At 48.6% G+C, this 107488-nt stretch overlaps 1 protein-coding gene across 1 annotated transcript; it reads left to right on the forward strand.

Annotated features, from left to right (window-relative positions):
• Positions 1 to 18594: 18594 nt before the first annotated feature.
• On the forward strand, positions 18595 to 62008 carry TAPT1 (transmembrane anterior posterior transformation 1; the record flags this gene model as incomplete). The annotated part of the gene is given in 14 exon segments (XM_084233137.1): positions 18595 to 18778; positions 27409 to 27539; positions 38372 to 38490; positions 47944 to 48106; positions 49240 to 49375; positions 50680 to 50777; positions 50952 to 51021; positions 51890 to 51970; positions 53205 to 53314; positions 54653 to 54712; positions 55056 to 55124; positions 58169 to 58245; positions 59438 to 59603; positions 61793 to 62008. Coding segments are annotated over 14 exon segments (1680 nt in total).
• Between the last annotated feature and the right edge of the window lie 45480 nt (positions 62009 to 107488).

Raw genomic sequence — 107488 nt, forward strand, 5'->3', positions numbered from 1 at the left:
TGCAGGACAGCATGACTGTGCACAGAGAGAGGCGGAGGACGGGGCGCCTGGAGGGAGGTCACCCGCTGTGGAGACCAAACACTCCCTTGGTGACCTGTGGGAGAATTATCTAGAAGACAGCCAGGAGTGAACCCCAGCAGCGGGAGGGCTGGGTGACTCGTCTGGAGTGAGAAGGGGCAGCACAGAAGATGGGCGTGCACGCCTGCGTCCCCGAGCCCGCGGCCCGGCATCCACGGGCTGCCTGGCATCCCTCTCCCTGTGTCCTCGACCTTCACTGGCCCTTCTCCCCTGGTCCCCTGTCCTCTCTCTAATTCATACTGTGACTGTCCCAGGGTGACAGCACCTCTTGCCAGCAGCATTCGAGCATTCAGCCAACTAGCAAACCGTGGACTGAATCATCAACTAGACTTGGTTGGTAGGAAAGTGGGTCACAGCTCACCTTGGTGAAACCTGTGCTGTCATAGGCCCCCTAAAATGAACCGAATCTCTTTTAAGAACACCATTGACCTGGAAGAATCCCCACGGATCTGTCAAGAGTGGTTACCTCCAGGGTCCTGGCCAATAGCAGGCGTTGTATTTTTACATATGCTATTTTATCGTTTGAGGCTGTTGTTGCTTTACAGAGAAAAAAAAAGTGGGGTGTTTTCTGATCTTAAAATTTTGGTTGAAACAAAAAGATATGCCCCCCACATTCTAAAATGTGAGGTGCTATTTGGGTAAGAACAGGTGTCTTTCTTCATCTCCTTATGGTCTTCTCCCCTGATTCTTTGGCAATCAGAATTAACTCAATGGAAATGTTGGCAAACTCTCGAGTGAGACGTTTGTTTTCGTCAGTGTCCTGGCCATAGCTACATAATTGTTCTACTGTATCAATTGATATCTGGCTTTTAATGTAATTGAATTTTTGCATATCCCAAAGCCACTCATGCAAATCAAAATAAAGGCTGCGCTCAATAAGCCGGGGATAATAACCACAGCCATGGGAGTAAGTGATGCTAATCAAAGTCCCATCTTCATCATTTCCTTTTTGGAGACCAACAGTTGAAACAAGTGGAATTGGGAAGGGAATAATTGGCCACTTGCTCCATTCCCCACTATTTATAATACTGATAAATTACACAAAAATAGAAGACAAAGCAACCCATTTTCCTTTGTGTGAGTTTTTCTTTCGGGGAAATTAGTGTCCTCTTCTGTCACTGCTCCTTGGTCACAACCAGCACAGCCCATGCTGACAAGTTTTCCAAATTTGGTAAAGTTGCTGGTGGCTTTCTTCCCTCTAGGTGCTTTTAAAATCCATATGCAAATACATCTACTCTCTCTGTAAACCGCTGCAAAGCCCTTGCTAAATCATAAGATTAAAAAAAAAAAAGTTAACTATATACCATTTTCCAAAGTCAAGACATCCTCAATTCTTGTATTTCCATAAGGCTTCAGCTCCATTATGACCTTGTATGTTCACATCTAAGTAAAAATTCCACCACGTGGGCACCCTGTAACACACATATAATTGGATTTGTGTAAAATTACGCTCACTGTAGATGCAGGCACACACAAAAATCTTAAATCCTTAGCTCTCCACTTAGAAAATGACTTTCCTGATCATGTCCTTTAAGAGCACTGCTCATCTGTGGCTAAGGGGACCATCAGAGATAATGGTTCAAGAACAATATAAAAAGAAACTTAGCAAAGTGGTGGCTGCAGACATGGAAAGACAGGGCAAGGAATACCCTGGAAAACAGTGGGAGAAAGCCAAACTTTAAAAGAAGCAAGATTTGATCCCCATGGAAAAAAAAATTCTCCATTTGCAGAATCTGCAAATGTTCTGTATCCCAACAGGTGCACTGCCAGGGCTGCATCTACAAGCTGGGCACCTGAGCAACGTGTGGAAGAAAAGGTCTTGAAAACCAGAACCCACAGGCAAACGTCTGTCTGGTTGGATGACTGAAGCATCTGGCTCTCTGCATGGTTTGGTGTTCTGCTTTGATTTTTCAAGAGTAATATAGATGTTCAAGTTACAAAACACATGCTGGAAGACAATTGAGACCAGGGAAGCTGATTGGTAGTCATTCTTTTGCTCCTGAGAAGTTCTGCATCCAAACAATGGAATTAGTCTTCTGCCTTAAGTTATTCTTTTCTTTAGAAGCACTTTACAAACTGGAAGAAGTGGCAAATCTAATGAAAAAAAAATCCTCAAAAATAAGAGTATCATGATTATTGTGGTCCCACAGATCATTGTTTAGGGTCATAGATTAAGGCCTTCTCTACTTCTCAGTCAGAACCCAAGTGAATACAACCTCTCAACGAACTGCCTATTATTTCTTCTGCACCAGACTTCTAAAGGTGAGATGGAAAAGGAGTTAATAATTACGGATTTGTCAAAGGCCATTTTCTGGAGCTGTTGAAAAGGACTCTGCACCTCTAAGCCTCAGTCTTACACAGGAATGCAGAAACATAATGTCAATTGTTCTTACTTCTAGCAACTCTTTTCAAGGCAAAGTTTTCAAACTTGGCCCATTCTAGTCCTTTCATGAAATGCACCCCAATTCTTCAAGACCTTGCTCATCCATCTAGCAAATGGGGACTATAGAGAAAGGAATTTCCAAAAACCAGATGGGAGAAAACTTCAGAAATATAATGCTGGGCTCTCTGACAGCAGTAAAATATCTTCAGGGCCCTCAGACATGCAGTGAACTCATAAGAGGGTCTTTTTAAACATCCTTAACTATGTGACAATTCAAGTATCGGCTCTAGGCATGTCCACAAGTCCTCCAGCTCTCTGAGGTCATCTGTTCCTAAAAGTCCACAGTAAAGTGGACAAGGCACTTCTTCAAGGACATTAGGGAGCTCTAGAACTTCTTGGGAGCCAAGGAATCTTGGAATCATCTAGTGAGGAACATGGCTAATCATGCTATGCAAGGCGTTTGCCTATTTGGCTTGAGGTTATTGAGACAGTTGAATACAGATGAGTGTAGGGGGAGTATTACAGAAGGGAGAGGCTAAAGGGTCTGCATCAGTAGGACTTCAAAGAAATAGGCAGGGTTTCCAGGAACTGCATTCAAGCCCCTTTTTCTTCCTAATTTGAGCTTGACTGAACCAGCCCTGGTGTCATGGCGTGATGGTTACAATAGTGATGAGGCTGTGTCCTCTCTTGTCTTACCTCCTCCCTGACCTGGGATTCAGCCTGGCTTTCTGGTTCCATCTTGGAGAAAGAAAAAACAGAAGCAGAGCAAGGACGGACAGGTCACCAGGCTGGTGATACTGTGAGGGGAGTTAGAAGATCTTGATCCGAGACCATCCCATGGTCCATCCAGATGTGCGGGAAGGGAGTGGGGGGCTCTATGGGGCACAGTGACTGCGGTGTGGACACAGTCACACTGCTGTGGCGGGTGGCTTGAGGGATATAAACATTGTCAATTGTGGGGGCGCAGACAAGGACAAACCAGCATGACTTAGTGATGAGCAGGAGGTCAGCGGAGGTGTGACTGAGATGCGCCTTCTCCTCTGTGCCTGGAAGGATGAGAAGGGCAGGGCCAAGGAGAACAGGAGAAAGAAGGAACCCCAGGTGGAGAGGCCCAGGGGAACAGAGTTGTGGACGCTGCTAGCGGTGCAAGGAGATGTGTGCAGAACACCTGCCTAGCCTGGCTGAGCAGCCTGGGATGCCGGACCAGAACCACCTTGAGGATCATGGGATTTTTCCAGCCGGAAGTGCTTTGTTCACGGGTGTTATAAGGGCCGATCTGCCCACCACCAGGAAAAGATTACAGAGAAACTGAGACGGCAAGGAGAGATGGGAATGTGGCACAACCAGCCAAGGAGCTTTTGAAATAATCTCTGATGCTTTTGGTGAGTTTATTACATGCCAGACACTGTTCCGAGCAATTCCCACATTTTATACCATTTAATCCTCGGCATGACAGCATGTGACAAAGGTTTCTGTGCTTCTCAAGTGAAAGGAGGAAACTGAGGCACAGGAGGTGAAGCAAGCACCCAGGAGTCCAAGAGAGTAAGCACAGAGCACTGAGCTCTGCCCGGGGGCTGACTGCAGGCTGCAGGCTTTCCTGCTCCCCTACTCTGAAACTGTCCAAGGGAGACACGTGGAGGGAATGTCCTGGGGCAACAGTCGCTGGGTTGGAGAAGAGGAAATAAAACAAAGGACATTTGCAGGGTGAATGTAGGTGGGGCTGCCTTCTGTTTAGGGAGGCAGATTATCTAGCTGCCGGAGGCAGAGATGACAAATGGCCCAGGTTTCCACTTTCAGGGAAGGAAAGGAAGGGGATTAGAATTAACAGGAGAGGGAGCCGCAGCTTGGGAGTGATAATACCATCTTGGTGCAAGGCATGTTAAACCAGGGAGACATCCTGGTTAAATGTCTGAAAATGTGTCTTTCTAACCTCTCCTTCTCCCCTCACTAATAAGACCCCCTGCCCCATCCCCGCAATTAGGCACCCCACACACACTTGCTGGGTACTTTTTCTATCACGGTCTCTCCTGCACCCTACTGCCCTCCCTCCTGATGGTCTTTATTAGAAGAAAGTCACTGACAGATGCAAAAGACTATTCCTCGTGCCATTTATAACAACAGGAGATTGGACGCAGCCCAAGTGTCTATCAATGGGCCTTAGAAACTGTGATGTGTCCCCACAGTTCTGTATATTCAGCCTTGAAGGAGAATAAGGATGATCCCTGGTGTCATTAGGGATATCAAGATAAACTGCTTGTGAGGGGCGAACTGCTAAGTCACAGACACACACACACACACACACACACAGAGGGAGGGAGGTGGGGGCTGGGATGCAGATGCATATATGTCCTTTTTTTTCCCCCTATATGTGAAAAAAGAGATCTTGGAAAAAACAAAATTAGTCGCTTGTCGGTAGTTGCTGCGCACAGCTAGAGGGCACAGAATGAACGCTGCTGAACGCTGCAGGGCCCCGGGTACAATGATATAAGCTGGTTTTGGAAACACATAAATGTTATAAATATTCAAAAAACAGTGGAAACGTGCAAGGACAACATCAGAACTGAAGGGGCTGTTTCACAGAAGCTCCCAGAGGCCAGCCCGCTGTGGTGTGGGGTCTCGTGAACCACCCTCCGAAGTAGGGGCGCTTGCTGGTGCAGGTGAGTGGGGAAATGGTGTGTGTGTGGGGGGGGGGGTGTCAGGAAGAGGGAGACAAAGGGCATCAAGAAGACAGAGGCCAAGAGTCCAGGACAAGAGAACAACAGGAAGAAGCAGCAAAGACGGCGCCAAGCTGCCCAAACCTCCCTTGGCTGCTGGGAATCTGTGTCAGTCGCCAACACTTATTTTTAAGGTAGAAATGTTTTTTCTGAATTTTGGGGAGGGGCCTCTTCTCTACTGGCACTTTGGCTCCTGTGGCAGGAAACTCTTTGAAGTAACTAATGTGTCTTTGTTGTCCACGTGGCCCCCCTTTTTCTCCCTGCCCCCTTGGGGGGACTCCCCTCTCACACCTCCTGCCCCAGGGGAGGCTGAGCAGGCGGAGAAAGTGACACCAGGTTCCTGAACGCCAGAGGACCCGGCCACCAGCCTAGGTTAGAGGGGACTGCTCACAAGGCAGAGATGGCACCAGAGACTGGCACCCTCACACGGGCAGCCTGGCCAGGGGCCCCGACTTCCAAGCAAGACAGGGACACACAGTGAGGGCATGTGCAGAGAGGGGCCTGGAGGTGGGGTGGGTCTGCTAGCAAAGACTGGAGGATCCCCAGCTAGTCTTAGGCAGGGGACGCAATCCAGCAACTGTGACACCCATCGGGGTCAGAGGCTGAGCCCCGGGAAGGCGCGAGGGCCTCCCCTTTTGTCGCACCAACAGCTGACTGTCACGGGTCAGAAGTCAGTGGTGAACTGGCTACAGATCACTGCATGGTAGCAGTGAGGGATGCTCATTTAGCTGGGGGGATGAGAACGCGCACCCCAACTCTCTGGTTCTTCCTCAGCCTTATCAGACGTGCTTCCAGCACCCCAGAGCAATAGGGACTTGGCAGAGGGAAACAAAAGCAGAGGGTCTCTGGCCTCCCCCCGGGCCCCCAACCATGCTCTTCAGACCTTGTCCCACTGGAACATCCTATGCACGGAGGGTGCCGGAGGGGCCCAGAGACAGCCCCCACTGGAATCAGGAAACCGCAAAGCGAGCAAAGACAGGCTTGGCAAATGTTGGGGGAAGATGTAGACCACGACAGTCCTGTCCGCCTTTATCTGACTCATGTGCCCTGGACCGAATTCCACAGAGGTCAAGCAAATATACTGGACTCCAGAACAGCCAACAAAATTGTTGTGCACTTTGTCCTGAAGGCAAAAAACAAAAGCAGGGTCAGAACAGAGACAGGGTGGAAGGGGGTGCTGGTGAAATAGAAGCCAAACAAATAAACACATAAAGGGACTCAGAGAATTCCCTTCTTCCACGTCCTGAGATTCAGAAGCCAGCCCTGGTTGCTACACCAAGCAAGGAGGTGGGCTTTCTTTTAAGCAACCCGCGGTCCTGGTTTCAGGAAACAAAGCCAACCTTTGCAGTTACATGAACTGGCAGGTGGAGGGATTACCTCGGGTTACGAAGAGGACTTTTCATAGGTTCAATGAACCCCATAAGATTGTTACAGATTCTACCCGAAAAAACAAATGCTAAGACTGTGTATCAGGCCCTGCTTAGCTCGGTGACCTGCTTCTCTCCCACTTCGCACACAATACCGCAATCGGGACTGACACTCCCTCTGGACCAGGAGCGCCCAGAGGGCTGGACTGTGCCTCTTGAGGCTTTAAGCCCAGTCACTTATCACAGGGTTAGTGCTAGCTCGTGCCCACCCAGTTGGAAGCAAACAGATGGCTGGCCAGCTAGGTGGGAGCCCACGGGGCGTGTGTGTGTGTGTGTGTGTGCGCGCGCGCGTGCCACTGCCCAATTATGTGGCAGCAGGACATTCTCAAAGGTGTGTAAGGGTCAGGGCAGGTGCTGGGTTGGAGGCAATGGATAAAATCCCCTTGACTAAATGATGAGCAAATAGTCAAATAGTAACAGTTCAAGGCAGAGCTTCCAAGGGCAGCAAGAACCAGACGATTAACTGGGACATCGGAGCAGAAGCCCAAGCAGTGGGCTGCCTTTTGATGGTCACGTGGTGGCCAAGAAGTCACTGGATATGGGGTCCTGGTGTGCTCCTTGGGGCCCCCATTCCAGCTCTATATCTATCTTCATCCTCGCCCACCCATCCATCAGTGCCTAACTCTGCTCAAGTCTCCCTCATATGAAAAGGAAATGAAACTAGTCAACAGATAAGCCAACTTCTCTTCTTGCAGCCAGCGTTGGCTGAGTATCTCAGCTCCTTCATGTACTTCACACCCCTGTGAGGTCACCCTGCTGGGTATTTCTCTTTACTCGTGAACAGCTCTCCCCCGGCACAGTGCTGATGTCATTGACCCACTTCAGGATGCAGCCTGCATGCTCCCACCTCAGCATCCCTCATCACTGGCCATTCCTCTTCCTTGACGTGACTCCCATGAACTCACTCTCCTGTGGGGCTCTTCCCCCTCCTCCCTCTCCCTCATGGGCTCCTCCCCCTCCCACTTCCCACAGGATGTTGCTCCTCTTAGTGTCACTCGGAGCTCTTCTCTCCTGCTCCACACGCTGCAGTGAGATGTCACCCACCCCCTTGGCCTCAACACCCAAATACAGATCACTCCCAGATCTACACATGACCCCACATTTCTCTCCAAATCACCATATCTGTATAAACATGCAGGCCCCTTCACGGCTATCTCCCCGGGCTCTGTGGATGGGGGTCCACCATGTGGCTCCTGTCCTTCTGGGACAGTTCGATCTAAAGATCCAAAATGAAACTAACAAGGACCAACTAGTAGCTGTTACAGATGGAAGACTGACTTGAGAATCTCATGCCACTGATAAATTAAAAAGCTTCAAAAATTGTTTCAGGGCCTCCCTGGTGGCGCAGTGGTTGAGTGCTGGATTGCGAAGCTGCCCGCAGCCTCTGCAGGGCCAGTTCAATCCCCTGCTGCTCCCCGGCCACCAGAGGAGGCTCCCACATGGCGCGCAGACCTCTCCTGCCGCCCGCTGCTCCCCTCAGCAGTGTACTTTGGTCCTTCTACCTGTTCTGCTCCCCGCTCTGGCTCTGGTGAATTCTCTCATCCTCCCGTGCTTCTGACTGTACCCAGTGCTTGTATAAATAAATAAATAAATAAATCTTTAAAAAAAAAAAATAGTGCATGTACAAGCATGATTCTTTTTTTTAAAAAAAAAGTTGTTTCAGAGAAATATTAAATAATTGGTTTAAAACTGGTTAAAAATAGGTAAACTACAGTTGATAGCAGCTAAAACCAGCAAACGGTAAAAAAATATTATTGATCACAAAAGGATGAAAAACCAAAAGTTTACAAATGGAAAATTTGACATGGTGATAATAACAATGGACCTAAAAGGAAACCTACCATGGTGAAAACTGTAATCTGGAAATACTGGACAAAGGTGAAGAAAAAGCCAAAAAATCCAATTTCCATTGTAAAATGTACACAAGAAAGATTTTTATCTTTGGTAAAATAAAAATTACACTGCAAACAGCTAAAATACGCCATAAGGAAAATGGACCAAGGAATTAAATGGCCTTAATAGAGTTCACTAGAATAAATCTTTGCTGTAAAGTTCACTAGTGTTGATACCATCTAATGGAAATATTTATGTTCAAGAACAAAAAGCCAGCAGGTCAAAACATACAAGAGCACCAAATGATGAGGTTCAAGTGTCCTCTGCTCCCCATGGGTACTTCATACCCCAGAATTTCCACACTTTATGCACATTCTGTTCCCCACCTACACCCCAAACCACTTTTCCTGTTCTTCCTCTCCCCACTCCTCTCCTTCCTCATCATCTCCCTTACCACCACCATCACCACATTTGAGCTCATCCTGTCTTTCTGCCTCCTAAATATTTCTCAACATGCTCTCACCACCCTGTTTCCACTGCAGTTTCTGGTATGGAGGGAAGCCATCACCCCTTCTAGGCACCATGCTCTTAATGGGCTGTGCTGATTAACTTCCCCAGGGCAAACTAGCCCACACACTTTGAAGGAAGGAGATTATTTTGCAATGTAAATACAATCACAACCCCCTTCCAGATGCCCTCTGCCCCAGTCCGGCCAGCGAGGGAGAGGGCGCTCTTGGGGTTTAAATTCCAGCCACAACCCCACAGCCACTGCTACTCATTCTGCTCCCTGATCTTCATTGGCCATCCTCCCAGGCTCAAAGGCAATGCACATGCTTCCGTTTCCAGCCCAAATCCTGTTGTCTCACCCCAATCCTTAAAACCCCTGTGCTGGTGAATTCCTCCTTGTCCCTCAAAAATTCTCCTGAATGGGGCCTCCCTGGTGGCACAGGTGTTATAAAGTCTCAGTGCTATCAACTACCACCAGCCACTTGGACATGAGTTGGATCCCAGTCAGGGAGCTGACCCACATGGTGCAGCAGACCTCTCCTGTCTCCCCGCTGCTCCCCTCAGCAGTGGATTTCAGTAGAACCGCCTGTTCTGCTCCCCACTCTGTCTCTGGTGAATCCTCTCTCTCACTTATACACATACACACACACCTGCCACCTCTGACCTACACCCCAGTTCTTATATGCATAAATAAACAAAAATAAATCTTTAAGAATTCTACCGAGAATGTCTGTCATCTTGTCTATCTCCCGCTAATTATAAAGTTCTCAGGGCAGAATAATATCTTGTTTATCAATGTTTCCAGTACAATGGCTCACGTGTAATAGGAACTTTCTGTGCATTTGTTAAACAGATGGATGGATTCTGTTTAATCTTCACAACAATCCTGCAGAGCCAGCATTATTGCCCTTATTTAAAGAAGCTCCAAGAAGTTAAGTAACTTGCCCTGAATTCCCATAACAAATAAGTCACTGTTAGGATTTAGCCTATGACAGTGTAACTGGTCTTTCTATGGCACCAAGCAGTGCCTTTCAATGGTTGCAACCAACACATTGTCCCTACCAATACAGCATTGAGAGTCAATAGGGGCCAATAACATATTAAAAAATAATTCTAACATTGTGTGATCATGCAGTTATAGATGTGTGGACAATGAATATCTACAGAAAAGAAAATGGCTATGGAGTAAGGAAGTTGAGGGGAGCCAATGAGGGGGTGATTGATATAGAACAAGAACTTCAGAATGAGTAAGAGCTTGACAGGCAATGTTGGGAAGCTAATCCTGGGCAGATATAGATTGAGTTCAGTTTTCTCATACATCACACACTGCATCAGAATAAACTTAAGACATTAATATTCTCTCTGAGTGTGGGGTAGATGACAAAGCTGCTAATGCCAATATTTTGACATTTCCAAACACTAAAGTGATTAAATGTCTATGAGTATAAGTGCCAGTGAGGATGATTTCTCAGAAGCCCCGTGCATTATGCTAAAAGCCTCTTTCATGGGGGCTGCCAGCATCCTCGGGCAGGCCATTATGAACGTATTTCTTCATGTCTTGTACCCCAACAACCTATTCTGCTGTGTTCCAAGTGTTAATTAAAATTGTATGCTGACTGCCAAAGTAAAAGTGCTTACATTAAAATAATAAGTGTCTGAATTAAATGGCTCAAAACAGAGTCTGCTTCCAAGTTGAAATAAGTTCTTACCCCACCCCATTCTTGTAGGGGAAGAAGACTGAGACTCAGACACAAAATGTAATAAACAGGGAATTCTTCCTGATATTTGTATTTTTTTAAATAATCCAGAACTTTAAGGTTGATGAAAGTATCCTCCTACTCATCATTCCATTTCACCCTGTTAGTAGACTGACATAGCTTGATGTGGGATATTGGGATAAAGCATGATATCCTATAGGTAAGAATACATTGCCTGTCATTAAAAGGCACCTGTGATTCCCTGTCAAAAATCCTTTGTCCCATAGCCTTTGTCTTACAGCCAAAACAACAACAACAACAAAAAACTTTTAATTATTTCCTCTGCAGATATTATACTAAGATAACTTTTCAGAAGAAAAGAATTGATGGTGAAAGTTCTTCACTAGATATTGGACTCGGATACTGAGAATATGTAATAAATGCTCAATAACAGACTAATGTCCTAATTGTCTCACCTAACAATCACACACAGAAGTGTAAGCAAATCTCACTATATAAGAGGCTCCAAAAACTGAACTATCCTTCAACTTGTGAAGAAAGTCCAGAGGTATTTTCAGGAACCTTTAATCCTCCAGTTCTTCATTCCTTTTCCAAGTCACTCCTGGCTATGCTTCTGTCTAGCCAATGCTCTGCCTCACCCACCATTTGTTCCTGTGATTCAGCCCTGAAACTCGGTCTTGACAACATACTTAAACTCATGCATCTTGGTACCTGTCGCTCTGCACATGCCCTCCCTTCAGCCTCTGAGCCCCTCAGTGACCTCCCTCGACTGCATTTTCCACCTGGAAAAAGCATCTTTCAAGGCCCATTCAAATGCCACAGCCTTGTAAGCTGAACTGGCTCCGCCAAAGCACACTCGATCCATCTCTCCTTTGAACGACAACCGTGTGTCTCACAACCCCCCCACGGGGTACTTACCACATTGAGATGCAATATGATTACTTGTGGAGAAGAAACACAGCTCATTCATCTTTGCTACTCTGGAGCTTTGGGTGGTACCTGGCACATAAAAGCCATTCAACAGATGTCATCTTAGTAAGACAAACAAAAAAAGCCTGTTGATTAAAGGTAAACAAAGAAGACAAACATGACAATTTAGACCAGAGCAAGTCTGTTCATGAGAAGAAAAATAGGATTACAGCTTGTACCAAGTCAACATCATTTAATTTCAGCCCGAAACACCCTGAGAGATACCTAAAATCTCGTAATTCTAAAACTGAAAGGAAGCTTCATGACAATCTAGCCCACTCTCTGCCAATTGAATTAGAAAATTAATTATGTGCTGAGTTTCACTACCAGTTAGTGGTATTACAGAAACCTAACCCTGGTCTCCTGTCTCTAAATTCAAAGTTCTCTCTACTTTGCTCTCTCTCTTAGCTGAAGACCATTTCTAGACGAGAGCCATCACTTGACATGAAATTCTAGGGTTTAATCCCCAAAGAGATATGTGACCCACTCTGGCACAAAGCGAAAATAAAACCCCCAAAAAATATTGTTTTGAGAAAACCATCTGTTGGTTAGAAATAAATGTTTGCAAGAGTGAATCCACCTGTGTGTTGATGTAGGTCATCTGAAAACATAGCCCATGTAAAAACATAGTTTTAAAAAAATTCACATTCAGAAAACAAATTCTCTTGGTATGTTAAAAACAAAACAAAACAAAACAAAACACCTTAAATCAAAGAAAAGTATTTGCTTTTCCCAGATAGAAATCAGTTATACTGTCCACTAAACAGAATGCTTCTGTGAAATGCGAGGGAAGAGAATATGTCACAGCAACTAGGCAAGTCTCCATCGAACATTATTAAAATGTGAAAGGAAAACAAATAGTAGAAGATTTAGAGTCAACCACATTATGGGAACAACTTGTTTTTGAGCCTTTAATTACTTAATACAAGATTGATGTTATTGTCTGCATTAAGATAAACTAGAAACTATGAAAAAGCACATCAACTTGGAAAAATAAAATCAAATTGCATGAAATAGTATTGTTTACAGAGAGGATATCTAAATAACCATGTCAGACCATACATTTCAGCACCATACTCTTAAAATTTTGAATATTTAAAAATAGTTTATAGCACTAGGACAACTTTTTATGTAGACAATTTAGCTTATTGCACCACTAAGTATGGGTGAAAGGTCCGAGGAAACTTATGAGATGATCCATGACTAGTGTCTGATTTAGCTTCAGTGTTCTTAGCAATCAAATATTGATATCGGGCTTATTCATGCCCGATTTTTAACCTCACCATGTATCTGTCAGTGGGTATAAGCCTAGGGGAATGTGAATTAATGTTACCATCAGCTTAGGCAAAGCATAGTTAGGATAAACTGTCCTAACAAATAATGTTTCCTAAAATCATGTTTTCTTTTTATTATTATTTTAAAACAATAGCCACAGAACTGTTCTGTTCCATGAAACTGTACATCTAAGTTGTAGTATTTATTAAGCATATATGTGGACAATAAGAAATAAAAGTTGTTCATTATTGAAAGCTGATACTAAATTAGAAAATGTCAGAAACAACAAGTGATTTTAGGTACAAACATAAACTTACAGGATTGAAAAGAAGAGGGGAATATGGCAGATACAAATAAAAGAGCCATTTGAAAATCTAAGGCCTATAACTCAGAAAAACAAATTTCTTAAAGTTGGAAACATAACGCCTAAAGATTATTTTGAGAATCTGAAAGTCTACTTTGTATTTGTAATATATTTTGGTAATAGGTATGCCTGAGTAAACTTAAGAAACAGATTTTTACAGGACCCAGACAGTACATTCACTTTTATCTATCTCAGAAACCAAAAGGAGAAAGAAAAAGAAAACATATTAGACTGGAAACTGGTTAGAGACCAGAATGAAAATTAGTTACAAGGGTAAGAGTGCGTGATCTCACCCAAAAGAATTTAAGGGTTATGGACATAAAAGTTAGTCAGCTATCTTGATCCATGCAAGTTTAACTAGAAACACAGGGAAAAAAGTGAAAATTTGTTGTAAATATCATGTAAACTCTCCTGATTACTCACTACTATGAATATTTGATAAGTGGCCAAAAGAAGCAATACATTACTCATTACCAGTGTATGATGAAAAAAGAATAAAAAAGACCAGATAAAACCCAAAGGGATAGCCACAGAAAATGGTGATAAAATCTCCTCTGTTTCCTGAATTCTGAAATCAAAGCCATTGCTGGCTGAAGTTATAAGGAAGGATTCTGACAGCTATCCACAAACTTACTGGAAGCTCCGAGTTCATTCGGGAAAGAGAACCTTGTTAATTAACGACTAAATGATTAAAGCCATTTTAAATATGACACTTTTTTTTTTTTAGTGGAGAAAATGAAGAGAAAAATGTTCTTTCTCCTCAAAAACAGAAATCTGGAACAGAAAGCTTGCTAAGTCATCATCAAGGCCCTTTTCATCAGTATTTTGGAATTTTCCAGAAATTTAAAATCTAATAGACAATAAACCTTATAGCTGATTGTGAATAAAAATATCCTATTAGCCAATGAAACAGAGTTGGGTTCATAAACTTTTATTACATCAATAGAACCTAAAAGTAGGTTTTTGTAATAAAAACTTCTGTTTTTACTTCTGTTCTATATAAACACAACAGAATATCTTTTATGAAACAAAATACAGTTTTCTGTAGGCCCTGTTGAGATTGCTTTCAGTCCAATATTCTCTGGTATATTCTTGTACCAGAAAAATGCTTTTAGAAATAAGATTTTGCTCATGACTGTTCTTAGTTGTTGTAATAACATATATTAGAATCAAAGTCACATTATTCAATTTGTGCTACATGTCCCAGAAAAGAACCGTGTTCACACCCTCTCAAGTAAAGCCCAGCCAGGATAAAACATAATGAGTACCAGCATAAAAATGATTGCTGAAGACAGAAAATATTATTACTGAAACTCAGAGATTCAATAAACTTACATAAATTTACCACCACGTTTTGCTCTGGGCCCAGCGGTATATTTTATTTCTTTAGAACATCAGTTGCAAAGCTGTTTCAGTTTTTTTAAAAAACATCAATTCGTACTCTTTCCTTTGTACACAACAGGGAATGAATTAAACTCAGCACTACACTTTGAGAATTACATATGTGGCATTTGTGACTTGAAAATCAGAAGTTATGTACTGTTGAAATAAATTTTCATGCGATAATTAAAACTATCGTATGCGATGGTTCAATCTATACTACCCAAGTGACCTCTCCAAGGGTGATCGCCTCAAACACCAGTTCAGTTGCTGTTAAGGGTAGATTTTGGCATGATAAGGAAAGTGTGGTCAGAATGCAGAAACCTGAACCCTGGGGTGAGGACAGGACAGGTCAGCGAGAACCCAAGAGCCCTCTGTGAGGGGAGGAAGAACCAACACATAGACACCAAGAAGCAACGTAAAGACCTACTCACCTTCCTTGTGTTATCGATAAGCTCACTGATTGGCATTCCCTTCCACATACCCCCTCCCCCATTCAAATTTTAGATCCAGTCACAAAGTTTTTCATGCTTTTTGGACAAATCTTCATAGTATAAGCATAGCTAAGTATTTTTAGCCCGGGGATCCAAGGATTTTTCAAACAGGTCATCAGGGTAATCTAGTCCGATATACTATGTAGAAAGGTCTCATTTGTTACTTGAGGTCAAAAGTTTCTCTGTTTGGAGAGTTAGAGGGTTGAGGCCTTATTTGGATTCAGGGTCCTTTCAAGACATCAAAATACTTGATGCTTAGGGAAGTACAAGGAACGAATTTCAAATTTATATTAGATGCAATATACTTCCCACGCTATCAAGAGATAAACTGCTTCGTAGTTGAAAAGTAAAACCTCCTCTGTCTAAATGAACCAGAGTGACCACTACTAGGAAAAAAAAAAGGGAAATTGTATACTTTCCACTCCTGCTACAGAGTTAAGTATTGTCTCACTTACCCTAGAGAGACCGGAGGGCCAGAGTTTATGGCTATCATAAGATAATTTTCTGGAGCTCGAATCTATGAATTCAATGTATTTTGTTCAGTCATGAAATCACAATTACTAAATTTGTAATTGCTAGAATACAAAGTTACACAATTTGTTTTTTAAAACTGCATATACTCCTCAACGAATTTCCATTATTTAAAAAAAAAAAAAAACAACAACTGTTTCACCGTTTTTGAAATACAATAGCTGCACGGAAGTTATTCTAACCATACTTTCCTGTGCCCCCTGCCTGAGAACGCTGCTCTTGGTGGCAACCAACAGCAACTGAACTGGTGACAAGACAGATGTCTGCCGTTGCGGTTCATGCAGGTGGTGTAGATTCAGGCACGGAATGAGCATACACTTATGAATACATGCAGATTCTTTACAAACTCTTAACTGAATTTGTGTAATTTTGCATGTATATTAAAATATAATTTTGAACACCTAAACCTTTCTTATTTAACAAGGTTTCTTTTTCCTTTTCTCTTTTTATTGAGGTAACTGGTTTACAACACTGTGCATGACTCAAGGGTGTAGGATCACACCTCTTCAGAAGCATGTCCTCCACACCAACCCCGCCACCAAGGTACCCACAGTCTTCTACAGTCCCCTGGTCCCTCCCCTCTTTGCTCCTCAGTCCCATCCACCCCTCTGGAGGCCTCGGTTCAGCAGCCAGACTTCTAGAGTTTGTTTGGCTTATCTGTCTGTTCTTTCCCTTTAACGAAGCTTTCTAAACTCACTGAACTTTTTTTCTTCTTCTTTATTGTTTACATGTAAGAATCTTCTCAACTTCTCATTTTCTTCTTCTCTTTCCTCTGGTGAAGCTGTTTCTCACCAGAGGAGTGGTTCTTGCACCAATGCTAGTTCCCTCATTAGTAGTGGAAGCCAGAGGCAAGCTGGCCATACATCACCCTGCTGTTTGTGAATTTCTTTGAGTTGAATTACAGCAGCATGGTGTCCTCCGAATGCTGCTGCCATCTGACAACTTAACTCAGAAGCTGTTTGGTGTCTTTGAGGAGAGGTCTGGAAATCCTCCTTTTGGTCCTCTTCACGGAGGTATGGTCTTGGGTACCTAGTCTGGACATAATTGCTCCCTTCCTGGGTTGACTATTTCCATGGATATTGCATTCCATGGGAATACAATGCCTTTGCTCAAGGCCCTGCAGAAGCGATTGGGAAACACAACTTCTGACTTTTTTCCCTTCCAGTTCCTGTGGAGTTAAAGGCAGGTGCAATAAACCAATAAATTTAGTGCTACAGTAAGTAAAAACTGATATAGACAAGCAATAAAATCCCACTTCCCTCTTGACAATCAGTAAAATCAGGATGATTTTACACTATGAAAGATCAGAGAAAGAACCAGAACTTGAACACTAAGGAAACTTAACAGCCTTAAGATCAAAATAATTACAGCACTGGTCAGAGCATTTGATTTTGATGGATTCATTAAAGCTCATTTTTGACAAAGAGTAACGCAAACAGAGTTTCATGGTGGTCACAAAACGCAATGCTACCAACTGTGCTTGTTCCACTTTACAAAAGAAGATATAAAGAGGCCCCGGAGGCATTGCTGGCCCCTTTCAGGAGGCAGGCAGAGGGTCAGTTCCCAGCTGTGGGGCCTTTTCAGTCCCTCTTGGTCCCTCACCACTGCCTCCTGCCCGGCTGCCAAGACGCCACCCTGGAAGTAAAAGAACATTAAGTTTTCCCCGTTCTCTCCTTTTCTGCATGGCCCTCTTGGCAACTTGCTGAGAGTCTGCAACTAGGTAACTTATTAGTGATCACAAAACCCTGGGGGTCTCTGACGAATCAAGGGGAGCTGGTTTTGCTCTATCCGGGCCCATCAGTAAGTATCAGGTCCTCAAGTTTAGATCTAGGGGAGTTTGCATCAATGTTCCGGGACAAATGGGTTTTCATTTTGCTAATAATAAAAGGCAACAAAGGCGCAGGCGAGCTCTGAAGTTGGCAAAAGGGAAGCCGAGGCTCCAAGGCCCCCGGGACAGTAACCACAGGGGAGGCGGGTGGCCCCGGCCGCTCTCCTCCCTTGCAGGACCCCTGAGGGGCCGGGGGTGGGGACCCCAGTCCGTTGCCAAGTGGCGCGCCAGGGCTGTCAAGGACGCAGCCCCAAGGAAAGTGGGTGCCCGAGCGATGACGCCAGGGCACCCGAGCGGCCAGGAGCCAAACGCCAGCCTGCCAACTCCACGCCAGCCCGGCTAGTCGCCCGAGGCGCCCTCCCCGCTCGGGCCGGACCCCGAGGACGCGCCTGGCTCCCAGCCCGACCCCCCCCGCCCCCCGGGGGGGCAGCGGCCGCGACCTCCTCTCGCCGGGGGCTGGGGAGCCGCCCAGGCCACCCCGGGGTCAGGCGGCGCGCGCGCCCCGGGCTCCGCCGCGGGATGGAGTCCACCAGCGAGGGCGGCCGGGGCCGGACCTGGCCGGGTCGGGGAGCTGGAGCCGGGCCCTGCGCGCCGCGGCCTCGCGGGCTGTGCCAAGCCGGGGCGGGCGGCGCCGGCGCACTCGGGGCCGCGAGCGGGCAAAAGCGGCTCCGGGCCGGCGGCCGGACAGCGCGCTGACCGCGGCGCCCGCACTCGGCCGCCCCGGGGCTCCGCCGCCGCCGCCGCCCCTCCGCCCGCCGAGCCGCGCGCCGCCCCGCCCGCGCCCGGCGGGCCCCCCACCCGCGCCCCGGCGGCGCCCGGCGCCATGGAGCCCCGCGCGGCCGAGCCCGGGCCCGCGCGCCCCGGCGAGGGCAGGAGGAAGATGGCGGCCGCCGTGGCGGCGGCCGCCGCGGCCGCGGCCTCTCACGCGCCGCTGACGCCACTGGCGCGCGCCGGCCGGCGGGCCGCGGAGGGCGGCGGCGGCCCGGGCCCGGCCGAGGGGCGGGGCGAGGCGGGGCGGGGGCCGGCCGGAGGCGGAGGCCGGGCGGGCGGCTGGAGGGAGGCGGCGGGCGCGGGCGGCGGCGGCGCGCGGAACATGGCGGGCGGCGGCGACGCGGCCGCCGCGGGAGAGGGCGGCGCGGACGGCCCCGAGCGGGACGGCCGCGGCGAGGGGCAGCAGCCGGGCGGCGGCCACGGGCCCCCGCCGGCGCCGCAGCGCACCGAGACGCTGGGCTTCTACGAGAGCGACCGGCGGCGGGAGCGGCGCCGCGGCCGCGCAGGTGAGGCGGGCGGCGCTAGGCCGCGGCGGGGCGCGCGGGGCGGCGGGGGACCCCGGGCCGCCGGGGCCGCGGGGCGCGCGGGTCCCCGGGGCTCCCGCGGCGCCGCGGCCGCTGACAGCCGTGGGGCGCGCGGCCCGGACCCCGCGCCGGCGCCGGGCTGGGTGTCCCCCCGCGGGCGGCCGCGGGAAGTTGGCGCCCGGGCCCCAGACGGCTCTGGGGACCGCGGGGACCCCCCGCGCCCCCGCCCGCGCCGCGCCCTGGGGACCCTCGCGCCCCGGAGCCCAGCCCCGGGCGGCGAGCGCGCCGCCTCCTCTCAGGCCAAGGTGACTCCTCGGTTCCGTGTTTCACGCGCACTGAACCCCAGAAACCTGTTAACGCGCCCGCGGGGAGGTTGGCCTCGCCGCCGCCCCAGGACCGGCTGGACCGTGAAGTGGGGTCGCTGGCCCGGAGCAGCCCGGCCCGCCCGCCCCGAGATGTCACCTGCGAGCTCGCCCCGCGCGGGAGCTCGGAGCCACTTTGGAAAAATATGTGATGGCGGGGTGAGCAGAGATGCGCTTGTGACTCCCGCTTCAGTGGCAAGTTCGGAGCGTGTTGTTGTGTGGTTCCTTGAAGCGATGGTTTTGTTCTCGCTTTTAAAGATTTTTGTACATTGCACGCGTGTGCCTGTTGCCCCGGTGCATTAGGTTTAAAGGAAAAAGATTTTGAGACGTCGTGTTTCGTTGCACGGGGTGATCACGTTTTAATTCTTACATAATTGTAAGTTTTTGAACAGCCACCGAAGCATAACTCAGTTACGTTTCTCCCAGATAGAGAATTGCATCTGGCGCCCCATGGGGACTGTATTAGCCGTCATGCATGCAAATAAATATTTATTTTGTATGCAGGAATTGAAAATGTAGGAATATTTAAATGTTCTAAGGCTCATCAGGTGAGATCCTCCTTGATTTGCTGATTGTCAGTACTCACTAGACATAGATTCAATTTTTGAAGCGGTCCATGTCTTTGAAAAATTAAGCACAGACGGTGCCTTGTTCAGTCTTTTTCAATCAACCACTTAAAAATTCTCAACTCTGTTGGGTGTAGATGTCAGTTAAACACCTGCTTGCAACAAGAGTATTTTACTTTTTGAATTGGCAGTAAGACAAGACAGTGAATCTCTTAGCTGTTTACTTACTTAGATTTGAATATTAAAAGTGCCCCAGTGCAATATTAAAAGTGCCTCAGTGCAAATAGAAACAAATGTGGTCAGGTTTCATTATAATTTTTTAAAAATATTTCTGAGTTTCAGGAAAGTCAGTGTTATAAAAGCCTCTTTTTGTTGTTTTGCGTGCACAGAAAATGAAGTTGTCAGGAGTCTTTTAAGGTACACAGATGTTGGCCCCTTGGAGTACCCCCAACATCCCTCCTGAGGAGGGGTCTGCCTGGCTGGTAGGGTAGGCCTCGGTAGAGTTCATCATGTCCCCACCCACATTCTTCATCAGTGTGACTGACGGAGAATGGTTTACTTAACATGTTTGAAGCTGGACTTTTTTAACCTATAATTGCAGAAAGTTATCATCAGGGAGATACTTCCAGTTTCAGTTGTTGAGATAGGCCTCATTGGCTCCCCAGTTCTATCAGTTATGTGGAGGAGCGATGACAGTGGCAGCTTTGGGGGATCAGGACATAGGTAAGCACATCAGAAACTTTCAGCTGGGGTCACCAGCCAGTGTCATGCCATCTGGGCCTCCACACAGGCCCCTTACACTGGGGTCTGCCTCTGCTCTGCGTGGCATCATGGGTGAGGTTCCTGGAGACTGGAGTTTTTTCAGTCATCCACAAAGGCCTGAGTGGTTTCTGCTTTCCCCAATCCCCCAGCCCTGCTCCTTCCCCTGCTCCTCAGCCTTTTCCTCTTCCCCTGTCCAGGGCTGGCCTGGACCAGAGGGGCTTCCCCCCTCTTGTTCTGTGAGAAGTGTTTTTCCCAGAATCAAAGGTATTCCCAGAATCAAAGGTATTCCCAGCCAAGGTGCTGGCACTTGACTTAAGACCGCCCTGGTTTTATGGCCTAGTGCCCGGCCCTCCTCAGATGCGCCAGTCCCTCTTCCTAAGGGAGGGAGCCTTTGTTTTGCATTCTGAAAGTCATAAACTGTGTGTGTTGGTGACCTAATCATCCGTTAGTTCCAAAGTCTCCTTTATCATTTCTCTCAAGGCATTTTGGGCTCTTACAAATAAGACGTTGGTCAATCTATCCTAAAAACTTAGAATTCCTAAAATGAACATACAAATTAGGTGTTTTCCAAACCCTCCTGTCCAATTAAAAAAATCTAACTACATTGTTCATATTTTTTATTTTATACCTCTCCTTGTTCGTACATATGGCTAGAAAATAAATGCATGGAAACTAATTTGTGTATATACAGCTGGGTATACCACTTGGATCTCTGTGAAGCTTTATTGTCTTTCCAAAGTCTTCTCTGTCATTTGGTTGGCCGAACTCGTGCTGTGACTTCTGTGTAGCATGACAGTGGACTGGAAATCTCAAGTGCCGGTACTTACACCTCAGCACAGGTAAATGTGGACCTCACTCCCGCTCTCTGCCTTTGCCTTAGGTGGTCACCGGTCTGGGGTCTGGGTTAGTGGGCGTCAGGAACTGCAGCTTCATCTCTCCTGTCTTTTGTTCCAACTCTGAAAAATACTACCAACTCTTTTTTGACATAAGATCAGATGATAAGACATATCACCCTGTTTTTGTGCTTGCTCTCCACTGGACTCTTAAGTGGGAGAACTTCCGGATAGCCATGTTCCCATTTAGGGATCCAGGTCCAGCAAGTCAACTTTGGACTAAGAATTAGGCAACCTGTTCTTGGCTTGGTTTGGCTGTTGGATTGCTCTGTAGACTCACACTTGTTTACACTGCTTGCCTAATCCATTCGGCTTCCTTTCATAGCTCTAGTAAATACCTTAGTATCTGAAGTATTTAAATTGGCTTTAGTAACCATGGGGACTTCACAGTGGAAGACTTGGGATAACATAAATATAACACCTACTGTTGCGGATGAGATAACGCAGGTGTCGGGGCCTGTGCAGGGTAAGGTCTTGCTGACAAAACCCAAGAGCCTAGCGCAGGGGCTGGGCCAGACAGAGCCTTGTTTCTGACCGTGACCTGCCATGGAGACTGTTTTCTCCTCTTTTTTAATGGTAGCGCTTCACCTCTGGAACTGGAACTTGTCATCCATCTCCTGTGCTTCTCTTCTCTGCTCCACCCAAATGCAGACCCGGTGCTTTTCCACCACGAAGGAATAAGCAGAGGCAGAAATACTGAAACCCCAGAAACCCACTGCTCTTCATTTTAGCCATTCTCACACAAGATTCTGAGTGAGGCGAAGGTTTTGACTGTTCCATATGTCCTAGTTTTTGCGGTATTACAATTTGTTAAGTTCAATTTACAGATGTCATATTTTTATTTAAGTGTGTGCTCTTTTAATCAGCCCACATCCACAGGGTTACAGTTACCCCGTCCCCAGCTTGTCCTGATGGAGGAATAAATGCTGTGGTTCGGAAATTATGCTCTAGAGTACAGTGATTTCCCATTTACAGAGGAAAATAAGGATAACTGTAAAACTGACTGGGAAACTTGGAGTGAGCATGATCCTGATACGGATAAAGTCAAATTAGTTTCTTCTTTTCTGGCAGACTGTTGCCCTGCTCTTAAACTTCTAGATCACTTTACTTAACTAGTTCATACAAACTAAACAAAATGAAAAGTTAGTCATTTTGGTCTTAGACCAGCTCAATATCTTAACTTTTTAAAATGTGTAACTTCACCTAGTTTACCCTCCAGAATTCAACCCTCGCAGCTTGTTTGCAGCTCAGTTTAGGGGAGGTTCGTGTAAGAGGGCTTTGGGAAGAGGGTGGCAGTGACTGTCAGATTAATGACACTGTGTTTCCACTTTCAGCCCTTAACTTTGTAACCTTGTGACTTGGAAAAAGGCATTACTCTTTTTATTCTTGCTTTCCGTCTAGAAATTTATGAAAATCCGCCGATACTCTGCTTCCTTAAATGAGACCATTTATGAACAGCTTGAGAGTCTTAAAACCTTGTATGGTGCCTTCACTGCATTTGATTTGAAGGCAGAATGACTGTTGTATTGATTCCTGGTTAGCCATGTCCAGGGGCACTTCTATATTTGTGTAATAAACTTAAGTCCTATTTTTTAGTGTAGCCTTAGGAACATAATTTTACATTATTTAAGACTGGAGATCTGCATGTTTCATAATGTTTTCCTAACTGTTAACAGATATTACTTCCCACTTTTTTTAATGGTTAATGGTCAGTGCTATTTTAAGAAAGATATATTTAGACTTATTACTTAGCTTATAAATATACTTACGGTTACTCATTACTTTTAATTAATACTTTTAAATCCTGTATTCTTATTTCTAGAACAAGCTCTCAAAAAAACAAACATATTTCTTTTAGGAATAAGGAAGACGCCTGTAATGTACTATACTTTTTCTGAATTTGAGATATTGGATCACAGAGCAAGTGTGTGTTAGGGCTGAAGATTGATGAAAAGTACCCTGCAGGAATTGAGTTGGCTATATGATTGGCATAATTTTCCTTCTATTAAATATTCACAGTTGTTGAAACTTGATTCTCAAATGTAGAAGCACTTGTTTATAACCAGTGAAGTACTTTTTTAAAAAGATTTTTACTAAATGATGTTCCCTCTTAGAACTGGACATATGAAATAAAAATGATTGACATCTAATAAGTTAAGAAAGCAAACATTTGGATTTTTTTTATGGAAAATGATTTCTTTTAAAAAAAAGTCAAGACAGATATTTGGGATAACCAATGAGATTGCTTTTGCTAGGGAGGAATGAAGTGGCTCCACAGCCCTGGGGAAGTTCAGGTGCACTTGGCTGACACATCCTCCCAGAGGGTGCCCAGGGCAGGTGAGAGAACAATGCCCTTCCCAGCTGATTAGCCCGGGCCTGCGCCCAGCATCTGGGGCCAGACTGCTCAGGTGAGGCTGTAGAAGTCAAGCGAACACCCACCGAGGAGAGGAGAGGAGAGGAGTACTGGAGCACAGCAGCCCGCAGAGCAGGCAAAGCCCCATCCTTCCGTGTGGCAGGGTCCTGGAGAGGTGGGCGCCACCCAGGCACAGCCGCTGACGAGAGGCTCAGGGGCACGGGCTGTGGGGGTCTAGGGCTCTTTCTGCCTGGTCTGAGGTGCGCCAGGGCCCCGCTGACTTCTCTGCTGTGGCTGTCACACAGAGGGGACGGTGGCCACAGGACCGGGCGGCGAGCACGCTGGCCTTGGCATTCACAGATGGAGCTTCCGTTCCCAAGGGGCCCCTTAGCTCTTCAGTGACCTGGGACAAGCCTCTAACCTCTGCATTTATTAGCAAAATGTGGACTCCACTCCCGACTCTTCTAGAGCTCAGCATTGTCCTGAGAATTCTGTGATGTGGCCAGCGTGTGCAAGGCCGTGTCAAACTCAGTGCCATGGAGTGGGAGGGTTCCAGTCCCATAAGCAGGGCCAGGTCTCCAGAGTGGGGCGAGGGAGGTAAGAGGAAACTTGCGAAATATTTCGCCCTTGAAGCTTGGTTCTTTTGTTAGTGCTGCTTTAATGTGTCTTTAAAAACCTGTGTGATCGCTGCCCTCATGTCTGGCGCGCACTCCATACATGGCACCTGATCTCAGACTCACAGGGGGTTTTTAGTATAGAACTTCGTTCAGAAGATGTGACTTAGGTTACAGAGTTTGTTAAATACCCTCATCATGTTACCTTTTATCCCTGAAACCAGAATTGCAGTAGTAACATCAGTCGGCATTTGGTAACCACCAAACCAGGACTGGTTAATGCTACAGGCTTTTGAAATTATTAGTGAGTCTCAAACATGGGGTGATGCTTCTGCGTTTCTGTGCAGATCCCCTGTCCCCCAACCGTGTCACTTGGCAGACAAGCCCTCAGCCTCACGCTTCTGTCACCTTGCACTCTAGGCCGTGAGCAGGGCCTGGACTACTCTGTGTCAGAGCTGGTACCAAGCCCCTCTCCACTGGCCATCTCTCTTCTCCTGCAGCACAGTCAGACGCTGCTGTCGTCAGGAAAGACCCCGTCATGCCGGCCTAGCTAGCTCAGCCTTCTGATTTAATTTGCTTTTTTAAGTGGGAAATTGTGTGATGTCCTGTTTTTGTCTCCTACACGTGTCGCCATGCCAGTGCTGCCCGGCCCCACTGTCCCCTGGTCGTGCACGAGGAAGGGGGCTCCTTCCCTCTGCCCTGGCCCCGGGCAGCTCTGGCTCAGGCTTGGCCTCTCTGGCATCGTCTTCACTGCCTCGGCCACGTGGGATTTGGGTTTCTGTCTTGTTTTCTCTGCTGTGCTCTTGTCTGGTCCCCGTGTCCTTTAAGCAGGCATGGCTTCAGCATTGGTCCTCTCCGTGTCTGAGGAGGCGCAGGAGGAGGAGAGACTCAGTCAGGGAAAGGCCTGTGGCGTGTCCGGGAGCCCAGGCTGGGGGGCGCCGTGGCCGGTTGGGAAGGCTGGGCTCTGCCCGCCGGGACGTGCGCGGTGCACCAGCACTCACGGAGGGGAATCCTTAGCCACAGGGCGGTGTAAACCTGTCGATGTGTTGGCAGGAAATGAAAAGTAGTGTGAGCGGAGAATGGTGCCCCGAGAGCTGGGGGGGGGGGGCAGGTGAGGCGCACGGCGGATGGGGTCTGGGTCAGCTCTGCTGAGCAGGCGGGCCCTCACCTGCCCTGGTGGGAAGAGGGCCTGGGCAGAGAAGGGGCAGGAGGAGGGAGGCAGCAGCCTGGGGAGAGACGACGGGCAAACGAGGGTGAGACAGAAGAGGGAGAAGAGGGAGAAGGTGGCAAACCTTGCTGAGGAAGAGGCGGTAGCACTAGAGGTGGGAGGGAGAGCGGGGTGTCAGATTGTCCTCCAGCTTCTGGTGTCCAGCTGCCTCCCTGGCTGTGCCCAGTTGGGGGGGGAGGTGAGTGAGGATGGGTGGGCTTAGTGGAGAAGACACTGAAGTCGCTGCGGCAGGTTAGCGGGGTCTCTGGGGCCCCAGGTGGAGTTGCCTGGAGGCAGTTGGAAATACAGGCCAGGCTCAGCGGGCAGACCTGAAGAGCCTGTGACTCTGGGGTTTGGATTGTGGGTCTCACCTCTGACCCGCCTCCCATGGCCAGTGACTCACGTGTCATCAGCAGAGGTTGGAGGGAGCGCCGACTTAGTGGGGGGGCAGGCAAGAATGGGGGACTCCAGGTCAGGTGCGGCGCAGGACTGTGGTGAGTGACCGCCCTCCAGGCTCATGAGCCAGAGTTCACTGGTGCAGGCAAAACATCTAAAAGCAGATTCTTCTGCTTTCTGTATGTCCTGTTGCCTCTCAGTTTTTACAGGAAGAAAATGCTATGCCAGATGCCAGCTGATCAGAACATCCTTTTCTTTCTCACGCGAGACCGAACTGAATACGATGGTGGATCGTCACTAGTTTGGGCTGCTCTTGTCTGCAGCTCAGAGGGGCTCTTTTCCTCCTCTTCAGACAGCAGCTCTCGCCGCTGGGTCCAGGCTGCCCACGACGTCCCGAGAGAGTCCCCAGCCAAAAACTTTGCTCTCTGTGCATCGGGTTATCCTCTGCCGGTACCTGCGCTAGCGCTGACGTCTGCGCTCGTGGCTTCGGCTGCAAACGCGCTGAGAGCCTCACGGCGCTCGACATGTGGCAGGAGTTGCTGTCCTCCTGGGTTCAGTGCCCAGATGGCTCTCATGGTCTCCCTGCCTCCAAACAGCGTGTGAACCTGGCATGAAAGTGTGTGTGTGTGTGTGTGTGTAATTTTTTGGTGTATTGTTACCTTTGAATATGGAAGTGAGCTGCTAGACCCGAAGCAGGGAAGGTCACTGGGAGGAGGCAGGTGGAGGAGCGCCGGGGGTGCTGGGCTTCGGGTACAGGTGTCACGTGACAGGACCAGGTCAGCCAGGGCGGCCACAGCTCCCCACCAGGTCTGCAGAGAGAGGCTTCAGCCTCCTCTGGCCTGAGGTGACCCAATGACTGTAGGTAAACAGAGGGGTGGGCAAACGGACAGATGAGGGGAAGGGGCTTTTCCAGAATTGGCTGATTTCTGCCTTGTGTAGCTTATCATGCTCATCATCCTGCTGGTGAGCCAGCCCCCAGGAAATGGCATCGTGCACACACTCGCACAGAGTCTGCGACGCTGCATCGCGCGGAACCCATGTCGTTCGCCCAGGATGGTCTGGGGCTTAAGCCAAGCCCATGAGGTGACCTGGCTCCCTTTCCATTCCGCGTGTGCAGTGCCCATTGTACGCACTCTTGGTATTTGCTCTCTTCACCTCCTGTCATCTCTCCAACCGTCCAGGTCCTAGGTCACCGTTGAGGCCAGGGCAGGCTCTCCAAAGCGCCGTGTGACTGCTCTGGCCCAGTCCGAGTCCCTGCTGCGCCCCTGGCATGGCAGCTACGTGCCACCACCTTCTTGGGGTCTTGGCTGGTGACTCGTGTGTAGTTTCTTCAGTTCTGGGCACGGAATCAGAGTCCTTGGTTTTATTCTCATTGTAAAGCTGCGTGACCTGTGGCCCCAGCCCCCGGTGAGTTCCTGCTAAACACTGTTGTCTTTGTTTTGTGTCCTCTTTCCCGTAGAGCTCTCGCTGCTGAGGTTCCTCAGCGCTGAACTAACCCGAGGGTACTTCCTCGAGCACAATGAGGCCAAGTACACAGAAAGAAGAGAGCGCGTGTACACTTGTATGCGAATACCCAGGGAATTGGAAAAGGTACCATTTTTTTTCTTTTTTCCAGACATCATTTTAAAAGTAATGTCAACATGTTCATCATACCTACTCCCTCCCCCTCGCCCCCCCGCCAAGATGGGGACAGCTTGAGTCGAGTTTTGCTGGAAATGATGTGATCACAGGTAATTAAATATATTGGGAAGTAGGAATTCCCTATATAGGGAGAGTATTTTTTAAATTTTAAATTGTGTTTTTAGTGTCCACTCCAGTGATTCTTGATTTTGCTTCTTACTATACACGCCAGATTTCCCATTGTGCCCCAGCCAGCTAGCTTTTTCTGAGGAATGAATCTCCACTTCTGTGCTTCCTTAGGTCTTTCTGGTTTTTTCCCCAGTTGACGTGATAAGTTACTTAATTTTAGTCCTTTTTAATGTTTTCATTCCTCAGAAAGGCCTCATATTAAAAACAAAAATGGCAGTCTCTTTAAAGAGAAAGGGAATTCATTTCACCTTCATCACAGAAGGCAGCACGGCCCGGGGCGAGCCTAGTGACTGCAGCACCAGCTCTACATGCCACTCCCTCCCTTGCTGTCTCAGGCCCACGCCAGTCAGATAGCATTGCTTGGGCTACCGGTGAGTCTGAGCCATTCCAGATTTCTTCTATCGGGACATGTCATACTTTTGTAGTAGCATAAAACTGGGAATATTCTGATCCCTTTCTTAGAATCCATACTCTCTGTGACTGGGGTGGGAAGAGCTTGCTGGGTGGCGGGCAGTGAGCAGAGAGGGCCCGCTGGCTTGCTGACGTGTTTATTCCTGATAGTTCTTCTGTTTGGTAGAAGGAGGAATCAGCTACGGAGGAAAGGGCAGTGCGAGGAAGGTGGCTTCACCTGGTCTTCGGGCATGTCCCATGCTGAAGCTTAGGAAGTTCTGTGCCAGGTGGGGCTTTGGAGAGCTGGAGCCAGCAGGAGCAGACGGGCAGTGAAGTCGTCAGCTTTGGTCGGGGTGGTAAAATGTGCTTAGTGACTGCTGCTCTTCCAGGAGCCCTGGGGCTCCGTGGGGGAGCCGGCTTTCTGGGGCTCTCCTTCCCAGCCCAGTGATACCTTCCTGTTGTATCTGTGTATATTCAAGATTGGGGAGTTACAGTCTCTTTGAGTTGCAAAAATAATTAAACCAATTGTCATGTCTTTCTTCACATATTTTAAACTTGCTTTTCAGAGATGACTGCTTTTCCTCCCATCAGTTACAATGGGGGGTCATCCCCTGCCAAGCAATTCTAGTACACCGGCTCCTTGTCCTACAAGTCAGCTCAGTCCTGACACTGCCCGAGAATGGCATCTGAGTCCACAGGATACAGGGTCATCCTGCAAGGCTGCCACACACCCGCTCAGATGCCAGTCACAGACCCAGGATGTCACCTGGGCTCCTGGCCCGCCGGCTATAAACTCGAGGTTCCAATGACCCCATCATTCCAAAGGTTTTTTTCAGCGCTCAGTTCCAAAAAAGACCTGGTTATCTGCCCAGGCGCATGGAGGGGAGCAAGGACGGGGCCACATCTAGCCTCCATGTTGGGCCTCAGCCTCCATCAGCAAGGGCCTCCCACCTGAGCAGCCCTGGGTTCCTATGCTTGTGTCCTCTGGGGAGAACATGGGGATCCACCTGCAGCCCACAGCCATGCACTGGACATAGCAGGGGCTGCTCCTCGGTGGGGTGTCTCCTAGCCTGAAGCACTGAGCCCCAACCCGCCCCCCTCACTATCCCTGGTCAGGGCCGGCTCAGTGCCCAGCACTTCTCTTCGTCATTTTTTAATTTTTAATATTTATTTATTTTGTAGAACCAGGGTGTAGTTCTTTATTAGCTACGTTGCAATAACAAGCACACTTCTGGGTGGAGATCTCACCAGAACGTGAATGCCTCTCACATTGTTGATGTGAGTATTGAATTGTCTTTTGGGGAAGTGCCCACAGGTTCGGGAGACGCAAGTGTGGGTGGTGTTTTCAAACAGGCTCCATTATGGTTCTTTTTAATTTTTTTTTTTTTTTTAAGCACAGAATGGAGGAACAGGGAAAGTGTCAGGGTGCAGGCCTCAGGGCAAAGGCCTCATCTGTATGTCTGTGGCTGTGTAGCAGCAGAAACGGTGGGCTAACACTGCTCCTGCACAGTTGTAAGAATTCCCTGATCCTCTTTCTCAAAACAGGGGCTTTGGGCGTTGGGCCTTTTTAGGAAATTTGATGTAGGCTCCTAGAACAACACTTCAGAAGCCTTATAGTTAAAAATACACAAAAGGATGTCATATTTTTCACTAGAGAGCCGTGTCTTCTTAACATCTAAGTGCAAGTTGGAGGAAGACCGAGGGAGGCAGCTGAGTGAAGGCCCCTCTGTCCCAGCATGACTGGCTCAGGGACCAGCTAGCGCTGCTCTGACTCTGCCGAGGCCCGTGTCTTAGATGTGTAGATTTTCTCGTGTAAGAGATGGGAAGCTCTCTAGACAGTCATCTTAATATGCTATTTTTTTAGTGGTTTCCTTTCTGTTTACATTTTCTATTCTAGCGTGTAACAAACACTTTGCCCATTTTTTTTCTTTTTTAAAAGTAAATGCTATGATATTTTCACCTAACCTTTTCAGGAAGAGAAACTTGATAATTAAAGAGCACTTTGCTTCTACAAGGGTTGCAAATACTATAAAACATGAAATTAATGTTTGTATTTAAAGTGAAAAGAAAGGTCACCTCACTATCTTACTGAATGAACTTTTTACTAATGTAAAAAAAAAAAAAAAATGCCAGAATTGTTGTTAGTGGATAAACACAGTATTCTTGACATTTAATAAGGGGATTTGCTTACATCCTTAAAATAATAGTATTTCTAATTATGAGTACTTTCACTCTCTCATTCTAAAGTAAGAGTGTAAAATCTTGTTGACATTGGAGGAACATTCTTTCCTACTGCTAATCTCTGCACCTGCTACCCCACCTGGGTCCTCTTCTTAGATCTACTCCTAACTGCTTATCTGGCCCACTTTGGGGCCACATTGTTCTCCCCCAAGTAGCCCAGGAGGCTGTGCTGCTGGCTGCACTTTTGAAGCCGAGGCCAATGGGAGGTGCTGAGGGAAGGAGCTGAAGCCTCTGCTATCTGGCGCCATGCTGTGTGTGCGCAGGAGCCGCCCTTCTGCCCCAGGCCTGGGTTTCTTGGTCCTGTTAATTACAATGTCAGCCCAGTATCAGTGTTTTAAGATCTTTTACTGTTGTTCACTTCAGCAAACTCAGAATGCTCTGCTCTTGAGAGCAAGAGGAATGCCTCAGGTTCCTGTCCCCAGGGTGCATCCCAGCGGCCTCTCTGTGAGGCTGTGACTGTACTAGGTGGCAGACGAGGAGGGGCCCATTCTCCCGCTTTGGTCCCCATTAGGCTGTCAGTCATCTTGCTGCTGTGCTGAACCTTTCTAACCCTGCCAGCCCTGGGTCCTCTGGCTCTCCGCCTCCTTCCATGGCTGACCACAGCCAGGAAGGGCCTCCAGGGGAAACCTGCTTTCTTCCCTCTTTGCTGCCAGCCTGGTTGCCTTGTGAGTAAAGATGCTCTCTTTGAGGACATAACTGATGGCCGTAGAGATAAGCGCTCTATCACCTAGATATTTTCTGCGAAACCCTCTATAGTCTGACCTGGGGGCAATGAAGTCCGAGTTAGGACAGGGGAGGCGAGGAGGCAATTTCCTTGAGAGGAGGTTCAGGTAAGAGTGTGTGCACTGCCCTGTATGGCTTCTCCATTCAGCCAGTTACATCTCACCTCTGGCATCTATTTTTGTGTTGATAATAAAACAAATATCATTTATCAAATAAGGATTAGGTGCTAGACTTTGTTCTGAGCAGTTAAAAATAGCGTGAATCCCTTAGCAGCTGCAAGAGATTATGTTAAAATTCCATTTCCTCCGTCCATGTGGGTGCCAGCCTCATACTTACGACGACCAGACATTTCCCCTCCAGCCTGTGTTTTGGTGGAGACTCGTATGTACGTTCTGCATTTTGACGCCATGGGGGCATTTTGCAACATGCATGTGCAAAAGTGTCCTTTTGGAGTTCATGGCCTTATTTTTCCCCAAAATTCAGGAAATAGTAAAGAGATGCTCACCGTAGTATTTCCTAAAATTTCCTAATGTGTTTAAATGCTAATTCAAGGCAATACAAGTTACCTGCTCAGCTCAATTAACAGTTATCTCTGTCCTTGAGGTCTTACTTTGTTCTGGGCACTGTCACAGTGTAGCAGCACAGTGACCAACATAACGCCCACTGTTAGCCTAGCTGGGCAGAGAAAATACATTAAGTGAATATAGCAGAAGAGACAAGGTGATGTGCCATTAAAGTATAAGTAAAGCACTACCGAGGTGTTTCAGAGAAGGGGACGTTTCCTTACCAAATGGGAATTGCGAAAGCAATGGCAAGATATTGAGAAAAAGAGACAGGTTTTGTGGTATGCCCCTTAGGGTGTCCGTTCCTGTGAGCCTGCACCTGCACACATGCCTGGGCCCCGGGGTGCTGGCGCCGTGCAGAGGTGGGCCACTGTCAGGTGCACACAGTGCAAGGACAGACACGCATGCCCGTCGGGTGGGCTGTCCAGTTACCGTGGGCAGTCAGGGTGAGGACTGGAGACCAGGCTTTGGGAGGAAGCGATTAAAATGTATTTCTTTCTTTCTTTCTTTTTTTTGTGGGACCCTCGCCGGTGGCCGGGGAACGAACCGGCGCTGCAGAGGCCGTGGGCAGCCTCACAGCCCAGCGCTCAACCGCTGCGCCACCAGGGGAGGCCCTAAAATGTATTTCTTAGGGATACTTTCAGCTGTCTGTAGCAGGAACCTGCCAGTGTGTTCACCAGGTCAGATTTTTGTTCATTTGTGTGGTTTTTGAACAAAGATAGTGGAAGGAGGGCTCCGTCCAGCAACTTGGGAGCCAGCATGGACTCGGGTGTCTTCATCTTTCCCTACTGTCCTTGGCAGGTTGGCTTTTGGCTTTTTTGCTTGTTACCGTTACCTCTTAACAGAAAGATGACAGCTGCAACTCCAGGCAGAGCATCTGCAATCAGACAGAAGAGGGCATGGGCACTGCCACCTTTCCAGGTGTCCACTTCACAGTCAGAGTTTTCCAGCTATCCCAGCATGCTTCATTCTGCTGATGTCGTCCTAGCCAGGCCAGGTCGCACAGCATCCCCCGCTGCATGGGAGAATGAAACTGAGGGTTACGCTTTCCCAGCTCGGGGAAGACACTTGGCAAGTGGTAGCTGAGTGAGCCACCCCTAGAACTGGGCCTCTGACAGATCAGCACCGCAGTGTTCACCATGGATTGGAAATGGGAGAAGCAGGATCTCAAGGTCTTTTTGTGTGTGTAGTCTTTGTACAGATTAAATTTTCAGTTGACTTAATTGTCTCCTGAACTCAGTCCTTAGGGTGAATACATGTCAGATGTAGGTCATGGTGGTCACGAAGCCCTTGATCAAAACTCTCGTTCATTCCATCTGTTGATGTGACCTTGCCTATTGAGAAAGTAGACCTACACTAAAAATGTTTATGATTTAACTGTAATTCTGTGCTTTTTGGTAGTCTTTCATTATTACCATGCTTTATACAATGCAGTTATTTAAATCTTTTTTTTTTAATTGATGCTCACTCATAAGTGGAATTAAGTTGAGTTGTCATAAGAATCTAACAAATGGTTGTAAGGTTTAGGTTTGCCATGTTGAAGGCATGATGTAAGCGTTACTGATGGTATAGGAGGTGGTTATTTTTAGGTCTTGACTACTGTTACTGGAGGGGAGAAAGGCTACTGTCTCACAGGGAAATTATTTGGGGTGAGGATTCAGCAACCGTAAGTTCTCGGCTCAGGTCTGCAAGTAACTGCCAAGTGGCGCTTCCTTAGAAGGCTGGACCAGGTTATCAGGCTGGACCAGTGTGTGACCCCGTGAATGAGTTTATCTACAGCAACAGAGGTTTGGGGTGAGAGCAGAAAGGGCTATTTTATGTATATCACGAGGGAGGAGGTAACATTTAGAAATAATTCAGAGTTCCTTTCAAAATAATGCGCTTAATGAGACTGTAATATAAAGCCTTTTTGTTGATTCTCAGAGTGAGATATGTGTTAAGAAAATGTGGTCAGAGCCACAATTTGACCTTTATGTCAGCAAAATAGCCCTGGGGTCTCACCACGGACAAGAGGCTGTCACCCGGGCCCTTGTCATGCCAACTTGCTGACCTCTCACCGCGCTCTTCATTTCATGAGAACATGTTTGGGGGGGGTCATCCCTCAGATTCTCTCATGATGTAGCTCTTGTTCATCATACCCTGACTCAGAAATCATACTAGGCAGCTGGTGGCAAGCAGGAAAGCAGTGGGGAGCCCTTGATCCCGGCATCTCCACCACCCTCCCATTCCTGCAAGTCATGTGACACTCACTCCCACATTTGCTCTGCAGCATCCTCCCTTCTGACTCTGGGCACCGGACCGCATGGTAGCAGCGGCAGTGGTGCCCTTCAGCCACAGGGCCGGCGTGATGGGGAGCCACGCAGGCCCCCAGGGCCTCCATGCCCAGTGTGGGTCCCGCTCCCTGTGGTCCGTGGGACCCACTGTCCAGGGCAGCTGGCCAAAGACCCCAGGCCTGCGTCCCAGTCACTGGTGTATTAAAAAATCCTGGCGAACCTGGACTGGAGGGCTGTCCTTTGGAGTCGGCAGCTTACTCTGTCACGCTGGATTTTGGAGACAGTCTTGAGCTGCTGTGTTTCTCTGTGCTTGTCACGCAGGCCTTAGTATCCTCCCTGTCTTCTCTGCTTACTCGCAGCCTACTGCAGTGCCACTGATCACGCCCCCAGAAAATAGATTTGAACCTTAAAGGTATGTCACGATGGCCCTGCAGTGGCTGCTCCCCTCTGCTTCGTGACTCTCAGGCGCATGGAGCCTTCGGGGAGCAGCCAGCCCTGAGCACTGTTCCCACCACGCAGCAGGCCTCCCCAGCGCATGCATCCCTTCAGAACACTAAGTTATGGTCCCCGTCTCAAGGGTTGTTGTGAGGATTAAATATGTTAACAGTTATATTCAGTTGCTTCGAATATAACAACCTCAAAGTGGATTAGAAGAAAGAGAAGCAACAAAATCTCCAGACCTGCCCGTGTGCATAGTCTTCCTCACATGAAAACCTTCACTGAGTGATTGATTCACCTCAAGGAAATGTGTCTATCTCGATAAGTACATGTCAGCTGCAGGTTGTGGTTATGATCCAGCCTCTATCACGTGTCTGTTTTCCTGGTTACATATGTGAATGTCACCTGGCCCGTCAACATTGCCAGGCTCCTGGTGATGGGCCTGTGTGCTGTCTTCTAGAAGGCAGACCTCCTGGGGGTACAAACATTTGAATCCACATGAATAAAAATCACTATTATAGAGGTGAACTTGAATCTGTTGTAATTGCTTTCAAAATCGGGTGTTTGTAAACTTAGTAATAACAACTCATTCTCCTAATAATTAATCTCTGCAAGTAGGATTATTGAGAACTTCCAGAACAATGGAGAACTCAGTGGTTACTGAGGACAGTGTCTGTCCCTCTTGTGATGATGACATTTGCCACATAGCCCCCCGCTTGCCTTGCACCTGTGCCTGCCCTGCCCTTGGTCTGGGATCCTGCTCCTCTACCCTAGGCCTGGCAGGACCCGGTGCCCATCTTGTCCCCTCTGCAGGAGAGCTTTGCTGATTCCTCTCCTGCCTCCGCTGGGTGTGTTCTCTCCTACACACCCATACACACACACACACACGGTCACTCCACATACCTGCTCTCCTCACCAGTGCCCTCATGGGGCATGGCTTTTCAACCAGGACTTGGTCTGTCCAGTTCACTAGACTGTGGATTCCCTGGGAAAGGTCCCTTTTCTAATGTCCTAATGCACCCCTAGCCCCATCGGTATAGAACTGAGCGCCATCACCTTCACACCAGCGTAGATCCCTGCTTGCTGGAGATTCCCAACCAGCACAGCAGTCTCGCTGCCCTCCACTCGGGGGAGCTCCTGGTTCTGCAGGCTCTCGGGCAGCCGCATAGCCATGTAGTCGGAGCCAGTCTCCAAGCATGTCATGCCTCCCTCTTAGCTGTAGATGATGTTGCTATTACTATTTTAAGATTTCAAATGTCCTTAAAGGAAGGCCCAGAAGTTTTGTTAAAAGGTCAGGAATTCATTGAGGCCAGCATTCTTTCTAAAGGAGAAATAGAAAGTGTCAACTTACATTTCATGGAGTAAAAGTTAATTTGTGACACTTCTCCTTTGGGTTTTGGGTGTGGATGTGAGTATGAATCTCAAGGTAAAGTGTGTTCTGAGGGGGGTGGGTATCAGAGATGGAATCTTCTTTGGACTCTAAGCTCCTTTGCATGACCTTTAAAACAGTGAATGTGTTTTATTCAGTTGTCAGTCTCTGCCCCATTAGGGCTGTACAATAAATATTTGATTAAAAGAGTGAAGGAAGATCAAACCAAAGGATGTGCCTGCCCTGGAAAGTTTTCTTTTTTCTTTTTTTTTTTTTAAATAAGGCAAGTTACTTAAGACCTAGGAGTTATCACATAAAACTACATGTGGCATTTGTCTTCTATCCCTGGGAAGAGGCAGGTCCGCCACAGAATGGAGGTACCCAGTGCAGTGTGCGACTCTCCCGGGGCAGCTTCACTGTGCTTTGGTCCTTCAACATACTTTGATTTCTGTTTTTGTTTATATCAAAACAAAGAGATGATATAGGCACTAAAAGGCCTTCCCTAGGGAAGGTGAGATACGTGTACAGTGAGATACCAAGTTCACCCAGAGGCAAAGGAGCCTCAGGGTGAGGAGAGGAGACACAGTAGCTGAGATGTTGGCTGGGAGCGCAGGTCTTCACCCCTGACTTACAGGAGCATTTTCATATCATGTTTGATTAAAAGAAATTCTTTTTACTTAATGAGGCTGTCCGCAGCCTCTGCAGCACAATTTTGATCCCCAACTGGCCAGGGAGCTACCCACATGGCGCAGCAGACCTCTCCTGTCTCACCCACTGCTCCCCTCAGCAGTGTATTTCAGTTGATCTGCCTGTTCTGCTCCCCACTCTGTCTCCGGTGAATCCCCCCTGCATCTCTGGCCTGTACCCCAGCTCTTGTATGCATAAATAAATAAATCTTTTAAAAAAATAAAAAAGAAAAAAAAAGAAATTTTATTTACTTGGAAATATCAAGTGGCATTGACAGGGCATGTCACTTTCAGGGCAAATTTTCAGAGAGTCCTAGGGCAGCTTGAATACCTCATGGTTATTTTGTTCAAGTAAAAATCATGTGATAATCACCTAGTGTTTCAAGCTGCCGTACACATTCACGGGAGGTGGTGTGGTAGTGCACGTCATTCTCATTAATAATGTACCCGCAAATCTTTGCATTCTTAACATATTTCCAGAGCCAGCAATAAATCTAAATAGGTGAGCTTTTTCTGCCTTTTCGTAAGTTTGATTCACTAAATACCTATTATTTCTGCGTTTTGTCGGCTAGGCAGGTTGGCAAAAGACAAGTGAGCAGAAAGAAAGTTATATGTGCGCCCTCTGCCCCGGCAAAGTGAGACCTTTCTGCTCACACACTTCAAAGAATTTGTGGGGTTTGGGGTCTGACTGACCCAGCTCCTCTGCTCTGACCACAGCCTGCGGCTCCCAGGGCCGTGGCACCCTTGGGTGTCAAGCAGGGATGATAATCACTCCCTCCCAGAGGGGGGCTTAGGTAGGCAACACTCAACAGCTCCCTGAGCCAGCTGGCGCTGCTCCCCTTGGGGCCTAGGCTTGCCCACACCCCTCCCCTCCCCCCCCCGCCCCCGCCCCCGGGTTCATTCCCTCTTTAAGGACAAGCATCTCAGGATCACCTCCTTAACTTTTTAGGAAATTTTCTTATTTTATCTGTAAAGAATTTGAAAGAACACTGCTTCAGGGGAAGGTGTCACATCACAGGAGCTTCTCCCCATTTCCAAATCCTGAAAGGTATTTCGATCACTTTTCTTCTGTTACATGTTCTCACAGACCTGAGAGCTTTCTTTCCGCCTGACTGAATTTCCTTCCATGGTTGGACCTGAGATCTGTCGTGCTGACCGCTCCAGGCGCTGTCACTGGGCGATATCTGTGGCCCCTCCGCGCTGCCGTCAGGCACAGGAGGCCCCTTCTTGCTGCAGCCTGGGCCTGGTCCTTCTGCAGATTCCCAGGGCCCCACCCTCCCTCTGTGAAATTTAGTCCTAAGCTTTTAATGTGTAAAAATGTATAATGTTATCCAAAAAATAGGGGTGTGGCTCATACACACGAAAAGGGGAGAGATACAAACGCTGGCAGCTCCAGGTATGCTCGATGCCAGCCGAGGACAAGTTGGAGTCCAAGTGAAATTGTGTTAAAATGAGTAATCACTTTACATATTTTTAACACAAACCCTATTTTAAGTCAACCTACTCCATTTTTTTTTCCCCATCCATGAAGCATTCCGATGAATAGGTAACAACAAAATTATGAATGAAGTTAGTTAAAATGTTTTACTCGAAAGGTTTCCTGTCATACCTGTCACGTCTGAGGACACTCCCGGAAGGCACATCAGGCGTCTCCTGGAGCGTGGCGGGCAGCTGGACTCCGAGGGATTGGCTTTTGTCAGGGCAGGCCAGAGGGGCTGGGAGAACATCTACCGACTTGAACTTTGAAAAAGGATTTTCATGAAATGATGGCTTCTACCCCAAGAAGAACTACTAACATTATTCCCATAGCTCAGTTATAAGAAATGAACTTTCCACTTGCCTAGACAATTTGAATTTTTCACCTACAATTATTTACAGAATGTTTATTTTTACATTTTGCTTTGTTTTCTTCTCTCCTTTTAACATCCAGCTCATGGTTTTTGGCATCTTTCTGTGCCTGGACGCGTTTCTGTACGTGTTCACTCTGCTTCCCCTGAGAGTCTTCCTGGCCCTGTTCAGGCTCCTCACACTACCCTGCTATGGCTTCAGGTAAGTCTGCAGGCGCGAGCCCCCTGGGTGTTCACGCTGTATTTACTACTCGTTAGTGTTAACACTAAATAAACACTTGGATAGATTTTGCAGAACGGGCATAATTCATACAGTTTCCTTCACACTTTGGCCCTTAATGCATAAATTAGTGCAGCTTGTCTTTTTAATAGTTAATATGTAGATTTCCCTGAAGGTAGCATGTTTCTCTGAAATCTTTCATAAGCCAAATGGCATAAAGCAAAGAAGCAGTTATCATTACATTTTTTGGAAAAATTTTTGCACATTCCCAGATATCAAAAATTATCTAACAAATCATAGCAAATAATGTGCAAAATATCAAGGAACCCTAATGTGGGAGCAGGAACGATCTGGTGAAAGCACAGCCTGGGGTGCCCTCTGGCCCTGAAGAGTGGGCTGCCTCGAAGAGTGGGCTGCAGAACACACGCAACGCTGTTTTCACTTTTTGTTGTCAAAGTGAAAATCCTCTTTGCGTTTCTTTACAATTAACAAAAACAGGCACTAAACTAATGTAGGACTTTCATGAAAGTGATGTGGTGTAAGGCAGGCTTTCACGAGGCAGGGGATATCTGTATGAAATGTTTATATACTTTTTATACCCTGCCCGAATGATTTTGAACCAGCTCTCTGCTTTGGCCATTAAAATAGTGTTACTAACGCAGGCGAGGAGTAGAAGCGGCTAGAACGGGGCCAGAGCCCTCGCTGCCACTGGGCTCACTCGTCCTGTGCCTTCATTTCCTGACTTCCCAGCACCTGGAAAGTGTGGCTGGGTTCAGTGGTGTCAGAAGCCCCTCGGTGCCCTCACTACGGGGGCGCCACCTCCATCTCAGGTGGCCTGGGCCTCAGTTACTGTGACACTGAGACCCCCCCTGATTTGAGGGGGGCAGCAATTGCCTGCAGCGCCACAGGACATGGGAACCAATACACTTTCCCTTCCCTTCCTTCTTCCCAAAACTGGGAACTTCATAGTCGGCTGGAAACATTGAGCTCACCTAGATTTTCATGGTCTGTTGGCCTTGAGGTTACAAGTTGGGATGGTTCTGCTTGCTTCCTTGGCATGGTTGGCAGCCCGTCCCTGCTCTGCGTGGAAACTGTTGGTGGCTGTGTGGTTTTTGGCACCATTGCCTGAGTCGCTTTTCTAACCTTTATTTCCTTCTAAAAACATTTCATTCCTAGATAGTTTCAAATGCTGAAATGGACAGTATGTGGTCAAGCTTCATTTAGCTATAAATTAGGTTCCTGTTCCATAGTACGTAAGATATATATATATATAGTATAATGATAGTCCATAGCTTAACCATGGAAACTGAATTATAAACTTACTGGTCAATATCCAGAATTACATGTTGATTTTTTTTTTTTTTTAAGTCTCAGAAGAGTAATAAGTGAGGATATACTTCACAGTGAGTGAGCACCCAACTAGCACTTAGCTCCTTCGAAAAAGCAAGCCTTCATTGGTTTTAAGAAGGAAGACATTCTTCTAGTATAATTTGGAAGAATTTATTGATTGTGGTGATCATATGTTAAAAAGTCTGAAATAAGACAATGCTAAGATTGCCTGGCATAACGCAGTACAAGAATTGAAATCCCATTGCTGCATTGGTCTCCTGAACCCTCGTGGATTGTGCTACAAATGATTCTTTTTAGGCATTTAATCCTCTGCTTTAAAATATTTATGCATCCTTTATACTTTGGGGGAATTTCTGAAAAGACTTTATTCTTACTAGCAGACCTTTTTTCAAAGACATCTGTAGCATAGTAATTTAATACTAACCAAGCCTAAGCCCATATACTTCTTCTTTTGTCCCCATTGGGGGCTCAATGAAATCAGTTTTCAAATACCTTTTCAGAAGGCCAGAGAAAAAAATCTAATAAGACATTCCTAAGCACAAATCTTCGTGGGCAAGTGCTGGACCAGGACAGACCCATGCAAACCGGATAAAGGCAGGAGAAACTGCCTGGCATGAATGTCTCGTGCCTTCCAGGGACTTGCACACTGCACATGGTCTGGACGGCTGCGCGCTTACTCTCTAGTCCGCGGCGCAAGGCCTGTTCGTGTTCTCACCATCCCTAAGTGAGGCTTTCACAGACACACCTGTTCTATCTGGCACAGGGGTTCCTTTGGAACCCGGTATGTCAGCACTCAGCCGACCTGCACCCAGTCAGTGACTGGTGAGGGCCACCTGAGGCTTGTTTTAAGACCTGTCTCAAAGACATGTAGAGCCCTGTCACTTGGGGAAGCAGGGCACCAGAGGAGGCACAGAGAAGTATTTGTGTTCTGAATACTGAAGGAGGGAGCTGGGGTCTGCCCTCCCCTTCCCCACATGCCTCAAGTGTGAGTGGCTCAAGATCCCTGGAGCTGACCCTTTCATCCTAGATTAACATTTAGCGGTTTATTTTTCAAGGTTTTATACCCTAAAATGACACTAGAGGGCAGCCTGTCACACACAACTTGTGAGAGGCCTTACGTTTCCTGTGCTAACTGCTCTTGCTGTTCCTGCAGCATGAATCACCTGGGAATTATGTCATGCTGTTATTAATAAACATATGAGATGAAATACAGTTAGAATTCTATGACAGAACTTTAGTACTTTTACATACTCTATGTGAGTGTAGGCCAATTCTGTATATAGCATGTGAAAATACTGCCTTAGTGCCTTAGGTGTGCTTTATCAACGTGAAGAAAGTGTGCATATAAGAGAGAGATAGAGTGCTGTTTAGAAAACTCTTTTTTTGAGCAATATTTTTAAAAGCACCGCATGAAGTATTTGAAACTTGAAATATGTGAAAAGCTATATTAACCAAGCTATTGCTAGTTTTAAGTCTAAGACCTTTCAAATATTTTAGGAATATCAAAATACATTTTATTTTTACAACATGTGTAAGTAGCCAAATTCTGCCTTCTTCTAGCTTTCCTTCTAGCAGTCTCCACGGCCATTGAAGGTCACGTGACTTGTCTTGCCTGTAGCTGTATCCTGTGTCATCTTTTTCAGACAGCAGAAGTGCTCTTTCCTTCAGCCTGACTTGATTTTTTCAGAGATAAGAAGAAATTAAAAGAGACCGACAAAGAAGTTAATTGTATTTTTGGTTTTCTTTTTCTCACTTTCCTATATTTCAGTCTTCTTTCTGTTTAAAAAAAAAAAAAAAAAAGTTCTCTTCATTCTTTGTCGAGGTAATAAGAAGGCCCTGGATCATTATAGGCTCCATAGCACGTCCTCACTAGGGATAGGAAGCCCTCTCCCCACTTCTGTGCACAGTTGCATCTAGAACCACTTTGGGGAGAGGCTTTGAAAGCTGACAGTCCCCCAGATTTTTGGCTTTAGAATGTATTCATTCAACCTGTTTTTAAATCTGCGTACTTCCCAGGGTTTTTGGTTTTAGCTTCTTCAAGTACTGACAACTAAGTACACAGAGACTCTGCCTTTCACGAAGCCTGGGGGGCAGGGCAGTTCTGCCTACCCCTATCCCCACCCCACCAAAACCCCTCTTCATAGGACTGCTCCACGGTTTGCATTTTGCTAGTTTTTGGTCCTGTCAAATACTGTTGGCTTGAGATGTTAGTAGGCTGTTTATCTTGACTTGAGAGGTGTTGGTGTGTTGTCTGCAAAGGGTGTGCTGCTTCATGGAAAGTTTGCACGGTCCTTAGCACCTGTGGAATACTCAGTGAAGACTGTCGCTAATGTGTCGACAATCTTGAAATACCTTTGCCCCCATTTATTTTGTCATAGAATAAAATAAACAGATACATTCATATTCTTTTATATATTTATTCCTTCTCTCCCAGATAGGGTAATACAGTTTAGAAATATTTCTGAGAAACTTTTTACTGTACTAAGGTAATTTTTTTTAACAATGAGGACATCAAAATTGGATTTAAGTTTTGATTCATTGTATGAGCTGTGTTTCTTGAAAGACTGCAAGCATTTTATTTTTCAGAAAATTAGACCATCCTGTATCTAAAGAGACAATCTGACATCATGTTTCCAAATTTTCTTATAAAAAACAGCCATAAGTGTTTCTAATTTACCTGGTACGTTTGTGAATCCTGTACCCTAATGAAACGTTCCATTTCATTTTGTGGTTTAGAATTCTCAGTCACAATTGACTTAAAAGTTGAGGAAGGTTATAGAGAAAAATGATACTCTCTGGTGCTGGCAAGAATAAGTTATTTTTGAAAACTTGGCTAGGGCGCTTTAGACAGCAGTAACCGGGCCGTAGGTTTAGGCAGTAAATGCAGGGCCTTTCCTATTGGAGCAAATACAATAAGCGCAGGCACACTTCCTGGCCCCTCGCCAGTGTTGGGCACAACTCCTGTTTGGGGCTTTATGGGCCTTTTAAAGAGGCAGTGGTGGCTTGTCCCTCCAGAGTTCACTTCCTGTGAAGCTCTCTTCTCTGGAACAACTATGAAGTTCAGGTGCTTGAGAATTTCTTAGCCTTTGTTTACACACACGTGCACGCGCACACACACACTCTTTCTCCTTCTAGATGTGAGCCCTGATTCCCTGGTTCTGTCCTAAGTGACCGGTGCGGCTCCTGACACCGCAGGGTGGGCTCCCGGCGACTTCCTCAGGACTGTGGTGTCCTCTGCCGGCCTCTCCCACCAGGGCTCCCACCGTGCGCCTGCGGCAGAGGGCATCATGCTTGCCGTGCCAGGGTCTTAGTAACGTCAGGTTTGTTGCCCCTTTCCTCGCCAGGACGCTCCGACTAGAGTAGCGACATTACAACCTTCTCTCTCTCTTTCTCTCTCATAAATCAGACGGAAGGAAGGAGCACTTTCACTTCTTTATAGAATGGAAGGTGATGCCACAGGGACTCCTTGTGGTGAGTAAACCCTGATTTTTCCTTTACTCTTATGACCAAATTGACATCAGTGCAAATACTAATTGAATGAAAGCAGAACAGGCAGACATAGCTGCTTGGAGATGGACACGTCAGGTGGATGGCTCCTCCTCCTACGGGGTCAGACAATGTGTCCGTGCGTACACAGGAGCTGTCCGTGACCTCCCCTGGCGTCACTCCAAATCATGGTCTCTAAGAAGCACGTGTTGGTCTAGACTCGACCCCAGGTACTTTGTACCACTGGGCATCGGTGAGCTGCGCCGACTCTCGCCCATGTGAGCAGTTTATTTTTCCTTACTCCAAATACTGAACATGGCTTTTAAAAAGCCAGTATTTTCCTAGTACACTCTGGAATTATTCTAAAGCTCAAGGAAAGGCTTTAATCATTCAGTTTAAGCATTTAGTAATTATTTTTCTATTCTATGACAGGAAAGCTTAAGATTTAAAGTACTCAGTTTTCTACTTACGGAAGGCATTTTAATCTCAATATTTTATTTGAATTCACTTTACCATTATAAAGGGTCTTCTCTTTTAAAATTAGGAACCATAGTTAATATATTTTTTTACATTTCAGTAGTACGTGTTTCTTCATTCTTTCAATTCCACGAAGAGCTAAAAGTGTCAGAGTCAGAGAAAGAAAAGCCAGTCCGTATTCTGTTAGGTGGCACCTCAAGCTGACTCGGGTGCGTCTCCACCCCAGGCAGGGTGGCCCCTCTCTCCTACTCTCTGCGCATCCCCCTTTTCTGATCTCTCTCTGCCACCAGCTTTCATTTCCATCTTGGCAGTGTGTTACCTCCTGCTGCAGAGGGGAGTGACCCTCTGACCCTGGATCCTCTCTGCCTACTACCTCCTTCGTCCCCCGAATGCGGAGCCTTTGGTTGGTAATCGTGCAGATCCAATGGAAAAATTTAAATTTATAAAAGATAAAATTTAGAAATATGAAACATTTGGATTCTATAAGAGTCATTTAGCTTGAAAATGCTTAAATTCTATTGAATGTCTTGTTTAATATTACTTGTCTGGTGATAACTCAAAACCAAACTTGTAAATTAAATTAGTGGGCTTTCCACTTTGCCCAACAGCTGACTCCCCTTGTTTGTGTTCATGTGGATTTTCAGTGTCTGCAAAATGAATTGCAGTAAAACCTTTTAAGAGGCATTTATAAGGAAGAACTTCAGCCCAAAGTGGTATTCAAAAACCAACTCACAGTTGATTGACAAGGCTGTGGATAAGCGTCTTAAAGGAGTTGGAAATGCTTATTAGACAGTCATCTAAAAATACCCAAGCAGAGAAGGACACAGATCTGGAACTGGTTCGAATGGGTTTAACCAGGTGAACTATCTCAAGGTTGTCTTTGCTCACTCAGAGACGACAAAGCATACATGCAGTCATATTCTAAGATACTGCCTTAACACGATTTTTTTTTTCAGCTTTTTCATTAACAGGGCTGTTTCTGTGCAAATAAAACTCTTGTTTAAGAGTTTTGCTTTTTTTAATTCTTTATTTGAATAATACTCCTTAATTTTGAAAATCAGTCATCTCCAATAGCAACTAATTACATTAACTGTGGAAGGATTTCACCAGAACAGGGACTGCACAGAAAGCAGTGGATTCAATGGAATATTGTCCTATTGGTTTCTTTTTAGAAATCAATAACAAAAATGCTAGATATACTGGTTTTGTAGCACAGTAATTTTTCCAAATGACAGTACAGTGATACATTATACAGTATTATGATGAAAGATAGAAGGTACTGAGTTGATTCCTGTAAGATCCAAAGTCTTTTAAAGAGAGGTCTAGAATGGAAGGTGGTGAGAAGAGCATGCTTTCTGGAGCCAGACCTCAGGCTCTGCTTCTGCCCGCTCTTACCTCCCTGACCGCAGCTGCAGCACCTGCTAACCGCCCTCTGCCTCCTCTGTCAAGTGGTGACTGCAGTGGTGCCTCCCCCAGTGGGTTATTGTGAAAACAAAAGTGAGTCTGTGCAAAGTGCCTGCCACTTAGCAACTGAATTGTAGCACAAGGAGTCTCTATAATTTTTGTGTTTTTTTACAACCTCACTTAATCCTAGGCTACATAACGCTGCTCACACTTAATTTTAAATGTTAACTTATTATCATTTTGGTTCAGAATGTGTGGTGCTACGTTATTTTAGGATATATGTTCCAGTGTTTGGTCGTTCTGATTTCTGTAAATGACTTGTATTAAATAGAATATTTCTTCACAGATATGCTAATACATTGTTCCTTGGCTGCAAGTATTTATAAAGAACACAGTTGGATGTTGATACTAGAAAATGCTTTGTCTCTTAAATAAAATTGCTTTGACTAAGATCAATAAATTAGGAAGAACCAATGTAGTAGCCAAAGCTCTAAATATAATTTGCTTCTTTAGTTATCAAAATAATTTTGGTCATTAATACAAATTTATACTACCCTTTTTTTTTTTTTTTTTTTTGTGGGACCCTCGCCGGTGGCCAGGGATCGAATTGGCGCTGCAGAGGCTGCGGGCAGCCTCGCAGCCCAGCGCTCAACCACTGCACCACCAGGGGAGGCCCTACCCTATTTTTAGACTACTTTATATTTTCTTTAATTCATAAACTACGGCTTATAGTTCGGAGTAGAAGGCCCAGGTCTGTGTGTGGATTTTCAGCCTGTGCTCAGCAGTGTGCTCTGTCCCACAGGACACAGCCACATGTCAGCCTGGAGCCTGTGTGTTCAAAATAGCACCTCTTCTTGCATTCGAATTAAAAACATGTCTAGCTCCGACTGTCACAAGTGTCATGCCCCCTCCATGTTCAATCCCATGGGAGTGGCGGTGGGGTTACCTTGGTGGGCGAAGAGCTCTTGAGCAGGGTCTGCTCTGGGCTGGTGTTTGGGAGATGGGAGAGACTACTCTGGGGAGGGGCCTGTGTCCTGGGAGAGAGGGGCACACAGAGAAAAGAAGGGCCGGGAGTAACGGTAGGGGGTGGTCAGCTTGGTCCTAGATATGGTTTTTGCTCGGAACTTTGGCGCTAAGAATAGCTCTAGTCATGTTGTGTCCATTTTTCAGACATGTGGTCTGGCCTTGGCAAATTCTTCCTGTCATTTCATTGAGGCTGTTTGGTTTGGTCCAGGGTCTCCCCACTGACTCGTAGTCCTTTCTGGACCCAGACGTCACAGAATAGACCTCTTTTCAGGCATTTGCTGGCTCCCACATTCTCCCTGTGGCCAGATCATGCTTATGCCTGATGCCAAGCCAGGTGCCCTGGCCTCGTCAGAGGGCGAGGAGGTTCTGTCTCAGCAGCCCAGCTCCCCATCACCTGGTCAGCTCTGTGCAGGGTGGAGTTGGGGAGACATGCAGCTTCCTTGTTGAACTCTGTGGCAGGGGAGGGGGAGGTGGAGGAACAGAACCCCGACCTGAGTGTGGATGAGGGTTGGGAACGAGTGGCAGAGAGTAGGTGGCCAGGGCGCCTCTAAGCTTAGACTGCTCAGACCCAAGGCAGCTGGGAGCACGCGCCTCTAGGGGGAGCCAGGATGCTGGCAAAAACATGGGCACACGGAGATCCCCAGTTCTCACAGACATGCTCAGGGTTTCCTGTGAGTGCACTTGATGGAAGCCGCCAGGCAGGAGGCCAGAGGAGAAAGTGTCTCCTCATCTTGTCAGAGGGGCTCACGCCCATCGAAAGACATCTTTGCTTGCTTCTATTTTTCGTGTGTGTGGGGTGTGTGTGTGTGTGTGTGTGTGTGTAGGATTTTTGCACAGATGTCTTAGTAAGGTGTTTCCATTCGTGATTTACGTTTTGCCCCTCATGCCCTGAGCTCAGAAGTAAGGAATGACTCTGCTCTTAGTTACAGAGGAGAAACTTCTGTAATAACCACGCTGCCCACAAGCCTGTGAGGAAACAACAAGAGGGAGAGAATTCATGGAAAATAGAACTAACCTGAATATACAGAAGGCCAGTCCCCTAATGAGAGAAGTTCAAGAAGCAAGGGCTGGGCCGGCTCCCAATCCTGGTGTCAGCAGGAGCGGCCCTTGCAGACGGCAACTCAACTGTTGCTAGCAGGGTTTCTGGAAGGTCTAGTTCTAGGAACTTCTGCAGATACACTTTTATGAAAGGCGTGGCGTGGCTTTGCATCATGGTTTGTAGCTGCAAAGACGGAAGCGTCATAAAACGTTACTCGGTTGCAGTGAGCCCCTCCTTAGGGCCCACGCTGCTGAGCAGCACCTGATGGATCAGTACGGGAAGTTCGTAAGGCCACTCAGTAGTGAGTGTACAGTGTGGGACGCAGGCACAGATGCCAGCGTGTGGAAGGGCCGGTCAGCGGGCGCAGGGCCTCAGAGCCCGTCTTCATCATGGCCGTCCATGGTTTTAAAGCGCTCTGTCAGCAATCACCTGTTCTGTGCCCGCTTGCTGCCATCGTCCAGTGCTGGTAGTGATTCTGCTTAACCTGTGGTTCCTGCCGTGGCTGGAAAGCTCCCCCTGTTGGAGTCCGTCAGTGTAGTCTTCCTTGTTGGAGCAAAGTTTTTAAAACATCAGCCTGACGTCACCGTTGTATGCCAGTGTGTGCAGTGGGACTCAGTGATCCTCACGTTCTCATTCCTTCTCGCGCATTTCAGGGACAGACGCTTGCTCCAGCCTGCCCAGGTGTGTGACATTTTGAAGGGTGTCATTTTGGTCATCTGCTATTTCATGATGCACTACGTTGACTACTCCATGATGTACCACCTGATAAGGGGGCAGTCGGTCATCAAGCTCTACATCATCTACAACATGCTCGAGGTGAGCATCCCACCCTCTCCCCCCACCTGTGCTATCTCGTCGGCAGCCCAGCACCCCCGTTCGCCTTCATTGTTTCCACAGGCGCTCGGGGCCTTGTTCAAATGCAGGTTGTGATCTAACAGAACAGGCCTGGGACCAACAGCTCCCTGTCTGAGGAGGTGGTGCCGGGTTGCTATCCAGGGACACACCTAGGGTGGCAGGTCCCTAGTAGGGAAGGTGGGTGTCCACCACCTAGACATTTTGAGTCAGTACCCCCTTTGAGAATGTAAATTGTCAGTGCTTGGAAAGTTTGTTTTACAAATTCATTGGAGACTCATGTACCTTTTTCTAGAACTTTAAAATTATGAGCAAAATGTTAGCGTTGCCGGTGTGTGCTGTAATAGACTTACATTTTAAACTGCTTTGAATTTTTGCATAGAGCAGGCAGCCTTGTTTCCCCATTTCTCCTAGCCCTTCGCATTTTTTAATATAATATAGCTCCCATTAAGTCATCAGCCTGTGAAAGTCAGCATTTGTACAAAAAATGAATTGTGCAGTTACATAAAGAAAAACAATGCTTTGCTTTATCTAACAAGTTTTTTAAATAATAAGCTATTCTAGGTTATATAATAAACTTTTGAGATTCAAGTTGCATTTTCTTCTTCTGCTTTTTAGGAATAGAAGCATGGTCTACCTATCTTTCAACTTAGCCAGGAAGGGATTTTTCTTAATGAGTGACAAGAAAGGTTTTAGGGCTGCTGGCTTTCTGCCCCAACGCTGGGAGCTGTCTCTCCACAGACGCCATGCAGCTCTCAAATGTATTGACTGGCTGTCTCACAGCCACAGCAGCGTCCTGGTCTAGGCTTCTTGCATATGCTTGCCCCCTCCACAGAGGACACAGGCCATGGTGTGGGCGGACCTGGACCAGAGTAGCATCCTGCTTGGCTCTGGAACAGAAAGAAATGCCTGGACCTCATCTCCTCTCCGTCGTTTGCCACTATGTAATACTTGTTTGCAAACACAGCTAATTAGACAAAGTTTGCCTTGCAGAGGCATTTAAGAAGTCAGATGTCCAGCATCGGAGTCGCAGCTGAATTTTAGCAATATACTTAAATAGAAAATTAAAACACGCTTCTCCAATCCTTTTTCTCTAGGTAGCAGATCGTCTGTTTTCATCATTTGGACAAGATATATTGGATGCGCTCTACTGGACAGCCACAGAGCCCAAAGAAAGAAAGAGAGCCCACATTGGGGTGATTCCTCACTTCTTCATGGCCGTTCTCTATGTCTGTATCCTCTTAGGCTCACCAGATAATCCAACAGTCAGTGCATAGGCTGCACTGTTTTATTTGGCTAGCTGGTCCTGAGAATTAAAGCATGTGTGCATGCGTGTGAATGTCTACTTTCCTTTGAAAAATTGGTAATAAGCGTCACTATAAATGAAGGCGCCCCATGTATGCAGTGCCTTTCAGTCTCCTCAAAAACAGTTCTATTCCTCTGTAACTGATTATTAAGGAAGGATTTTAGAATAAAAGGATAATGTATTTATACATACTTTATGTAGCTCTGTGTAACTTTTTCATAGTTATAGTGCCATTGTCTTGAAATAAACCTAGGAATTCTTAATTCTTAATGTCCTTTAAACCTAGGAATTCTTCATTATAACCTTGAGTTTAAAATGTATATAATTCATCTAGAAGTTAAATATGAAACAGATGAGGAAGGATTTCTTCCTCCCTACCCTCCCAGTCCCCAGTTCTGAAGCTTTTACTTTAGAGAGTAATGGCTTTACTATATAATCCATATGAACAGTGTGTGTGTCCACATGATGCACTGACACACACATGCTTCCCTGCACTAATGTCCATGTGGGATCAGGACTCATTCCCAGGAACGTGTCATGTGATTGTTATGTACTTTCTCCAATAGAGTGATGTCGAAAGGGTCTAAGTGGGGAGATGTCTATGAGAGTAATAGCTTATTCAAAATATAATGGAATAAAATAGTTACTGTTCTAATTAAAATAAGCTATTCCACATGTAGTTAAGAATAAAATCCTGCAACTTATGTGTCTTCAAAAATAACATGAAAAAGAACCTTAATTGTTAGACATTTTTTAATGCCTTACATTCCATTCCCCTGAAGAACCATAGGGGAAAATCACTTCCAGACTTTTACTTTGCATTTTAGGAGGCAAATTAATCTTAATTCAGGATGGATATACCTAGATCTCATCTTTCGGTATTTGCCATCGTTTCTTTCATTTACATAACAGTTTTTTGAGGGCCTATTTCCCAAGCATTGTTCTTAAATGCCAGCGTTGAGAAGGAAAAAGATGACTGTGTTTTAGAGACTCAGGGCCCAGGTAGGTGATACGGAGCTTTGCGCCTGCTTTGGCTGTCCCATGTGGGGTGCGTGTACTTGTCCTGCAAATTCTGCCAGTCATAGCTAACAGGAAATTCAAAGATAATAAAATAAGTAAGACAAGACTCATCTTTTCCCTTCATTATTCATTTTCAAGTTTTTATAATATTACCTATTGAGATAATATAAGAATAGACTTAAGATTTTTCCTTGACATCACTTATTGCTAGTTTTGCATGCAATCCTTATAATGGTTCAAGCAACAACCCTCAACGTAGCTTTTAACTCACACAACAAGTCACTGCTTACTATCATGATGTCCAATAATGTAAGTATGAGATTTTTATTTTACATTTTTTTATGTTCTGTCATCACGTTAAGGGCAATTTCTGGATGGGAGAAAATCATTTTTCCTAAGTGTTATTTATTCTCTGGGATGTTATGTGGCATGTCCATTATTGTTACAGCAATAATGATGATTGTTTTTTGTTTACTATTTCAGTTTGTTGAAATTAAAGGAAGTGTTTTCAAGAAGTTTGAAAAAAACAATCTTTTTCAAATGTCCAATAGCGGTACGTACAGTCAGGTTCTGCTTGCAGCTTTGGGCTGTTCCTTTGTAGTTCATATTGAAATTAATGACATGGTTCTCGTGGGTTCTGTTTCTTTAACTGAAGCTGTGCTTTCTCTTACTCTTTTAACATCTCTTCTAAATTTGTTTTTCATCTTGGTTATTGTAGTCATGGGATATTTAAGATGGTAAAACACTACCAATGTTTGTGTAACACCTTAGCATGCTTTCTGAAGCATCTCCTTAATCCAGAAATTTCTTTGCAGCAGAGGATATGATGCCATTTTATAGATGTGGAAACCAGAGCGCTGGGGGCTCATCCCCACATCCTCACATTGCTGCCGAGAGCAGAATTTTGACTGTAAACCTCACATGGTCTCTTGTGCACAGAATTTTCAGCTGTGCTTTATGGCCTCCTTTCTAATTCTGAGAAGTGTGGAGCCACAGAACTTACCGCCAGAAACTTTATCTTACTAGATCCCAGAGATCAGAGCCGCCTAGTGTCTGCTTCTCACAGTGTACCCAGTGTCTTCTGTTTTCCTCTCTGCTTCTGCTTTTCTTCTGTAAAATGAAGACGGTTGTCACCTGTTCCCAAAGATCACTGGAGGGGTCTGATGCAGACTGAGGGTTTAGACGGTTTTTGAAGTTTGTAGAGAAGTGGAATTTCCCGTACTAGAATTATGTTGGTGAGGGAAGCAAGTAGCTTACCTATGTCGCACCCTCCCATATAGATATAGAAGGTGGTGTATTTCACAGACATTTGTACATAATATAATGTTGTATTGTTCTGACTAAAAGAAAATCATTTTATCTGTATATTATATTTTATGATTTATGTGCACTATAGTCTTTATACGTTCACTTTCTTTCAGATATTAAGGAACGATTCACAAATTATGTGCTTTTGCTAATAGTGTGTCTAAGAAACATGGAACAGTTTTCCTGGAATCCAGGTGAGTAACCCTTAACACAGTGCTTTTTCATTTTACTCTTGAACCAAAAATCGTTCTTTTACATGGAATAAAATAAGCATTATCCCATCAACTGCTCCATTGCTTGGCTCCAGAAGCAGCTGTTCTGTGGGATGGGCTGCACGCCTTCTCTGTGTCTCGGTGGGCACCTTGCCGTGTGCAATGGCCTTTGGCTTCTCTTTTCCCATAACCTTCACAGCATCTTAGAACTGGGTGCTGCCGGGCGCTACAGCGTCCAGTCCCCTTTGTTTATGGTTGGAGCTGGCGGGCTGCCGTGCCTCCCTGAAGACAGCCACGTCCTTTTCATTTGAAAGGTTCACCAAGACTTTTGCTCTTCCCTAACTTCTACTCTTTTACTCATTCACCGCTTATTAGCATTTGAGTAAAGATGAATTAGAGAGATGCATTGTAAAGCTGTAAATTTGGTTGCTTATGTGCATCGGAATCAAGGCAACAGGAAGTTGTGGCGAATTCAAGCGCTTCCACCACCTGCCCAGTTAGCTGACCTTTGCCAGGTGCTTGTCGTGTGCTGGGCACGTGAATGTGCATAAGTCCTAGGACATTTGTGGGACTCCAGGCTAGTTGAGGAATAGACAGATAGTTCTAGCACAGTCTGGTGCTGCTGAGGTGAGCTGGTGGACAGTGATCACTCACTCAGTTAAGTCAGGTCATTTTGAGGTTTTTTTATGTCAGACATTTTTGTATAACCTTATTCTTCAGGAATGAGATTATGTTTTGCATTTTAGGTCTTTTTTTTTTTCCCTCCAAAGATTGATTGATTGATTGATTGATTGATTGATTGATTGATTTATACAAGCACTGGGTACAGTCAGAAGTGCGGGAGGGCGAGAGAATTCACCAGAGTCAGAGCTGAGAGCAGAGCAGGCAGACTGAGGAAGTACACTGCTGAGGGGAGCAGTGGGCGGCAGGAGAGGTCTGCGCGGCATGTGGGACCCTCACCTGGTGGCCGGGGATGGAACCGGCGCCGCAGAGGCTGCGGGCAGCTTCGCAGCCCAGCGCTCAACAGCTGCGCCACCAGGGAGGCCCGCATTTTAGGTCTTGAAAACTAGTTGCATATTTAAATTCTATCTCTATGACCATGTACTAAAAGCTAGTTTTCCCCTTTGAAGATTTCATATTTCTGTGGTAGCCTGTGACACTATGGATTCTGTCCATCATGGGAGATTTAACTGTCTGTGTCCCCCTTTCTTTATAGATCATCTCTGGGTGTTGTTTCCAGATGTCTGTATGGTGATCGCATCCGAAATTGCTGTGGACATAGTAAAGCATGCCTTCATCACCAAGTTCAACGACATCACTGCAGACGTAAGTATTTAAGAAGCAATCCAGTGTTTGACATTGACATCAGGCTGTTGTCATAATGTTGTAAAATAGCAGGTTTATTACTGTCTTTATGAAGAGACTAGCAGAGTACTGTCACTTCAAAGTTGTCGTGCAATTTCAAATTTCTAAAAATTGTAACTCTTCTGAAAGTATACGATTCAATACTAAATAGTCCTGACTCGGTACTTTTGGGTGGAGGAATAGGTTGGCCAGTAGTTGAAGTCAAAGTGTTATTAACTCAGGGTCATTATAAATACTGTCATAACCTGTTTGCTTAAACTTTTAAAAATATTGTTGCTATTGAAGCATTAGGCTAACAAATCTTTTCTCTCTGGCTAGAGTTTTAAAATATTTTATATTTAGAAATAGATTTATTTCTTCTGTGATTATGAATATGTGATTGAAAAACTCTGGAAGACAAGAGCCTTATAAATTTCTGGTGAAAACATTTGATGAAACTCTGAGAGTTTATTTTTAATATTGGAACCAAATTTTCTGTAGAATTTCCAGGAATAGATATGTTGCCCCAGGTTCATTGTCTGTAAAACACAAGAACAATATCCTAATGCATTACTTAAGTTTTCTAGATTTTATTTAGGTTGTACTTTGTCTTCCTCTGATACTTACTGTTTTATTTCAAAAGACGAAGATTTAAAATCTAGTGCAGCTACAGCTGGTGCAGTGTGCTAGTAGCCGCACATGGTGATTGATTGGATGATGGGTTTTGGATTACTTGATGCACTTCTTGTGAAGCCCTGATAGAGTCATTTTATTGTTTACTTTCTTGGCTTCCTCAAATCATTCCTTTTTCGTGGGATAATTTTCTTAACATCTGAAGTCGAAATACCAATAATAGGCATGATCCATCACTTAGTGCACTTTTTAGTGGAAGTGACAATTCGTAAGCGCCTTTGTGACTGCTGAGCTCAGGGTTACATCTTGCTTAGTGTCCACCCTCTGAGAAGGCATTGCTGATGTTAGATACAGAGTAGTAATCATTTTTAACTGTTCATATAATGTAGAATTTCACATTCATTTTGCATGTGTTATGCTACTTAAAATGGCCACTCATCCCAAAATTCCGAACTCTGAGGATCACAGTCATAGAATAATGCTCTTTTGGAGATGCTTCCAAAGGCCTGTGGGCATGGCCTGAAAGAGAGAGGCCGATTCACCCTGATTGTAGGGAAACAGCGGAGGGTCTGCTTGGCTACTGGCATCCTTTTCCTGGTTAATATTACACATTTTCATCTGTGAAGCCTAAATCTCACACATTATCTGTTTGTACTACGTTAATATTTCATTCTTGTTTGTTTCTAGGTCTACAGTGAATACAGAGCCAGCCTTGCCTTTGACCTTGTTAGCAGCCGACAGAAAAACGTGAGCATCACATCAGACGTCTGAAATTACCTGCCATGGCTTACTGTAGCGTAGAGTGTCAGTTTAGGGAAATCTACACAAACTCCCCATTTTTCTCTGCTCTCAACACTACACATTTACAAGTTAATAAAAACAAGACTAAGAAGCATAGTTTTTGCAGTCTTGTTGCAATTACACAGCTTTTATAGTTAAAACTTCTTAGAGATATTTTGATTACTGAATAATTTCACTGAATGGCACAATGGGTGGCGGGTTCCCTGCTTGCTCACACCTTCTGACTGGTTTAGAACATTTGCTGGTGAGTGCCGCTTAAACCCCATAAATCCCTTCTCCCTCTGTCCAGGCTTACACTGACTACAGCGACTCTGTCGCCCGGAGGATGGGGTTCATTCCTCTCCCGCTGGCTGTCTTGGTAAGCCCTCATGTTTTTCCCTGTTTTATGAAGAGATAGCCATCATCATAAAATGTTCATGAGTGTTAGATCAGTAAGTTTGTTTCCAAAGGACTTCACATAAAAATTGATGGTAAATGCCTTGGAAGGAAAATGTGTTTTAAATTCTAGCATAGCCCTGGATTCCAACCACCCAGTAGGTTGGCGTTGTAAAGGACTGCTCTGTGTAGTGGCCTTCCTAACAAGAAGACTCTTTTTGGCAAAGATTTGGCTTTTTGAATGGAAATACTTGGTGTAGGCATTGATGTGGCCCCTGTAACACATACTAATAGAAGTACAAGTTGAACCGACATTTCTAAAGAGCAGTTTGACACTGTTCTGCTTTGATGAAGTAATTCCAGTTCTAGGGCTTTATCCTAAGGAAATAGTTATAAAAGGTCCATGATGATTGGAGATCAAGTTTTGTAATGCATTAGCATTTACAGTGGTAAAAATTTGGAAACAAATGAAATAGGTTAAATAAATTATGATCAAATGAAGACATATTCTGGATCCATTATAATTATCACTTTTTAAAAATTTTTTAAGTTTTTGCAATGAAAATTTCTACTATTAGATTTCAGGAATGTCATATATTTTTAAATAATAGCACTAAAATTTACTAAATTCAGCCCAAAATAAGTCACCCACTTAAAATGTTTTTTTATTTGCTTGTTGACATTTATCTCAAATTCACATAGAGTATATGCTTATATGCTAAGAATGCAGGTAACAGCCACTGTGCTTGTAGTAACTGCCATTTACAGGCCAGCTTTTTTTTTAAATTGAGGTAACTTTGGTTACAACACCAAATGCGATTCAGAGGTACAGGATCACACCTCCTTCAGGTGCATGTTACCACCCACACCCAGCACCAACGCCTCCACCTTAGTCATTTGGGCCCCTCCACACCCGCTCTCCACCCTCCCGGTGCCCTCTGGTTGTCTCAGTTCCACAGTCAGATTTCTAGGGTTTGTTGTCTGGTTTGGTTCTGTGTGTCCTTTCGCTTGGTTTCTCTGTATTCCGCATATAAGTGACACCATCTGTGTTTTTCTTTCTTCCCCTGACTTATTTCCCTTGGTATTGTCCCCTCCAGTTCCATACATGTTGTTACAAATGGCAAAAGTGTTCATCTTTTTTCATCACTCAGTAGGCTTCCTTTGTGTGTGTATATATGCAAATATATATCATCATTGTTTTCAGTTTTTTTGGTGGCTTGCTTATTATATAATAACATAACTTTCTTTGCTTGGGAAGAAAAAGTCCTAGAATTTTTGCAAGTGTGGAGGATTTTAAAGAGTAAAGTGTTTCAGTTTAGGAGCCCAATAAAATAGAGTATTAAATTTTTGTACATTTGTTCCCTACAACTGAAAATATGACAGGTACAGTGTGAAGATAAACCTAGATTATCTAATTTTTTTAAAGGATTGGTTAAATCCAAATAAATTGATTTAAATTTGGTCCTACTTTGCCAAATAATAGTTGATTATCTAGTAACTGATTTCTATAAAATTCTATTAGTGTGACTTTAATTTTTTAATTTAATATTTTTAAATTATCCTCCAGTCTTAGTTTTATTCTTTTAATGTGTTTTTACAGTGGTTGCGCCAAAAGACTTAAGCTTAATTAGTAGTTGACTAATAAACCCTTTGGGAAAGCCTCTGTTTTTGTGGGAATTGTGTGGTTGTGCATTGGCCTACGGGGTTTCTTTCACAGCACTTTCCTCCCGCAGCTATAGGGTGACACTCCAGCTTTGGCAGACATCAGGGAACCTTGTAGAATAAATACACCAAGGTCCCAGTAATCAGTGGATTCTTTAATTAAAGTCCAAGAGTGGCAATTTTTCCTCTAAAATATTACCTTGGTCCTAAAATGGACTCATATAAAAAAATTCAAGGAAATCATGAAATAAGTTCTCATGGAAATTAGACTTTGAAGTTTGCATATCTTAACATTATTAATATACTAGATGAAAGTGTAGTCAGTAAAGCCTTGAGTGGGATGTTGGTTTACTGTTTATATTGCTCTAGGAGCCACGCTGATTCCCATCACAAATATTTGCACAGCAGGTCATTTCCCTGCTAGAGACTGACAGAGGTGCCGGCTTCTCTTCTTCCCCACGGTGGAACTGTGTGAACATACGCCGTGTCAGTCCCTCTGTCTCTTCCCAATGGCTCTTTGGATTAAAGGCACTTTTTTTAATGTCATTTAAAAATCATCTTGTCATATTTATTTAAGACTTTCTAGTGGACTCTTCCCTTTGGTGATAACATTAGCAGACAAGGGGAGCGATTTTCCCTCATTTTCCATTTCCATGTAGAGTCCAGCTAGGCCCGCACAGTGGGCCAGCCCCATCCTGAATCCAATAGGCATCAATGCGTTTTGGTGATAGAGTCTACCAGATTGGCTCAGCGGACATCTCAGGATAATGCTGTCCACCTCTATTCCTGGGAGAGAAGTAAGAAAGTAGGTGTTCAATGTCACTATCCAAAAGAGACACATTTTCCAACCTCTAGGTAAATTACTTTGTAATAGTATTTCGTTTTTTAACAACAGCACAAAACTCCTAAAATTCCCTTGTTTCTCTGTTTCTGCAAGTCATTGGGAGGTTCTTAAAAAAGTTCAAGACCGAAGGACAAAAGAAGCAAGAATAAGGGAAAAGCCCACTCACCGGTTCAGCTCTGGTAGAGACGCGTCCGGGGAGATGAGATGATTTCTACTTTCCAGAGTATTTTTCTGTTTTAAAAATCAATTGACTTGCATTTCTGTTGGGCACAAGTAAACGATATCCATGAACCAGGGGTACCCTCTGACTAGACCGTGGGTCCCCCAAGCAAATCCAGATCCACTGCAGGCTCACAGGTGACCAGGCACAAACTGACAAATCTAAAACAACTTACGTGGATTTAGACAGGCCACAGCGTAGGCCGAAAGTGTTAGAATCAGTATGGAGAGATCCTTTTCTAGATATTAACTGATAACTCTGTGTTTGTGTGTCTTTGTTGTTTTGGTTTGTTTCTGGCCAGCTCATCAGAGTCGTAACAAGCTCAATTAAAGTGCAGGGGATCCTGTCGTATGCCTGTGTCATCCTCTTCTATTTGGGGTAAGATGATCTGTTCTTGCACATGTGTTTGGTTCTGTAGTCACATATGAGTGCAGATGTAATGGGAGTTTATAGGAACCTCGTTGCCACGCTGCTAGGTTAAGTGCGCCGCTACTTGATAGTTGTGTTAGTGGCATATTAGATTTTGTTTTGTTTAATCTGTCATAAAATCATTTACCTAAATGCTTTTGCTTAGGATGGTTTTCCCCCATTTTTTCTTTTATGATGAAATCTGCCGTTGCCATTAGACATGTCGATGTGTTTAAGAGCATCTTCGGGTTTCTACTGTGTTTGCCACATTAGCATTTAGCATGTTCCGGGCCTGTGCCATGGGAACCCAAAGCAGACGCGGGCCTGTGCTTCCTCCGCCCGGCCCAGGGCCTGTCAGCTGCGGCCCCGCCGCCCGGCAGCCCGCACTCTGCTCGGGGTGTGTCTCAAGCAGGTACAGGTGTAACGTGTGTGCGTGTTCTTAATCAGAACACTTGTAGCAGCAAAATATTAGAAATAACCTAAATCTCCATTAATTAAGGATTTTTTTGGAGTTTCGGTACGTGATAACCCATACAACTAAGCGTTAGGAGACTGTTAAAATAATGTCACTGAGAAACTTTAACTGGCAGAGAAGATATTCATACTACAATAGCGATGACAAAATAACAAAACTGCCTGATGTTTCTAGCCACGCGCATCCTGCGCACCTTCCCAAGATCACCTCCTTTCTGGCCTACCTGGCGAGGCGCTCACTCGCACACACAGGTGCTCCACTTTGGGGTCAGGACATGGATTCACACTCTCGGGCCCCCAGTGCAATGCTCTGCTCCCACCTCCTGGTGAAGCAGACCCCGTTTCTGAGCAGCGAAACCGTCTGCTCACACGGCAGACGCCACGATCGTCACCGTGTGTGGAATTACATGTCCCTTTTATTCACCTGCATGAAACGTACTGGTTTTATAAGACAATAAATATTAAATAATTTAGCATCAGGTAAGACTTTTAAGTCGTGTCACTTCTTATATTGAGAACTAGGGAATTTACCAAGCATGTCCCCTTGTGGTGAAGAAGCCTCAGGAAGCTTTGCATACGGACCTGCTCAGACTCTGGCCCTTGGGCCGCCTCATTGAGCGAGGGCCGCCCCGGCCCTTGCAGCCACTTGGGTGAAGCCCAGCAGTGACTGTTTCCTTTCTGGTTTTAGGTTAATATCCCTGAAAGTACTTAATAGCATCGTGCTGTTAGGGAAATCTTGCCAATACGTGAAGGAAGCCAAAATGGAGGAGAAGCTGTGTCACCCTCCCCCAACCAGCACTCCCGGCAAGCCGTGCAGTAAATCGCAAAACAAATGCAAACCCGCTCAAGGTACGTGTGCTCCTCTCCCTCGCCTGCATCCTTTTCTGAGCTCCTTGTCTGAGGGCGCCCTGACAGGAAGCACCTGGGCCACACCCGGCAGCGCTTGCCGGCTTGACTGCACTGGGCCTGACTGCACTGGGCCTAGCTGCTCTTCACGTCCTATGTTCCCCATTAGCCCTCCCCCAGGCTCTTCGCTTGGTGTTCAGAAGTGTGGTCACCGCTCCGTAGAGACAAAGAGGCCTGTTGCCGCAGGCCCCAGGCCCCAGGCCCGGGGCTGCCGTGGAGAGGAAGGCAGGGCTTACCCTAGATGGTCAGGGAGGGCTCGAAGGCGGCCAGTGGGTCTGCACTGTGTTGGGGAGTCAGTGCTCAGAGGAAACTCCAGCAGGCGGGGAGAGGGCAGTGATGGGACCTGGGGACCCCCCCCCCCACACTGGGGGAACCGACACCTTCCTTCCCGTTCCTGCTGACCAGATTCTGGGTAGCCCAGAAGAAGCCCTGGATTGGCTGTTGAGGTTGTGCAGCATGAGAACGAGGAGTAGACGTTGCCAGGGTTTCTGACCTGAAGACTTGGAGGAACAAGTGGGACACTGACTTGCTTTGTGGTTACTAGATAGCAGCTCCCTTTTCCCACAAGTGCTTGTTCATAGGACGTTAGTCTAGTTGGCTTGTTCTGAATGTGTGGCGCGACCGTGCAAGTGGCATCGGAGATGCTGGAGTTAGGAAGGGAAGTCGCTTGTGCCTGTCGGGGCTCACAGACTGCTGGGGGCTGGTGCAGGTGGCCGTCCAGACAGGCAGGGGTGGAGGGCAAGAGAGGGGCCTTCCTGGAGAGGGTGCTGCCTGAACTCAGTCCTGAAGAGTTAGGCTGGGTGAGGCGACCTTTCAGGAGAGGGGCCGACTTTAGCGAAATCACCAAGGCCTGGGCAGGCATCCAGAGACTTGCGCTCAGTGCTCTGGGAGTGTGGAGTTTGCTCTCGAAAAGGGGCAGGAGGCGAGACTTGGACTGAGCCAGTCTTGTCTAAAGCGAGAGTATTGGTCAAGTATATGTTTTACAGGAAGGTAAATGAAGTTAGATAAAAACTTGTATCATCATTGTTTTCCTATAAAGAATCCTATGAAGAATTTTTTCTGTAAGCACTAATGACATGAGATTACATTGTTTCCTGGAGGGTCTGTAAGGCTTCTGTTATGCTGGGCTTCTTCAGTACCTTAAGGAATTAGTGTGTACATCTTGCTTTCAAGAAGTTTCTAATCTAGTGGGGTAGAGCCTTGAGCATATGCTGCAGTCCAAGGCCATCGGACCAGGACCAAGTAGGAAAATACTCCCCTCCGACAAGTGTCTGTGTAGGGAGTCTGATGCCAGGACACCGCAGGCCAGAGAGCATTTAGTGGGGGAGTTGCCAGTCGGGCCGCTTGGGCCATTTTGGGGGTGAAAAGGGAGGCTGACTCTCAAGACAGCCTCCCATTCATCGTGTTCTGAAGGGGGCAAGGAATGGCAGCAGAGTTCAGGGACCAGGCAGGGAGGAATGACTAGGAGAGAGACAAGCGTGTCAGTGTCTCAGCCTCGGGGATGGTCTCGGCAAGTGTGTGCATCTGTCTGCACTCGTCAGGTGGTTCTCTGGAAGCCTGCACAGTGTGTGGCGTGGCTGTGGCCTCCAGGCAGCTGCTCTGTGAGGATGATTCCAGGGTCACAGGGTTCCATTCCCAGCCAGCTGCTCCCTGCGCCAGGCTCCAGGAGCCCTGGGGCCCACAGAAGCATAGGGGGTTTTGCTGCATGGTCTTTACCTCTGGCTTGGACTTCCTGGACATGTGACGTGCTGACCCGGTGCAGCTGAGGTGACAGCACGCTAAGGTGGAATGTCCAGCACCTGCTGGGCCCCCGTGTCCCGAGCATGGGAGCCAGTGTTGGCCTTCAGGTCCAGCAAATTGTGTGAGGACTTGATTTTATAGAAGGGGTGTGCTCCGCGGGAATCTGACCTGTGACGTGACCGTGTGAGAGCAGGGCCCCTGAGAATTCTGGCTGAGTGAACAAACAGTGTAGCTGCCGAGTTCACGCTGGCGATGGCTCTTGAGCACGTGCTTGTGTTGTCGCCTGTGTCCCGGGAAGCCTGACGCTGAGCCCCTCTCTCGGCAGGCTGTGTGCTAGCGTGTGTTTGCTGTGGCAGGAGTCCCTTTTCTGACAAAATGGGTCTGTTCTTCCACAGAAGAGACCTTGTCCGCTTCAGTCACCAGCCAGCCGCTCCACCCAAAGGAAAACGTCGTGCCGTTACTTGTGACCAGCAACTCCGACCAGTTTCTGACAACCCCGGACGGCGACGAGAAGGACATAGCCCAGGAGAACTCTGAACTAAAGCACAGATCCTCCAAGAGAGATCTGCTGGAGATAGACAGGTTCACAATCTGCGGGAACCGCATTGACTGACCCATGGCCGCAGGCGCCCGGCGCACGTCCAGGGCTGCCGGGACGGACAGAGGCTGCGGGTGGCGTGTCAATATTTATTTAAAAACTTAAATTATTGGAGAGCAAATCTTAGTATCTTTCTTCCAGTCTCGGGGCCCGGCTGAAGGCTGGGGCCGAGCAGCTGCGAGCTCCTCCTGGCCCCCGGCGGGTCGGGCGCTGAGCCCGCCACCTCCTGTAGCTGTGCTTCCAGAAGGCGCCGCGCGCCCCAGGCCGCTCGGCCGAGGACACCGGGTCCTGCAGCTGCCACGCGGGCTTCCCTCCCGCCTCGGACTGTTCCCACGGACTGTCCGGACGACTTCATCTGCCAAAGCATTCAACAGAAATAATTACACTGAAACTAAATGTTCTTACCACCAGAGTAACCCTTGAAGATGTATCTGAATTAATCAGAATAAAAGACTCCCTTAAATAAGACATGCTGAATAGTAGCATTTTATAGAGGAAAAAACCCTCCCTAAGCCAGTTGGTTTATTTAAAATATGAGTTAATGAAGGTCATACATTGCTGAGAAAATGTCTCATGATTTTTCAGTTTACTCTTTTAAGCAAAATGTGAGCTGTCTGTTGTTGAATTACAGCAAATACACTAGCAATTACCTTATAAAAAGGCACTTTTTATACTGAGCAGTGTTAACTCGAATGTCTAATTCACTGGTTTCGCTTTACAACCCATTGCTTCATGAATTGTTAGGATCGGCTGTTGCACCTGCTGAGGAACAGTCAGTGGGCAAGATCCAAGGTGTCGTTTGATGTAAAAACCCCTAGGGGGCAGCGGCAGCCTCTTGCCTGGGCTCACAGAACCATCCGAGTCTCTTTTCAAGTGTGGGGGGCACCTGTGCTGGGGGTGGGGCTATGCTGTATGTGTGTGGGTGGTGTCTGATTGTCGGGGTGCCGGGGGGGTGGGGGATGTGTGTGTGGCCTGTGTGGGCGTGGGCCAGCGGCACCAGACCGGTACCTGCTGCCCTGGCGAGAGAGCTTACTGAGTGGCATGGGCAGCAGCCACCCAAAGGTGCTTCTGGTTTTGTGTGTGCTGAGGGATCTGTGTCTGTTGGTGACCCGTTGGTGAGCTGCATCATGGACAAGTCATCTTCACCACCTTGATCTTGAGAAACCTCTTCTGCGTGCTCATGAAGATCGTGCTGCCTCTCTCTGCAGAGTGCCCAGGTGTCACTGTTACTGTTCCTTCCTTCGAGGTTTTCATTTTGAACTTCAGCTGTTCTGCGATGTGTCAAGCATATACAGAAAGTAAATTTTAGGTGATTTGTCTCTTTCCTGGGTGAAATTTAAAGTAAGTTTTAATGCTTTACCTTGTTCATTTGAAACGCAAAAGTGAATGTTAATGTTTTGCATTAACTAAAGACATCTGAAAACGAATGTTCCCATAGAGTAAAAGTGTACAGAAATGCTTTGGTGAAACTAGAAAGTATTTTAAGTTACAAATGACTTTTAATTGTTTTGTGTATGTTTCCATGAGGCCCCGTTTTAGAATTATTATTCATTTTCCCCACTTTCTCCATCAAAAGGAACAGTGTCCACTGCAAATTCGAATAGTTTGGGGAAAACTTTGCCAAACATAGCCCTGATCAGAGCAAGAATATGATTTGGGTTTATCTTTCTATTCAGCTTGAATTATTCTGTTATTGTGCTGTCATTTTTGAAGAGTTTTTATTTCCTTTGCAGACTATATTGGGAAATTGGAATGATGTTCATTTCTTCTGTTAAAATGGCATTCAATACTAATTTTATAAGTGCATCTTGTGTGAAACTCAATAAATTCAATTTTGTAATCTTTTTTAAAAAGGTCACTGAATTTATTTTAGTAATGTTTACTGTTACATTTGCTGGCGTGAATTTCCCAATCTATAAGAAGAATTTATTTCTAATTTACAAGTGATAGGACTGTCGAATGTAAATTACTCTTTTGGACTTAATAATAGAAAGATGTTTGATTGTTTTTGAGGGAGAAAAAAAAACAGGCTGAGCTATGCTCAAAGACCACTGAGTATCTCTCAGCAAATGAAGGAACTTGCATTTCCCAGGTATTTTCCATGTCACACTGTGTGCCTTTCACAGCTGAGTCAAGTTCAAGACAGGGTTTTGCTTTAAATCCAAGGCACACGTGACAGGTCAGACTCACTAGCTTTCCTCTGGAGTAGAAATAATACCAAGCGTCATTCCTGAACGTGTCCACATTTCCCTGTGTACCTTGGCTGGCCTTTAGATTTCCATTTCCTCGTGCGCCTACACACACATACAGATGGAAGAAACTTGTAATTAGATTCTCAACATTATCCCCGACACTCCTGGTAACTCAGCAGAGAAAGATAAATTCACAAGACCACTTAAAATCACTGCATTTTGCTGTGTTTCCGCTTCTCCTGTCCAGTGTAGTCTTTCGGCAGAGATTTCTTAATCACCTCCCGTGTGTCGGGAACTATTCTCGATGCTGGATCACCATGACAGACGCGGACCTGCTCTTTTGGGGAGACCCACAGTATATAAGCCAGTGAAGTAGCCTCTGCTGGAGACAAATGATCTCTCAAGCTTATTTTCCAGTTCAAAAATAAATATCACTCTGGAACCTTTTTAATGGAAATCATTTTTTTCCTATTGGATTTGCTTAAAATAATTACATAGCAGTTTCACAGTGTGCTTACAAACGCAAGTAAGAAACTATTTTTCCGCTAAAGACTGCTAGTTGTTGCCTACGTGTTCTGTCCCATGAACAGAGCTGTAGGGGGCCCGTGCCTGTCAGGGACCATGTCCCCCAGTCCCTCCTGTTGCTCCATGTGGCCACGTGCCTCAGTCTCACCAAGGGCTGCATGTGGAAGGGAGACACACCACATGGTCCCTTCCCCCTCTAGCACCAGCCCACCAGCTGGCACCCAGAGGCCGTGGACCTTGCTCCAAGCATGCAGATAAATGCACAGCCCCCAGGGGATGGCGGGACCTGGAGGGGAGAGGCCTCAGCTTGCTCAGTGTAGACTCAGCATAGACGCGACATGAGAGAGGCATCCATTCATGAAGTTTCTAAGTCACTAGCTCCGGAGGGTCAGTGTCAGCCCACACGAGGCGCTATGAAACAGGGCCTCCATGGAGATCTTGCCATAAAAGGGGGCCCGGGGAGGGTTAGGGCTAACGCGCAAAGATGCTTCTGCGTGCTGTGTGCTGTTTGCTGTTTATTGTCCGTATGGAAAAGGACGGCGATGACTAGGCTCCACTTGGTCAGCTGTCAGAGCCCCCACCCCTGCCCGTCTTGAACGGAACATTAAACCCGCACGTTAAACTTTAAGCTAAAACATTGAACACCCGAAGTGGGAAAGTTGTATTTGTTCACCGACTTGACCAAACAGGCTGCGGCCAGCATCTCGCAGCGAATTGTGCATGTGACAGCAGGCAGGGGCAGCGGACAGCACGGAGAGCTGGAAGCAAAAGGTTAACCAAAGAAAAATACAGTCGTCTGGGGCCGCTTGGAGGCGTGTGGGGCCCGGTGAGTGACCTGAGCGCACCCAAGGTGACGTCCCGGGCGTCTGCGGCCGACTGTTCCCTAGGGAAGGGCCAGTGCGTGCAACCGGTAAGAGAAGCGACTAAAAAAAGAGCAATTGCTGTGCTAGGGGAGTTTGAGCCTCTGCAAAGTGGGATGGTGGGGAGTGGCTGATGCTCTGCAGGGCGAGCAGAGGGCCTTGCTCTATATTTCAGGAAGAAACAGCATGTGAGCATCAGTGTATGAAATCGATTTTGAAGTTTGATGGTTCAAGTAATGAGAGAAAGAGGCGGCGTCTGCACACTGCTTTGCTTTGAACATACAACTTTTTTGGCAGATGAAGAGAAGGACACACTTAGGTATGTCCTAAGTACCTTTGGTGCCTTTTTTTTTTTTTAAGATTTATTTATGCATACAAGGGCTGGGGTACAAGCCAGAGGTGCGGGGGGTGAGAGGATTCACCAGAGACAGAGTGGGGAGCAGAACAGGTGGATCCACTGAAATACACTGCTGAGGGGAGCAACAGGAGAGGCAGGAGAGGTCTGCCATGCCACATGGATTGCTCCCTGGCCGCCTGGGGATTGAACTTGTGATACAGAGGCTGCAGATTGCTTCATAGTGCGGTGCTTAACCCTTTGCGCCCCCAGGGAGACCCCCTTTGGTGTCTTTTCAAAAGGATTAGATCAGGAATCAGAACGCCACACTCAGGAAGGGTGGGTGGTCTATAAGTAAGTAGGTATTTCTGAAGCTGCAATTACTTTCATTATGTTCTCACTTCATCTTCAATACGGCTACATAATATAAATTCTGGGATGGTCAGAAATAGCATAACGTCAGGGTTAACCAGTGAGTGAAATACAAGGGAAATGCATAGACATCTTGCCAGGTTGATTGAAATCCTGGGTTGATTGAACAAAGATTAATTGCGCTGGCCCGTCTGGTGGCCAAGCACCGCCCTTCACCACGGCCCAGACACGGACCTCAGAACAGCCCCGCGCAAAGCTCCTACTGACCAGCACCAGAGTTTTTCCTCGCTCCAGTTGTCTTCTAACAAAATTGTGCAGTTACCAAGTTTCCATTCCCTCTTACCTCTCTGTTCACCTTTTCCAGACTTTCCTGTGATTCCAAATTGTCCCATCTAATAAACTGGCTTTGCTGAGCATTACTTTTAGAATTTGGATTATGAATGGATTGTTCTCGTTCTCCTGATTAATGTTGAACCCCTTTTTTTTCTGGCTAGGAATCACCCCAGTATGAGACACCTCGATACGGACTTATGAGACACCTGGGATGCTTAGGCAACCTTGCTGCTCCTTCACCTTCACGCCTTAGAAACCACCAGACCCATGCACCAGCCACGTAGCCGTGTAACAACCAGGAAACCAAGCATTTGGGTAAAATGGCTTGCCAACCCCTTCCAGGAGGGGAGGGGTTCCCACCACTGGTCGAATGTGAACTTATGAAAGGAGTAAGGTGGGGTGAGCACCCCACGTTCCTGGCTCGAGTAATGGCAGGTACCACACATTGCAAACCTTTATTAGTGTCCACCCTTAAGTAATAGCCACGACAGAGAAGTCAGAATGCTCCTAAGACAAAGGTGGGCAGAGGAGTACTTGGTATCTTGCCACCCGGTGGGTGCAGCTCTTTCAGACCCTTTCTAATGAAATGTGCAGGCTGAGGCGCCCACATGTAGGTGTGTTTCAGCAGGAGCCATTCTGAGTTAGGGCAGGCTCTGTTTCCATGTGGCAAGAGCATTCCATGGCAACAATATTTTCAGTGACTGCATGGGATTCCATGGTTGGCTGTATCTTTAATCAGTTCCTTTTTATGGGCATTTGTCTGATGATTTCCTCAGTGTAAGTTCCAGAGCCAGAGTGACTTAGACAAAGCCCCCAAACAGCTTTTGGGGTGTTCTAAAATGGCTTCCCGGGGCACATGGCCTGTTGGAGGACTGGCCTACTCCTGCCAGCCTGATAACTATTTTGAGGCTGCCTCGTTTGATGAATGTCACTAAATATTTTTTTTTTTTAAAGAGGCATGTTTATTTATTTATTTATTTATTATATTTGTTTGTTTGTTTTGTTTATACATGCACTGGGTACAGTCAGACGCGCGGGAGGGTGAGAGAATTCACCAGAGCCAGAGCGGGGAGCAGAGCAGGCAGAAGGACCGAAGTACACTGCTGAGGGGAGCAGCGGGCGGCAGGAGAGGTCTGCGCACCATGTGGGACCCTCCTCTGGTGGCCGGGGAGCAGCCGGGGATCGAACCGGCGCCGCAGAGGCCGCAGGCAGCCTCGCAACCCAGCGCTCAACTGCTGCGCCACCGGGGAGGCCCTAAATATTTTTTTTTAAAGCTTTATTCACACATACAAGAAGCTGGGTACAGGCCAATGCGTAGGAGGGTGAGAGGACCCACCAGAGACAGAGCGGGGAACAGAACAGGTAGACTGACAAAATACACTGCTGAGGGGAGAGCGAGGGAGACAAGAGAGGTCTGCCGTGCCATGCAGGTCTCTTCCCAGCCGGCCAGGATAGAACCTGTGCTACAGAGGCTGCAACAGCTTCACAGTGCTGCGCTCAACCACCTGCACCACCAGGGAGGCCCTGACACTAAATATTTCAAAATATCTACTAGATATTTTTAAATAGATTTTATGGAGGTACATTGGTTTATAGCATTGACAACTTTCAGGTGTGCAACACTACAACTCAGTGCTGTCTACACTGCTCAGGGCCCCCACTAAAAGTCTAGTCTCCATTCACCATACCAAAATTGAACCCCTTCCAACCCATTTCACCTGACCCGCAATGCCTTCCCCTCTGGGGCCACCAATTCCACACTTTTCATTTTAGTGGCATTTGTGCTCATAGCTTTATTATATTTTTAAAGATTTATTTAGTTCTGCATACAAGAACTGGGGTACAGGCTAGAGGTGTGGGGGGTGAGAGGATCCACCAGAGACAGAGTGGGGAACAGAACAGGCAGATTGACCAACGTACACTGCTGAGGGGAGCAGCGGGGAGACAGGAGAGGTCTGCTTTGCCATGTGGGTAGCTCCCTGGCTGGGAATCGAACTCATGCTGCAGTGGCTGCCGATAGCTTCATAGGCTGCATCTTAACCCCTTGCGCCACCAGGGAGGCCGTGTGTTCATAGCTTTAATCTTTCTTTTTGGTGTCAGTTGCAAGGGGTTTGGGAGGTGGTGTCGCAAGAGTGTACTTCACCATGGTTTTAGAACAGTGGGGGGCAGGGTGAAATTTGGGGTGGCGATCCATAACAGAAAGCGTATTTCACAATGAAACTGGTGTACTCACATGTAACTAAGAAGTAAGCTTTCACCAGACAATATTTGCCTTTACTCTGATTTATTATTCTAATAGTCTCTGTATTTTGCAAGTGCTGGCCCTGCCATGCTAAATGGTTTTTGCAGTCTTGGGGGGGACTGTGTTGGTAGTTCGAGAACACCGGCCACTCTGGTAAAGAGGGGCTGGCTCCCCCGCACTGGTAGCTGAGCGAGTCGGTCAGGCTGTGATCATGCTAAGCTCACATTTTTGTCGGAGTGATACTTTCTGGAGCAGGTGCTCATCGGTGAGCTTGTTTAATAGACGACACCTGTTTAATTCTGCTCACTTTTCATAGGAAAACAAGACCTGGGAAGGTTAGAAAACCTGCTCTAGTCCATGTGTCTAGAGACAAGACTCTGGAGGCAGGTCCCTCCTGCCACAGCCCCTGGGACCACACCCTCCTGCCTCTGCAAATTAAATTCCTGTGAATTCCTAATTAAAAAGGCATTCATTAACACTGTCGTTTTAAAAGAGATGACTGATATCGCTGTGGTCTTTCTTCCACTTTGCAAAAGTCATTTTACTTCCAACTGTTTAATTAGGCCACACGATAATCTCCCTGAGCAAGCTGCTGACCCCGTTGGAAAAGCGGAGGAAGGGGTATCCCACCTGGGAGCTGGAACTCTTTGATGTATTCATGAACTTGGTCTAGACACACAGAGGCAGCCTCCAAACCCTTGACCAGGACGGCCCCCTCTGCAGTTTCTAATTAACAGCAGGATTTTATTTTTAAAAAGCCATTTACATCTGAAGAGCCTACACACCATAATCTCAGTGGATGTTGACGGCCATTTGCTGAAGGTTTTAACAAATAATCCTAGTGTGCGCTTATGGGATGCTTCTTACGACGTGTAGGTTCTGCTAAAGTTCTGCAGGTGCTTGAGGTCATTCCTTCCGCACCTACCTTTTCTGAACTGTGAGACGTGACAGCTACTGCATGTTAAAGATCAGACTAAGACCTGAGAGAAGCCCAGGTGCAAGGAAATGCAGTATCAGCAGAGGCAGGATTCCTTGTCATCCCCAAGATTTCAAAAGCACCTAACTCCATGCCTAGAAAGCCTGAAGGATTTTTGTTTCCTGCTCTTGAGCCAATAAGCAAGCCCCTGACCCGGCTGCACAGCTGGCCTGGAGTACCTGGCATCCGTGGCCAGGCAGCATGCCCTGGCCATTCTGTGGCCTTTGCTGGCCAGCCTCTAGTTCAAGCTGTGGCCTCAGCAGGGGTTCTTCCATTCCTGGAAGTCTGGGCCCCAGGTCCCTGCAGAGACCTGGGCTCCAGGTCAGGTTTCAGTCCCGGGAGCAGAAGAATCCAAGATGGTGGCGAAGCTGACTTGAGTGTTCTGGGAGATACGGTTTCAACATATTTTTGTGGAGGGTGTGGGGAACACAACCGCTAAGAGCCCCATCTCTCCCAGTACCTCCTAGTACTCTGCTCCTCACTGCCAATCCAGCACAGCTCCAGAAAGGGGTGCCAAGTGCCAGTGACCTCCAAACTTCAGGAGGTCAAGTCCTCACGTTGTGGAGTCTCCAGTACCCACCCAGATGAGTCTCCTTAGCACCCTGCAAGGTAGAGCTGCCACTAGGGGCAGCGAGGGCCGCATAAGGGGTGCCTGCAGGTCTGAGGTGCCAGCATCTCCCCTTGTGCGGCTGCGCTGACATCTGCGGGTACATGGCCCACAGGGCACCCCATGCGCCCCCAGAGCCCAAGGTCTGGAACACAAGCTGTGGAGTTTCTGCTCTCTGAGGCGCCTCCCTGCACATCGACGCCCCCCAAACTTAACAGAAACGGTCCTCTGGTGCTGGCAGCCTCACCAATAACACAACAGCCCATTAACATATATTTGTAAGTTTTACTTATTTTTTAATCAAAATAATCTTGTATGATAATATTATAATAGTTTCGGCGTTTATCATCGAGAAGCAACATGTGTTATACTCCGTTACATTGTACGTATCCTTGCAACATCATAAGCTGGAGAGAAGAAAACGTTATTAAGAAAACATAAGGGGGCCTCCCCGGTGGCGCAGCGGTTGAGTGCTGGGTTGCGAAGCTGCCCGCAGCCCCTGCAGCGCCGGTTCGATCCCCGGCTGCTCCCCGGCCACCGGCGGAGGGTCCCACATGGCGCGCAGACCTCTCCTGCCGCCCGCTGCCCCCCTCAGCAGTGTCCTTCGGTCCCTCTGCCTGCTCTGCTCCCCGCTCTGGCTCTGGTGAATTCTCTCACCCTCCCGCGCTTCTGACTGTACCCAGTGCTTGTATAAATAAATAAATAAATAAATCTTTAAAAATAAATAAATAAAATCAGTGTCTACTAAATAAATAAATAAATAAATAAATAAGGAAGAGAAAATACACTTTTGAATTTCTTGGGTTGGGGATGGGACATAAGTGACCTGCACAGATCAAACCCTGAAGTCCAAGGGTCTGCGGCTCACAGCTGCCTCCCTGGCCCCTGAACTTGGTAACGTGGGGGCCCCCCACCCCTCTCATTCAATTGCATCCTCTTCCCACAGGGCTTCGCTGACCTCTTTGTCGCTTTGCCTTCCTGCATGTTCTTCAGAGCAGTTGTAGAAATTACAGGGTGTTTGCCTGTCCCCCACTGGAGCAAAGACTTCCTGAAGTTGGGCCCAGCCTGGAGGCCCCCTGCTGCATCCAGGCCTTAAAACAGTCTGGCGCACAGTAGGTGTGGTCGGCTGTCCCTCCCCCCATGCTCACAGGGTATGGCCACAGGCGTGCACGACCATATTTGGGGAAAGGTCTTTGAGATATAATGAAGTTAGGCATCTTGGGAGCAGATGGTCTGGATTCAGGCCTAAAGACCACGTCAAGTGTGCTTCTAAGAGAAGAGAAGGCAGGAGCCAGAGGTGGGAGGAACAAGCCAGCATCTGGAGTGAGGCCGCCAGGAGCCAAGGATGTCTGGGGCCACCAGCAGCGGGAAGGGGTAGGGAAGAGCCCGCCCCTAGATCCTTCAGAGGGAGCACAGCCCTGCCAACACCTTGATTTTGGACTTCTTGCTTCCAGAACTGTATCAGAATGAATTTCTGAGCTTTTAAGTCACCCAGTTTATGCTTTGAATGGTAGCCCTGGGTCCTAATATGGCAGCCCTCATAAATGATTGCTGAATGAATGGTTTCCACTGTCCACTGCAGCAATATTCAACCCCTTTCTGAAGGGCCCTTGCAGAGCCACTGCATCAAGAGGTCACTTCTGAAGGAGAAGTAGGTGTCAGGACCATAGAGGTTAATTCCTGGCTCCTGGCCTCAGTATCCCCAGTTAGAAACAATGGTTTCTATGGTCCCAGGGACTCCCTGATCCCACTGGAGCACTGCAGAGACCAGGAAGCCTCTCCCCAGGCATCTCTCTCCAGGTAGCCTGGGTCTGAGACTTCTGTTGGCAGAGCGCCCCAGGGATCCCTCCAGGGCTGGGCAGCAGCTGCGTGCACAGTTGCAGCAGCTGCTGTGTGTCTGCACCTGCCCACCCCAGGGCCTGTGGTTACCTTAGCGATCATCTCCTCCTAGGGCTCCCCGAGGCAGACGCGGCCAGCTGGCGGCAGGGCTGCAGGGGATTGTCCCCGAGGACAAGATGTGTGTGTTGCAGAGGACTGGGCTCTAGCTCAGGGTTAAGAGCAATGTCTTGGGGGCTTGTTTTCCAGCGAGTGGATGTGAAGATGCCCCCTGCTATTGCCAAATGCCCTGGGAAGTCTGGCCAGTGCCCCCTACAAAGAGAAGCTGTTGGTAAAAACTTGCAGCGAGCTACAGAAATTCATCCACCCACGTTGCCCCTGTATTTTCCTGAGGATGCTGCCCATGGCCAATGCTTGGTTCATGTCAGCAGGTATTCGTATGTTGTTGTTTTTATTCAGATCCCCAAATATTTGAGCTGAGTTCAGCTGACCTCAGTCTTTCAGCCTTTCCAATGACTGACTCCTCCTGGCAGCAGCTGGCCCTGGCAGCTGAGTGGAGCCCAAGGGCACTGGCCGAGGTCCCAGGACGAGGGGACAAGAGGATGACCCAAGTGACCTTGAAGACCTTCCGACACCTCTCCGGCTCAGCTGACTCGTGGGAAATAGAGACCAGGGTGTCCACTGTGCCTACCCCAGAGGGGCTAAGCAGTGGGCACTTTGGAAGGGCTTCCTAAGAAAGGGTTTGGGCACTAGGAGAAATGGATGGGAGTTGGAGGAGGAAGCTTGGAGTGCAAGGAAGGGTAGCCCTCACCAAAGAAAGGCATGGTCTTTGCCTCGAGTTCCTGGGAGGTGCCTGAAGCCCATGAGGGGTTCTGTCTGGTGGGGATGCATTTTTTTACCTGGGGAGGGCCCGGGCTCTGCAGATGTTAGTCTACACCAACCGTGATACAGCGGGGGCCTTGGGACAAGCAGCATCAGCTGCCTCTGGGGCTCCTGGATGCTGAAGCCAACTAGCCCTGCAGGTGGTCACCTCTGGCCGCGAGGCTACCCCCGCGGAAACTGCACCAGGCTCGGGTGACAGCCTGTGTCGGTATTGGCGGGAGAGGCCAGCGTGCCTGTGACCCTGCTGGGAGGTGGCACAGGAGACTTGCTCCCGACCCTCCTGGACCCTTCCTCAGGCCCTTTCTTCTCACTCTGATTACCATCTGCCAGCTGTTGCTGTAGTAAGCCACATCTGTAGGACAACCCTGCAAGGTTCGGCCTGTCCTCCTGGTGAACTGTTGCATCTGAGGGCGGCTCACACACACTCCCCACCCGCCCCATGTATTTCCACGTGGGAATGGGAGGTGTAAGGGAGGGTGGGAGTGAATGGGTGGTGGAGAATGCAGCACAAGAAAAGGTAGATCGGGCCACACCCCGTACCCCCTGGGCACTCACAGCCACCCCTTCTGCTCCTTTGCCCAACCTCACAATTCTGCCAGCAGCACCAGGAAGTGTCTCCAGGGACCCAGGGCATTTGCATCACTCCCTGAAGACACAATATCCTGGGGCACAGCACCTGCTTGCCTGAGGCTGGGAGAGCGGGGAGGGGATCATGTCCCCCATAGGATCCATACAAATAGGAGGGGCAGCTGATGCTGAGCAGCCAAAATGATACTTGCTCTGAACACTTGGATGGCTGGACCATCTGGTAGACTTCTCCTTGAAATTAAAGAGTAGCTGGGACTAGCCCCTTAGGAGCAGGAGCTGTGCTGCCACTTGGGCCCCGTGCTCATTTTAATGCCCTGATGTCATCTTCTTGAAATTCATCATTTGTGAAAAAGACCCACATTTAGATTTTGCACCAGGCCCAGCCAGTTGCTTAGTCTGGGAGGCATCGAGCCTCCTGCAAAAGTAAGGGCAGGTTGTGACCTATTTTACTAGCAAATGACCAGATCCACTAACATTATTTCACAGCTGCCTGCTTTTTTTTCGTTATTTATTTTGACCTGAACTTCAGGAAGCCACCACCTGTCCCATTGTCGCACGCCTCAGCCACATCGTCCAAGGACAGCAAAGCCTTGGAAACCCCAAGCCCACCAGCCTGTTCTGCATGGTCAGTCCCCCGGACTGTGTTCCTGGTGCCTCCATCTGGGTCTCCATCCCTCCAAACAGACGGGCCCGTCTGGTGTTGCGGCAGGCTGCGCCTTCCATGCTGTCTCTTGACATGGTCCGGGCATTGGGGGAGACTCCCGAGAAGCGGGGAGTTCCTGTGCTCCCCCCGAAGAGGGAAAGTTGTACTTCCCAGAAGAGGGGAGTTCTTACACTTCCCAAAGAAGATCTGAACTAGGGAGTCTCCATGGCAATGCCTGCTAATACTCTCCTCTTTGTTCTTGGTTAATGCAAAAGTAAGTTAGTTATTAACTGGCCTGTGAAAACCTAATTCGGACCCAGGTGACAATTGGCTCATTGTTCTTACGCATGAACTATCACAAAAGAAGTAAAAATTGTTAAAGATATAGTTAGGAAAGAAATGTTTCGGCCCTGAGAACTATGGAGAACAAGCTGCCCTGAACCAGCTGTGCTTGGAAACCATAGCCTAACCTGGGGGTACCTGTTTGTGGCAACAATACATCTCTGGGTGTATGCATAAGGCCAATAGTTCGCAGGGTGTGTGGAGGTTGGGAATTTCTAGTTAAGAGTTAGACTTCAGTAGAACTTACATAGATTTGATGAGTTGTTTTAGATCACTTTGAAGTAATTGATAAGAGGCTAGATGAATTGAGTACTAGAGAATGGGTTGATTTTAGTAGTGTAGCATAACAATGGACTTTTATGTCTACGCCAAAATCAGGAAGGCTTGACAGGATGATTGATTGTTACTGAACTTTGTACTGTCTTAGACAATTGCTAATGTTAGAAAAAGAGTTGTACCTAGGAGAGTCATTGTCCCTGTTGATTTTCTTAATCAGATTAAAGAAGTGTCCTTTTGTAGTATGAGATCAAGAGGGTCTTTGTATGTTCATGAGAAAATATGTAATGATTGTCTCTGTTCTGCTTTAATGCTTATGCTGATGTCATCTCACTGCTTGCCTTAAGGTATGAATAAAGACCCGCTGAGACCCTCAGTAGGAGATACTTGCACGAACTAAAGTGTTTGTGTCTTCCTCACTCCTACCTCGCTCCACTTTCCCTCAGTCCTCCGAGAGAAAACTTGGCCGGCCGTCCTCTCCTCTCTGAGACCCCTGACACAACTTCTAGCTGGGGCTGGTCTCCAGCCTGGTGTCCTCTGCCCTGCATGGCCTGGTTTGTCCTTTGTCAAACTGCTATTTGTCTCTTCCACTGAGTGCATGGGTTCTACTTCCTCTCCGCCCTTCACACCTGGGAGTCCCTCTGGGGAGCTCCTTCTGGTGTCTGCTCTCTAGATGTGTTATAGGACAGGGAGAGGGGCAGCCCAAACCCCGCAAACCTGCCTATTCTACATGGGTTCTGCCATCCGCCGCATCAACACAAAACATAGGAGACTTTAATGGGAAGGAACTTTAATAAAACTAGGAAACAATACAGGTAAGGCAAAGAGTCTAGTTTCTAAATGAAGCACCCAAAGTTACCCGTCCCCTCGTGGGTAAAACTCCATCCAAATGGGATCGGCCCAGAACAAGTCCCCAAAGCCTGTTACAAGTCTAAAGCATCTTCCAGTGGGGACCCACAGAAAAGGGTCACAAACAACCGGACAAGCCCGGAAGGAAAAGAGCAAAATCAACATCAAGATAAAAGCTGCCATTGTCACCTCCCCACGGGTCTCACCCACATCTGTGTTACCCAGTCCATGACCAAAAGACAAGCACAGTTTCTTCACGTGTCTCTAGGCTCCATGCGCCTCCTCCAGGTCTCCTGGCTCCATCCTGCTTCCTTCCTTAGTCTCTTCTGCAGCTTCTCCTCTTCCTGCTCAGCTCCACCCTCCCTTGGGTGGGGCAGGGAACCTGGAACTTCCTTCCCCCTTTCCTGGGGACCACCCTGTTACAGATGCACCCGTTTTCTCTTGTGCCTTCAAGCAGGACACCTCGGCAGAGCCTTCCAAGTTGGCGCCCCAACTGCATGGGCTTCGGAGGCCCAAGCCTCTTGTCATCATCTCAGCCACAGCCACCCCCTTGCCTGCCCACTTCTGCCCACATCACCTCCTAACTGAACCAGGCTCCACTTCTTTCCTCCTCTACATTGTCATCATACCTAACACATGTCTGCAGGAATGCAGTTCTTAGAGTCACTTCCAGCAGGATGAGAATGTACCAGAATCTCTGGGCGAGGAGCTGGGTGGGAATATAGTTAGCAAAAATATTGGAGATTCTGTGAAGTGCCCCAAAGAGAGTGTGACGTCCTCCAACTCCAGTGCCCACGCTCTCCACGAGTTGCTAGCCATCCACGTTTTAGTTGTGATATTTTTTGTTCAGCTGCTGTAACAACGTTCAAAGCAACAGTGACTAACTCTAGATAGATGTTGATGTCTCTCTCACAATAGAGGCTGCAGGGATGCACCCCAGGGTGGGGATGACCTTCTGTGATTATCAAGGACCTCAGCACCTGCTATCTTCTGGTTTAACCCCTCAGTGGATGCTTCCACCCCTTCATGCCCAACATCTCCTAAGGCCCAGCAATCATGTTCACCTGCCAGCCTGCAGAAGCGGGTGAGAGGAGGAAGGGCCTCCCACCAGGCTTTGAAAACTTCCTAGAAGCTGGACATGGCTTCTCTCTCCTATTTATTGGCTGAGCATCTGGACGGCAAGAGACAGTAATGAACCCTGCTAACATGGGGCGTTGTGTTTGGAAGCAATGTATTGTAAGTGCACAGCAAGCATCTCTCTCACAGTAACACGGACGAAAGTCTGTGCAGAATTTCCAGAAGGCCAGCGGCAGGAAGGCCGTGGACGCTTTGCCTTTCCATCACCCTCCCTCCAGCCTCCAATTCAGAGGTCAGGCACAGGAGCTCCAGCGGCCTTCCTGGATCAGGTGGTGGCCTTGAGGGTATGTCAGGACGGGGGAGCAGAGAGACAGAGCAGCCATGGCTCTGCCCTGAGCAGCTGCTCCAGATGCCACCCCAGGAGGAAGAGAAACATCTGCCTGGAGAAGCCCTGCCCCAGAGCTCGCTGTGAGTCCTCTGCAGGGAAGCTAATCCTGAGGCTTAGAGGACACAGCTGTGAAACACGTCCCAGACGTTGCAGGCAAGTGCCAACCGCGTCCTTCCACGAGCCGAGAGATGGAGGCATTTACGCAGCCACCAAGAGTGCTGTGAGTAGCGCAAGGAAATTCAAAAGAAACGTGGAATTTTGGCAAAACCAATCAGATTCAAGACTTAGAGTCCAGAGGGGAGCACTGGGGGTCTGAAAATAGTTTGGAAGCTGGGATTTGAGATCCATTATGGCCTGGCTAATATGTACCCTGGAAACACCAGGAATGTCAACAAAAGAACTACTTGCAAGTCATCGGGATTAACGTCAATGTGATGACACAGTAGCCTGATGAGGGCTGGGAGAAAGTGTGTGTGTGTGTGTGTGTGTGCGCGCACGTGCGCGCACACGCCAGCCTATGCTGTGCAGGTTTTTGAGTGTGCATTCTGGAGTCTCTCTGGATAGGCATTTGGCTAAATTCTAAATTTTCCAATGGTAAAACAAAGCAAAAAGTGAGTATTTCAATCACAGAATACACTGGGCAATACAAATTAAACCTAATATTTTATTCCAAAATACATTCATGTTACATTGTTATTATTGAAACAACTTAGCGGTCAACTTTAGTGCTTGAAAGTAATCATTTAGGGGCCGGAGCTCACCACCACTAGCTGCTCATCTGCCCCTAAATCGCTGTGCTACACACTTGCTAACCCAAAGACACGCTCACCTTCTGGTTGTGGGAGACACGCCGGCCTCACGCTGCCAGAAGTGGCTGGTGGTGATGTGGGCAGCAAATTGTCAGACTTTCCTCCACTTGAAAAGAAGTAGGGCCTCCCCGGTGGCGCAGCGGTTGAACGCTGGGTTGCGAAACTGCCCGCGGCCTCTGCGGCGCCGGTTCGATCCCCGGCTGCTCCCCGGCCACCAGAGGAGGGTCCCACATGGCGCGCGGACCTCTCCTGCCACCCGCTGCTCCCTTCAGCAGTGTACTTCGGTCCTTCTGCCTGCTCTGCTCCCCGCTCTGGCTCTGGTGAATTCTCTCACCCTCCCAGGCTTCTGACTATACCCAGTGCTTGTATAAACAAAACAAACAAACAAACAAATAAATAAATAAATAAAACATGCCTCTAAAAAAAAAAAAAAGTGACTGAGGTGAGGCCAGTCACCTTTTCACCTACCTGGCTTAGGATGCCGAAGTCACTTCAGAAAAGCAAACTCATACACCAAAGGTGTGCACACTTGAAGATGCTTCCTCATAAGTTTGATAACTTAGATAAAATGGGCTGATTCCTTGAGAGACAGAGATGAGCAAAACTCACAGGGGAGAGCCTTATGCCTATTGAAGAAAGTGAACAGATAATTAAAACCCTGCAAAAAAAAGCATCGGGCATGCACTGGTGGATTCTGCTAAACACTGAAGGAAGAAAAAACACCAAATCTTCACAAGTTTTTCAGAAAATAAGCGAGAACTTTTCCTAGCCATCTAAAGAGGGTGCATGACCCCAACACGAATCCAGATTTTTTTAAAATGAGAAATGGAAACTGCTGGAGGCATCTCAGCTTCTGCTCTCCTTTGCTGTCTTCCGTGTCTGAAGAGCCTTTCCCTGGGTTTTCTGGTATGTGCAGACACATTCTTAGCTGGCGTGTGTGTGAAGTAATACTGTGATGGCATGATTTCTGCTCGCAGGAGCTTGTGAGGAGGGGGTTCTCTCGGGCCCAGCACGAGCCTGAACTACAAGAGGCTCAGTATCAGCGGCGTCCCCCAGCCAGGCACGAGTGTTGAGGAAATGGCCCCTGTGATCTAGAGGATGAGGTGACAAGGAACAGAAGCCGCGGGTCAAGGAAGATGTAAAGGCAGGAAAGGACCACCCTGCCGTGGGCCACTTGGCTCAGCCTGGTTATCCTCTCTTCTTGGTGGTTCCCGCTGTTACCTTTCTTGCTCCCTGCAAGTGGTTCTTGGGGTTCACATGTGAGCCCCGAGCCACCCTCCCCTGAGGGCCCCAATCCAGTGAGATGGGGACAGAGCATTGGGTGCCCGAGGTCAAGGTCTCTGCTGCTCCAACAAAGCTGGCCCACAGCCGGGAAGAAGAAAATGAGCCAAAGCTGGCAACAGAGCTAGAAGTGTGGATTCAGCTGTGCCTGGGCTTACCCCATTCTCTCTCCACCCGAAGTCCACAATGTCCCTTTGTGTTCAAGCTCCGTGGGGGCAGGAGCTTAAACACTCCCAAACAAAAGAGATCTGACAAACGTGATTTCTATTTCTCAGTTTCCTCTTCTGAAAACTAAGCTACCTCCCTGGCCCATCGTGAGGTTCAGATGAACTAATATTGCATCAGAGTTTTTAAGGATCAAGCAAAATTCTTCATGGTCGTGGGTCTCCAGAACACCTACCAGCTAGGATGCTTTTGGTTGCAAGAAACAGAACATGCACCTAAAATTCGTGACTTTTGCCTGGAATGAAGCGTCCTTGTCCCCCTCCACTCCGCCGTCCTCCCACAGAGTGTCACGCCCGTCAAATGCCATGGCTGAGGCCGCAGCAGACCTCGGGCTTTGTCGGGACTGTGGGCCCTGAGTCAGCCTGCCTGAGCTTGGCGCCAGCCCCACCACTCACTTCTACGCGACCTCTGGCAGCCCACGTGACCTCTGTGGACCCGGGCGGGGGGGTCTCTTTGGGATACACCCCTGAGGAGTGCAGTAGAGAAAGACAGACTGTTGCTTAGAAGAGGCTTGTTCTGGGCCTGCCTGGCCCAGAAAGGTGCTGATGAAGATGATGGCGGGTGCGGTGCACACCTCAGGGCTCCGCGGCCGCTCTCCAGGGCTCCTCCAGGGACCGGAGGGCAGCCAGCAGCTGCCACCGAGGAGGGTGGCGGGCTGCAGCCACCCACAGAGCAGCCGGACTCCCGGCTTCTCCCCAGGAAGGACAGGACAGGTGGCGACGCGGAGTTTGGCATCAGGGTGCCCCTGCAGACGCCCTGGGAACTCAGAAGCAGAGGCCTAGAGGAGTCCAGGCCAAGCCCCAAGCTGGAGGTGCTGGGAAACGTCATGCAAATGGAAGGGGGTGGGGGGGTCCTGCTTCCAGACTGTTGACTGAAACAAAAGCCTCAACAGTTAAGCTTTTTATTCGCTTGTTATTATTACATAATCAAATTGAGGCCCAGGCCCTAGAAAGCAGTGCAACAGGTTTTACTCTGTGAGAACTGTTCCTGGGTTCGAATGCTCATTTTGACTGTGAACATATTGTAAATATACTGGGGACACCCCTGATCCCCCCACCCTACCGCCATCTAGCAGGCAAGTGACCAAGGCCATCTACACAGACCTGCAGCTGGCCCAGGCCCTGCTCTGTGATGTGAAGCCTGCAGCGGAGGCTGCTGCCTGCAGCAGACCAGGCTTCGACCCCACTGAAGACCAGGAGCGAGCTAAGGAAGACTGAAACCATGGACACCCCTCTGGCCTCCTGCAGGGTAAGGAAAAATGTCAGGCTTTTCTGCCCTCCCGCCATCAGGATAGATGATGGATCCTTGTCCTGAATGCATGCCTGATGGCGGGCACCTGGAATAGGGTGTGGGCATAGGTAGATGGGATTCACCTGGGCTGAGACTGGGCTTTTAAGGTCGGTGTCACGGGGACGCCAGCAGAAGCTAAAAGAGAAGCCGAGAGAAGGCCGGGGAGCCCAGAGTGAAGACCTGCTGGGGGCTGGGAGGTCTGCCAGCCTACCGACCCCCCAGCACCCCTGCCTGCCATGTACCTGGTAATCCCAATAAAAAGCCTGCAAAACCACTGAGGACTCTGACTCCTCCTTTACCCGGTCTGCTGGGTATGAGAAAACCTGCACAGTGGTACTTCCTGACCCTACGCCTCCACAATGCGTTCTTTAGAAATCAGAGAAGCGACTGGACCCCAGCAGCACCCTCCTCTGCGCATGGACACCACCTCTGACTCAGTCACGATAACTTTGGACACAGAAAGAGCTAAACCTATAGACGCCAAAGCCCCCCATCAAGAACTACGTATTTTTTATGTCAGTGATCACTGCTCCTGTTTATATCAGCTCAACTGAAACTTGTGATTATTGGAATAGTTCTTTTTTTTTAAAGATTTATTTATCTATGTGTATAAGATCTGGGGTACAGGCCAGAAATGTGAGGGGTGGGAGGATTCACCAGAGACAGAGTGGGGAGCAGAACAGGCAGATCTACTGAAATACACTGCTGAGGGGAGAGACAGGCGAGGTCTGCTGCACCATGTGGGTAGCTCCCTGACCGGGGAGCAAACTCATCCTGCAGTGACTGCAAATAGCTTCACAGTGCTGTGCTTAACCCCTTGCACCATCAGGGAGACCTGGAATAGTCCTTGTAGAGCAAAATCTGTCAGATTGCTCCGCAGGATGGACATCTCCCTTATCATCCAACGAGCTCTTGTCTCAGGATCATTGAGACTTTTATTTTCAGTCAACAAGGCCCAATTTCCACTGATGAGCTTGGGGGCCGATGTGCAGGTCCAGCAGGCTGGGACCAGGCTGAGCGCCAGACGCCAGGCTGAGACCTCACCTCGCTGAGGCTCTTGCCTTACTTCAGACACTGCCCTTCTCTGTTAGAAGGGGCAGAGTGGGGAGGCTCAGGTGTCCCCTCTGGCTCCAGGATTCCCGGGGGGAAGCCGCTCCTGCCAGGAAGTCCACTCATCTCTGGGCAACCTCCAGAAGACAGAACTGCAAGAGCAAGCAGGGTCTGCAGGGATTAGGGCAGCAGGGTGAACCCTGGTCCCCGAGGTCCTCCAAGTTGAATTATTTATGGTGCTGCATTGGTTGGGTTGAGTTTTTAATTAGCATCCTGGGAAAAGGCTGTAGCTTTGCAGCCCTCCTGTGGAATCTCAGGGAAGGCTCTATGGCCCATCGGATTGTTTTGGTAACAAGACCGACTACCAACCACTGAACGAGAGGTGCCGCCTCGTCAGACGCCAGGCTGAGACCTCACCTCGCTGAGGCTCTTGCCTTACTTCAGACGCTGCCCTTCTCTGTTAGAAGGGGCAGAGTGGGGAGGCTCAGGTGCCATGGTGTCTGCCAGGTCGGGCCCACTGTCTGACACCCAGTTGACTGCAGACCGTATCTCCTGGCAAGGCACCTCCGCCCGAGGGCCCTGCATGGTCTCCGAGCAGTACCTGCGCGGTGCAGGTGGCTGAAACCCAGGGAGGGACCAGCCTGCTGCCACAGCACCTGCACCCCTGCCCGCATGCTGGAAGCCCCAGCAGTCCTCTGCAGGGACAGCCAGGAGATGACCAGAGCCACAAGCCAGGAGGGAAGCCAGGAAGGCAGAGGCAGGAACCTGGAACCACACAGAGGTAAGTGGTCCTGGCCACTGGCATAAGTCTACTCTGGGGGAGGCGATGGCAGTGACCGTGACCTGGCACACGCAGCTGCTTGGGCAGTTGCTTGACCTCTCTGACCCTTAGTTTCTTCCTCTGCAGATAGAATGGCCCCTGTGTCATTGAGCGTTGGGGAAAATATAATAAGGATGGTACTGGAGCCATTTTAAGTTTCCTCTCTGGACGTTCCTCAGTCTCCAGGTTTTCTACCATGAAGGGTGTAACATTCATTATCACCTGCAAAAAAGCTTCCACAAAGGTTCAAACACAGCCCGAGGAGCCCCCAGTGCAGCCCCTGCCACCTGCAGCTCTGGGCTGCAAGAGGCTTGTCCAGCACCACCTCCATGAAGCAAGGGAAACAGGTGAAGGCAGGGGCTCTCCTTCAGGGAGATAAAATGCCTGCAACTGGAGAGAGGCAGGAGCTGCCGCACAGCGTGAATGCACCAAATGCCAGTGAATTGTTCTCCTTAAAATGGTTAATTTTATGTCATGCGAATTGAGCGTCAGTTGTATCAAAAGGGAGTAAGGGGCCTTCCCTATAGCTCACACCAGCCCTGCGGTTCCTTCTCTCTCACCCCCTCACTCTGCTCCTCAGGAGCATCTGGATTCCTCCAGGTACAGCCCCCAGGGCAGGGAGGGTGGGGCTGAGGAAGGGGTAGGAGGGCAGGTGAGGGAATGTGCTCCTCTGGGCCTAATCCCTCTTTCTACCTGTGATGTGATTTTTTTTTTTTAACCTGTGATTTTAGGTGGCTCATTTTTCCCTGTAAGTCCCTTGGCCCCTCACATCTGCTCCTTTCCCCACACAACCTCCTTGAGCACAAGCCCGGAAAGCTGGTCTGAGGGGATCGAAGAGAGCGAGATGAGGTCCCAGCAGTGTTGGGACCTGGAACCCTCCCTGCCGGCTGCCTCTCGGGAGATGTCCAAGGCCAGGTTTGAGCTACTCTTTGGGAGGCCAAGCTGGTGAGGGAGCTCAGAGATGCGTCTTGGGCCCGGCTGGAAGGTTTCCTCCTGTGCAGAGAGCAGCGCTCAAGCATGTCTCAGAGGAAATTGTGGGGATGCAAAGCTTGGGTCTGCGTCTCAGCTCCACCACGCCACGACCAGCTGGCTGGCTTGGGTTAGTTTCTCTGCTTGGGTTTCCTTGACTATGAAAGGGGCAAACAACAGACTGCCCTGCCCCCACCCCCACCCCCACCCCCAAGGCTGGGTTGGGTGACCAGGGCAGCCAGAGCTAACAAGGGGGGCTCAAAGGGGGGGTGGATGTTAAACCCCAGCCACCAAGACCATGCAAATTTACTTTCAAAAATTTCCTGCAGTTGTTGTCTTTAGTTCCCTGGGATTCAAAGAGCCAGGGCCTCTCAACCAGGCTCTTGCTGGCCATACCATGTACATAAGGAAATGCGTGCTGGGCCTTGCTTCCTCCTGCTGCCAGGAATCAGAAGCCTGGAAGAAGGAGGTGAGCGGGCACCTGGGCAGGGCAGTGCACTGTTGCTTACTGGTAGAAGGCCAGCAAGTCACCACAATTACAGAGCATTCTCTGCTAATAGTGTCATTTATGCCTTGTTCTGGGTGTGGGGAAGCCCCAGCGCTCCTAAACCGCCCTCTGCCCCGAGGAAGCCATGCGTGCAACAGCGTGGAAGCACCGCAAAGGTCTCTGTGACCCGGTCACTCAGCCTTGGCACAGCTTCTTCTTTTGCCCAGTGTAGTTGGTATCTCTCTTACAAACAAGGTGAGAGCGCCTCAGCCTGAGGCATGATGGGAAAAAGAGTCATGTCCCCACCTGATACTAGTAGGTCTCCAGATCATCCTTGGGAACCCAACTGCCCTTTGGGCCAAAGACCCAGCTTCTGCCCTGGGAGGACTTGGGGCCCAGGCAGAGGGTGGAGCGAGGAGCCCGCATGGCAGGTTCCCGGTTACCCCATGAGCTTGGAGAGGCCAGGCCAGGTGGGCATTGCTGCCCCAAACAGCTCAGGGCAGAGACTGAGTCCAGGCACACCAGGCAGAGTTGTGAGGAGCCTCCCATGTGAGTACCCATGACCTCTGAGTGACATTGAGAGGACACTGCTCCGATGTGTCTGAGCTGGGGTCCCAGCACCCAGGATGCTGGGCAGGGTCTCCCGGACGACAGTAGGCATTCCCGATGTCAATCAAGCAGAAGAGGATGCTGGGACAGGAAGTAGCTGGAAAGGGAGGCCCTGAACTGGTGAGGAGCAGCCACCTTCTAAACTGTGGGCCCCTCTGGGGGGGACCTGGACCCCCGGTATGGAGGAGCGGTGCCAGGTGCTGCAAGGCAGTGGCTGCTGCTGAGAAAGAAGCCAGGCAGAGGCAGCCATGGGTGGCCTCGAGGGTTCTGGGAACCGCCATGTTGGTGGCAGTTGTCAGTTACTCTGTGGGTCCCCTGGTCCTTCCCTGTGAAGTCCCACTGAGTAGTCCAGCCCAGTCACGCTGAGCCGGGCAACTGAAGGAAGGGTCTGTGTTCAAGGTTAGGTCAGAGAAGCTTATGACCTAGGGGGTGATGACAGCAGGGAGGACCCCACCTCGAGGAAAAAGGGGGAGCCAGATATGATTGCCGCAGACCTCCCGTGTGAAGAATCTCCCTCCCTGCGGCCAGCCCTGGAGAGTCAGGTGAGACACTGCGGAGGACGCCCGTGTGGGAGGCACGTCCAGCCAGGACACCCAACCCCCTCTCTGTGGATTTCCTGCCCGAAGATGGTGTCCAGGGCTGTGTGGTGGCTGCTTCTGGGTCAGGGGTTCCTATGAGGGTGTGCAAGATGGGGGAATAATAGTTTCAAGAGAAACTGCCCAAGAAAGCCCCTCCTTCAAACTCCAGGAGGTCCAGGCTTGGCGGGTCAGCACAGGATCCAGGAGCGGGTTGGAGTTTAGGGTCTAGAAACCTTCATCTGTGCTTATTCCAGCTCCTTCACCTTATTTCCCCTAGCACAGCACTGAACTGGGCTGGGCACATGGAAGAAAGGCCCCAAGCCCTCCACAGACTCTCCCAGGCTCCTTGCTGCACCTGGAGGCCAGGAAGCCCATCCTGCAGCAGGGCCTTTGCACCTGCCACTCTTCTTCCTCCCTGGAGCCCTCCCCCGTAGATGCTTCCTTTCATCCCTGTCTCTGCTCGGGTTTCACCTCAGCGAGGTCTCTGACAACCCCATGGAGAAGAGGGAACTTCACCTGCTCCCACACTTCCTCTTATTTCACAGTATTAGTTTCCTGGGGCTACCTTCTAAGGATGTCTATCATCCGAGGAGTGGGCTGTAAGCCTCCTGAAGGCAAGAAGTGTGTTTTGTTCAGTATTGCCTCTGAGGGGTAAAATCTTTTCCCCTCTACTCTAGGCTTTTGACTATGATACCCCTTAAAATAAAGGACAGATTAACAGGAGAAAAGGCAATTTAATTTCATGCCTCTGGAAGCCACAGAGAGACATGGCCCAAAGAAGTAGCCAAAGCAGGCTAACTTTCATATCATTTTTCCCTTTTTACAAGGAAACACTAAATGGGTAAAGAATTGACAAGATCAGGAAATTTAGTCTTGGGATAGTAACTTAATGGAGAGAGCGAGGCTTGTTGATACAGACACCTCAGCCCTGCATCACCTGAGATGGGGCTGTTTCTTCACCTCCGGGCCAGGAAGGCACCTCTCATGGAGATTTACTTCCTGCTTTCAGGGGTCAAAAGTGTTCTTGCACCAACTGTTTAAGTAATTTTAATCCAAAATAATACACTTGCTAACATGGGTCTATTTTGGGGTGGCCCTCTCTGGACCCCATCAACTCCCAAGCCCTGGCACATAGTAACTACTCAATAAATACTTGAGTAAATGATTAAAGGCGACAGATGCTTACCAGGCTCTTACTAGAGCCCCAAGACTTGCTGCCGAAGCTCTCGAGGGCCTCTTCCAGACCTTGCTGTGTGTGTCCTGAGTCTCAATTTCTCTGCTCTTCCCTAATTAATGCACCTTTTTGACAGTTTTGCCTCAATTTACCTCTTTATTTAGGTTGACAATGCAGAACCATGGCTTAAATTTAGACCTACAGGGCCTCCCCGGTGGCACAGTGGTTGAGCGCTGGGTTGCGAAGCTGCCCGCAGCCTCTGCGGCGCCGGTTCGATCCCCGGCTGCTCCCCGGCCACCGGAGGAGGGTCCCACATGGCGCGCAGAGCCGCCCGCTGCTCCCCTCAGCAGTGTACTTCGGTCCTTCTGCCTGCTCTGCTACCTGCTCTGTCTCTGGTGAATTCTCTCCCCCTCCCACACTTCTGACAGTACCCAGTGCTTGTATAAATAAATAAATAAATCTTTTTAAAAAATTATCTTTAAAAAAAATTAAAAAATTAAAAAAAAATAAATTTAGACCTACATTTAAAGGCAAAATGGCTTGTATTCAGCTAAATTATTTTGATTCCTGTGGATTCAGAGTAGGATTCTGGAAGACGGTCTAGCTAGACAGTGCATAGCATAGGCATGGGTGTGTAAACCTGAGCAAAACACTCCAAGCAGACAAGGATGCTGAAATTATCTTCACATTGTCTTGGGGGAGGAGAGTGTGAACTGTACAGCCTCATGCTACAACGGCTGGGATGAGGGCCTATAAACTGACATTTTTCTGGACCAAAGCAACCTGACTAGCTTCCCCAGGGTTAGAACAGGTAAGAGAGGTATTGGTAGCACCCCAAAGAGCTCACTGTGAGCATTCACGTGCTAATTCAATTTATTCTAGGTAATTCTCTCATCACTGCTCAGTAACTTTCACATTGGACTCATCAGCTATAGTCATAGTTTAAATTTTTTTATTTTTAAAACTTCCATTGAAGCTAAGAATAGAGGCATGAGTGGACCGCCCAGGAGTGGTAGCTCTGGGCAAATTTAGCTTGCTCATTTTAGCTCAGTGCCTGAAGAAATAAAACTTAACAACACTTAAAATGAAAAAACAACAATAACCCTCTCCATAAAAAACAACTTTCCAAATAATGCACTTTGCCATTTAACAGAACTTACCAGAACATGAACATTGTCCTGTAAAATATTTCTATTAACATCTTGAACTAAATGCAGAATAAAATGAATACATTTTTCAACTTTCAAGCTTTCCCCCAGTGTGCCCTGAAAACCTAGTTACCAAAATGTACCCCTATAAACTTGAACATCATATAAACACTTTTATATGATGCAGTGAGTGTTGTGCTTTCAAAGAAAGTTTTCTCCTTTTAACTGACAAAGGAGCTAGTGCTTTTATAGAAATCTGGGACATAAGGAGAAATTTTAATAAGATTAGAGAAGAGAGCCTTTTGTCCATTCTCCCCAGAGACAATGGCGGCTGCCTGCTGTGTATTTCCTTTGGTTTGGTTTTGTTTTTTCTAAACTGGGTTTTCATTGTCTCTGTGTTTGCTCTTACTTACTCACCCTTTGTTTTGTTCCAACAGCGCCAGTGACCCTGCAAATGGAGGTGGTGAGGAGCAGTAGGAGGCAGAGGGGCCCCCACTTTGTGACTAGAGGTGAGTGATTTCTCAAAACCAGGTCAGATGTTTACACAGTTTGGCCCTGGAAAAAAGCAACAAACCCACAGTGCACAAAACTGCAGAGACCTGCAGTGCCTCGCGTTCAGGTATTTAGCAAAAGAAAAAATGATTTCAGGCACAGCCACCTTCAAGGCAGGGGGATCTTCTCATGCAGCTGACATCACCCGGCTGATGAGGAAACTCCAGATGGGTTGGTTCAGGATGATACTTTGAGGATAAACAATCCATTTCATATTTTTCTGGGCCTCATGATTTTCCCATTGAAACTGCAGTGAGACTAGGTCTTAATTCTGGATAAGGGTCCAGCATGGAGGATTCCATTCTGGGACTTTTTTTTCTATTTTTAACAGTACTTACTCATGACTTCTCTAATCTGCAGAATCACAACTCTAGAAGGTTCCCTGGGGATCCTGGTACTGTTTGTTAGTTTAATCAAAAGCCCTAAGGAATTCTTATCACCAAATAGGTTTTCAAAGACATTTCAAGGGGACTCCTTCCCAAGGGGGTTCCCAAAAGAGAAAGGTCAGGAAGGGGGTAAAACACGATTGCATTGACTATTTCAACTGTAACAACCTCTCCTTCTCCAATGTCTCCTCTCTTTATAAAAAGAAACTGAAACTGAAGCCTGGTTGGTGTTTATGTGACTATTTGGGGTACCAACCAGCATGTTCTGAGACTGCAATTTCCTGGGCGACTCTAAATAGCTCTGCCCTGACCAGGTCTGAATGAGGGCACTCTCAAAGGAGCTCAGCAAAGGCAGGGACACTCAAAGGCCCTGAAAGGAAACTGAGAAGCCAGAGAGGTTAGCCAGCTTATGTGAAGGCACACAGCACACAGCATACAACACACAGGTGGTGGACATGCAACCAGACCCATCTCTCTCTGCCTGGCTGGTGTTTTTCCTGCTGAGCCACACAAGAATGCTGGGGCAATGTGGATTCTTTCCAGAAAAGGGTGATGCCCACACTTTGGAGCAACAGCTGCTCCATAAACACCACATCCGTGCTGAGCCATCCCAGGAACAGCACAAGGCACTAACTGATTGGCCAACCCCACTCTCCTTCACCCTGACCACCACCGGGTAACAGGACACTTTTTAGACTGTCTCATTCTCTGCCTTGTTGGAGTAAATCTAGGGCATACCTAAGGTAAGGGGAACTCCAAGACAAGTTCCCACTCGTGAAACAAGGATACATTTAGTGATTAAAAATTAATTAATGCAGGCTGAAGGGACACAGACTGAGTCTCAGTCGTGGACTTACCTCTCAGTTTCCTCATCTGAAAAATGCGGAAGATGTTTCCATCAATATATTGTTGGGGAAGATTAAATGAGAATTTGCATAAAGCCCGGCACAAAGTCAGTCCATGTTGGTTAAACGAAAGAGCAGAACCAATGATGTGGTTTGTTCAGGATTTGCAATTTTTGTGCTCTGTCCTCCATCCCACCTCTTCCTCTCTCGAGTGTGCAACAGCCACAGCTGGATGTGTCCTGAAAGAGGGTCTGCAGTTAGGGCGAGGGTGTCCCTGCAAACATGCCGTGCTAATATATTCAGAAATTGATGACAAGAAACCCCCACAAACCCACCATTTCTGTTACATGTGACCTATTGGCATTTTATTAGTTACAAGAAAGTTTACTATGAGAAACAGAAAAATTGAAAAAAATAGTAGCTTAACCCCCATAGAAGTTTGTCACAACTGCAGAAGAAGCCGGGGCTGGGCTGGAATGGAGCTCCCCTGGTTAGGCACCCAGTGCTGTGTTCGGCTTTTTATGACGCCTATTTTCTTTTTTATTTATATATAGTTTACATCATTGCTCATCTTTAAACAATGATTGCTTTTCCCCCCCCTCAGGTGTAGACCCCATAGAGTTTCCTCCACCAATGCACCTGTGCACCATCAGCACCATCACCTCAGTCCCCTATGCTTCTCCCTCTCTCGCTCTTATCCCTCTCACCGCCTCTCTCCTGCAGGATGTCTCTAGTTTACAATTATCTGTTTGGTTTTTTTTGTTTGTTTGTTTCGTTGTGTTTTGTACTGTTATTTTTTCTCCTGATGTCTTATTTAGTTCCCCTGTATTCCTCCTATAAGTGAAACCATGTGATACTTTTCTTTTTTCTTCTGGTTTATTTCACTGAGCATAATTCCTTCTAGCTCCATCCACGTTGCTGCAAATGGCATGGGTTTATCTTTTTTGATGGCTGAATAATATTCCGTTGTGTATCTATGCCACATCTTCTTGATCCAGTCATCTATTTTTGGGCATTTGGGTTGTTTCCAGGTTTTACCTATTGTAAATAGTGCTGCCATAAACACAGGGGTACTGGTAGTCTTTTGGATCAATGTATTTGTGTCCTTTGGATAGATCCCTGGGAGTGAAATTGCCAGGTCATTATGGTAGCTCCATTTTTAGTAGACTAAGGAACCTCCAGACAGCTTTCCATAGTGGTTGGACCAGTTTGCACTCCCACCAGAAATGTAAATGTAGGAGAGTTCCATTTTCACCACATCCTTGCCAACATTTGTTGTTGCTTTTTTTTTTTTTTTTTTTGATATGTGCCGTTCTTACTGTTGTAAGGTGGTATCTCAGTTTGGTTTTGATTTGCATTTCCCTGACAATAAGAAATGTTGAACATTTTTTCATATGCCTGTTGGCCATTTGCATTTCCTCTTTGGAGAAATGTCTTCTAAGTTCTTCTGCCCATTTCTTTTTTTTTAAGATTTATTTATGCATACAAGAGCTGGGGTACAGGCCAGAGGTGTGGGAGGGTTATTTATTTGTTTGTTTGTTTGTTTGTTTGTTTGTTTATACAAGCACTGGGTACAGTCAGAAGCGTGGGAGGGTAAGAATTCACCAGAGCCAGAGCGGGGAGCAGAGCAGGCAGAAGGACCCAAGTACACTGCTGAGGGGAGCAGCGGGGGGCAGGAGAGGTCTGCGCGCCATGTGGGACCCTCCTCTGGTGGCCGGGGAGCAGCCGGGGATTGAACTGGTGCCGCAGAGACCCCGGGGAGCTTCGCAACCCAGCGCTCAACCGCTGCGCCACTGGGGAGACCCTCTTCTGCCCATTTCTTGACTGGATTGTTTACTTTGTTTTTGTTGAGCCATGTGAGTTCTTTGTATATTTTTGTGATCAGTCCCTGATCAGTTGTATGGAGTGCAAAGATTTTTTCCCAATCGGTCGGGTGTCTCTCTGTTTTGGTTAACGTATGGCTCCTATTTTCAAAGTCAACTCACAATCCAAGGTGGCTGCTGGAGCTCCAGCCCTCTGTCCAAATTCTGGCAGCAGGTAGAAGGCAGAAATGCAGAAGGAAACACCCTCTCTCTCTGCCAGGGTTCATTTCATGCATTGATTTGATTAGGCACCAGCACCCAGATGAAACATTGTTTCTAGGTGTGACTGTGAGGGTGTTTCCAGATGAGATTAACCTGAAATAGTAAGCACAGCACACTGCCCTCCCCAGTACTGTAGATCATCATCCAGTCCACTGAGAGCCTGAGTAGAGGACAAGGTGGAATACTGCCTCCTCTTGGAGCTGGGGCAACTCACTTCACCTTCTTTTATCCATGGGCTGGGCTTTATATCAACTCCTCTGATTCTCAGGCTTGGTCTCAGACTAAATCATCTCACCAGCTTTCCTGAGACTCCAGCTTGGAGAGCACAGGCTGTGGGGCATCCCAGCCTCTGCAATCACGTGAGCCAAGTCCTTCTGCCAATCTCTATATGGATATCCTGTTGCCCTGGTCCTTGGGAGAACCCTGACTACCCTGACTAAGGCATCGTCCCTCTAAGGACGTTTCTCAGAGATGGTCTACACCACTCCTGCTTAATGCTGCCTGACCAGGATTCAGTGATAGGGGCACACCTGGATCCAAGGCAGACTAGGAAATGTAGTTTTTACTCAAGATCAGGCCTGCTGCTCAGTTGAAAATCTCAGAATAGAAGAAGACGAGACTGAATATTGGTCAGCAAGGAGTGGTCCAGCCCCTGTCTTAGCTTGCGTGCTGCCTGGGGACTGGTCCAGCCCAGGGCTGCCGGGGACCAGCCTCCGGCAAAACTTCATGTCAGGGGTTCCTGAAAGGATGAGACGGCGTCAGCGAAAACGAATGATCTGAAACTTAGGGGCTGAGGGGAAGGGGATGAGGTAGAATGAGGAGACACTGACACTTGGTGAGGTGCTAGTATCTTCTGCCGAGAGACTCAGCAGGTCTTTTTTTATTCATTATTAGTAATAATAATAAGGAAATACATTATCATGTGTAAAGCAAAAACAATTAGTATATTATGTTTCCCATAGACTACTGGCCCCTACAGGTCTCAGCTAGACGGCAGCTTTCAAGGTTAACAGATAATAAACCAAACCTAACATTAAAGCTACTTATTTTTTCATTTAGACAATTATTTAAAACAGTGAATAACTGCCAGTGCATCCCTATCAGCTAAAGCCTAAGCATCAAAGGACTATTCTATTCACATGACCTTCAACCGGAGACCAGCTGCTGCTTACTTATCAGAACTTTTTCTACCTAGAAATTCCTTAACTCAAATAGCTTCATATTAAAAACTTTCCCAAGAAACTTCAAGAGAAGGCAAAAGAAGGACCTATTATAATTAGTGTATTGTAATGCTTGTCAGGCATGTTTAATAAACCATCTCCCATTGTCAAGTGGGCCAAACTGCCCAACAACTAATTTCTAAACAAACAATTTTTCATGCTATTTACTTACAATATGCTGATACATATAATTTATTGCCTAATATACTTTTTGATAAATTTTTCTCTCTCTATGACCAAGAACAAAAAGCAAAGGAATGCCAGATCTTCAGCCCCACGATGTGAGGCCCTTTCTCTTTGCTGCTTGTCAGTATCCTATCTGGCTGGAGCAACAAGGTCTCCTGCAGCACAGGGCTCTTCTTCAGCCACTGTCATTTTTAAAATGTTGAGCTGGGCTGGAGAATAGAATGCTTCTTTCTTAAATGAACACCTACGTAGTGACCTTATATAGGTAACCGGCTTGCAACTGGGCATTTGCCTCCCTGGGGTGGCTGGAAGCCTAGACTCAGCCTGAGCCTGAGCAGACCCAAGGGCTGCATGCATCACTAGGGCACTGTCCTCAGCTGATGGGAAGCCCTTGGAGAGAAGTCTCCTGGTAATGAAGGCGCAGACGGACTTTTTTTTTTTTTAAGACTATTTATGCAGGGCCTCCCCGGTGGCACAGCGGTTGAGCGTTGGGTTGCGAAGCTGCCCGCAGCCTCTGCGGCGCCGGTTCGATCCCCGGCTGCTCCCCGGCCACCGGAGGAGGGTCCCACATGGCGCGCAGACCTCTCCTGCCGCCCGCTGCTCCCCTCAGCAGTGTACTTCGGTCCTTCTGCCTGCTCTGCTCCCCGCTCTGGCTCTGGTGAATTCTCTCACCCTCCCGCGCTTCTGACTGTACCCAGTGCTTGTATAAACAAAACAAACAAACAAACAAATAAATAAATAAAACATGCCTCTATTAAAAAAAAAAAAGACTATTTATGCATACAAGACCTAGGGTACAGGCCAGAGGTGCAGGGGGTGAGAGGATCCACCAGAGACAGAGTAGGGAGCAGAACAGGCAGACTGACTAAAATACACTGCTGAGGGGAGCAGGAGCGGGGAGACAGGAGAGGTCTGCTGCACAATGTGGGTAGCTCCCTGGCCGGCCAGGGATCGAACTTGTGCTGCAGAGGTTGTGGATACCTTCACAGTGCTGTGCTCAACCCCTTGCACCACCAGGGAGGCCCAGACTTCTTATCAAGAATTAGCTTTGTGAGATACATGTTCTCATTATGCTCCTTGTTTTGTGGAGCCGAAACTGAGGCTCAGGAAGAGGAACTAATCTGTGCAAGGTCATAGAGTCAGCTCACCCAGATGCCCCCACCCTCCCAACCCTGCTCCGCCCCCCAGGCTGGCTCTCATTCCATGATGAAGGGGTACAATCTGGGCTTCTTCCAATACCCTAAAGGCACACCCAGGAGATACTATAGGTTTTGTTCTAGACCCACCACAATAAAGCTCATAGTGCAATAAAATAAGTCACATGAGTTTGGGAGGTTCCCAGCACATATAAAACTTATGTTTACACTATACTGTAGTCCACTGAGTGTGCAACGGCATTATGTCTGAAAAAGCAACACATATACCTTAATTAAAAAACACTTTATTGCTGAAAATGCTAGTCACCATGTGAACGTTCAGCAAGTCCTAATCTTTTTGCTGGTGTAAAAAAAAAATCACACTATCTGTGGAGCACAGTAGAGCCAGGTGTGCCTGCATTTTCTCCTGTGGTAAGACGGAAGGAATGATCCCTGAACCCAGAAATCCAGACCCCTCAGTGGCCACATCCAGTAATCTCCTAGCTATAGTCTCCCCCACATCCTGCTGCTTCTGCCGCCACCATCCAGGACCAACTGAGCAGGGCATTTGGGGGGGAGGAACCTGGGGGAGAGGGTACAAGGAAGCTTTGTAGGTGCTGTGTTGGGGGTCCCCTCTGCACCCCTCAGGGACTGGTGGCCCTCATCATGCAGGGAATTTGGGATCCTGACTTGAACAGAGGTCAGGATGTGTTGGTTGCATTGGGCTTTAGTGGGGGACCCCCTCAGCCTAGCTCCCAGTGGGGTGGGTGGGCTAGACGTTGGGAATCATTGGGGCAGGTGCTCTCTGCGCATTTGGGGGGCTTCACTCTCTCTGGAACAGTGGGGAGACCCATGAACTGGGCACTAGGGCAAAGGAAACCCCTGAAGACATTTGCCGAGTTTTCTTCGCGAGCACATCGACAGGCAGGGCTCCACAGCCACGAGGCTCGCTTGGCCGAAGTCAGGGGTGGAGGGATTCATCAAGCTATGGCTGAAACAGCAGCAGCGCAGCCCAAGCTCAGCGTTGCCCCCCGAGGGAGGTGTGCGTCCTGAGTCTGAAGTCAAGGGCATGTGGGAGTCCCCAGTAGCCTGCTCCCAGATTCCAGGATCAGCTACACTATCTCATTGAAAGCTCTCAAATCCAGCGGGACGACAGCCACAGTTCCGTCCTATGCATGAGGAAACTGAGGCTCACAGGAATTAGGTTACCAGCCAAGGCCAAGGTGGCCCCTGAAGTTAGCTGCGCCGGAGTTGGACTCCAGCCCTGGGAGTCTATTTCAGAGTCCTAGGGAGGGACTTTGATACAGGGCCCGGGAGCCTGGCCCTTGCGCATGTTATTGGGTTAAATGGTCCTTGTTTATTACCTGCCTGTTGAAAACCTAATCAAGTAGGATGGGCTTTTCCCTGTGGGGGTAGGAGGGTAAATGCAGAAGCCCCACCACCTGGCCTACTGCCTGCACCTCTCACCACCCAGGAGATTTTTGTTTCATTTGCTTGGCTAATACCTGCTTGCAGGATGATCTTCAATGTTAAAGGAAACATTTAGAGTAAACTTTAGTTTGGGCCTCCCCGGGGGCGCAGCAGTTGAGCGCTGGGTTGCGAAGCTGTCCTCGGCCTCTGCGGCTCCGGTTCGATCCCCGGATGCTCCCCGGCCACCGGAGGAGGGTCCCACGTGGCGCGCAGACCTCTCCTGCCGCCCGCTGCTCCCCTCAGCAGTGTCCTTCGGTCCTTCTGCCTGCTCTGCTCCCCGCTCTGGCTCTGGTGAATTCTCTCACCCTCCCGCGCTTCTGACTGTACCCAGTGCTTGTATAAATAAAGAAATAAATAAATAAATATTTTTAATAAACAAACAAATAAACAAATAAATAAATAGAGTAAACTTTAGTTTGATAAATGGTAACTGTTACTATGGAACTGTGAGCCTCAGTTTTTCTCTCTGGAAAAAAATTGGGGGCAATCACACCCACAACAGAGGGTTTAATTAAATAAGAGGATGTACCAAAATACTTTGCTCAGTGTTTGGCAGACAGGAGAGGGTCAATAAATGCAGCAGCAAGGACAGGAGTCCTTGGGGACACAGCGACCTGTGCCTATGTCCAGTCTGCAGCTATGACCACATCTGCCTCATGGCCTGTGGCAGCCTGTCGTTAAATCTGTCTGATTGATGGATGGACAGAACTTTTAACCCTCTTGTAAATGTAAAAAGACTACATTTAAGAGCTTATAGTTTCATTTTATTGCCCTGTTTTTCCTCTGAGATTTACTGAAGTCTTATAACATACCAGGCACTTTATTAGGTCATCAGAAATTTCATTAAGTCCTTGTGGCATTTTTTCTGAATTTTTTTATGTCCAAATTTATCAGGAATAAATTTGATTTTTACCAAGTACCAAGCTATTCTCAGAACAAATACCGATTATACATCAGGACAAATACCCAGCACCCAGACATTTGTGAGTGCCCAAGTGCTAGAATACTTGTGGGCAGCGACATTCCTGAATAGCTCTCTTTGCAATTCTTCCAGGGCAGGCTGTCACTGGAGATGATGTGGAATCAACATGAGGACTGACTCCCCAGGGTCAGGTAGGAACATAAATGGACCAGGTGGGTTTGAGGCACAGATGCCCTTCAGTTCATGCCCATAATCCTTACCATCTGCCTCATTAATGAGGGATCCCCTTGTTAATTATCTGATCATGATCTGCCCAAATGCAATAACTTCTCCGGTGGCTGAAAAAGAAAATCCACCTGTAGGTTTGAACAATTTAAGTTGTCACCACTTGGGGACAGTGAGGGGTGGTGGGGGTGGGGGCTGCTTCTGCCTGGTGCTTCAAAGATCCTACAAGAAACAGGCAGCCTCACAACACAGAATGGTCCTGCCCCAAATGTCAAGAGCCCCACGCTTTAAAGTCACTGATCTAGAACAGTCTTCTCCGTCGTCATTTCTCTTCCTCCCATAATGAATCCCTCAGATTTATCAGATTATTGGAAGGAATTAGAGGGTCTCACTATTTCATCCCAAATCCTGTCTCCTCTGCTGCTCCCCTCAGCAGTGTGTTTCGGTAGATCCACCTGTTCTGCTCCCCACTCTGGTGAGTCCTCTCACCTCTCTGCATCTCTGGCCTACACCCTAGTTCTTAAATGCATAAGTAAATAAAAATAAATCTTTATCAAAAAAGAAAAGAAAAAGGACAGTGATAACATGAGAGAGTGGGGATTTTCCTGCCTACCTCTGCCCTCCATCTCTCAATAGCATTTAGATGGAAAGAACCTCCCCATCCTTCAGGAAATGAGATCCGGTTCCTACCGCCATATCACTCTCTGCTTTCTGAGTCTCTAGGTTTTTCCTCCACACGGACACTAGAGGCAAATCGTGGGCCCATTTGAATAAGTGGACATTACAAATGACGTGATGCAGGAAAGGCACAGTTGAACGAAATCCAGCCCTACAGACTTGTCACGGTTGCCAGAGGACAGATTCTGCACATAAAACAGAAACTGCCCCTCACCTCCCCCGCCCCCGAAGGTGGGAGGGGCCCTTCCAGGGTCTCCCGGGGTTTCGTGGTCCGAATCCAAGTTCAGTGGCACCATCCTTGGCCTGCGCCCTTTGCTCTCTTTCCTCCCTTTGTCCAAACCCTAGCGCAGTCTTCATCCTCTGCCGTAAGTTAGCACGCAGTGGGCATGATGGATGAGCCGCAAATTTACCTGAAGTTTCCCCAAGTATGAGAAGAATGTTTTCTTGGCTTTAGTTATTAAACACCAGCAATGCTATTTCTGGTATCGAAGCCCGGAGGCAAGGAGGCCAAAGCAAGGGGAGCAGGAAAATCATAAGGTAAAACATTTACAGGCAAAGTACGGCTTGCAAGGACCAGGCCCTCCAAAACCAGTGGACTTTCTATAAAGAGCAATCTCTTTCCCTCCCTCTCTCCCTCCTTGGCTGATCTTTTATACATTTTAGGTTTTTTTTTTTTTTAAAGATTTATTTATTCATGCATACAAGAGCTGGGGTGTAGGCCAGAGGTGTGGAGAGGTAAAAGGATTCATCAGAGACAGAGCGGGGAGCAGAACAGGCAGACTGACTGAAATCCACTGCTGAGGGGAGCAGCAGGGAGACAGGAGAGGTCTGCTGGGCCATGTGGGTAGCTCTCTGGCCGGGGATCAAACTTGTGCTCCAGTGGCTGCCGCCAGCTTCATAGTTAGTGCTGAGACAACCCCTTGCACCACCAGGGAGGCCCCCGTATATTTCAGTTTTAAGAAGACAAGATGTTCCTCCCTTTCTAAAGGGCCATTTATGCCAGGTTCATCTGTCATACAGACACATTATTTCTGAGAACACAGTTACGGATGGCACAAGTTGTACGGCTCACTAGAATAACATACTCTTAATGATCCAGAGACGATGCAATCTTTTATAATGTCCTGTGAAAGCTGAGGACTATTGAATGATGATTAAAGCTGAGGACTATTGAATGATGAAGTTCCATGAGCTGCCAACAATTAATCTCGATTAACACTTCCCTTGTAATGCAAGGCCTTGCTAAGTCTCCTTTCCTTTGTTGTTCATTCACCGGCCACTATCCGATGGACCCCGGGGGCGAGGCCCTGTCCTCCACCCACACATCCCAAATGGCCCGGGGTGGTCACCCAGCACAGCTGGTGAACTGAGGAGGAATGTGAGGCCCATGGCCATGTGAGGCCCGGGGCCACATGACTTGCCAGGGCCCAGCCAGGCGGCTATAACAGGACCTGGACTCTGTGGTTCTTTCCAAAGTTCCAGGGTGCCTCACGCTACATTCCACCAGGCAAGAGCGCTGAGGACCCAGCTTGCAAGTGGGAGGCGGCCTCCTGCATCCAGCTAGAAAGGGTGTGTGCGAGAAGCACTGCGCTCCTGCCCTGCCCCGAACAGGTGACCCAGGCACTCACTTGTACTAAGAAGTGGGATTGTGGGATTAGGGCACCCATGGGATTGAGCAGAGCTAAGCATTAGGCCTGTCCCTGCCTAAATAAGGCCTCCCAGACAGATCTTAACCTCACATTCTATGCTGATTATTCACTCATTCCTTTGCTGAACGCCTGCGCCTGCAGCGGTCCAGGCAGAGGGGCTGGGGGAGGGTATGAAAATGGATAAAGGCCACTGGAGCCCACCATGCCCAGGAAGGCAGGTGATGGCTTTGTCAGTCCAGGGCTGAGCACTGCCTCACCGCCTCCAGGGCCTGTGGGGTGGGGCTGGGCGGGCCCAAGGCCCGAGAGTGTTCTAGGTTAGCTGTCCCGGGGCTGGAGTGTTAGGTGGGCTCCCTGGCTCTGGAAGCCAGGTCTGAGCTCTGAGGCAGCACTTCGCGAACTAGCATGGCGACCTGGGGCAGATGGCTGACCCCCTTCCAGCCTTTCCCTTAAAGATGGAGACGGTGCCACCAGCTCGCACTGCTCTGCTGCTCCCGGCACCGCGAAGGCAGAGAACACCCAGGTCAGGGCCCAGCCCAGCTGCTGCTCGTCGAGGGTCAGTGCTGGCTGGCTCCACTGTGACTGCTGGGGTTTTTATTGCTAGGAATAAAAATGAAATATACAGGAGGCATATATGTGAGTTATGCGACGAGCCAACTTATCTTCCTTCTGCAGACAGGAAGCTGCGGCACGGAGAGGGAGAGGCTCGGCCACAGCAACAGAAAGGGGCAGGTCAGAGAAGGGAGAGCTCTGGGTTCCTTCTGTTATAGGACAGGGAGAGGGGCAGCCCAAACCCCGCAAACCTGCCTATTCTAAATGGGTTCTGCCATCCGCCGCATCAACACAAAACATATGAGACTTTAATGGGAAGGATCTTTAATAAAACTAGGAAACAATACAGGTAAGGCAAAGAGTCTAGTTTCTAAATGAAGCACCCAAAGTTACCCGTCCCCTCGTGGGTAAAAGTCCATCCATATGGGATTGGCCCAGAACAAGGCCCCAAAGCCTGCCACAAGTCTAAAGCATCTTCCAGTGGGGACCCACAGAAAAGGGTCACAAACAAGCAGACAAGCCCGGAAGGAAAAGAGCAAAATCAACATCAAGATAAAAGCTGCCATGGTCACCTCCCCACGGGTCTCACCCACATCTGTGTCACCCCGTCCACGACCAAAAGACAAGCGCAGTTTCTTCACGTGTCTCTAGGCTCCATGCGCCTCCTCCAGGTCTCCTTGCTCCACCCTGCTTCCTTCCTCAGTCTCTTCTCCAGCTTCTCCTCTTCCTGCTCAGCTCCACCCTCCCTTGGGTGGGGCAGGGAACCTCCCCCTTTCCTGGGGACCACCCTGTTACACTTCCACAGCTGCTGCCTTTGAGCAGGGCCCGGGGTCTCTGGAGCTGTTCCAACAGGCACCTCTGGGCAGTGAGGCGAAGCCACAGAGGACCTGGTGGCCTTGCCATGCCTGCAGGGGATGTTTCCGAAGTTTCCAGAATGCACTACCACCTGCTGTGCTAGAAGTACGTTCTCCAGGTCATCCGCTGTAGCGGCTGTCTGTGTGTCTGTATGGGGACAAGGACACCGTCCGCCCTTCTTGCAACTCCAGCTACTGGTTTTGTGACTGGTGCACATTCAGGGACCAAGTGCTTTGGGTTTTCCCTAGGGAAATAATTTTGTAAGCGCCTTGCAGGCGGCAGCAGAAGCGTCTACAGGGCCCGGGACAAGTCACCCAGGTCCGTTTGAGCTGGAACTAGAAGAACCTGATGGAATTGCTTGGAGGGTGGCAGCATCCCCAGAAGGTTCTGCTGGGAAAAGCAGGCAGGTGCTTCCAGAAGGGTGTGCTGGGGGAACAGGACTCGCTGCAGGAAGGGGGTGCCGTCCAGGGCCAGGTGGGCGCCCAGGGCACCGTGGCAAAGCTGCCCCGGGCGCAGGCCGGAGCGTGTCCAGGCACCACCCCGACCCCTGACTTAGCTACCTTTAAAACGCACCGCGGGGCCAGGCAGCAGGCGCCCGCCAGCCCGCCAGCCCGCCAGCCCGCCAGCCCGCCAGCCCGCCGGGGTGAGTAGTCTAAGGACGCTTCGCCCCCCGCGGTGCCATCCCGAGTCTCGGCGCAGGGCGGGGGAGGCCGCCACGGGTCCCGCGCGCACCCAGGGCCTCGACGGCGCCCCCCCACCGGCGGCCGGGTCCCGTGTCCGGGCAGCCCGTGGGAAGCCGTCGCGGTGGCCCCCAAGTCGGCTCATAAATCATTCATGATTTATTCGCTTCGGGCGAGCGGGGCTCCGAGGGCGGGGGCGGCGCGGAGTGGGGGGTCCGAGGGGGGCTGGGGCGGGACCCGCGGGGAGCGGCCGCGCCCTGGTCAGGGGAGGGGGCCGCGACCCCGGGGGCCCAGCGCGCCGCCTTCCCGCAGGCTGTGGGCGGGGATCGGGGAGCAGGGCTCGCGCTGCGCCCCGCTCCCCTCGGCGCCCCCCTCGAGTCCGGCAGCAGGTGGCGCGAGCCGGGAGCGCGGCCGGGGGCGGCGAGGTGGTCCCGGCGGTGAGGACGCGCGCAAACTTTGCCGGCGCCGGTGGGTTTGCTCTGCAGCCGCTGGAGGGGGCCGGCGGCCGGGCGGCGAGGGTTGGAGGGGTCGGGGAGCAGGAGGCCGCGGGCTTGCTCTTTGGAGCGGGGCGGACCCCTCTGGGCGGGTTGGGGTCTGCTTCGCGGTGCCGGGAACGCTGGGGGCGGCCCCGGGGGCGCCGGGCATTGAGCGGCCCCGACCGGGTAGGGCCGCTCGCGAGGGCACAGGACGGGGCTTTGGGGGTGCCAGGGCGCGCCGACTCCGGGACCCCACGGGAGGACGCGCGCCCCCGGCTGGGAGCACCACCCTCGCCCCTTCCTTCTGGCTGCGGCGCGGGGACCTCGCGCCATCGCGGGGCGGAGAGCTGGGCGCCCCGCGCGCACCCCGCGCGCCCCCCGCCAGTCCGGCGCCGGCCCGGACAACAAAGGAAAGTGCGGACAGAGGGAGCGCCGCGAGGTGTGGGGGCGGCGGGCCCCAAGTTGAGTTTCCCTGCGCGCCCGCCGAGGGCCAGGCGGGCATCCAGCGGAGGTGGGCACCCCGCTCCGGTCCCCTGCCCGGGGCACCCCCGTCCGCGCGGCCCGGGCCACAGCGGGGCGCCCCGCGGGCCGCCAAGTTCCCCGGCAACCCCAGATTCCCCAAGCTGCTCCTTCCCGCGCCCGCCGGACCCTTTCTTTTGTGTCCGCAGCCGGGAGAGGCGGCTGCTTGGAACAGGCTGGGGGCGCGGAGGGGGGGGCCGGCGGGGGCGGGGGTGGGGGGTAGAGGGAGAGGCTGGGGGGCGCGGGGAGCCGGTGCCGCGAGCTGCCCGCAGCCACAGGTAGCCCCGCAGCCCGCGGGCGTCTCTCCCAGAGAAAGACTTTGGGGGGGGGGGGGGCTGAGGGTTGCAGCTGACCCTGATTAAGGGAAGCAGGTGTGTGGCTGGAATCCTCGACCCCTCTGCCAACCCCCCCAAATACCCACTGGAAACTCGCACAAGCGCAGCTGTGGGTGGGTTGCACCGTATGGAAGGGCTGGCTTTGTGGCTCAGGGCTGAGGATCTCAGCTTCATGGGATTCAAGACGTGAAGTTGCTGCTCGGTTTTCTTCCTCACTCATGTGAGTTTCCCCTCTGAAGACTCTTGGCGGTTCCTGACTGTCAAGGTGGGCCTCGGGGCAGTGGTGCAGTGGCGCTTACCGGGCGGATGCCCGGCTGGCAGAACAGGTCTGCAAGGACCGTGCCCAGGTGTGGCGCTTCTCAGGTCTCCAAGCCTCTGGCACTGAGTGAAAGCCGGGCCGCGGGCAGAGAAGCAACTGCTCAGTGTCAGCTAAGGTGGGGCTGGGGCTTGTCTTCAAAGCCCGCCACTGTCTCTAGACAGTGCCCTTTAGCCTTGCTTGCCTGCCGAATGCCGGGCATATGTTTATGACCGTCCTTGTGATTTCCACGCCAGACTGCTTCCACGTTCTAGTACGGTGAAGCACTGCGGGGTAGAGGGAAAATCATAAAACTCGAAACCAAATGCTGTTGTGTTAGCACAGTTTAAAATAGGAAGGAAGGAAACAAGCTTAGCAGGAGGCCCAAAGCTCCCTGAGGATTTGTTGAGGGTCAGGTTGCTTCGTTACGAATGAGAGAAGCCAACTCTGGGTCACTTTAGCAGAAAAGGGACTGGGTACCGAGTGGCTTAGGCAAGTGGCTGGCCTGCCAGGCCCAGGATGCAGGGGAGCAGGAGTCGGGACCCCTGATTAGTATGTGAGTGTGACGTGGGGGTGGCTGCTGGCACTGCCCCTCCTCGAGTGTGTGGCTCCAGGCCCAGGGTAGGCACCTGTCTGGCTGAGCCTGAGCCCCAGCGCACACCCCACCAACTCCACCCCACAGTTTGGATGCCTCAGCTGGCCTCATAATGAGAGCCAGGGCTGCTGCCCTCAGGCTTGCAAAGGGGACCTCTGATGTTCGGTAGCTCCCATCTCTCCTGCCAAAATGCCCAGATGACAAACATCTACTACAAAGATCCTTTAAAAGGAGCTCCATCGAAAGAGAGGCCATGAAGCTCGATGGTCAGTCCACCGTCGCTGTCTTTGTGCTGACACCGGTGCTGGTGGAAGCACTGATCTCTGGTCTCAGGATCATAATCATGTCAGCTATTTGCTCACAGTGCGCATTCTTGAGCCCCTTTCCTGGTTGGCTTGAATTCCATGCATTTAGAGCGGAAACCGGGAATCTGTGCCCATAGGCTCAGGCTCTTGATGAGCTGAGTGCCTTTGTTGCCCTGAGGGAGCAACTTGCAGCGCCTGCAGAGCCGAGGTCCCCGAGAAGAGGTGGTCCCCGGGATGGTAGACCCCTGGCTCTGCCCAGGAGCATCTGACAGGAGACAGTCTGTGGAGAACATGTGCTGGAGAGCAAAGCTGCACACCCCAGCCTCTCTCTCCCGAGGCTGTGAAACTTCAATCAACAAACGCTTGATACAGTTTTGACATAGGTACAGCCCTCCCTTTCCCGCTTGAACTTAGCAGTCCTTGAACCGAGTGCCTGTCATGGGGCTCAGATGTTGGGCTTCAGTGAGTGAGTGGGGTCCTTGGGCTACCTCTGAGAAAGATTTCAATGGCTTCCTAGTCAGTGGCACTCCGAGCTTACTAAAAAGACATTTGCATAAACACAAGCTGGCAAAGGCTGTATTTTTAAAGGCAGGTTTATTAGGTGGGCAGAGAGTGGCCTCGTTCCAGGCAGTCCTTATAGTCTGGGTTTTTGGTTTCTTTTGGAGGGGCTGGCTAGGGGGAAATTCATTCCTCTGTGGAATTTTCTTTGTAATGATGGACAATCTCCATGCCCCCACCTCTGGTCTGTGCCTACAGAGCTTCCCCAGCACATTTAATGACTCGTTAAGCATTTCCACCCTTTACCTCTCATTGCCAGCCTGCGAAGCTTCCTACCTAAATTTCCTGCTCTCCGCTTCCACCAACTGCGTGCCAGCCTCTGGAGGCACAGGGATGAGTAAATCAGGGCCCCCACATGGCAGCTGAATAGAAGAGTCTTTGCAGGCAGGGCCTTGGCTTGCGGTGGTGTTTGGGGAGTCCAACACGTCTTTGGACGTGAATTAGCCAGGCTGGTGTTCTTCAGAATAGTTCTGGATCTCAAAGTTCAGTTGTTTTAAGCATCAGCCCAAAGGCAAGAGGGTGGAAAATGCACATGAGTGGGCCTCGCTCGGAGAAGTTAGGTGGATGGTCTGCATCTCGGGTCTACACCCCACATTGTGCAGCTGTACCTGTTGGCCCCTGAGAACCTTCGGCAGTGGTGAAGTCCAGGGCTGCTCTCAGTCACTCTTGCTCCCCTTATACCTGCCTATCAAGCCCAGACCGTCTCTTTTGGCACCACCACTGAAAACAGTTGTATAGTGTTTTGTAAGCAGCCAGATTTTTTTAAAGATTTATTTATTTATTCATACGAGAACCGGGGTACAGGCCAGAGGTGTGGGAGGGTGAGAGGACTCACCAGAGACACAGCGGGGAACAGAACAGGCAGACTGACTGAAACACACTGCTGAGGGGAGCAGCGGGCGAGACAGGAGAGGTCTGTCCTGCCATGTGGGACCCTCGCCAGCCCACCGGGATCGAACCCACACTGCAGAGGCTGCGGACAGCTTCACAGCACGGCGCTCAACCGCCTGCACCACCAGGGGAGGCCCTAAGCAGCCGAATTTTGTGATTGTCTTAAAATTAATGCTCAGAAGTAAGAAAGACCTACACTTTGGATCAAGGCGTAAAGAACTCTGGCCCCACAGCTCCAGGTGCTAACTGGACAAATCCTTCCAGATCCTTCCATTCGCAGTGGGAGGGTAGGGGCGGGGAGAAGTCAAGAGGGAGCAGTTTGTATTTCATTCAGGGACTTTGCCTTCTTGCTTTTCATGAGGAAGTTTGAACATGTTTATTCATGGCTCTCCCAGGGGCCTTTGGCTATTTCTCTCCTGCTGTGTCTCCGGCTGACCTGGCCCGGGGTTGGTGGCATTACCAGGAAGCCAGCCCTTCTTAGCAGCTGAGCCTTTAATCCCTCCAGCTGCCGCGCTCCTTGCCTGTCCCCTAGCAGAAAACTGAGATAAGAGGTGAGTGTGGTTCCAGGGAATGTGTGTCGATGGCGGGTATTGTGAGTGCGGTGCATGTATGCATGCATGCATATGGTGCTGTGTGTTGTGTGTGATAGGAACATAGTGAGTGTGTTGTGTGCAGATCCAGGGAGCGTGTGTGATGCGTACACATGTGTGTTGTCGGCGTGTGTGGCATGTGCTAGTGTGTGGTGTGTGTCCATGATGTGTGTGTGCACAGTGTGTATTATTCCGTGTGGTATGTATCTTGTGGGAGGTGCGTGCATGGCAGCAGTTAGCATCTGGTCTGTGTGCATGGTGTGGGGTGGGTGTGTGCACGCCTGCCTGCTGACGGGAGATTAGTCCCATCCTACCTGGTAGCCACACTCCTCCTTAACTACCTTCCTCTGACCCTGGGTGGCCTGGCAACTTCATAGAGGGACCTTGCCAAAGCTAACTTGCGCTGCTTCCTTGTTTGTTCTCTCTGGAAAGGACGTGAGGACTGAGCAGGGCAGGCTGTGTTTGGATGTGCGCAGGGTTCATTTCCTAGCAGAACCCGTGAAAGCCTAGAGCAGTCCAGAGCCCAGGCCGGGCTGGCGCAGAGACCATGGCTGGCGGGGCGACAGCACTTTGCAAATGGTCACCAGCTCTGCGGTGGGTGAGATGGAGCCTTGACACGGGAGCAAGGGGGTTGCGAGGTGCGACCTGGGAGCCACTGAGGGTCTGAGCAGCCCCTGATTTGATAAAGGGCCTTCCTGCAGGCAGCGGCTCTGTGCAGAAGTAGCGGGAGTGGATAGCCGGTGGAAGACCAGGCAGGACGCAAGGGTTCCAGGTCAACTGATATCTCCACTCAAAGAGCTCACCTCTCTCACCTCTTGTCTGAACTCGTTGACCTGGTGGGACGGAGGTGATGGGTCCTGAGCCTCTTGTGCAGTGTGGCACTTTCTTGATGACCCCCCCGAGTTCTCTGGGGGTTCTGTTTGACTTCCGAGCCCCATGCAATGGCACCAGCGAAATAGTTCTCTCAGCGCATTCAGGTTTCCATTCAGCAAGAGGTCTCCGACCCTGGCCCCACTTAGCCACGGGAGGGTAGCTGCTTTTAGTCTTGTTTCTTTCTCATTGTGCCCCGCCTCTCATCTCCTGGACCCCTAGCTGACTTGGGGTGAAGGATTCCCTTGGGATCGCCTGGTGAACTGTTAGAAAGATGCTGCAGTGTCAGGGCCTTAGCGAGTTTGGTTCCAACCTCGATGCTCTGCAATCCTAGCGTGGGTTGGCGGTGAGTGCAGGTGGGGATGCTGGAGATCGGACCAGTGAGCAGGTGAGGAGAGCAACAGCAGCGTAAGATTCCCTGGGAGAGGACCCACCCCTGAGTCTAATGCTGGGGGCCCCCTGGAGGGGTCTCGGCAGGGAGCCTCCTGGTGTCCTGGTCAGCTTGGGTCCTGAAGGCAGGTGGCTGGGCTTGAATTCTGGTCCACCATAAATCAGCGCCGACAAGGGTAAGCCTTTCTGCATCCATTTCCTCGTCTGTAAAATGGGATCGTGCCTGCAATTGGCCCCCCTGGTGACGCATGTGGGACAGAAGCTGGGATCCAGGAGGTGCTGTCGCCGGCTTCCTTTCCAGGGCCGCACAGCTTCTCAGCACTCCCTGCGCTGGTGTGTGCTGACCCCAGAGGGTCTGCCTTGTGAGTCTGGCCCTTTGAGGAGGGGCCTTCTGGTTCTTGGGCCCTGGGGCTCTGCAGCCGGCTCAGAGTACCCATCTCCTACCCAGATCAGGCTCAGGGCTGGGTGCCCG

Source organism: Talpa europaea, assembly GCF_964194135.1.
Source record: "Talpa europaea genome assembly, chromosome: 5".
Taxonomy (NCBI): domain Eukaryota; kingdom Metazoa; phylum Chordata; class Mammalia; order Eulipotyphla; family Talpidae; genus Talpa; species Talpa europaea.